Source organism: Chelmon rostratus, chromosome 10, assembly GCF_017976325.1.
Source record: "Chelmon rostratus isolate fCheRos1 chromosome 10, fCheRos1.pri, whole genome shotgun sequence".
Lineage (NCBI taxonomy): Eukaryota > Metazoa > Chordata > Actinopteri > Chaetodontiformes > Chaetodontidae > Chelmon > Chelmon rostratus.
In genome coordinates this window covers 15,527,640-15,643,085 of record NC_055667.1, presented here as the reverse complement: position 1 = coordinate 15,643,085, position 115,446 = coordinate 15,527,640, and the positions used below count along the sequence as shown (strand labels likewise).

The 115,446-nt window shown below is 43.2% G+C and overlaps 7 protein-coding genes, 1 long non-coding RNA gene and 1 pseudogene across 12 annotated transcripts; 5 read left to right on the top strand and 4 right to left on the bottom strand.

Annotated features, from left to right (window-relative positions):
- Positions 1–7,723: 7,723 nt before the first annotated feature.
- On the bottom strand, positions 7,724–11,169 carry LOC121612347 (patatin-like phospholipase domain-containing protein 2). The gene is made up of 9 exons (XM_041945176.1): positions 11,045–11,169; positions 10,725–10,957; positions 10,539–10,604; positions 10,241–10,453; positions 9,703–9,763; positions 9,349–9,594; positions 8,928–9,045; positions 8,561–8,683; positions 7,724–8,448 (listed from the first exon to the last, which is right to left on the bottom strand). The coding sequence occupies exons 1-9, from the start codon at positions 11,124–11,126 to the stop codon at positions 8,385–8,387; spliced, it is 1,206 nt and encodes a 401-aa protein (XP_041801110.1). The 5' UTR covers positions 11,127–11,169; the 3' UTR covers positions 7,724–8,384.
- Positions 11,170–12,395: 1,226 nt separating this feature from the next.
- Positions 12,396–17,161, bottom strand: etv7 (ETS variant transcription factor 7). 3 transcript variants are annotated; one of them, XM_041945173.1, is made up of 9 exons: positions 16,893–17,149; positions 16,470–16,617; positions 16,144–16,308; positions 15,887–16,063; positions 14,427–14,558; positions 14,158–14,301; positions 13,473–13,615; positions 13,256–13,359; positions 12,396–13,158 (listed from the first exon to the last, which is right to left on the bottom strand). In XM_041945173.1, exons 1-9 carry the CDS (start codon positions 16,923–16,925, stop codon positions 12,987–12,989), a joined length of 1,218 nt encoding a protein of 405 aa, XP_041801107.1. In that variant the 5' UTR covers positions 16,926–17,149; the 3' UTR covers positions 12,396–12,986. The 3 variants fall into 3 exon arrangements, with proteins under 3 accessions (XP_041801107.1, XP_041801108.1, XP_041801109.1); XM_041945174.1 differs by having other exon boundaries at positions 13,256–13,356; positions 16,893–17,144; XM_041945175.1 differs by lacking the exon at positions 14,427–14,558 and having other exon boundaries at positions 16,893–17,161.
- A 312-nt stretch (positions 17,162–17,473) lies between these two features.
- On the top strand, positions 17,474–19,802 carry zgc:194242 (uncharacterized protein LOC100005854 homolog). The gene is made up of 4 exons (XM_041945193.1): positions 17,474–17,622; positions 18,590–18,846; positions 18,973–19,153; positions 19,297–19,802. The coding sequence occupies exons 2-4, from the start codon at positions 18,592–18,594 to the stop codon at positions 19,485–19,487; spliced, it is 627 nt and encodes a 208-aa protein (XP_041801127.1). The 5' UTR covers positions 17,474–17,622; positions 18,590–18,591; the 3' UTR covers positions 19,488–19,802.
- Positions 19,803–19,940: 138 nt separating this feature from the next.
- On the top strand, positions 19,941–22,532 carry ube2t (ubiquitin-conjugating enzyme E2T (putative)). 2 transcript variants are annotated; one of them, XM_041945195.1, is made up of 7 exons: positions 19,941–20,139; positions 20,428–20,537; positions 20,675–20,744; positions 20,855–20,960; positions 21,095–21,193; positions 21,633–21,716; positions 22,044–22,528. In XM_041945195.1, the coding sequence occupies exons 2-7, from the start codon at positions 20,429–20,431 to the stop codon at positions 22,158–22,160; spliced, it is 585 nt and encodes a 194-aa protein (XP_041801129.1). In that variant the 5' UTR covers positions 19,941–20,139; position 20,428; the 3' UTR covers positions 22,161–22,528. The 2 variants fall into 2 exon arrangements, with proteins under 2 accessions (XP_041801129.1, XP_041801130.1); XM_041945196.1 differs by having other exon boundaries at positions 19,941–20,537; positions 22,044–22,532.
- Positions 22,361–58,740, bottom strand: LOC121612333 (leucine-rich repeat-containing G-protein coupled receptor 6). The gene is made up of 18 exons (XM_041945159.1): positions 58,169–58,740; positions 44,253–44,324; positions 38,062–38,133; positions 36,125–36,196; positions 32,670–32,885; positions 32,423–32,494; positions 30,131–30,199; positions 29,588–29,659; positions 29,360–29,431; positions 28,916–28,984; positions 28,406–28,477; positions 28,064–28,129; positions 27,878–27,949; positions 27,368–27,439; positions 26,706–26,831; positions 25,686–25,840; positions 24,941–25,021; positions 22,361–24,810 (listed from the first exon to the last, which is right to left on the bottom strand). The coding sequence occupies exons 1-18, from the start codon at positions 58,411–58,413 to the stop codon at positions 23,555–23,557; spliced, it is 2,931 nt and encodes a 976-aa protein (XP_041801093.1). The 5' UTR covers positions 58,414–58,740; the 3' UTR covers positions 22,361–23,554.
- A 16,849-nt stretch (positions 58,741–75,589) lies between these two features.
- Positions 75,590–78,478, top strand: LOC121612355 (transcription factor Spi-B). Of its 2 annotated transcripts, XM_041945186.1 has the most exons (6): positions 75,598–75,726; positions 75,916–75,950; positions 76,695–76,899; positions 77,023–77,141; positions 77,328–77,478; positions 77,653–78,478. In XM_041945186.1, the coding sequence occupies exons 2-6, from the start codon at positions 75,930–75,932 to the stop codon at positions 77,958–77,960; spliced, it is 804 nt and encodes a 267-aa protein (XP_041801120.1). In that variant the 5' UTR covers positions 75,598–75,726; positions 75,916–75,929; the 3' UTR covers positions 77,961–78,478. The 2 variants fall into 2 exon arrangements, with proteins under 2 accessions (XP_041801121.1, XP_041801120.1); XM_041945187.1 differs by having other exon boundaries at positions 75,590–75,950.
- Positions 78,479–79,542: 1,064 nt separating this feature from the next.
- Positions 79,543–81,347, top strand: LOC121612352 (annotated as a pseudogene).
- LOC121612370 lies at positions 80,893–88,402 on the bottom strand. The gene is made up of 3 exons (XR_006007140.1): positions 88,334–88,402; positions 87,955–88,151; positions 80,893–81,818 (listed from the first exon to the last, which is right to left on the bottom strand). It is a non-coding gene; the product is annotated as an uncharacterized LOC121612370 (long non-coding RNA).
- A 7,363-nt stretch (positions 88,403–95,765) lies between these two features.
- On the top strand, positions 95,766–112,997 carry tead3a (TEA domain family member 3 a; the record flags this gene model as incomplete). The annotated part of the gene is made up of 13 exons (XM_041944883.1): positions 95,766–95,914; positions 102,416–102,657; positions 106,902–106,966; positions 107,176–107,238; positions 108,611–108,622; positions 109,024–109,134; positions 109,245–109,288; positions 109,374–109,435; positions 109,525–109,658; positions 109,740–109,910; positions 110,619–110,759; positions 110,868–111,020; positions 111,130–112,997. Coding segments are annotated over 13 exons (1,461 nt in total), but the record flags the coding sequence as incomplete, so codon positions are not given.
- Between the last annotated feature and the right edge of the window lie 2,449 nt (positions 112,998–115,446).

Below are 115,446 nucleotides of genomic sequence, written 5' to 3'. Positions count from 1 at the left end.
GAAAACAGAGCTGCAGATGAAAAGAGAGAAAGGAGGGATGAATGACACTGCAGGCAGGGAGGAGAGCGGAGTTCACACGCTACCTGGTCTCTGCTAATGGACTGTCAGCCGCATAGATAGGTTACAAGCGGGTGCGGAAATAGGTTACAATTGAAATAGATCTCTGGCGCAGACACATAAATCTGTGCGTTCGCGCACACAGAGACACAAACACAACCCGAATGGAAAGCAAACTGAGCTGTTTCTGTCCCGAGTACTGTTTAATTTAACATTCTCAGCTTTTTCCCTGAAGGAACTTATTTAATATTTGAACTCAGAAGGGTCTAGGCTGAGACACGCTGCTCACTCAACATCATATTTTAAAAGTCTTTTTGTCAGCGATAGCAGAGAGTTATGCTGACTCTCCAGAGGTCCCCTCTTCCAGCAGACAACGAGCCACAGAAACAAAGTGCGTTCATTAAAACATTATAAGCCGATTTATTGTCAGTGTTGATAAAGTTCAGCAGGAATGAGAATGAAGAGCACTCTAACATGCTACATCAACTGTGCTGGTTAGTGGTATGCATTTGCATTTGCAGTAACAGCACAAAAATGGTCTAAACTGACGTTTTTACATGTCAGACACAGGTGCAACTAATAACCTAATGACAGCAATCGCTGCACTGTGTTGCACTAATTGCCGGGCACGAGGCGTCGCTAATGTTATTCGTCTCACCAGTGGTTCTTCCTGTTGTGACAAGTCAAATCATCTGCTCTGAAAAAGGCTGGTGAATCAGATTATCGTAGGAAGGACCAAGAGTGCTGTGATGCTATATTCAAAATAAGATAGACCAGAAAAGAAACGATGGCGATGCTCATCAAGTACACACAACGCTAAACTCAAAATATGAAGAAGGCTGCTCCTGAGATCGTTTCATTCTCTCAGCATATTTGGAGAGCCTTTTGTCTTAAAAACCCTTTGAGTTTTGGAGTTTGAGTAACTTGCAGTTTTCATTTGCACAACAGAAACTAAAACAGACACACAGCGACATGCATTTCATGCTGATAACAGCACACTAGTTCAATAAAACTCCACATGACTCCTCTAGCTGCTAGTTTCCCCAGTATTGTTACAGTCCAGGAGGAAGCACAAGAGAAAAGGTTTGGGAATTACGACTCGAACCTTAATTTTGTATCTCACCCAAAAGGCCACTTAAGCACCTAGACGTAACGTCAGAGCCTGTTCCTCTGCCTGATTCTCCAGAGCCCCCCTTCTCTCTCTGCCCCTGTCACTCAAAATACACGATTTCACTGATACGTACGAATCCATCATCACCATCAAACATTGTTTTTATGCCCTTCATCTGAATTAACACAGATACTAACGATTGTTCAAGGACTAATTCTTGCTGTTCCTGTTAAATCAATTTACAAACACAATATGACAAAGAGAGGCTGACTTTTCCGAGACAGGATCTTTGTCTGTGAAGATGGTCCAGGTTTCTAAGCTTGCAGTAACAGCTGTATTTTCACTAGAAACACTGCTGAGCCTCAAAATCAAATTTGAAAAGGATGTACCCATCTGAAATGTTAAATCCAGATATCACATCGTATCACTGAGGACTAAAACAGCTTTTGATAATAATCCTGGTGTCTCTTTCTGGTGATTTATCCAGAATGTGTGTGTGTGTGTGTGTGTGTGCGCGCACGCGCATGCATGTGTGTGTCCCATATTCACATGGCACTGCGGGGTTTAACCACAGCCAGTCAATCCGGCTGCATCCCTGGTAAGGTTGGGTAGGTCACTAAAATTGTATTCCATTACAGCCACTAGATACCTCATCAAAATTGTAATCGGTAATGTAATCCAAGGGATTACCCAAATTTAATAATAGATAATAGATACTTCCACATGACTTTCCGTATTTGTTGTAAATAAGGTATGATATATGTAATTATATCTAAAATGACACATTCTTACAAATATTTTTTGATCTGGGTAAACATCTAAAATGTAAAATGAGGCTTTAATTGTGTTTTATTTGTTATTTGAGGTGATGAAGGCAACATGAACTGCATTGCACTTCGTTCATTTTTAGGTTGAAGGTATGTCTGTCACCTAACTTCAACTTAAAGGTACGTACTGTATTCTCCGCTGTGCTATGTATGTACACAGCACTCCCACACATACATAAAAAACAGGACCACATTGGAAAATTAAAGACATAATTAGAGTGAGAGCAGCAGCAGCAGCAGCCAGCAGCAGGAGCATGGATCATACGCTGGTGCAGGTGTGGGATTCAGGAAGATTCCAGGATTTTTACATGATCCTGTTTGTGGAGGTGACAGTAGGAGTGTTATCTTCTGCATGCAGTGTCTGAAGTTAATCAGAAAATTAAACAGCTTGGTCTTCCAAAGGCCCACACACACAACTAGACAAAAATACACACTTTCACATATTTACATATTTCATAAATACAGATTTGGGCCAAAATAGGGGGTTTCTATGTTATTCCTGATAGTGCCTACCCATCCACTTTAGTTGAAGTCTCTTGATTGACCTTTTTCTCTTTTATTATTCAGGTGCCGATGAACTAAACGACACTGTTGACTTTTTCAAAAGGTGCACATGTGTGTGATCTCAGTGCACAGTGGAAGATCCCTGTCAAGTCCTTAAAGATTCATGAGATTGCTCCATCATTAACGAAGCGCTTTGATGGAAAGTTCCACGGCGGAGTGCGAGATATGGGGAGCGAGTGAGAGGCAAACCGACAGAGGAGAACACAATATGGAGAGAGAGTTTGTGTAACACGGAGGAAAGAACTGGCACACAGTTTATTTCTGTTCAAGTTATAGGGCCTCCCTCCTCTGGGCGTCATACGTGTGTGAGTGTGTGTGTGCATGTGATAATTGCCCCCTGTCATTGGGTGCATGCATACAGTGTAGGAAAGACCCAGATTGTAGATTTAAATGGCGCAGTGAACAAAACACAAACAAAAAAACGTTTTGTTTGTTTGGTTCCAGACAAAAACACAACATTTCATTCTTCACTAAACTTTCACACTTTTGATATTTGCATCAAATCTGATGTTTCCTCATCAGTAAATTGCCAGTATTGCCATGACAATAAATTGACTTATCTGACATTATTGTTATAATCGTGATTGTTTACACAATTTTTGTCACCATGACTGTCAGGATGAGCAGCCGTGAGCAAACAGCAGCGGCAAGTATAAAAATGTATTGTATGTCTTTTTGTGTTACTTCTGTTTTCATTCTTATTCTCAAGAAAAGAAAAATAGCCTGCTTATTGGAAATACATTGAATAGAGGCTCAATCTGAAGGTTTTGTCGGTCCACATGGCCCTTGATCTACAAACGCTGTAAGCAGTAAGTATGGCTGTGGTTGTGCTGAGTATGACTGTGTGTTAAACTGTTTATGTAAGTAATTGTATAAGTTCCGGAAAAAAAGGTCCTATGGAAAGTGCCCTGTTTAAAAAAGAAAAAAAGAAAAAAAAAGAAAAATCAAGCAGATACATTCATCTCACACGTCATGAGAGAATAACTCACCAGGGGTAGTTAAATCAATCCCCAGCTCAGAACAGAACTGCGTTTCATTGCAGCCAGTCATGGGATAGCCCACATTGAAGCGGTAACCTCTGAGTCTCCTCATTTATATTTCACAAGTAAGTGAAGTTGAATTACTAATCTTTGGAATTCTCTCTGACTGTTTCTTGTCTGTGCTCCAGATGTAAAGTATGACTATGAAACCGATTAGTCATTAGTCATAAAAAACAGCTTAACAGTGCTGCAATTGTACATCATTTTTCATACATATTGATAAATAGCTGTAACAGAGGTGGAGCATGTTTTCTTCTTTCAGGAATGACTCACTCTTTACATACAATAAATGACTTACTTATTAGATTTTTCTTATTGCCATACTGTTCAAACTTCACAAAAATGATAATCATGAATAATCATTGATTAATAAAGGCAGGTAAAGAAAAACGTAGAGACTTAAAGGCCCTTGTTTGACCTGTGTATGACACTACGGCACATTACCACCTAGGAAAAAGCTAGGATGATGAAGTGATGAGATGTCAAGAAAGGAGCGAGGTGAAGACGTGAAGCGAGTCAGAATTAAGATGACAAATGGAGTGCTGCCAGTCTGCTTCACAAGGAATACATATGCCTGGCATCAACATCAAGACAGTGTGTCTTCATCTTATCAGCTGGGCTCTAATTTTGGAAGACGAAGGAGGAGGAGGAGGAGGAGGAGGAGGAAAGGATTAGAAGGAGAAAACTGTCAATCTGTTGCTGTTTATTTCACAGGGCCTGCTGAGGGTCTAAGAGATCCACATAGGACACACACATACACATACACATACACACCTCACGCACACACACACACACACACACACACACACACACACACACACACACTCATTCATTCATTAAAACATGCAAGTTGTGCTCCCTAGTGAAACCTGACAACATCTGTTTAGGTCTGTTGATTGAGTGGACAGAATTAATCTAAATGATCTCATCCAGATCCAACAGATTACCCTTCATCTTCAAGATAGACAAACAAACTCACAGTGATAGTTGGTCACTGCGCATCTTTAGGTGAAGATTTTTCTAGAGCTTACATGTCTTTTCACCATTTGTTGAGATTACATGCTCATGTTGTCATAACCAGTGTTGTTTAAATTACTGAAAATGATGTATTAGTTAGAGTTACTGGCTATTTCTCTCCAAAGTAATTTAATTACTTTACCAATTACTGCATAGAAAAGTAATTATTTAGTTGTCAGCTTACATTGCTTTACTAATGCATACACAGTTATATCATTTTGGTGTTGCTGTGGCACAATGTGTCGTTGCACCCATTATCACTTAATACTCCCGGCCACCAGAGGGGGCAACAACTACTGTTCCTACCTGTACTACACCTGGATTGTCTTTGCTCGACTGCATGATTTGGTAGAAGAAGATCTAGAGGATGCTGGATGTACACGGTTAACAGAGTTTTGCTGCAGTAGGTAGGTATAAATAATTACATTTGATGTGAAGTTTCTTCACTGTATACTAGAAACACTACAGTCACTGTGATGAAAAGCATATTTAACTTAACATAATTTTTGTATTTGCATGGAAGATAAAAGTGACGAGCCCATTTAAATTGCAGTAATTATGTTGTTTAATTTGAAAAAATTGAAATGAGGCCAACGATGCTCCCGACGTTGGTTCTCGCCACCAAAGTTTAAACAAGACTGACTTCTGCCACCATACCAGTGGCTCAGAGAGACTGGACAAAGAACAGCAGTGCTTTGAGCTAAATGCTAACATGCTAATGTGCGGCAGGTATAATGTTTGATCATCAGCAACACAAAGTACAGCTGATTCTGATGAGAGTTTTTAGTTTTGCAGGTAAATTAGGTGTTTTCAGTACCATTTAAATCTTCCAAGATTCGTAGAGTCCCAGAAACATTCCCCCAAAAGATGTTCCCTGATGGTGATGGTGCTGGATAATCTAAAGATCTGATTTTTAATTTTTAATTTTTAATTTTGCTTCTCCTTGATGGTCTATTCATTTGTGATCGAATGCGATGGAGACGGTCTCTGCCTGTCAGCCGGTAAAGGTCACAACCCCTCTCCGTCATCTCAAAGGTCATCCTCTTTACTCGTCGGTGCTCTGTCTCCGTTGATTTGAGCAATGAGGCGATGGCTCTGTCAGCATGAAATCAAACAACTTCCCGATCTGTCTCTCTTACACACACACACACACAAAGCAACCCACACCTTTTTTTCTTTTTTTTTTTTTTGCTAGAGTCCAAAAATTATGACAAACGCCCACAAACAAATGTCATCATTCCGTCACGTCACCTAAACACGCTCTGCTCGCCCAGTTGCCGGGCGGATTAGCGAAAAGGTCATGTACTTTTGGAGGTATGATCGCCAAAGAGACAGGGAGCAGCCTGTGCTCTAATTTTAGCCGTGTCATCCATTTCCTAAAATCAAATTTTTATGGTCTTTGATAGAGGAGAGGAGAGGAGATGACACTTTCCTGTTTTTTTAATTAACAGAATCTGCTCTTTTCCTGCATGTGCTGAACATATGAACCCCTACTGTACCATGCATGTCTGAGTTGTACAGACGTCGCACCCTGTCTCCTCCGTGTCTTCACGAAGCCAGCTGGTTGCCGGCTGACTGGCTGGATCAGTGGCTGGTGTAGGACAGCAGCAGATGCGTGTGTTATCCGTATGATCCATCCACACTCATTATGTAAGAGGATCTCGACGCAGGTAACAGGCCATCTGTATGAAGAGGACACAGAGCGTAGAGATGAAATGGTCTGTCCCGCCTCTGTGATAACACATGTTACCACTCAGGCAAAAGGTGGAGTCGCTGATGAAGTGTGTACTGTTTGTGGTGCAGCTTAGGGGTTAAGATACTGACCATGAACTGCAGCGTTGCTGGTTCAAGCTCAGCAGGGGAGCTGTGTTGCATCTTTATTCTTGTATCTCGTCTCTGTACTGTCATGAAAAAGCCCCAAAAGTTTGTTATTATTATCATTTAATTTGAATGTTTCAAGTGGTTTATTGAGCTGAAAGGTTCATTGAAATGAGTGGAGACCGCAGGTGAAGTGTACAAGCTAAAAAGTAAAATCTAGATCACCTCACTAGAGTGCTTTTTATGTCCTCGACTGAGCTGACGAAGACGTCCCATCTGAAAGGCTCTTTCTGTTCAGGGAGGTGAAAGGCAAAGATTGTTTTCATGTTTGTTTGATGTGTACACCGCCGGCCTGGAAATGGCTGAGCGATCTGGAAGGCTTTTTTACATGACAGCAAGTTCAATTCCCACTGTGCTCCATGCTCCATCTTGTGGGTATTTTTTGAAATGTCAGTTGTCCAGACAGTTTTTGTCAGCCTCATCAAGAAGTCACAGTGTGAACTAATGAGAGAAAGCCAGTTTAAATGAGGGACTGAATCCTATATTTCATTTTATAAAGAAGCAATGCCCTCCTCATCATTAATAATATCATCTTTGGACCTTCACTTAAATTTAGAAAAAAAAAAAAAAAAACTCCATCACCATCCTCCCAATATCTCAAAATAATGTAATATTTTTGCATCCCCGGACTGAAAATAATACAAATGAGTAAGAATTTCATGTAATGGTGCCATAGCTTGACATGTTGTTGGTCAGGTGTCAGATCAAACCAACATTAACATCAACCTTTGTGTTTGTTGGCCAAAAGCAGTTGTTCCAGCCCTGAAAGAAGACAGAGCAGCAGCTTTTAGCTCAATGTGCAGCACTTGTTTTTAAAAGATTAGAGGTGAAATGATGGCCTCAGCCAATCGCCACGGGTTTCTCAAAGTGAAACAGTAGCAGCAAGCACGGGCTGGACAACACATAGCTTACCAAATAAAAAGATATTGTACAAAACAAATAAGAGGAACCATTTATTATTTGAAGTCTATAGAAAAATAGGATTCCAAAAGGACATAAATATTGGTGACAGTATGTTAGAGTAGAGCTAAAGGAAGTTATTGGCTTCTGCTCCTTCATCACGAATAGTGTTTGCACATAATAGCAACACTGGGGCCATTTATCAGAATTCTCAGAATTCCTGGAGCTGCTTCTGAAGAGGAAATGAGGGCATGCCTGTGGCCACGGATGCATTAAATCAATGAACAATAGTAATGAGGGTCTGAATACTCATGCTCAAAAGCAAGAGGAGTGAAAGAGTGCAGTGTTTAGATAGCACATCACAGGACTAGTTGTCGGCTTGACTCACCCCAGATTCTCCCTGATTTTCCACTAAAAGTTTGAACAACTGATTGTTCTACCCCATCACCTAGCACCACATCGGGCCAAGCTTTTCGTTTCAAAACAACCATATCTTATGACAGCTTAACTGTGACAAAACAGTATTTGCACATTCATGCTTCCAGCAGGGCGTGATTGATTTAGTCGGCCCATGAGTTTTCACTCTATGCCGCCTTCAGACTAAACACTGGTTGTCCCCATGGAGCCTTTCTGGCATGCTAAATGTGGTGTTGGTGGTTAATCCGAGGTGTGTTTGGTTAGTGTTGTGTACTTTACCTCAAAAGTGCCTATTACTACTACAACTAGGCCTCGCACTCTACTGATGCAGTGAAAAGTGTTTAACAAAAGAAGCATCTTAACCAGCTTACATCAAATAAAGCCTTTTTTTTTAAATCAAACAAGACTCAAGACTTTTCGTTGCACAGATTCAGCGTTTACATTTCTGCTTGATTAACTTAAATAAAAAGTCAGCGACACACTCTACATATACTGTAAATTTGGTTCTGTGTAATCCCATGATGGAGTCTGTGTCTTCAGCATCGGAAGCTTATGCGCGGCGTGCTTCTGCCCTCAAGGATCCTCATATAGTGCTTGAAATTTCACCCACTCAAACAGCAGCACTATGGGCGCAATCCTAAAACACAGAGATGAGTCCAGTTAGGCTGAGTCCAAATGTAAAATAAGTAATTCTGAAAACATCCAACAGAATTTCCGGAGTAATGATCCCATTACGGATGAACTCTTACCGGTTCTTTATGTTCTTCTGAAGGCTAAAGACCAGTGTGTTGAAAAAGAACAGTGTAAAGTGTCTCAGGGCATGCCACGACCAGAACACCAACTCAGGTGCATGCCTGAACATCAGCTCCAGTCTGTGAGAGGGAAAAAGGCTTACAAATTGCAACTCATTTCTACTTGATGTATTGATGTTGGTGTCTTTGCATGAGCACATAACAAATACAGTGTCATCATTGGACAAGAGCCTTTAATTCACATGAACAGGTTCGACTCTACTATCATTATTTGCAGAAGAAGAAGTTTCTGAGCACACAACCTCAGCGTCCTCAGTGGTTTAACAGGCCGTGTTATGTACTGTTTGTCCAGTGCATTTATTACCTCTGCCTACTCTGGTGTACAGCGTAAAAGAACACAATGACGGGTAGAAGCAGGTGGAATAAGATTTTTGCAGGGAGTCCAAACATGCTCAGGTGAGTCACCATGTTGCCCAGCACAACTGAAACACAAATGTAGAAGAAAGCAATTTTTACAAAGGCCCTGTGTAACAATCTGAAAGTGTTGCTCACAAAACGTAACTCGCAAAGTTGAGCAGCTGTTCTACTAAATGTAGCTGTTTTATCATTATTTAAACACCTAAAATACAGACATACATTACATAGATACACAAGATACACATAAACAGCGGACTGATTCTAAGTTTATTTAATTAAAAAACTTCTCCAGGAAATTGATGTAAGTCAATGTAATGTTCAATGGAAACGTGTGTGTGTGTGTGTGTGTGTGCGTGTGCCAGCCATACCATTCTTTACTATGTCAAAATTGAGAAGAGGTTCTTGAGTTGGTCCATTTCCAGTCAGCTCGTGCTCAGAACAGCTGCCTGTCTGCACGCATCTGTTGTCTGTAAAACTTGTCAGTGTAGCGTTCTTCTCCGCTTTCATCTCCTCCTCTCCCTCCGTGCCGGTCGGCAGATGCATCCACGTGTTAGTTTGGTTACAGCTAAGTGACCCTTGGGATACTTTGTGTATCATCAAATACGGGACAAGATCTGCACACAAGGAGACGGTGTAGTCAGATTGATTCTGCATGAAAGAAAAAAAAAATACTGTAGCTTGAATTCACGTTTTTTATTCTCCAGCAGGCACGGCTGACTCACCGTTGCTCAGAAGGAAATGAATAGCATCTTTGTAGCCGCTATCAAAGGCTTGCTCCAGAGTCTGATGAGAGGAAGAACAGCATACAAATAGGGTTAAGTGTCACAAAATCATCCCTTAGGCAGTCTTTTCACAGTGTTACTGTTGGACAAGTACCCTTAATTCACACTGATTCATCAGCGGGTGTAACTTTACAGTGACAGGTTGTCCCATCTAGATTTGATTATTATTGAATATAATTATAATATAATTCACTTAAACATTTAGGTTGACATACATGTTTATAGGTTATTACAGCATCACATTATGCATCACAAAAACTATGAGATCATCTTTAAAAGAAAGTCTGGTTTTCTCAATCGTGCTCAGTTGTTATGAAACACAAATTTAATTTCCTGCACCGCATTTCTAAAAATTATCATTTTTAAGTAACCTATATACCCATCTGGGTAGCTACCAATAGACTGTGTATAATCCACTGAGAACAAAAGTCTGCACATGGAGAGGTTAGCATGCAGTGAGATACAACAGGGGTCTGACCTCTAAAGCCATCGGGTACAGAGCATTGAAGATCCTGAGACCGTTAGCCATGTTGCCCTTCAAGGTGGTTCCACTCACTACCATGTCCCACACTGAATAAGTGTCGGCAGGACAGATGTCCATCTCCCCAGAGAACGGAGACACCGTCAGGATGTGACTGCTGGGTACGGGCAGGACTGGCTGCATGCTGCTGAAACCCCCGTCCACAAAATGCTAGGAGGGTAAGATTACACACATTACGACACAGACCAAAGAATGGCGTTGAAGTGAGTTTGCGAAAAGGCCGTCAAGTACTCACTTCTCCTTTGAAGGATGGAGGCAGCATGCCACAGTACCCAGGCACAAAGCAGCTACACAGCAAAGCCTAAGGACAACATGGTGGTGATAAGTAGTGCTTATTAACGTAGTTTTTCTTACTCATTGCTTCTAACCAGCTCAGGTTTTTTAAAAGAATGATCAGGGGTTGTATCTAGTATCAACTCACCTGTAATACATCCTCTTTGGAATGGAAGTCAGACATGATGATCAGCTTGCTGTCAACCAGGCGGGTCATAGCCACAGCAAGACGCCCACTGGCCAATTGGTGCGCATCGGAAGGAAGGTATTTGTTTAAAATGATCTCTAACCAGTGGAAAATGTTCACTGAGGGGTTTAGTGGTCCAAGCGTAAAAGCCTTCATGTGTTTGACGAAGTGTATCATCTCATCCCGGATAGTAACTGCAAAAGAGACGGCTTCGAGTCAAAAACAGTAATTAAATGCGACAGAAGCAGATTTAGACAGAAAGAAAAGCTGAAGTCACTCACTCGGGCTCATTTCACAAACTACAGCAGCTGCGACCAGAGAGCCAGCAGATGCACCCAGGACATACGGTGCTGTGTGAAGCATCCAGGGTGTGTAAGTTAGGAGGCACTGGGCAACCCCTAACTGGTATGTGGCCAGGAATCCTGATCCAGAGAAGGAGATGGAAGGAGGAACTTCCCGATAATAACAACTGGAGACTCCCGGAGCCATTTTCTAAAGGCTTTGATTTTCGGTTCCTTCTATCGTAGATGATGAAAGTGAAAAAAGAAACCTTCTGTCTTTTAAGAGTAGACCAAGTCACAGCAGGCTGGGTAGAGTTGCGCACTGAAAAGTGGACGACTGTTTTTAACCAGTCTCCATTAGACATACCGCGTTGGTCATGCCCATGTGATGTAGCATACAGCACTCTCAATGACTTTTTGTCCGTTTTTAGACTGGATTTGGTGTGCTTGTCTCCGGCTGTTTTCCATGTGATGTGACTAAACAAACAAAAAGCTCTGGATCTGTAGCAATGTAGCAAAAAAAATTCATGAAAATCAATTACAACACATGAACAAAAACAGACTTGAACAAGCCGGTCCTTTTAATACATACATGATAGTTCTTGGGATGTCACACTAACACATTTCAAAAGGACAAGTAAGTATTATATTTAGAATTAAGTTATTAAGTATGAACACAAAAAATATAGATATAAAGATATAAATTTCTTTAATTTTTCAACAGTGACTGAAAAAAATGAGCTTCCAACCATATCCCCAGCCTCTGTTCATGGCTCCAAACTGTCCAACAGGAAGCGAGAGCATCCAACTGGCTTTATAGCAGAGGGAAGCCGGGCCACGTTAAGCAGTGTTTTAAATAGAAATGTTAATAATCTTGGTTATGAACTAGCTTTGGTTTGTCTGTAGAAGGAGCTTCCTGTTTAAAAAAAGGAGGTAGAAGGTCTTCTTCCTCTGCCAATCCTTTACAGAAATAAAAAAGTCAACTAAGTGTGCAATTCCTTATTTCTGTTGTCTAGCAGGCGTCAGCTGATCCACGGGTCACTGTGTCACCACAGCACCCCCTGCAGGCACAGATGCTCAGTTTAACTTGCAGTTAAGGCGAAAAGGAGTACTGGGAATGTGTGTGTGTGTGTGTTTTTCTTGAATGTTGCCCATGTTTCATGACCTTGAGTTCTGAGTGTGCTGTTGTCCTTGTTTTTATCCTTGTTTCAAGAAGTTTGTGTAGTTCATGGAAGGATTTAAATAGCATGAATGACTAAATGTCATTACTAGATTATCACATGGCATCTGTAATAAAATAACAACGCAGTGATTTGAGTACTCAAAAAAAAAAAGAAAAAAACAAATTAGGGACGTTCCATACAAAATGTTTATTTTACAAAGCAGGAAAAACATTTACACTTAATATATACCAAATCTGAAACTTACATCACACACACCTCAACTTGAGGTTGATAAAGCAAACTATTTGTGAAATTAAAAAAATAAACTGTAGACAAACTGGCACAGCTGCAGTACAAACTTTTCATGTGACCATGAGCAATCACAAAACATACAGTTTCACAATCATTACCACCACTTATCTGCAAGACCTATACAGCAGGTCTTTATGCAGCTATGCTGAGCAAGCCTGAGAATTTTTAACTCTGCTGATTGTTTGGCTGATTGAATATTGATTTGATTTCTTTCACTTTTTCTCATCCCTTATTATTAGTGTTTGCGCTGATCACAACGATATAAACATCGATTCACAGCAAAACGAAAAGCAGTCTAATAGTGCAATAATTTCAAACAATGCGTACAAAACAGTGCCTTTTGTTAAACCAGGACGTGCATGGGCTGTTTTCTGAAGCTCAAAAAACACAAGATAAATAAACTACAATCTTCTGTAATCATTTGTGTTGTTGTGTCATTGTAAGGGCATTTAATACACTTTTATTTTCTATGGAGGAGGCTGTGGAGAAGCACGATCAGGGGAAACCTCAAAATGGTCCTCACTGAACTTGTGCGCGGGACTGCTGTCTTGAGAGTCCTCATCCTGAGGTGGAGTGTCTTCTGGGGACACGGCAGGGTCAGCCAGCGGCTTCCTGGTGTCCTGAGGGAGTTTCAGGAACCTGAGCGGAGGCAGAGAAGAGGCAGTAACAATAAACGTTAGTGTGTTGCTGTGGGGGAAGACAGGAGGAGAGTGCCAAAGAGAAAAGAGACAGAGACCTGAAGAGGAGTTTTTGTCCTCGCTCCTTTTTGATGATGTTCAGCTTGTAGTAGTGCCGCAAAGCACGGGACATTTTCTCGTAGGTCATATTGTCTCGGTTCTGCTTAAAAAGATCACAATGGGGAGGTGGTGCACATATAACCGTTTTAGCTGTATTACATACAACCGTTTTAGCATTTTCCATGTGAGATGAACCACGCAGACCTGGGTGCTCACCTTGTGGTTACCCCAGAGACGTGCCAGTCCGTTGGGGTCGACCACCCTGAACACCAGGCTGTCTTGGTCTTCCCATCGGATGAACTCTTGGTACTGGTCATCACACAGCAGCTGATACACATAGTCCCACAGCAGTCTGCACTCTGGCCATGATTGAAACCGGAAGAGGACACATGTTGTCAAAACTTGTGCTACTATCATCAATTATTAGTTTTTATTAAGTATAATGCAAAGGGATCATTTTTAGCATCCAAATCCAAGTCAGTCTCAAAGCCTTGTTCATATCCAAGCATGTTTGCATCTGTATGACTGTCTCTCTTACAGCTCCTTTAAGATGTTTGTCATCTGTGCTGCTTCCCAGACAAATCCAAAGTGACAGCTGAGGTAAAAGTGTGGCTGAAAAACAATGCTGGATTTTTCCTAAACAGACTAAAACCATGGCAACACGGAGAGTGAATCTTACGGATGTCTAAATATATAAAAACTTGAGAAGCTGATTGTGTATGACTGGCTTATGTCTATGAGGTTTTTCTACCCCCTAGTGAAATAGCTTGATGCAGTTTTTAAAAGAGAGTCCAGTTTTTAGCATATCTGTGCACCTTCTCGAGAACAAAATATGTAAATTTGTGTAAATTTTATGGGTCAGTACTGTAGTGCAACTGTCATTAAATCAACTGAACACTACCTGGGATGCGGCCATTGGCTTTGTGCAGTGGGCTCCTTGACTTCTCTCGGCTGGACAGGTTGAGGGGCTCCTGGATGACGCTCTCTGTTTGGGGAGGACACTGAACTTGGTTGTGGGGCAACGTGGAGACAACTGCTAAGCCGTCTGAGAGAGAGAGAGGGAAAGATAGAGAGCAACAGAGAGCGAGAGGAGCAGAAAATCAGGCATCACAGTAGATAATTACAACTGGAGGGCAATGCATTTTTAATGGTGTCATTTGTTATACCCACTGGTATGTGTGAGTGGAGCAGGGTACATGTAAAAGATCATGGGATGATCTTTGAGAGGTGACAAAGGCTCTGGCTGGCTGGTCACAGCAGATACAACAGCTGCGGACGCATCGGTTGTGAAAGTGAGGGAAACTGTTCGAGAGAAATATGAGGAACTGTGAAAAAAAAGAGCTAAACTGAAAGCAAAAGTGATTTTAAAGCAGCTTGAACATCTTAAAGGCAAATGCAATGTTCAACACGAAGACGCCATTACACTCCTTGCCTACAGCATACAGAACAAAGTCAGTGATTTGGACTCTGGAATTGTAAGACCATTGGTTTCCAGGTAACCGCGGCACACCTACTGGCACACATCCTACTTTCTATAATGGAAAGCACCTTTTTTATTGCAAGGTCCAATGAGGTGTGTGTGTGTGTGTGTGTGTGTGTGTGTGTGTGTGTGTGTGTGTGTGTGTGTTTGTGTTCCTCTACTCAAGTGTAAAATGTCCTCACCTTGAGTGGAAAGGAGCAATGTGATTTTACTCATTAAACTGCACTCATGCCTAGTTTTGAGATGCTGGTACTCTAGAGTACACTAGATTTCCAGTTAGTAAAACTTGATCTGAAAATATTGCACTCTTTTTTTTTTTTTACTACATTTGACTAGTGGCTGCAGCTGAAAATAAACGTTTTACATGCAAAACATTATACGTGATGCACTACAGTTTATTAAACTAACAGCATATAATCTAGTAAAACTTCTCAAAATGAATATGCTGCTTACAACAATTTAACACATCATTTATTGTACAGTGTACCTTATTTAAATTAAACACACGTTTTACCCAATTTGACATTGTGGCTACTTCTTCACCACCTGGTCCTCACATGTATAGAAAAACTACAGGGAAAGGTCAAATTTAGATCGATTCAAATAACATAGGGGTGAGGGTAGGCACACGTTGGTCAGGGCTAAACTTTGTCATAAGAAGCCGTCGGCTGTCCTCACAGGCGCAGTAAAACAAACACAGGAGCGGGCATGAATTACTGCATGGCGTGTCTGCACATACACTCTGCATGTGGCTGATCAGGAAGTATTTGTTCCGACAATCTAACCAGGATAAACAAGTTCCATTTGATATGGAGCACACTCAAACAATCAGCTTTGTGTGCGCACTGTGTATGCATGGTCTGTGTGTGTGTTATTTGTACTGCCATGCACCCACGTCTGTACCCCTGTGGTCCTGTTCATACAGTACATAACACTCGGCCCTTGATGAAGCAAGTTTGTTTCCCTGATCTTTTTTGTATATACAGTCTGTTGAAGTTTGATTCTGTTTTTTAGCTACATTATCCTGTTTTTTTTCTCTGCACTGTGTTTGAGTATATTGAGAACTACTGAGATCTGAAGTCAAATTCCCTCTGTGTGAAACCGTAAATGATTCTGTACGTTTAGAAATGAACTCCCACACATGACTGACCTCGCTTGTCATTGTCTGTGGGAGGCTGGGGCTCTCGGACACTCTGAGGGGGCATCTGGACGCTGACCGGGCTCTGGATGATCCCAGTTGAAAGGGAGGAAGACGCATTTGGGGGGCCACAGACAACACTCCTCCTTTGCTGTTTCACACACTGCAGGATCTCGTACAGAACATCACCTGTAAGAAACAAGGGTTGCATATGACGGGCGCGAAACTAGCCTGCACACTCTCTTTCTGCATACACGTTCATTTTCTACCTGAGCTGGGACAGCGGCGTCTGAAGTCTTCCTTGGTGAGCAGGCACAGGGCACGACCATTCATCTCAAAGCGGCCCTTTTCAGGCCGGCGCAGCGAGTACTCCTTCTGAGCCCAGTGGAGCCAGTGTGTAACATCCTCCTTATCCCACAGAGATGGGTTTATTCCTAGAAAGCAGATGCATGTAATTCCAAAACACTGTTACATGTAGCGTCTGTGCTTTAGTAGATGCTGCTGCGTCTACTTTGCTTATATTGCTATTATTATTATTACTTATGCAGGGGTATTTTTCAGGTAAGCACAGCATGTGTTCAGCAGTTTGACTCACGCAGCCGTCCAGGTAGATGCCACAGGTCTTCCTGACTGGGAGGACTGACCAAAGGTAGCTGGTTAGGTGGGGAGTGATGCACACTGAGAGGGGTGTTGACTTGGTTCCCATGCATCACGGATGCAGGACTGTTTGCTCTGTTTTCTTGCTGCACAGCATCCACACACGTGCCCATTAAGTGCGCGCGCGCGCACACACACACACACACACACACCAGTGGCAGTGAAGAAACAGCAATGCAGAGCGATTTTAGTACATTTTATTGAAAAGATCAATTTTCAAGTCTGAATATGGCAGTTGGTCATGCCCTAAGACTGAAAGCTGTCAATCTCCAAAAGAGAAATATGCAGTTGGGCTCCCTGTTTTGTTTTTTTTTTAAGAGAACACACCGATCAACTGTTTTCTGCTGAGACCTTCACTTACCTTGACCAAAGGTGACGGGGAAATGTTCTCCATGGAAGTGCCCTTTATCTATTCCACTGTACGACAAAAAACAGGGTGATTTCCTTATAACCAAACACACAGCTCGGCCGATAAATGAAATAAACTGCAGGTCAAACCTCCCCGATCTCCATTTTAAACAATGCAATGAATAAAACTTTCGCACACATAGAGCTGTACTAATTTCACATTCGATCCTTCCGGGAAATGAAAACGAAAGAAACACTATCCCCGCGGGGGGTGTGTGCAAAACGGGCTGATTGGAGGAAGCGACCGCAGAGGACATTTCCAAAAACATGCGCCTTCACTTAGACAGCGCGTTCACAGGAGCGCTGCTTCAACGATCGCTTCTTTTATAAATGATGTATGAGGGGACGCTGCGCGTGCTCTCACACTTTACACACCTGAATGCAGAATTAGTGTGTATGTATGTGCGTGTACGCGTGTGTGCATGTTTATCGGTGGGGGGATAAATAAAAATTGCAGGAAGTGATTAAAAGTTTTAAAAAAACAGTGGGAGTGTGAATCAGTAAACGAGTACAGGGCGGAACAGCGCGTGCGCCTGTAAAGCAGAAGTAGTAGACGGAGCTCCGCCTCCTCCTCCTCTTCTTCTTCCTCCTCCTGCTCTGTGTTTACCAGCCGACCACACAGACCAAAGGCTGTGTTTGCAGACACACACTGCCCATGGGATCACACTGAGCGACAAAGCTAGGTAAGGTGTTTCTCCAGAGAACACTTATTCAGTAGTTCCGTTTATTGTAAGCCCAATTCACGGCAAGGCGACGCCCCACCTACCACAGAGTTCATCGATTTTTCATCGATGTCTAATCGATATATTTTCTCGTTCTCGATAAGGCTACACATATATCAGATACACAGTGAGGACAGGGTAATGAATAGCACAGCTGAAGTTCCTACATAAGTACAAGAGGCGCCCTGTCCTCTGTCAGAATAAAGATAAAACTTTGTTTATCCTGAATGAAGTCTGGCTGGAGAGAGGGTTTGGCCAGGTGTGCTGCGTCATGCTGTGGAGTTTAATTTGCAAACGTAAACTAAATCTAGTGCAGATTGAAGTGTTGAAAATACAAAAACAACAATAATAATATACAATTTTCAACATTTATACAGGCTATATATATGTATTAGTTACTTTGATCACACAGCGGAGTAAACATCTCAAAGTCAGGAGTTGAAGTGTACACAGTCCAACTAAGAATGACACTAAATAACTTCTCAGGGATACTTCTCAGAACACACACATCTTCTTACAACACATCTCACATTTCAAGCTCATTAGTAAACAAGCGGCCGGTTGTCTGAGATCTGAACAATTTGTTCTGTCTGTGCAGCAGGGGTCAACCATTGATAACTTTACTGGCAGAGGGACGAATGAATGTTTGTAAGGATTGTGCTCACATAAAGGGACCTGTCTACTCCCCTTGTATGAAAACAGAACTATGAACTATGAGTCTGGTGTTTAGGTGTCACACAAGTTTATTATGCTGAAAAATTATTAAAATAGCACTGACATTGAATTAATGTGACAGGATGTGACTACTTTAACGCACTTTTTAACACATATGAACCCATAGCTGTGTTTTGTGGTTGTAAATCTCTGAAACACTTTTGTAGCCAGCTGTATTAAGATATCTATGTCTTTTCTGTCATATTTTTTTCAGCGATGTGGGCTGAAAAAGTGGGCAAAGAGTTGGGCAACCCAACACGGTCAGTGGTGGGATGGCTGGTGAGTAGGTTTCTCAAAGCCCACAACCGGATCCTTGAGGAAAGCGCTGTGCAGCTGAGTCGGATCCAGCCTGGGGATACAGTGCTGGAGCTGGGTCACGGCCCGGGACTGGGTCTGCAGTCAGCAGCCAAACTGCTCACAGAGCCCACAGGCCGCCTTATAGGGGTGGACTACTCAGAGTACATGCATCAGGTGAAGTGTGAACACTGACAGAGTGGAATCCAGTATTTCAATTTGTTTATCACATGCATGTCTTCATTTGTTACAGAGTGTCTTAAAGGGACATAGGGGGCTACAGTTCTTTGTTTTCTCTTACAGATGGCAAGTGAGCGACTGAAGGAACTTGTGGCCAGTGGGAAAGTGACCCTCCACCACTGTGATGTAGCAGCAATGCCCCTGGCAGACAGCACTGTGGATAAAGTATTTCATTGCAATTGCTACTACTTCTGGCCTGACCTGAGGAAGGGAGCCACAGAGATACACCGGGTAATGAAACCAGGTAGGATATGACGTTGTTATGCTAAGACAGTCTTTACTTTCAAGGCCCTTTTAACATCTGAATTAAACCTGTTTCAGGTGGTGAATTACTAGCTTCCCCCTGCTAGTTTTGACTTTCTGCTTCTCTGCACTGCAATATCCCAGGAGGCCTGATGGTGACCACGATGAGGCTGGACTCTGTGGCTGCTTTGGCCAGAAAACGAGTGATGCCAGGGGAGAACTGGCAGCCGGATGCCTACATGGCAGCTCTGAGAGACTCTGGCTTCACTGACGTCAGAATGGAAGACAGACGGCACAAACTCATTACTTTACAGGCTATCTATGCAACGGCCTGAAAATGACACTGAAATCAAACTGAAGGTGAGAGATTGTGTGTATTCTGATTTGAAATGCTTAAATGACAGCAAATCAAACACAGAAATAAAGTGAAATACAATACACTTTCTTAGTTGCATTTGCTTTTTATGTATGTATTCACTGTATCATAATAAAAAATGAAAAACATGTTAATGCTTTCTAATGTAAAATGAATTATCCCCTTGTTTTTCATAACTTAATTCCATTGTGACATGAATTTCCCATTCCACATTAAAATCAAATCACAGCACATAAAAAAAAAACAAAGTGGAGAGGTGTACCTCACTGAATGTGGGAACAACTTTCAAGTCAAATAGTGTTTACAAGGAAGCTGGAACTTAAGAATGACTGAAAAACATGGATTTCTTTTTTTCCAGGCATCTCCAACAGGCCAGGAGATGCCGTTCAATGTTAGTACTACAGTAACTAAACGCTAGCACTTCAACGGTAGGTGGCGGTCGTTTTCCGGTTGGGTGCAATTTGCCATTACAACAGAATAAGAAGAAGTTGTACGCGGGTGTTGATGACGTAGGGAGAGGGAAATCCAAAACAGCTAACGACGTGAAGTTGAAAAGGGACGTTAAACTGAAGAGCCGCAGTAAAGTGAACGACAGTTAAAACGAGAGAAACGTAAGTGATTGTTTTTTTGAATCCTGAGTAAACAACAACTTATTTTGATCACCGTGTGGTTACCGGACTCACAAAGACATACAAAAAGTTTCCCTAGCCACATAATTTAGCAGGCTAGAACGTTAGCTTGAAGCTTTTAACACGAAAGCTAGCGTCAAAGTTGCTAGCGTTAGATTTTAACTTAAATGAAAGCAAAAAGACTGCACACCCAGAGTTAGCCTAATGAAACTGCGAGTGATTGTTGTATGTCTGGTCAAAGTGAGTATATATCTATTCTCCGCTGAGCAGAATGCAGAGGGCATCCCGTTTGAAGCGTGAACTTCAGATGCTGAACATCGAGCCACCTCCCGGGATAACATGCTGGCAGACCGAGGAGCGGATAGACGACCTGCGGGCACGTAAGGATTAACAACGTCAAGGCTTTAAAACTAAAATGACCAAGAATGAACTTGTTCTCAGCAGTATGCCACACATGTGTCAAGCTAAATATTGGTTTCATCTGTCTGATCATGTCCTTATTTCCTCTGGTCCACAGAGATAGTGGGCGGAACAGAGACTCCATATGAGGGTGGACTCTTCTCCTTAGAGATCAAGGTTCCAGAGAGGTACATTTTCTCAAAGATTTAGTATTGATGGATGCGTTATCCCTTCCATTTCTACGATACAAACACTTGCTGTAGTCTAGAAAGACTGACCTGATGTTTTCCTCTCACAGGTACCCATTTGAGCCTCCCAAAATACGATTCCTGACCCCTATCTACCACCCAAACATTGACAATTCAGGACGTATCTGCCATGATGCTCTCAAACTCCCACCAAAGGTCATAACCGATTGCATACAAAATATGAAATTGTTACTGTTTCGCTTCAATAATCTGGTCTTGTTTGTCTCTCGTCAAATAAATGAGTAGGTATACCAGCTAATATTTTTTGCTTTTTTGTCCATTTTATTCAGGGTGCCTGGAAGCCATCCCTGAACATCTCCACAGTCCTCACCTCCATTCAGCTGCTCATGGCTGAGCCCAATCCAGACGACCCACTCATGGCTGATATTGTGAGTTACACATAACCTCGCCTTCATAGATACCATACTATGTTAGAGCAGAATAGCTTTGATACACAATCACCCTTTGGTGGTTTTATCTTTTTTTGTGAATATTCTAATATAAATCTGGATATGTGACAATGTAGCTTTCGTAAAAACCTTTATTGGAAAGTGGAAAGGCAGAGAACTAAATAACATTATGCTCAAATTTTGCACTAGTATAAGAATTGAATACTCTTTCCAGTATGCATGTTTATTACAAACTGAGATTTTGCTATGTGCCAGAATAACCTGTTAAGATATTAGTCTGAAACACCATTACTTCTTGTGACGAAAGTACAGCCTCTGGTAAATTTACACTAGAGAGCATTTCAATTGTGTATCGTCACCAGTGGTGTATCTCCACCATATACACTTGTAAAGAGACGCTTACATTTTTCAACTGCAGTCGTCAGAGTTCAAATACAACAAACAGCTGTTCATGGAGAAAGCCAGGAAGTGGACACAAGAACATGCTGTTCAGAAGAATACGGTAAGTCACTCTGGTCTATGATTGAAGCAGTTTCCTCTTTAACCTCTGTAATGTTATTTTATACTATACTCTTGTGCAGACTGCATTATTGTTACTCTGACATGATTAATATCACTTGCTCTACAGCACTGTCTGTCATTGTATTTGCTATATGTAGCAGTATATTTTACCCACAAGGTGGTGCTGTGCTCCCTCAATAGAATATTGTTCACTAATTTAGTGATGCAGACTGTTTGATTTATACTCCAATGTGACTGCCACATGTGGAGGAGCGGAGATGGGCAATGCTGCCATTGTCTAAGATAGTTTGTATCTGCCTTTGTTCAGGGTGTCGTGCAGGGCAACAAAGAAAATACTCCAGATCAGAAAGATTTGTCCCGGAAAAGAGAGGCCTTTGGTGCACAGCAGGATGCAGAGGAGCCAGCAAAGAGAACCTGCACATAGTCTCTATCTCCTTTTAGAGCCACATGTCTCTCTTCTCCAGAGCCAACTTGCCTTATACACCTGCCTACAAGTAAAAAGAATGATTTTAAGTTTCAATTTTGTGCCAATACCTACTTCCATTTACTATGGATGGAATCCTCTTTTTAATTCAAAACTATCTATGTATTTATAGTGTATGTATGCATTTTATGTTTGTGTTTTGATATTAAAGTTTATTTTGAGCATTAATTGACCATTCAACTTTTTAAATCTATTGCAAACAATTCCTTGACTTCTTTTGTGGTGTAGAAATATTTCTCTTTAGTAGCATGAGAAGAGTGGTTGATACAGTATGAAGATAATTTTATTCAGACATATGCTTACCAGTTGTATACAAAGTATGTACATCCTAAATAGGAAGATATTTTTTTTACAAACTAAGGATTTATTTCTTATTATATAAAATTATATATTTGCTGTTTATCATATAAAAAGGGAGACAAACATTATAAGGCTGTAGTGAGTCAATACCATGCTAGTTCAGAGGTAGTTACATTGTATGTACATATTGCTAGCCTACTCTAATGTCTGTAGAAAGATAGTTACATCCCATTCAGTCTGTATAACTGCTTCCCTTCTGTGGGGGGAGTTGCATATTTGAGACAAAACCATGTAAACTGCATGAAACTGAATTTGCAATCTGTTTCCTGTTGCATTTTACTGCCACATAAAGAATAACATTTTTATAACAGCTATTACACAGTTGCAAAGAAATATGTCAGACAATAACATTTCTGCGAATGAAAAAATGTTAGCTTACTCTGGTAAAATGATCTGGTGTGTCTGATGATGACTCCCTTTCTTTGAAACAGACCTTAGCAATAGGATAGAACTTAAATTTGAAGGAGAAAAAAAAAAAAGATCACTCCACTTAAAATATAACCAAACAATCTGATACCTCTAAGTTGCATGTCTTATCACATTTCAGTATAAACATGTACACTTAAAATTCTACTGGTTTTATCTAAATCCCCACTGGCTAAACCATTGATTTGTCTGATGCTTAGCTTTTCCATGTAGTTAATAGCTTTTATTTGAGCTTTTTTTTGTCATGCGATTCCATGACAGATGCAGTCCACTGGGTAGTGTCTGAAATCGTCCTCCCATATATAACAGTCATGTTGTATTCTGTTGTTTCCTTGAATAGTCTTTACTGTGAAAGGAACCTTTAATTGCACTCAGAGGCACTTTGTTGTGTTCTCTCAGACTTCTCTAGAGTACTCTACAGTCTCTGTGTGGACTCATTTAGAGGTGCTTGAGGATTGATAACCCAGAGCTGGTCTTGCTGCTGGTGTACGATGATGGTCCTTGAGTGTCCATAGTGTCCCAGCTATTCAGACAGCTAGCTTGGAGGCTCATGGATGAGAGGTCAGAGAAGGAGTCATGGTAGAGTGATACAGAGAGCAAGTGTTATGAATCACATCTTGATCCAAACTCTTCAGACATTCATCGTCGTTCAGGCTCCCTAGTTCTGTCACCCTGTCTCTATCTCTGGCTGTGGGAGTGGGTATCTGGCATGGGATGAGAGGAACAGAGGAAGTAGAGGAGCAGTGGGAAAACCTGACTGGGTCCAGTCGGGGTTGGAGAGGGGGCACTCCGCTGTACAGGGCATCGGCATCAGCGAGTGACAGCTGTGCCGACGAATCGGAGCAGGAACTCTTCTCTGTCTCCACAGAAACCAGCGAGTCCAGGGTGCGGTCCCTGCGTAGCTGTGGACGTGCTTTGGGATGAGGCCAGAAGAAAAACTGGGAGTGGTCTCGTGTGAAAAGGAGGAAGAGGAGGGGGTTGAGGCAGGCAGGCAGAGGCTGGAGAAGCAGGAGAACTGATTTTAGCACCTCCTCCCCTAGAGAGAGGAGACCCAGGAGGGAGCAGAGGGACAGGAAAGCTACTGGAACATAGAGGAGGCCATTGGTGAATATTAGCCAGGCAACATGTTTGATCATAGCACAGTCCCACAGGCCCTCACACTCTCCCCTCAGCAGCTCCCAGTAAAGGCGGATGTATGAACCTGTGACTATAAGCAAGCACAGGGTGTTCATCATAATGAGCGCCAAGGGAAAGCCCAGGGAGGATGGCAGCCGAGAGGATGGGGGTGGCAGAGGCGAGGGAAGGCAGAAGGGTGAGGACCCGTACTCCCCAACTCCTATCAGTGGGAGAGAAGCAAGGGTGAGGGAAAGAGTGAGGCAGAAAAGTGCACATGTGCGTACACTCCCAAGGGACGGGGACTTCCCATAGGCACGAGCACAGGTCACACTTACGCCACACTGCACAGCTGCCAGAGTTAGCAGCAACACACTTGCCTCAGACGCAAACACCCAGACCCAGCCAGTTGCCTGACAACCAGGACCCCCCTCCCAGCGAGCACCGTGGTGACCAAACTCTCCCAGGGTTAGAGCATCCACAAGGGCCAGGGTGCATGTACACACCCCCGTCAGCAGGTTAGAAGCACCCATGCAGGCCACTGTGAAGCGGAGGGGTGACATGTAGCCAGGTGAGCTGAAGAGGGACAGGAGGAGGAGGGCGTTCCCCAGAAGAGACACCAAGGAGATGGACCACAAGCCGACACGAACCAGCCAGCTGCCCAACAGAGAGTCACAGGGACGAAAAGGACCTGCAAACATACAAATCATCAGCTGTAGATAAACTGTAAATGATGAAGCTGCCCCCTACTGTAGCTGTGACAAAACAGTCTGCAAGCCAGTTGATAACAGGTTCATCACACAAGGCATAACTTCATTTACCTGGAGTGGGTGTGCACTGGACACTGGTCTGTAGTTTGGATTCCTCTATTTCTAGCTGGAACTCCTCCAGGTCAGGGTCATCTGGAATAAAGGACAGTCAGGGTAAAAAAATCTGAGCGTTTGTTTACCTTGTGTGAGGTTTTATGACAGCTTTTTCTGTGTTAGTATATATTGTATACAGTAAATTAATGTTAGCTTGTGTGTGGCACTGGCTACAGGGGGTTGTTGCAATAAAGGAGGTGATCTAACATTCTTCTGCAATGAAAGAAAATACTGTTTGTAGATGATAATTGGCACTTGCATGAAATTTGATCATCAGCTCTGTTTTTCTAATAATTAAAGGTGAATAAATTTTAATCAGTGATATGTCACGGTTTAATCATTATTTGTTATCATTACCCTTCGGTACACCCAGCAATTGTTTATTTTTAGCTTTAATGGTGTAGGTTTAATGGTTTTAATTTCAACTTAATTTTGGTTTATTGGTGTTTATATTTTATGCCTGCCGCAGGAATGCGTGGAAGGGTCAACACTAGTGCGTGTCAGCTGCCAGGTAGCTGTGGTTTCATCGAGGCTCTGACATGTTTCAGTTGGGCTTGTGTCAGTTATTCGACAATGAGCGCAGACATGTGGGCCTCAGATTTCCATGTATTGCTTTACCCTTCATCATGGCTGTATACCATGTGTATTATACAACATATACAGTATATGCTACCACAGATATTGTAATTGCATGCTTTCTCACAATGTGTGTCGGCATGGATCGGGTACATGGCTACAGTCCTCTTGTGTAGGTCCTCGTCAGTGTTGCTCTGCTCTGTGTCCCACTGGCTGGCTGGCTTGTAGCTATCACAGGAACCGTACACACAGCACTGGTAGGCATAAGGCATCTCTATTACCCTGTAGCAAAAAAATGCAACAGCACTGAGTGTATACCAGGAAAAACAATGCCACAACAGATGGTGGAACAAATGCACAAATGAATGGTAACAAAGCTTAAGATTTGTGTGTCATTTTATCGTGGTAATGGTTGACCATTACCAGCATAGTCTTTAGATACAATATGGGATATTCACATTAGGATAGGATTCACATTGCAAAAGTATATTGACATTAATATTTCAAAGTGACCTCAAGTGCTTATGAATCTTAAAAAATAAAGCAAAGTTATCCGTTTATAGAGATGACATATTTAAAACTCAGTTTTCTGAAGTCTGGATGAGCTAACTTTGGAGTGGATGGTTGTATGTATTGTAAACATTTACTGTACATGTACAATGCTTTCTCCTGGCATCCTGCCAGGAGTTATCTTTTGGACTACAGCAATGCCGGCATTGCCACTTGATCACCTGCCATCTCCGACAGTGTGTCTTTGAAACTCGCTCTCCATTTTTACTTCACTGCACCTTTCCAGGCCTTCAGGCGTCTTCGCAGCAAGAATTAACTTGCTGCTGACAAATGCTTGCTCATTTTTTCAGTTCAGTTCAGGGATAGCTTGCAGGGAAACAGTGCAATTAGTTGATTGTCAACCTTGGCTGCTTTTGGTAAATTGAAGATATTAATAGAAAATCGTGAGAGGAAGGATAATTGAAGGGAAGGGAAGTGGTGCATTGTTCCTTACAGCCACAGGATACACACCTGGGTAAGTTATTACCTGAAATCACTTTTTGGCAACAGACTAAAATACAAAGTTCACAATGAGGACTGCATGAAGTAAGAACAAATAACAGAATGCATGGTGTGTGTGTCTATGTGTGTGTGTTACCTCATACGGGGGAAGTGATCAGGACTGAAGGCCTCATATAGTTCTGTGTTGCCTCTCAGCTTGAGATGGGTGAGACCCCCCAAACCTGCAACAGGCACTGAGCTCAGACGGTTCTCAGTCAGGTCCCTGAGAGACATACAGGAAGAAACAGAGGCGGATGGGTGTCAAATCAGGCCAAGTTCCTAAAATGTGTTTTCATTTCAGATATTGCCGTGGGTCATCCTTGGTAACAAAAAGGCCTTGTCTCTTAGATATTTTAAACTGCTCAGACAAGGATCCCTATCAGATTCCCTCCAGATAACACTTCCTGTCAGATGTAGTATATCTGCTTGTTTAACTGCTTGCAGCAAGTCTTCACACAAAGAAGCAGTTTGTATTGGCATGACCTGAGATGAGTCTCCTGGCCACACAGAGGGTTTTTTCAAACAATAAATGCATATCAGAGTTCTCTGTAGACTCAGCCAAGGGTAACACGTTTTCTGTGGCGCACACTGTCAAGTGTGTGAGTGTTTGTGTAAGGCAGCAGCTCCCACAAACAGCCTAACTTTAATTAAAGATGCACTAATTCAGCGTGCCTTCAAGTGGAGAAGTGTGACACCACAGAAAGACCAGATGAAAGGGAGAGGAGTCTCTGTGGCTGTTCTGTATCTGTGTTTACTCACAGTTTGATCAAAGAGTGAAGCGAGGCGAAGGCATCCGGGTGGATCCACTCGATCATGTTCCAGCTCAGATCACTGACGGAGAAAAGAATTGAGGTGAAATTAGATGGACTGGACAGAATTGTAATTACACACTGAATGTTGCGTCTCGATCACCAGTAGATGTCAGTAATGGGTCATGAGTCTACCTTATTTGATTTTGACCAATGCTTCCCACTGTTTTTGGTTTATGACTGCTTAAAAATTAACCAAAGACTCCTTGTGACACCTCATCATACTGTGAGTGCTTTCCCCTCCACACATTGTTTTGTTTAGAAAAAAAAGTCAGAAAAATATACAATATTTTGCGCAGCAGAATTATGTTTTGTTTTCCCATCCTGTTAATCATCTGATGAAACCTCAGATATGTCTTGACCCCAAGGTTGGGAACCACTGGTCTATACAATGAATTTCCAAGGAAATAACATGTGACGAGTTGGAGAGAATGAACCTTTACTGTGCAGGTTGACTTACAGTGCTCTTAGTGAGGCGAGCTGCTGGAAGGTGCTGGACTCTATCCTCCTGATTTGGTTATGCTGTAGCCCTCTGTTGGAAAAACACATAAAAAATACATAAATATAAAATGTGCAGGAGAATAGATAGAAATGTTGATTCTGATGCATATTTGTGTGCAATTGTATTGGGGGTTGAACTACTCACATCTCTTGCAGTGCAGAGCAGTGGTAGAAGCTGGGCAGTTCCTCTATCTGGTTGTAAGACAGCTCCCTACAACAATACACAAAGCACACATAAACACAGTGACCAGCTGTGGATTTATAGCGTGGGAAATCATGGGGGTGACAGGATTATTTGGGTGAACAGTGGGCTCTGTGAGCAAGGCGATATAGCGGGACAATAATTTTGGGGGGATGATTGGATTTCATAGCACAGTGATTGTACAAATGATTGCTTGAGGCCACAACTCTCCACAGTTGGGGTTTGTGTATCAGTTTTTCTACCTCTCAATCTCTAACCGCCCCCTGTATGTGTGTGTGTACTCACAGCACTCTGAGGCGAGGCAGCTGCTCACATAGATCCAGAGGGAGAGCAGAGAGACCGGCCCGAGTCAGCGTCCTGTGGAGAAAAAGAGAATCCTCTGATCATTGTTGAAGTGCAAGCAAGCGAAGGGATCCCCCAGACTGTGAGTCTAACTTGGTCAGACAGGGAGCTGTGTAGGTTCGCCAAACCTGTCATTGCCTGGCATAACTAGCCCACACCTCCCTATCCCTTTCCTGAGTCTCCTGTTCTGTCCCTTTCTCTCCTAGAATCCTAAAACACACATATTCTCTCTTTTTGTTTCTCCCGGCTTTCTGTGTGCGCCTCTCTCCTGCTTATCCATATCTCTCTCTGCTCTTTTATCTCTTATGTCCTTGAACTCATGGGATTGTATCTCTGTCCTCAACCTGTATGTCTTTTCACATTCTTTGTTGTTGTACGTGGGGATGCCCCACTAAGCGAAGTAATACGATGCGTGTGTGTTTGTGTGTATAAAGGTGTAAAAGGGACACTCACAAAATTTCCAGGCTGGTGGTTCCTTTCAGATCGGGAAACTCTTGAATCTGGGTTGCTCCGTTAAGGGAACTGCAGTCAAACAGGAAGAAAAGTGTCAGGAAAAACTCTCTCTCTCTCTCTCTCACACACACACATACACACACACACATGCATGTGCACACAGACCTTGTCTAACAGCTCATTTCAGCCATCAAACTTTTCCTCCAACATCAACACAGGCTTTTTTGGCCCTCTCACTAGACATCATAAGTCACACCATTCAACATGTTCTTACAACACGCTCTCTCTTACCACATCAACACACGGCACAGCAATACGCTAACACAACATCATTCAGTAGGCCATTACACATGTCCACTCAACTCTCACTGCTGGGGACAGAGGATGATTTAAACAGTGTTTGGGCTAACTCACTGGAATGGTTTCTACTGACCGCATACTTACAGTGTGTGCAACTTAGGTAAGAACTGGAAAGCGGATTTTCCCACAAACTGGATGGGGTTCTCATAGAAATGACTGCAAGAAAAGACAGAGAAAAAAAATATTTGGACATATTCTGATTCATTTGTTTCTGGGAATGAGTTGTGTTGTACATGATGTTGAAAAGAAATAGTAATTACGTGTTTATCTAATACAATATGTGCTCATTGTAGCATTAAGCATTAAGCTCACATGGTTTGGAGCTGAGGGTTTCCCACGAAGGCCCTCTCAGGGATGGCTTTGATATTGTTGTTATGGAAGCCCCTGCAAATGAAAAAACGTACTGTAACTCAGACAGTCCGTCAATATGTTTCTGATTTTGTGTTTGTGTGTGTGAGTTTGGAGGAGAGACAGAGTGTGCTTGTGAGCGAGAGGCAAGTCATATGTCCTCATGTTGCACCTGCCATTGCACAGCTGAAAAACATTTTTGGATAAATGAGATGTAAACACGCACACATACGCTGTATCTGTGACACATATGCACACTGTGGAACATCTGCTTAAGCTGAGGGAAAACATGGTGTGTGTGCGTGTGCATGCATTCGTGTGTGTGTGTGTGTGTGTGTGTGTCTACGTGCAGGCGAGCGGGTGCGTGGGTGTGTAGGCAGCACCTGCTTAGGGCGAGAGAGATTGTATCCGAGTGCCACATTAAAATCACTTAACGGGATTACTTGGGATAACGCAACCATGATAGTCATGTCGGGCAGGTGTGTTTTTCTGTGTGTGTGTACTCACAGTTCCTGAAGCTTGCTGAGTGTCCTGATGGCCACAGGGAACTCCTGCAGATCATTGTAGTTTAAATCCCTGAGAGAGAGAGTAAGATAAACATTCATATGTATATGAATATGAATGTGTGTATGTGTGTGTGTGTGTGTGTGTGTGTGTGTATATATGTATGTATGTATGTATATATGTATATATATATATACCATCAAGTCCTAGGCAAGATGCATGTTTAATTTCCCTGCAATACAAATCATAATTCAACCACATATGATATTCTGTGTGCAAGAAAGTGTGCCTCATTGCATATATATACATAGTTATTTCCTCTGCTCTGTGAGAGTTCGACAGCTGTAGAGTGTGAAGTTTGGTTGTCACCCTTGACCTTTGCTGCTCTGACCTGATTATTTAGGTCTGTCTCTGATTAGTTTCCCAGGAAACGCTGTATCAAAACAACCGTTGCTATAGTTGACACAGCTCATCATGCAGGTGGCAGGAAAGGGGTTTTTACTGTATTTCTTGCCTGTATATGAGTATGCACTGTAGATTTGCTGGTGTACATGGGAAAAAGTGCGTAGAGTGCATGTTTCTGTGTACATGGTATGTCTTTTACCATATTAAGACATCGTGCCGGGGTATGCGTGCATTTGTGCGCACTGTCTGTTATAATTTTAAGCCGCCCAGGTCAAAGGATATCTAGAAGTACTAAGTCATTGTCAACTGGATTTATTTTTATTCTTTTCAAGTATGAGACAACAAAAAATGCCTTTGATGAAGAACTTCAAGATATATATGTGTGTTTTTCCCCAAGCAGCAGTGGATGTTGTGAAATGTTTGTCTGTCTGTGTCTGCTCTGTCTTGTTTGCATATGCTGTCACGTTTTCCAGCAGTCCCCTGGACGGCTCCTCGTAGTAATGATTTTATAATGCACACTGGGGGGTTGGGGAGGGTGGTGCTGATGCAGATGGTCTCTTGTATTTCTCATAAGCGAGGCCGCTGTGAGAGATTAACCCCTCATACCAGCACAATCCCCACGTCAGTAACACCTGTCATCTTATCCCGCTGAATCATCTGTCTCTCCTCACTGCTGACGGCCCAAACACTTTAACACACACTATTCTGGTCCAGAGAGCTCTATCCCTCTTTTTCTCATTCTCTAGTTTCCCTTCATCCCCTTAACCACGGCTCCTCTGACTTACACCCTGTTCCCTCACATTTCCCAGCATGGATAATGGCTTTTAAGTTGAGTGCTAAGCTTGTGGGTGCACAGGCAGAAGTGCTTGCCTATCTGCGCACACACACGCATGTGCCCACACACATGCTCATAAAAAAGAACGCATAATTTTTTTTTTTTACACTTCAACAGGTTGTTAAGTAGCATGCCAGAAACAGTGTTTTCATCAGACCACCATGAATTTTGCAGGAGACACAATTGCACTGTCTCCATTTCGCTCGCTTTCTTTCCCCTCCTCCTTCATAAGACCGTGTCGGTTTCCTGCGGTTTCCATATTGGTGTGTGGTTAGGATCTAGTTATCGACACTACAGCGCGTACGCTCAAGCAACTCTCCTGTGGCTATGCTGAGCCATACAATATTTGACCTCAGCGCTGCTTAGCAATTACTTTTACAAAACACAGAGGGATCTGTTGATGTTACTTCAAGGTAATCAGAGAAGAACTTTTCATCCTCGCATTCCTGTCGCTCATTTGTTGGTTGCGGTTTTGAAAACGTTCAAGCACCTGCTGAAATTACCAGGATATTAATCATTATGACTGCATGATTTAGCGCTACACTTCATTATTCCTTGGCACACTTGGTACATTTGATTTATAAAAACACATTAATTTCGGGTGTTCCGACTGCACTTTCACACACAGAAAGAAATAAGGCTGTAGTCATGCATACACTGTGAGTAAACGGATGGCTTTTAGTTCTATTGCCTTTTTGAGGTTATATTTCAGGGAGTTCTTCATATATCTTAGAGTTATTCTAAGGCAATGTGATTGTTGTAAACACTACCATACTGAATGAATGTTGATACTTGCGGATACTTTGTCATCACAGAGGCTGCATCGGTGTTTGGGGGAAACAGAGGAGGTACTCATTTAGGCCTATAAAATGAAATCACTTCAAGATGCGTGTGTGTGTGTGTGTGTGTGTGTGTGTGTGTGTGTGTGTGTGTGTGTGTGTGTGGATAAGATAGTGAAAGTTTCTTAGATTTAATTTGTAGTAACTGCTGCCCAAAAAGCATGAGCAAGTGCATGTGAATGTGCGTGTGTGTGTGTGTGTTTGTGAGATACTCACAGCGTCTCCAGACTGTGTAAACCTTCAAAACACCTCGCGCCCATGCTCTGGATCTGGTTGTTATGGAGATGCCTGGAAAAAGGCCACAAATATTTTTCAACAAATCAGAAATTACCTCCTCAAAAACTTTTCCACACTGCAGTCATCACCGCCCTGTTCTAAGTCAACGGAACAAATAATTTCACTGGTAAGTTGAGAAAGCCAGACTCAGGAGAGATTTAAGTAAACAAATCAAGATGTCACTTACAGTACGACGAGGGCGGAGAGGTTGGTGAATGCATAATCTGGGATGTGTGTGATCTGGTTGAGGGCTAGCGTCATGGCCTGCAGGGACGGCAGAGAGTCCAGGGCTGTCACCGGGATCTCTGTTAGGGAGTTGTCATCCAACCACAGGTGTCTTAGAGAGCGAACCCCTCGGAAGGCCCCAGCCGGAACCTCAGACAACAGGTTAGCATCAAGACGCCTGCAGGGTGAGATAATCACTAAGTCTAAGAACAGTATGTTTGCTTATGTGCATGTGTATCCGTGCTTGTGTGTGCATTAGAGGTTGAGTGTCGTGGCATTGAATCACTTTGGCTTACAGGAAGGTTATTATGAGAATTACACGTCCTTAATTCTCCCTCTTTCATCTTTGCTGCAGCTTCTCAGAAGCTCCTCATTTATGATTTATTCCCATGCTAAATAAGCCATGTCAAACTTCACCAGCACAGACATGTATGAAATGTAAGATGAGAAAAACACGGACACAAACGTGTAGGAACGGTTGCGGCGAGTCTGTTTTATTCTACCTCACTTTGTTTATGTTGTGCAAAGCCAACTTCCCTCAGTGTCTGGAAAAGGGGAAAAAGTGAAGGAGGGAGGAATATTTAAAGATGCATCTTCAGCTGTTCTCCCTCCTTGACTCTTTCCATTGGAGTCCCGCTGTCGCCATCAGTCCCTCACGTTTCCACCACTTACAAATACTCCTTTCAGCCGATGAATTTATGACACCAGAGACACACACACACACACACACACACACAAACACACACACATATATATATATATCTATATATTCTCACACATGCACTTTCATCTCTTCAACCAAGCTTAACAAACCTTTGTCGCCACTCTCCTTCTGTGTCCCTCACCCTACAGACACCGAGTGTGGACTGTGACACACACACACCCCACGTAAATGCACACATGCATACACACTGTCCATAGTGATGAATGATCCCCTCAGGGCAGAGTTGACAAGTTGAGACCACTTCCTCCTGCTATTCTTCTTTCTTTGGCCCTTCACACTCGTTCATTAATCTCCTTTTCCTCCCTCCGGCCCCTCTCACACTCACATTTTGTTTCTTACATCTTCATTGATGCAGTCCCAGCCGCTGCGAACCCCTTTCCGTCTCACTCCTTAACTCTTGTTCGTCTTTCAAACATCCTCCCTTATCAATCTTCCACTGTGGCTCTTTGATTCTCGCGCTACAGCTCCTCCTCAGCCTCCTCACCCTCCTCACCCCTCAGAGGCTTCGCCAAACAAACAGCATCATCAAAGTGAAATCTGAACTTGAACTCTGAACTCAGGCTTTTCTCCCCAGGGAAATTTTCCATCAGGAGAGGCAACTGTATACACTGGCAGATGCTCACACACAGGCAGACAGGGAAACACCCTCCAGCGTACATGTTTATACACATGAATGTGTATACGTGCACACACAGCTTCAAGAAATTTTCATCTTCTCTACTTCCTGAGCACACTTTTTTTTTGTTGTTGTTTTTTTGTCCCCCTCCCAGTGTTAAACATCGTCCTTTTCCGTCCTGTGCACTCCAACTGTGGACATTGTTTGTCCCTGACCCTAATCGCAGGATGAAAGCTACGGAAGACCCTTCAACTTGGTTTTTTTCTCTCGGGCAAAATAATAATTGCTCCTCTGGGTGGACCTGCCAGGTCTCCAGAAGGTCCAGACAGAACCAGGAATGTTCCACGGAAGCCAATAAAGCAGCAACCATTTCCTGTCCATCACATCAAAGTCTGAGGTACGATTACGGCAGAGAGAGAAATAGAGACAGAAAGAGAAAGTTCTCTTAAGTGATCCAGGAGATATGTGGAACCTGCCTACACATGTTGAATTCTCCAGATGGCCAAAACTTTATACAAGGGAGAACTTGGAGGAGCATGTTTTACTACCATCGATTCAAATCTCTAAAAACAGGGTTAAGGTGATTAACGTGAATTGTTGAATTCATCAGTAGTGATTACACAGCTTAACCTGTGGGTTGGGACCCAAAACACATCTGTCTGCTTCTGATGGCACAGAACTAAACGACAGCACTCGCGCTGTGTGTTGTAATTAGCCTTTTCCAAATGGTGAGACAAATTTCTTGACTCAGTTTCAGTTCTCTGCTGACAGAAGGATTCTTGTCCGAGATTAAGACGTGATTTATATCAGATGAAAGCCTCCTTTATACATTTCTACCAATTCAAAGCCTATGTGCTGTCTGAGATGCTGTCTCTCTTTCTTTTTACCTGCCGTGTTTCATGTCAGTGAGAGGCGCCGACAAGCTTCACTCTCCAAAGCCTTTCCAGTAATCTTTCTCCGCTGGGCTTATCATTACAGTAATGACAAGGTGCGTCTCTATACACTGGCACTGTGTGTGTATTGTGTGTGTGTGTGTGTTTGTCTGTGTGTGTGTGTCTGTGTGTGCGTGCGTGCATGTGTGTGTGCGCATGCGTTTTTTCATTACTTGAGACCATCTCTGTGTGAAGAAATTGAGAGACCACACACTCACACGCTTGTGTGCGCAAACACACACACACACACATAGACTGAAGTCATAGACAGAGACATCATCATGACAGAAAATTGTGAGGTTAGACATACACTCACACAAGGACGGCCTGAGCCACAGTGCTATACGTGTGTGCAGATGTGTGTACAGATGCGTGAGTGTGTGTGCAGGCTTGGTGTTGAGGAAGAGCAGGTCTGCTTAATACCAGACAGGAAAACGCTGTAGGTGGTAGAGTTAACGTGTGCACGCCCCTCCTAAGTTCAAACTCCAACAATGTGAGTGTGTGATGAAGGAAATGGCTTTATGGATATTTACAAAGAATTATTAATTTGGATGGGATGTGGAGTACGTGTGCGGTACAAAGTTGGGAGAGAAGGGTAAGGTTGAGGATTTACAGATGAGGTGGTCTGCATGCACCCGCCCAAACATTCACGCTGCACACACACACACACACATACACAAGCACACTGACCCCACAGATGAGACAATTATGCCACAAAACACTCTCATTAGCCAGGGGGATAGCGGTGTGGGTGGTGGGAGAAGAACGGAGGAGAGGAGCGGAGGAGGAAGAGAGGGGGAATTGATGGAAAATGGGGTTGTTTCACAGCTCATTGGAGATGCTCTCCCTGGCCTGCAGTGTCTGCTGTTTCCCTCATGGCTTCCAGATGCTACCATGAACTGCACTGACACAGTCAGGCTGTGACTCCTAATGTCAGGCAGTGCAGCACTGAATGTAGTACTGTTGGGGTCTGGTCTGTAATATGTCAGTGGTACTCTATACCTGCATTGCGGTTAGAGCTGAGATGTGAGGGTGGGTGGCCAGGGGATGTTTCATTCCCCGCTGGATGAGGTAGAATAACATGATTAGTGCGTGCGTGTGTGTGTGTGTGTGTGTGTGTGTGTGTGTGTGTGTGAGGGACTCACAGGGACAGTAGGTTGGGCAGGTCCCATGGAGCATCATCAGGAAGTCTCTCCAGTTGGTTGTTCTGTAGCATCCTGAAACATACCGATTATTCCGTTATAGGTGTAATGGGTCTGTATGTGATGGCGTGTATGTGGTGTGCGTGAGGGCACATCAGGCAGAACAAATAATTCCATCATGAGCGAAATCTGACACAAGAAGGAGAGGGCCAGTGAAAGCTTGAGGAGAAACAGAGAATGAAGAAAAGAGAAAGAGAAGCTCCTTGGGTGGGCTGCTGATGTCATTCTCAGAAGAATGGAGCAAAAAGCGAGGAGGAAGTGGGCAGCAAACAATAGCCCTCTCTCTTTCCTCTCCCTTCCTCGCTTTCTCTGTCTTTCTCTCCCTCTTTCTTTAAAGTTTTTATCGTGACCGGACGTCTGACATTATCACACGAGTATAGTCTCCAGTGTGACGGTCTTAGCAGCGGCGTTAAGCCTTTATCGTGGCGTCATGGTACCGCAGTAAGTGTTTGAGTGCAAGGCCGTGTGCCTGCAACAGTTAAACATCTTATCTTACAGATAAGTTATTGTAAGAATTTCTTTTTATTGTGAGTGTGAAATAACCTACAAGGCTTTTTTTCACTTATCAGGCTAAAAGTGATGGTTATGATGTTGACATTAGTCGTCTCAAGATGTAAAGAACATAGTTTGCTGCATTTATTTTCATAATTCAGTGTGTGACATGCTTTCACAGTCCTGTGTATTTCACAATGGTCTCGTGTAAGATACAATGATTGCTTCAGTACAAAAAAAAAAAAAATCCTGCTCAGGTTTGAGAGGATCAGGAGAATGTTTCCGCTGGGATGATGATGCCATGATAAATACATCGAATTCAGTCTTTTCCTGTTTCAATATCATTCCCTACGGGAGCTTCGCTGTACTCCACTCTGGGTTCATAACCTTGAGTGTGTGTGTGTGTATCAGCAGGGACCTGGCAGTTACCCATTAGTGTTTGACACAGCCTGACTTTTTTTAATATATTGAGGAAGGAAACCAACAGCTCAGCTGCCCTGAGGTCAAAGAGACTGTCCTATGTTTGCTTGGGCGCTATAGTGAGAAGCGTGAATGCTTGCAGACTTCAGGATATGAACTCAGGATATGTGTGTCCTTCTGCAGTAATGACATAATAGCCCAGGATTCGTGGCTGGTTCGCTCATTCTGTCTCAGTGAGTTTCACAACACAAGGTGAAAGAAGATCAACTTGTGCGCCTGGTAATCCCACAGATTCCCTCAAATTACAAACCGCAATTCTCCGGCTACGTTTATATTCTGTGGCAGGGCTCCTCAAACTCTTCTCAGCCAGGGTCCAAAAGGAACTGAGTTGGTTGCCAAGGCTCATGAAAGCCTCCTTAATACCCTTGTCTTGCACCCAATAGAAATATGGCCACAACTCATTAGATGCCTCACAAGTCAGAAAGTGCCACGGTTTTTATGGTTGCTTTGCACTTTTTTGTGATTTAATACTTGACGGCAGTGCTAACAGTTGGTGGCCATCGATCATAAGGCTACGCACACACTCTGAGAAATGGGGTGTTAAGAGAACAGCTTTGAGTGGCGTTTTTTAAGTGATTTTTTTCTGTCACTTGCTGTTATCTCGGTGGGTGGTGTGACTGGGAGGTCCCTGCATTACACCTGTGTGTGTGCGTGTGTGTGTGTGTGTGTGTGTGCATGCTTGCAACTGAAACAGGGCTTGTTTGGGAATGAAGGAACTGCAAGCAGGGCAGGACTCCCCCAGCCCATAAACTTTAACTGCAGTTAATGATGCATGGCCTGTGTGTTTTATTCAAGGCAGGAGCACAACTCCATCCCTCTAGAATGCTGTGGTGGAACAACACACCTGGGATGAGGTCTGAACCACCCGAGTGTGATAGAGCGGGAGGGAGGAGGAGGAGGTTACTTACAGAACTTTGAGGTTGTGGAGACCCTGGAGAGCGTGGCCTGGGATATACCTCAGCTGATTCCCTGAGATACGCCTAGGAGAGAAACGCGGAGATCAATTGGGAGAAAACAAAATATTAAAGTGAAAAATGAAATATAAGCACATACGCTAAAAACTTAAGAGAAGTTTTGCCTTTTGCCTCATTCTGCGTTTTTGGATTGAGCTGATGTGCCTTCAGCCTTGAGTTCCTGCTTTGGGGTTATTGTTGGGGCAGTATGCAAATAACAATATTCTATTCCCTTCAATGTGGTTGCTATTGGCCCAAAGCACACCCTGAAACCTTAACCAATCCTGGGAGTCCTGATGAGTGAGTAAAGACTGAATTGAATGAGACTGAGACTGGGTCAACAAGTGCAGCGTCAAAGTATATTTGCTTGTGCGCGTGTGAGTGTGTTTATGTCTGTGTGTGTATAATAAGGTGTATAGCACGTATGCGCACATGAGCGCATGTGTGTGCAGTGTGAACGTGCATGTGCTATTTTCCACGTCCTTGAGGTAAATTGGGCCCGTTCTGAGGGGCCTTGAGGACAGCGAGGGAGAGAAACCACACGCATTCACTCAAGCAATCCAATCAGTTTGTTTATCAAACACAGCACCTAATGGTCATTTGTGAGTGTGTATAAGATGTCCAAATAAATAACATTCAGTCCAACAGAGTAACTCTCAAGGTCATGAGCTGGAAGCACAGTTTAAACACAGATTTGGTCTTCACAGCTCGAGACCACCCACTTTTATTAAACACATACAAGTTAAAAGTTACTCATTGGCATCCTCGCGCCGTTGCTCTACAGGTGACATTTGCCCGACATTTCAGCCTCATGCTAAGCAACCTGCCTCCCCCTGAGTTGTTCCATCAGTGCCAGGATATTGAAATATTGATATAGAGCTCTGCCTGCCTTTCCAAGCCACTATCATCCAGATGGTAATGGACGAGGGCTCCCAGCAAGCTCCCTCTGACATCTGATACTCATGTCAACATGTCTCAGTCTTATTACTGTGCAGTGGCAAACCACACAACCCCACCCACGCCTGCCAAATCTCACACTCAGCCCAGTTTAGAGCTCTCATAGAGCTCGTATTTATCAAACACACATACACACAGATGCACATGCACGTCAGCATATTGGAATACATAATTGACTGATTGTTATCCAGGCTATTGTGGTGCCATTTAGTCATGCCTCTCAAACCACAGTCAAAACTCATTCAGACTTCCACTGCGCCGCATGATGTCTCAATATAGAGAGGTGATCTGTGGTGACTGCAGCTCTTTGACCCTACAAATTCCACATTCTTATTTCCAGATAAGGGACTTCAGTTGGCTCTTAGATCTGATTTTCTCTCATAAAGAAACCTGTATACAGCCCATTTGTTGTCCCTTAGAGGACCATAGGCCTGCTACTTCAATACTATTTCAGTTTTTGCTATTGCACAAGCTGGTCACCGGGGACCATTTCAATAGCTACTTTTCCAGAGGTAACTGTTTCAATAGGCCTTTCTGAGGTCCTGACACCAGTAAAGTAGATCTAAGCCTCTTTCTGCAAAGACCCCTAAGTGCCTTCTTTTGGTTCCTGTTCAAACGCAATGATTAGTTACAGACGCTTTGGACGGAAAAAAGATATAGGTAGCACCGAAGAAAAATAAATGTCTTTTCACTGGGGGGATGATGAGGGCCAGTAATTTAGTTTTAGAAAACAAACATTGTAGTTAAGGCCATGGTATGATGTGCATGTCCTACTGCCAACCAGCCTTTCTCTATTAGCTGCTCCATTGGAGCCAAAACAGCATTAGAGTGGAATCATGCTTTTTTTGCCGACTTCATTTGTCAAATGGATAATTATTTCGAAAGTGAAGATGGATATTGAAAAAGGAAAGAAATGTTCAGACATTCTTGATAGACATCAACAGAACACCGGCAGTTGCCATTAACCAACTGTTTCCATGATATCAGTGTGTGTATTTATGTGTGTACGTGTGTGTAAATGATCGTACGTATGAGTGAATGTTCCGTACTTAGCCTCCTAGTTGTTCCACATCAATCTCATTCTAATGAAAGGCGCCTTGCTCTTGTCAAACCACGGCTCCAACTGTTTTTTCTGTTAATTTGATTTGGGGATGGTTGGAATTTTTCTTGGCCCCTGAACTGCGTAGATAAAAATTCCACCTCAGCATAATTCAGCTCTATTGAAGTGATTCATAGATAAAACAACAGAGGCCCGTGTAGTTCAAACGAATGGGAGCGAAGTGGGATGGGTGACAAAGGTGAGACCACGCTGATATCAGAGCTGATCAGTGAGGGTTCTACTGAAACATACCAATTGCTGATTATCCTATGTCCTATATCCCCATGTGCTATTGCCTCAAAGAAATAAGTAAAAAGACCTAGACAGCATCATATTGTGGGATAATATCTCAGATCGTGATGGGACATCATAGTGGCAGCAGGACCAGGATGGTTGATAGGAGTGGATGATGAAAGAAGAAGGAGAGGATAAACAGGTCTTATCAGAGAGAGGGCGGTTTGTGTGTGGGTGTGTCTGCAAGTACATATGCATGTATGACCTTTTCCACCCCTGGTCCATCAATAGAAATACTATCCCGCCTTCTGTTCGGAGGTCCAGCCTGAGGGTCAACCACTTAACCCGGCGTTAACCTCTGAAGTTATTGGAGTAAAATATAGACGGGGAAAAGTGTGTGTGGGGGTGGTTGTGTGCGTGGGTACGTGTTTATGGGAGATAGAGAGACATGCAGACAAAAACCAATGTTGGCAATAGATAAAGGAAAAGTTTTAATTGACCTAGATGGTTCCAGCTGTGTGTGCTGCACCTGGAGTATCAAGACAGCCAATATTGTAACCCCTTAACCCTCACCTACGTCATACTCCTGGTCTATCAGCAGACAATCTTATCACCAAAAGGAAGACAAGCAGGGCAGCGCTGGCCTCCACTCAACACTTCCCTCCTCTTACATTTGGATTTCATTTGTGTGATAGTCGGAGAGCATCTCACAGGGCCGGAGGAGCCTCGGATGGATGCATATTCCAGGTTTGGAGGATACCGTCAAAGATGAGATCATACTGATTTGAATTTCAGTCTTGAGCTGGTAGCAGGAGATTGCACCATACTCTACTTTCACTTAAGCTTGTAACAGTGTGTGTCAAAAGAGGCAAAGCCAACATTGACTCAGGGTTTAAATGAAACCAGTGATTGTTTTACCTGTCAGGCCACGTTGAATGGGCAGAGTTCAGCTCTGTATTTAGGAGGTGAGTGATGGCTACAGATAATGATAAGATGAGCATGAGAGACTCGACCTAAACGGATGATTATGAAGGGAGTCAAAGGAAAAAGGCAGAGCGAAATGTGATCTCCGGGGGTACGAACAGCGTGGACTTTGACTCTGATGATAGGCAGAAAGGACTGTCGCCTTCTAAAGTGGTTTTCAGGAAGGGCTTTTGGGGGGACGGTTTCACCTAAAAGCACCCTCAGCTCGTTCCAAGGTGCAATTAGATCAGGAATAGATGGTGCATCTTTGATATTAGAGCGGAACATTTGAAGAGAAGGGATGTCTTTGATATGTCAGGTAGATGAGTAACCAGTCTTAGAGTATGGGCATCGCTGCCCTCTCATTAATCTATAGACATGCAGTCTGCCTCTCAGTCGCCTCTCTTCATGCTCCGTCTGGCTGTCAGTTGCGTGCATGTTTGCGTGTTTGCGTGTTTGAATTAAGAGACGATTTACTGATCAAAGCTCTAAAATGAAGGCTTAATGAGAGGGATTTGAGATCAATAGAGTGAGATTTAAGAAATAAGGAGTTAGAGGTAGAGAAAGGGCTTGAGGGACGGGCAATTACACTTATATCTCATTATCAATATTATTGCCGGGAATCAAAGGGAGGTTTGCTACCTGCTTTGTGAATGAATTTCATCACCTCAATTGAGGTTTAAAGGGATTAGCTGTTTTCACTTTAGCTCCATAGAACTGAGCAGAGAGATATGAGGCAGCATGATCCAGTTTATGTTTATGAGCAGTGTCTCAGAAGGATCCTCTGTATGTGGCTCATAACATTTTATTCCTTCTCCTCCCCATAGTGTAAAACAGGATGAAAGCTGGACTTCTTGCCATCAGCACATTTGTTTTGGTTTGTAGGAATGTGGAGAGAGCCAAAAAAAAAAAGGGGGGGGGGGGGGGGGGGGATCTACCAAAGGCAGTGACTACAGCTTGCAATTGCCTGCAGTAAAATGGAGATGGGGGACTGCAGAAGTGAATTGAAAAGGAGGGAGATAGAGTGAGGGAGGGCAGGCAGGGAGGTAGAGCCCGACATCAAACAATTTATCACTCTACCAGTCACAACCTGCCTGGGCCCTCGCCTCTCCCTGCGCTACCAACAAGTGCTGTATACCCACATCAAACGCTCTCGCTCTCAAACCGACCGTGTTTGTGTTTAGAGCCTCCGTTTGTTTTTCTAAGTGTTATAACTTGTTGTAATTATAATGTGTTTACCATAACCTGCTATGCCTCATCTCCCTAAGCCTCCCAGACGGGAGTGGATGTCAGAAATGTGCCTCTCCGTGCCTTGGAACATCATCATCGTCTCAGCATGTTTCCAGAAATGGTCAGCAGGCTATAAAAATTGGCTTTAGGGCAGGAACATCCTCCTTGGAAGAGTTACAAAGCAACAGAACGTCTCCATAAAGTGTCAGAACATGAGAGCGATACAGAGGAAGCAAGATCAACGGGGCTGTAAAACATTGGGAGGATTGTCTCTGGACAAACACTGCAGGTGGAGCTGCATCCAAGACCCCCCCCCCCTTTCCCCGAATGCAGGCAAATGTCAGCGTCGACATTAAGCATCACTCTGCACTGTGTGGTTCTGATTATTACGCCATCAGCAATATCTGACTTTTACTGTTTTTTACGACAGCAAAAGTTCAGATCAGCAACTCAATAACGATAATAAATCAAAGTCTTGAATTTAATTCCCAAGCTTGAAGGTGTCACAAAACTTCATTGTTCAGCTACGTTCTAATCCTCAGATCCAGTCTGACTGCGAGTCAAAAACAACTGAATGGTTTTCCCGTTAACCTTTTACTTTCATCATCATTAGCTCATGCCTCACAGGCTGCAGCTGCAAGAATTAGCAAAGAAAACAGCGGACTGTTCAAACACCCCGTGCCGACACACACGCACACACACACGCTGCAGGCTTCAGAAGTAAAAGAATCAGGTGAAGGCTTACATACACACATAAGCCCCTACGAATCACTACACACTTACACACACATTCAAACCCTTAGGGTATATCTGTGGGCAGCCTTTGTAAAACTGAGACTTAGCTGAATTCTGCTGAGTGGTCAAATCAGATATCGGCCAGGTCGACCGAAAAAAAAAAGGCTGGGGATTTTGCTGCAGCGTGTGTGCTTTCATCAGCCCTATGAGAATGAAACCAACACCTTCTGCTTTGTGAAGTACTGACCAAAGCGTGTCTCCAGCTCAGAGTGCAGCAGTGAGGAAATTTAGCGGAGAGGCTGAGTCAAACTCTTAATCTTGTTTGCTTATTCCGAAATATTGTTTAGTTTGTTAAATTGAATTTTTTTGCTATAAAAAAAAAAGTTCCCAGCCCAGAAAAGAATAACTCATGTCTGTTTCGGCATTTAATTCATTTGGTGTATTGGCACCGATGCAAAAACGTTACGTATCAAGCATGATACCATGCCGTACCTATACTTAATGTTATAGACAAGAAAAACAAACCTGACCTGTTCTCCTGTAGTGTGTGTTTGTCTTGGCAAAGGCTTGTGTCTGTGTGTGTACTGCTCCTGCTGAGTTGTCCAGCTGAAACAAAGTCAAGGAGGGCAAGAAAGCAGCGGCTTGGATGCTGAGCACAGAACCTGCTCTCTAAACACCAGACCACATATTCACTCTCTGAGTGAATATCAGGTTCTCTTTGGTCCCCCCCTCTATCTTTTGTGCAGCCGTCCCAGGATCTACTAGCCTATTGCTGCAGGCAGTTTCTTGGTAGGAGAGATCAGAGGCAGGCCAGAGTCATCAATCCCCATCACTGAGGCCTGCACTCGGGGAATGGCTGTTTCTTGTCATGAGCTGTGACGACTGAGGTTTATTAATTGAATGAAAGTTGAATGATTTTTATACTCACAGTTCTGATAGCAGGTGCAGTCGGTGGAAGGCTCTGGGCTGGATCGCGCTGATGTTGTTCATACTCAGATCCCTAGAGAGAGAGAAAAGGGGGGAGCATCAGTATCAAAGTACAATCAGTGTACACCTTATCAACGGTCTTTGAAGGTACCCGGGACGCGTAAGATTGCAAACGTTTAGAACGCTTTTTTCACATCTCCATCAATCATCCAGGGTGGGGAGTCGTGCGCCGAGAGAGGTTAGAGGGTTAGGTAGAGAGGTTGGAGGACGAGAGGGAGGAGAGGAAGATGTAGAAGAGAATTTTCCCCAATGAATCATTGTTGGGCAGCTGTAATTTCCTCCTCGTCCCAGTGACTCTTTCTCTTTTCCAGATGTCTCACTCTACCTTCTCTGAGATCTGACCCCTCAGTCTCCCTCCATATCTCTCTCTCTCTCTCTCTGCCCCCCCTTCTTCTCCTCTTCTTTTTTCTTCCTCAGGTTTCTCAGGAGACCACCTCCTCTTCCCCTTTGTTCATTGCTGTAACATAGACACACTCCATTCCTCTGCGTCTCTGACACACACTCTGACGTGAGAGGGTGTGTTGGGGGGTGAGTGTTGACGCAGCTGCGTTGCGGTCAAAGAGGGAGAGGCGCAGGATGCTCGGATACATGCATGCATGTACGCACACACACACTCAACACACACACACTTAACCTACTTTTTTAACACTGGGGATAATAAGAGGACAACTTATGTGTCAGCCTCTGGTAGAAAACATACATAACCTTGTGGCCCCAGTCATGTAAGGTCATCGCTTTGATAAACATAATGAAAGCAAAGAGGTGTTACGTCACCCCTTCTTTGCTTTCACAGCCCTTGGGGTCTCACATGAGTCTTCAAGAGTGAGGCTTGTATGTGCGTGTGTGTCTGTGTGTGTGTATGACACTAACCATTGCTCATAAAGCCAGACCACCGGGCTAGCAAGTGTAAACTGTGCTCTCAGAAGCCCTTTGCAGTTGGGAGTTTTGACACACTCGCTGTTTGTTTGTCAAGTCAGCCAAGCTGACGGGGGGCTGGACGATTTTATCCGCAGGCGTGATCTATATTCAGCTTCAGGGGAGATGTGGAAAAAACACTGCATGGCAATAGTCTACAGTTATATATGTAGCAGTTGTGACAAGACAAATTCAGTATGCCAACATTGGTATAATGTTTAATATCGCGTGCTGGGATGTGGACTCCCACTGTCGCTTTTGGGGAAGGAGCTGTGTCCTTTCACCGTGAGATTTTGTAGGTCAGATAATTATGTAGCGTCTTTACAGCCTCTGCTGGCATTAAATATATTATTCTTACGAAAGCATAATAATGGCATGTGGATTTCCCTGCATAGGAATTTCCTGTTTCAGATGCCCCCTCCTGGGAGGTCTGACTAGACAGAGACGCTTTGCGATCAGTGCCAGTGGCTGTAACGGAACAGAGTTAGGCGCTAATCCTCTACTGACCTTAACTTCATTTAATGTTTCAACGAGCAGGTCCCTGTATCGTTTGTATCTTGTGTTCTGAAAGCCCTCTTGCACATTTGTGAGACTGGTCATGCATATTGACAGCTGGTGGTGGTAATGCACCATGAAAGATAGCAATGAGCCAATAGAAGAGGAGAAGGAGGACACTGCAAGCTAGAGTAAACAATGCAGGTGTCAAAACATTCAAAAAAGACTGCAAATGTATCAGGAGGTATAGGACTTTAAGGATACATGCCTTTAAATATTATAGCGGAATTTAATGTCCATATAATCTTCTTTGTTTATTTTGAACAAATAAACACAAATAACTGACATATACTGCACACGAGTGAACAAATTGGTAGATATGATAAATCCCAAAATTTTAAATGGTGTAATCTGATTTAAAAATGTAATACAATGTAACCAATTGCTTTTCTTAACAAGGAACAAGTAAAACAATTCAGTTAATTTAAGCAGGTTAACAAATAATGCATAATTTATAACTTTTTGCTGACATAGGATGCCTTCATGGAACCTTCTCTCAACAAAAGTATTGTGACAATGTCATATCAATCATTTACTTCTTGTTTGTCCCATTTTTTGCTCAGGCTTCAGGCAGTAATTCGGGAATTAATACAAGTGTAGTTCACTATACTGTTTGATTGAAGTCAGAGGTAAATATAAGTGATAACAAAGTTGCCATGGAGATGACTCAGCCAGCAGTAACAATAAACCAGCTGACATAATCAAGACTGGGTGACATCACATATAACACAGGAAGTGCACGATCACCTCATGGGGCCCCCATGAACAATACACATACACACCTTAATCCGCTTCAGTGTCTGTGTACGAATATTCTACTGAGAAAAAAATATGTATTGGAACATTCTGGAGGGATCATTAAAGCGTAGCAGCTCACACATGCAGGCACACACGCACATACATCGCCCAGCTTCTGGGGATGCGCCCACGGATGGAGACAACTCTCCGTTATCTGGTCCTGATTAAAGAAGCCATAAACAAACGTTGTGTGAAGTCCATAACAGCGGCCTCACTCAGACAGAATAAACACGCCGCAATGGAGAGAGAAAATGTTTAAAAATAAAGACACACAGTGGTGAGTCATGGGGAAAGGTTGAATGCAGCTCAGCTCGGCTGTGCTCTCCAACCAGCTCATTGGGAAGCCGGAGAGAGAGAGAGACATTTCTGCTGTGCAGGCCAAGGCCTCCGCTGACAACTTGACGTATCGTTGGAAGGCGCTCCGCTATGGCTTGTTTTTAAAATCAAATAACAGCTGTGGCTTTTTTAAACCATGATAATTATGATTGATGACTACCACATGTGCATTGTGTCGGCTGGCGCTGCGACGTGCAGATATTTTCAGCGCAAATAAACGGTCGCAGAAGAAATGAGAAAGAGAGCGCTTAAAGATTTTGCAGGCTCTGCAGCGTAGGGTAGTTTCACAATTAGAATTGGGGTTTCTGTGTCCACATTTTACAGGCATCTCTAATGCGTGAGTGCTGTGTGGGAGAGAGGCAGACTGAGTGCAAGTATGTGTGTCAGTATCTGTGTCTGTGTGCGCAGTACAATATTTTTTTTTCCATTTATAGGTGACTGCGGTATGTGTGGTAAGATGTCTGTCGCTCATTTTCACACCCCTATTGTTTTCCAGTGTGCCTGCAGATGTGGTGGGTACAGTCCCTGGTTGCGCTTTCACCACATCATACATGGACGCTGCCAGGACATGGAAACAGATTGCTTTGTGGGTCTGTGTGTGTGAGGGACAGAATGGAAGTTCATGTGGTTTCTTTTCTTTATTTGTCATGGGAGTATTCAGTAGGGAACCGTCTTGCGCTATCTTGACCATCACGGCGTCAAGAAAGCAGCCTGATATTGCTCACAGGACAACCGCCAGAGCCACACAGGCCATCTCTTCCCCTCAGATCTCCGTCTGCTGCTGAATGACGATCTAAAGACTCCTGAGTAGTATTAGGACCAGAGGATGCAGACATGGAGACCCGTGCTCATCCCTCAGTAAACACACTCACAAATGTGCCTCTTAACTGTTCTTTTTATCCCCCTCTGCTCTTAACCTGCAGACTGACTGACAAAGCACCCAGTGATCTCTTTCTGCTTCCCTGGAGAGGAGTCAAAATTTTCATGTGCGTGCATGTAATTTTGTTTGTTTTAAGTGCAGTGGCATGTGGGAAATTGTGGACGATATTGCAGCAACTGGGGGACTCAAAAGAAATGGACATTTTTCCATTCCTGTTCCGTGCATCGTTCCGTGAGTTGCAGATACACAATGTGCTCTGATAGTTCGTTTAGTCTCTGGAGTGTGTGAGTGTGTGTGTACCCTTGTGCGCATGTGAATGTTAGAGAGCGAGGTTTGGCGCGGGAAGAAAGGTGAATCACTGGATATTTGACTGCTTTATGCTGTGATTGATAGAGTAACCATGGTAAGGAGCTTGTCTTAAGGGGGGAACGGAAGCATGAAGAAGCAGAGGTACATTTCCATTCATCAGCCTTGGCCCTTTCTCTCCCTCTCTCTTATGCCACTCTATTGCTCACACTCACTCTTTCTCTCCCCATCTCTGTTTCAAATTTCAACTGGAGCATGGGATTAAACAGTCCGGTAGTTACAATAATGCGATTTATCATATTTCCTCTTCGCCGTCAACAGAACTACTGAAGTATGTTATCGACCCTGTGATCAAAGGCAGCGTGTGTGTGGGTGTCAATGTGCCCCTAGCTCCGCTGTAGCGAATTTCAAACTGGAAGCATTTCTGACAAGAGCTGGTGATTTAGCGCAGCCAAACAACTGGCCACATCATATGAGAAGCACCCCTGTTTATGTTCAGAGAAGCACACAGACACACACACACACACACACCCACTCTACATCCACAGGCACACGTACACACTCCAGGCTCCGGGTGGCTTTTGTGGGGTGGGTGATGGACCACCCTGGTAAGTGAATGTACCCTCAGAGCGGGACAGATGCGATCAGCAGTCAGGTGTCTGTTTCTATCATCATTGTTGAAATGTGTCAGTCAAACAAAGCTGTGCAGGGGCAGGCTGAGTGGAGATGACTTGATACATTTCACTTTGGAGAATTCTCATTATCTGAAAGTTAAAAAAAAAAAAAAACTTGTATGGAAAAGTTTCTGGCATGTTGCTCAAGCATAAAATTGCATGCAGGTACAGTACATAACAAAGCAGGCAAAAGCATGTAAACAAACAGGCTTCCATTGTTGATCTTGAGAGGGATGCTTTTCATGACTCTCTCCCTTCCATCTACATACACACACACACATATACACACACAAAATCGCTTTACAAGAGTCATACCCTCAGGAGGTCTCCCCTCTCACTTCCGCCTCTGCTCCCTCTCTTTCTCTTTCTTCTTGCCTCCCTGCCAATCCCTTTCTCCCTCACTCAGGTGGAGGCTCTTACCAAACAAACAGCCAATAATGGCGGTAAGTCTGCACCTTTGAAGGTGGCTTATCTGTGAGGAACATTAGAGTAATAGATCTTTAGTGGAAATCAACAACCTGAGCCTTGCCCAGAGGGCAGGAGTTCTGCATTAGCAGTGCTTGAGCCACACCTTGGCTGTCTTTTACTGTAACTATGACAGTAATGTCTTCAGTCGGATTCAACCAGTCTGATCCTCTCCGCTTAGTTCTTTGAAACAGTTAAGGCCATGATGAAAGAGGATCTTTTATTTCACACAATGCAACTAGTAGTCAATGCTTGGGCGCCGCCTTAAAGAGGGCCTAAATGGTTGTGGGCATAACTGCGTGTGTCTGTGTGTGTGTGTGTGTGTGTGTGTGTGTTTGTGTGTTTGTGTGTGTGTGTGTGTGTGTGTGTGTGTGTGTGTACTGTGTGCGAGGGTGAAGTCTAAGTGTGTTAGCTTTTTTCTGTCTGAATAGACTGACTGCTTTGGCATTCAGTTTCTCGTGGTCACACATGAGCTTGCACACACACACACACACACACAAAGAGTCAGGAAGGAGGGTACAATGCTGTCCTCCCCTCCTCCTTCCTCTAAAGATGTGTTTTTTTTCTCTCTCTCTCCCAGACTTCCTGGGAGGGGTACACTGCCCTTTGTGTCCGAAGGCACTCTCTCTTTATCTTTCCCTCTCTTATTCTCTCTTTCCCTCATTCACGGGGCACAAAGAGCGAGGGAGAGGGCGAGGAGGAGTCTTTCACCTGGACAAGGAGGGCCACGGGGAGGACTCTGCGACAAAAGAGCAGAGAAACAGAGAGGGGGGAGGAAGAGAAAAGAGGAGATAAAGAGACAGAAAAGGGAGATGCGTCCGTGTATTTGTGTTCCCATGTTTTGTGCTCTTTTCCGCTCGCTGCGGTTTAGGGGAGAATGACAGGCGGATGTCTGGGTGGAGAGAGCGGCTGTTTAGTCTGAGGCCATGTCATGGGAAACATATTCATGCCCTCTGGGACTTATTCATACCCCGGTATACTGCGCACACACATACACACGTGCGCGTACACACTCTATGTCCGCTCCTTGTCCTCCCACACACACACCCTGTCATGAGACAGAGGGGAGGGGGGTGAAAGGTCAAGCACTTCAGTAATGGAACAGGAAGTGTTGGAACAGTCGGCACTACACAACATACAACTGCCTCCAACATGTGGACACGACTGACAGGCAGCTGTTGTGGGTAGGATATAGCTTTGGAAGGCAGAAAGGCATTCATAGCCCTGCCCGTAGTCCACTAATCTGTTGTTTTGGCATGTATATTTTGTCTGGCTTTATATATGTACATTACATGACACGTGCCGGGAGCATTTTTTGTTTCTTTCTAAACTGAAACTAACACTTAACGCCACACAAAGGAAATGTTTCGCGAGCGCGGGACAAACACACGTCACCGAAGTCTGTTGAAATGATGGCGAAGGTGTGTGGAAAAGGGTTACAAATTTCACCACTTTTCCACACATCCTGAAAAGGTATCTCTTACAGAGAGGTGTTCTTTCCTGCACGCTGATTCGAGGCAGATTCTCAGCAGTGGATACAACAGTAAATGAAACCCGATGAGTATTAGTGTCAGGCTCTATTATGACTTCATTTGGTTGAATGGCAGAAACAGGAGGACACTGGATCTAGTTAGAAGACTGCTCAAATCCACTGCTGGCTCACTCCTCCTTTACTGCTGCACTCACAGATCTATGATCTGCTCATCTGCTCCATATATTTAACAGTACCCGTGGATAACATCTAGACCTGAACTTATATCAGCACTTGATGAAATCTTACCCCATACCAATGAGGACATGTGGCTGCTGTTGGTTTAAAGAGATTTAGTTTGGCCTCCTGCCATGCATGTAAAAAGTCCAGATTTCCTCTTTTGCTCCTTCTCAGACATGTAATAGAGATGTGAGTAAGTCTGGCTGCAGTTGCAGAGGCTCTGCAGTGGCAGAATTCCCTGCAGCCTCCCTTTACAGCAGATGGAAAATACACCTGTGAAGTGTCCAGTCTTAGCAAGACTTATGCTATTGCCTTATGCCATCATCGTGACCTGACTGCTGTTTCTGCATTCAGTTAACCTAACCCTCCAAAATTAAGTTTAATTTCCATTCTTTCTCTCCCTGCTTCATTCATCTCTCCACCTTCTGTTTTCTACATCCCCTCTTCCACTTCCTGGACTTTCCTGTGCAGTACCCCATTTCTGTGCTGTGTGTGTGTGCGTGTGTGTGTGTCTGCCCTGAGGTGTGCTCACATGTGTGCGACATTTAAGTGTGTCTGTGATTGCTTCCTTGTACGCTTTACCGAACTCCTGCCCCAGTAGTCCATTCTCCTGACCTAATCCTTTCTAGCATCACTGTATCAGCACTGCTCTGTGGGATGCTTTGATGCTGCACAGGGGGATTGGATAGGGCATTAACCATCATTAAGTCAGGATGTAGGATGTGCGTACATTTGTGACTGCCTGTGTGCATGTATGTGCTTGCGTGTGTGCGTCCATGCGTGTGTGTGCACAAGCAAGCCTTACATACTGCACTGTACATCCATGCTTGAGCAGCACATTTCCTTGTGTAATGTGCACATGGGGGTCTTGTCTGTGTGCGTGTGCGTGTGCGTGGGTGTGTGTGTGTGTGTTGTTGGAAAGGGCATTAAGTATCATTACCTCTTACTAGTCATCACCTGCACACTGAGCCACTTTAGTGAGCAGGCCTGGCCAGCGATCACACAGATAGGCAGACAGAGATAGACAGACCCATGTTGAGGTACAGGGGGAACTTGGAGAGCCCTGTCCTACATGCACTTCTATCAACACTCATATAAACATTTTCTGTTCTTTCTAGAGCTCACTGTTTTTGTTTTTCATTTGCAACAAATGTATTTGTCTTCATTTTAAATATTAACGACGGATGGAACACATAAAAAAGGTTGATAATGCAAAAATCTGATTTTAGAAATACCATTTGGCACATTTTTTTGTACTTATTTAGAAGATCTTGAACATAATCAGCACATCGCGTCTGTTTTAACCTCAGAGCTGTTTTCAGCACTAACTGCTAGTTAAACCTAAAGCACTAATGTTATTGCTTTAAAGAAAGGAGAAAAAGAAGAGACAGACAAGATGAGATGCAAACCACAACTGAATTAAACCATTAATAAAACAAAATGTAGTAATTTGCTAATCCTGTTCGACATATAACCAGTTGAAAACAGTACAAAGACAATATATTAATGTTTTACCCCATCAAGAAATTGGCACGGGGCAAGAAAAGACCGCAGGTACACAGGTGATATTATCATGATTGGGTATGAAAGGGGCATCCTGGAAAAGCTAAGTTGTCCACAAGCGAGGATGGAGCGAGGTTCACCACTTTGTGAAACACATGATTGTATAAATTATATTACTACATGGGCTCAGGAACACTTCATCTGTTTTCCATGTTTGCAAATGATTGCCTTCTGTTTTTATTTATGTTGTACACAGTGTCCCAACTTTTTGGGAATCAGGATTGTATGTAAACTAGAAAATCAAAATTTATAAACTAAAGAAATGTGTCACTTTGTGATCTAAAGTTTGGATCTAAAATCCGAGAAGCAGAGACAAAGAAAGGCCTTGTTTGCTGAAAACTGCAATCTTGTAGCATTAAACTGAACAATATTTGGATGTGTGCAGAAATCTGATCCTAATGTGATTTTAACAGACCTGCTCCTTATATGAAAAGGTAAAAAAAAAAAAAAACGGTCAGTCTCATCGATGTGTTATCCAAACATAAGCACTTACACAGACACAAATGACAGCCTGCAAAGTCACAGGTCACTGATGCACATGCGTATCTACACATATGCATGTACACGCACTAGAGCAGTTAGGGACATTTGTCGTGGCCTGGCCCAGGAATAGACAATGCCTTCTCTGTAGTGAAATGAGAGGGCTAGTGCACTTGCACAGATTCATGCACACACACTCACACACACAAACATTCCCATGGATTCCCAGGGTTGAAAAGGGGCTGAACAGGAATCTGGGCCATGCAGGCGTTCTGAATCCTCTCAATCAGAAGAAGCCCTTCACCCCTCAACCAGACGTCACAGGGAGCACATTCCCAGCCCCAGTGTCACACTTGCGTCACACTACGATCACACGAAACGTACTGATCTGCATACTGATCGGTCAGTGGGCACAGGTCTGACCCCAACAAATACCAACCACTGTTGTCCGCATGCATGCACCATACACTCCAAACACATTCCCCACTTTACTTCCCTGATCTCCACCTCCTCCACTCTAGTTCCCCTCAAGATCTTGTGTCGTGATTGCTTTCTACTTTTTTCTAAAGGACAGGATATGGAGCGGTGGAGCACACTATGGCCTCTGTGTCTTCTCTGGCTGCCGCTCCCAAGGGAAGTGCCATTGTTGCCATTGTTGTCCTTTACCTGCCTACCTGCTGTCTGTCCCTGAGCGACATTTAAAAGCCTCCCAGGTTGCTCTCAGGAAACCACAAACCACTGCACTGTCGAAAGCTAACTGCCTATCCCTTCTCCCCAACACCCTTCTGGCATAAATATCACTTTTGTAGCAGGCCCAAGTGGCTTTTTCTGCTGGTGCTTACTGTGGGGCCTCCAGGGAACCTAAGAGAGAGCTGAGAAACTAACACTTTGAGGCAAACACTTGAAATTTTGTGGGAAGGAAGGACAGACGGCATAAGGAAAGGAATGGAGAAAGGAAACAGTTTTGGCAGTAAAATTGTCTTTATGCAACTTTTTTAGCAGAACAGATTATCTATGATGACATGTCACTGCTTTCTTCCCCTGTATAATCAGTTAGTTGGCTTGTAGCCAAAGCACCTCCTCCCCCAACCGACACACACACATACACACACACCTTGAAAACATTTACACCATTTGGCTTGGGTACACACCCTTCGCTTTTCTCCCTCCGCTGCCCTGAGCTATATGCATTCATTTTGAGTTACTGAGAGGCACATTGCACATCAGTGATAGGACATTTACACTTAGTCCTGCATGACTACCCTCAACACCTGCTTCAAAGACACACACACACACACACACACACACACACACACACACACACACACGCTGAAGAACTTAATGTATGGATTCTTGTTGTATGTGAGGGAGGCCAGAGGAAACAGGTGAGGAAAGGAGAATAGGTGGGGGAGCAAGGATAGACAGAGAGAGCGAGGGAGGGGAGTGCAGTTGAGGCGGGGGGCTACCATAGATGTCTGGAGCCAGGACACTGATGCTGGAGCTGATAGCTGCTGTATAGAGGACCCTCCGCTGACAGTATACACACACACACACTATTTTTGTCCATTTTTTTTCTCCTCAAATCTTTCTCCCCCCTCCATCCCTCACAGTTTCTCTCTCTCTTGCTGTCTCTCTCTTTCCTCTCTCTCTCAGACATGATGTTTACAGTGTGACCCCCGGTCGCTCATGATAGGAATCATTCCATCAACATAATAGCTAAATGACACGCACACGACTGTTACAGTCACGGTCACCGTACAGGGACAGGATGTTGTCTCCTGTGTGTATGTGTGTGTGTGGTTGTGTGGTTGTGTGTTTAACCTAAACCAAGTCTTCCAATATCTTCCAATCCACATTTTTCTCTGTCACAAATTTCTAATCCTCTACTTTCTCCTTGACAGTTTTTCACCCCTTTTCTTCATCTTCCCTCTCCATTTTCCTTACACTCTTGCTTCACCTCCACTGGCTAGAAAAAAAAAATTCCCTCAGCAGTCTGGGTGGTCTTCACACACACACACACACACACACACACACATGCACGCACACGCGTACTCACACACTGCTTGGTTTTCCTCTGTCTGGTAATGCGCTAGCTGTGGTTTCCTGGCCTCGGCCAAAACACCGTTAGAAGTTCACCGCACTCACCGCTACCACAAAGCATCACCTAATCGCTGCTCAACTCCAGTCACAGACCAGCCCCAGACCCACATACAATGCACACACACTCTTCTCCTCTTATGCACACACATGTACAGTGAAGACCGCTGATGCAAGATGTGTAAACAGAAGAAACTGACAGCCTCAGAAACAGCGTATGCTCATATACCGTATCACACCGGCCGGATCATGAACCAATTATTTTTTACCTGACTGGATATTTGATTTAAATATGCAGAAGTCTGTCACTGGGACAGCTGCCTAATTCATCAGCTCCCAGCTAGCTTTTGTGACAGACAAGCTACTTACTGTGTCACTGTGAAGCCATCTCTTATGACAGGTTGCCTCACATGCAGCTACTCATAAAATGGCACAGACCCCCGATGCACGTACTGTACACAGTGTTCTTGAACTCAACACACATTAGCACACATGCACACACACACACACACAGACACGCACCCTTGGGCACTGTCTTTCCTCTCTAATCTGATATCAAAGAGAAGGTCCTTCAAAGCATCTCACATGACAGCTCATTTCATACGTTGCCCACGGAAACGATTATTGTCATAAATCTCTACCCACTCTTCTCTGAGTTGCTCCGAGCATCTTCTGAAAAGTTGAATTCCTTTGCAGAGTCAGCGTGTACCCCTCAGTGTTATCATATAATTGTTTTTACAGATTGATACTCCATTACGTTTCTACATGCGGCGAGGTCGTCCAAATGTGCAAATAAAAGCCCTAGGAAATAGAGTGAATCATGCATCGCCTGGATTGCCCTCTCGGCCACCGTAGCACGTACAGTTGCGCTCACTTTGAAGAGCTCTCAGATGACACGGCTGAATGATGTCATATACTTTCACAGCATTGTGTGGATGTGGTTTGTAATGTGGACCGTTCCCAAGCAAATCCCTGTGACCTCGGCAGCCTACAGTATTCGCTGGGAGGCTAATCCAGCCTGCACTGCACAGCGGGGCGTGCTGGACAGTTCGACAGATCCTGGTGAGGATTGGACCAGCTCTCCGCTGTTGTAACCTTTTATACCCCGAAACGAAATGAGAAACTGGAGCCCGTTGTGCAGGGCTCTGAGTCCGTGTGTGTATGTATGCATGTGGGCAGGGTTAAGAAAGGGGAGGTTGTTTTGTTTGTGTTTGATGATTTTTATCAGCGAGGCAAAAGCGAAATCTGTGATTCTCTATCTTCTCTCCTAATTTGTTGCGGCATCTCCTGCTGTCCCACATTCCCTTTTTCTCCCCGCACTGTGTGTGTGGGCGTGTGTGGTTGGTCGTTGAGTTTATTTATCTTATTCCAAATCAGCCCTCAAACTCACTAATTGGTCCAGTTCCACTGTTAGGTAACGAGGGGAAATGAACAATTACTCTTGTGTTTGTAGGGAATAATGTGTGTTTGTTCGTGTGTGTGGCTGTGGTGGAGAAGTTAAGAGCAGCGTCGACTTTCACAGCGGGAGTCTCAGGTCATCACTGTTTTTATTTTAGAGGTTGACTGAGAGGCTCAACACTCTCCCTCTTAGGTTCATCCCTCCCCGTGTGTCAGTGTGCTGGCTTAGCATTGTGACGTTCCCCGCTGCTGAGCCAACCGCCTGATGCTCTCATAGGTAGAGTGATTCCTAGATGGAATCAGAGACAATACTTCACACAGTGAAATCTGGCCCTCGCAGGCTCCCATGGCAGCCAAAGAGCTGAGCATCATTCAAGCAGGCTTGTCTTTTTATGTGTCTCTTTTAGAGTCGTTTGCTACATAAACTGTTGATCTTTCCTCACTCCCTCTGAATTCTGTCCCACCACTCTTGTAATACTTGTAGAGCCCCTAGTGAGCAACTGCTCTATCACACCCAGTTTCCTGGATTTGACTTCTATCACTTCAATATCAGTTATCACAAAGTATCTCTAATCTGTCCTCAGAGGCTTACGCAGTGAAGCAATTTGGAAGATCTGGCTGTACGCCACAGCAGGGTGGTGTAAGAAACTGCTCAGATCTCCTGTCTTTTACATTAATATGTGTCTAAACCTTCCCTTATTGCCCCTCAAAAACCCCAGTGGTGAAGTGGGCTTAATTCCTGCAACTCTTTGTGGTAAAAACTCTTGATGAGTAATGTTAATGATCATGTTTTCAATTGTATTTACAGTATGTGTCACTTCTCCAGCCAGCCTTTCAAACACACACTTACAAGTCATATTTTAAAATTATGTTAACTTTTCTTCAGCGTTTGCAAATGAAGCACTTCAAAAAGGGAATTTTGTGAGGTTGTTAAGCAAAGGAAAAAGAGAATTAAAGTTTTTTCGGGGTCACATGCCAACAATTTCTGTTTACCTTTGAGTTTTGGCATCATGGAACAGTAAGATACAGATTAGTGGCATGAAACCGCACGTTAAATCTCACACAGATTTTGACATCTGCGCTCAAACACCTCCACTTTTGGACACATGCGTGTGTCCTGTGCTTGCAGCTTGCACACACACACGAGCTCGATTGCATGCGTGTACACAAAGGCATACACATGTGCACATGCACGCACACACTCTCACGCTGGGACTCCAGTTGGCGCTTAGAAACCTGATACTGAAAGAAGTGGTCCAGTAATTTTGCCGTAGTGGTCAGCGCACACACTGTCTCACACACATGTTCCCACTCGGCCCTGTCCGTTTTTATCCACATGCAGGTTCTGCGGTCATACGTCCTGCTGACCGTTGACTGAAGAATCCCAGCTACAGCTGGAGCACCATGAATTTAAAGGTTTTTGACTGTTTTTTTTTTTAATTAGAAATTAATGATCAAGGCTAATAGTTGGGACTCGCAATCAGCAGGCAGGTTTTTATTTTTCATATATAGCAAATTGGCACTGAACCATGATGAGTGACAGGGAAAGTGAAGCATTTTGGGATGAGAATTACAAATGAGATACAAAGTGTAAACACGAGAAAAGAATGACAGGAAACAGTGAGAGGCCTGGAGGCTAAAAGGCTAAAGTTAACACACACAGGAAATGTGTTACTCACAGGTAAGTGGTGAGAGGGCTGAGGTTGGTTGGCACAGAAGATAGTCCCAACTCCGAGCAGTCCACCATGATGAAGATCCCATCTTCCTCACACTGGCACGGAGGTGGGCACAGTGGTGCCGCCGGCTCCTGCCTTTCCTGGACCCGTCCGTACCCCCATACTGCGGGGGCGGACCCCCAAACTCCTACAGCCACACACAGAAGCAGAAGCACAGGCAGCATGTCTGACTGTCCACCTGTCTGCATCTACACCTGTAGGGATTTCTGCCTTGTCACACTGTCTTTTGTCCTCTCTGATGTTTGAGGCAGCTTTGATGAAGTGAGGAGGATCCAGTGTTTCTTTGCTTTTCCAAAGTCTCCTCTCCCGGCTCCTGGCTCTGTTCAAAAGCCCTCTCACTGCCTTTTTCTCCTGTGCAGGTTGTCCACACTGTAAATCTGTCCCTGTCACAAGCTCTATCTCTTCATCTCTCCTGTGTGTCTGCCTGCCTCTCAGTCACCACTTCATCCCATTAACTTTGTTGTAGCTTCTTTCCCCTCTTCCCTGTCTTCCCTCTCACTCTGCCCTCTCCTTTCTCACCGTCTTTCTCCCCCAAACACAGTCACTCTTTCTCCCTCTCCCTCTCTCTCTCTCCTTCTATATATCTCTTGCTCTCTCTGTCTCTCTCTCCTTACCTATTGTAGAAGGAGCGCATGAGTTGTGAATGAGCCACCCTCATTGGCCCACAATTTAGGGATGGGCTGGAGCATCTCCGGAAAGTAGGAGGGGCCCGCGATTCTCAAACTCTTCCCTCTCTTACTCCTTTCCCCCTGCTTTACTTTGCCTGGAAGCTCAATGTGAAGAGAAAGGGTGAGTGTTTAGTTTGAGGAAGGGAGCAAAGAGGAGGAGGAGGGGGTGGCAGTACAGTACAGTGGTGTGAGACAAGATTTCTTCTTGTGGCACCTTATGAATGGAACTGAGAGAAAATGAGAGACAGTGTTTATAACTGAAAGGGAGAGGAGGGGAAAAAAGCCAGCTCTTGAGGATAAGAACGAAGGCAGCGGAGTGTGTTTGGCTGTGTGAGAGAGATGCAGAGGGTCAGAGTGTGTGACTGGGAGTGACCGTTTGGAGGAAATTGGAATTCTGACACTTCAGCACCCCTCAGTCCCCAGAAAGAGCAGAATCCAGTGTCTCGTAAGTCACACCTTCTCAGGTTTCTGCTGCTGGAATGTCACTGAAACACACACACGCTTGCAAGCACGCACACGCACACGGACACCCGTAGAAAATAACAGATTATGAGCGACTGGCGCAAAGGAGCTCACATATCTGTTTCACATGCACACACTCCAGTCTATAGAGAGAAGAGTGTGGATTTGCGAAGAAGTGTCAGCTGCCTCGGGCTAAAGCCTGTCTGTATTTCACAGTCTATCTGTGCTCACTTGCAGGTTTTCCACACAATCTTGAAAATAATCTCATCCGGCCTCCCTTTCTTTAATTACAACACTTAGTTCTTGCTTGTGTAGACTTAGCATTGCAATTCAAGCAGATGCACTGAGGACAAATGAGAGCTGCACACAGCTGGACACGAATGCTATAAAATTAGACTCTCTGCTGCATACGTTACACAATTAAGCTTTACAAACTTTGCACCTGTAAGCACAGGATGTTGTAAAACCACCTAATGATGCATTCTGTAAGTATAACAAATCGAAGGAAGAAAAACTGGCTTGCCATTCAAAACAGCGTCAACTTTATTCTGTTCTTTTGTTGAATTTCAGGCGAATCTGCCAGCGGCAAGTACTAAGCTGTAAAAAAGCTGCAGTAGGGAGGGGAGATCACGAATCTTTCCAACAGAAGACATATTACAATAAAACACTGCACGGATTGATAATTGTGAGACATCTGAGCAATTTAGAGGAAATCCTTAATGGGGTTAGCATTAAATCACACCCCATAACTCCTGTTTTGATGATGTTCGTGTTTTACTAGCGGGATTACATGGTTTTCCTTGAATTGATAAAATCTGACAACCACTTGGGCTCATAAACTCTTTTCAAACCCCACTGGATTAGCTCAAAAATGCGTGGTACTAAATGTGAAAAACAAGGCTGTTTTCTTAGTTCCTGGAAAGCTGCGGCTTGAGGAGCTTTCATTCGACAGCGGCAGTTTGTTACACACACACAAACACACGCAAGCAAAGCGTGCATGTGATGTCTGAATTCCCTAAACAGGCCTTAAGAAAGTGTTGCACAGCACCTGGACTTTTTGGCTATTTGAAATCTAAAAATTGTACAGTTCTAAAAGTCTTTGCACCCAGTTTGATTTTGTCTACTCCTCCAGTCGATCCGTCTGTCTCTCCATTTCTCTCCTCTGTCTTTCTTTCTCCACTATTCTCTGTAGGCTGAATAGTTTCTCATTAATTAATTAACATTCCTATGCCACTGTGTTTTCTGAGGGGCCTTTGTTATGGCCCCACAAAAAGTCTTTCAGAGTTGTTCTTCACATACTCTCTCTCTCTCTCTCTCTCTCTCTCTCTCTCTCTCTCTCTCTCTCTCTCTCTCTCTCTCTCTCTCTCTCTCTCTCTCTCTCTCTCTCTGTTCCCTCTTTGTGGTGAAATGTCCGCTGCTGCTCTCTGTGTCTATTGTCAGTTTAAAAATGTTGCGTGAATTGTCTTCAAGAGATGTTTCATGCTATGTTTTTTTTTCCTTGCTCAAGAATTCACTGGCTTGGATGCCAATAGACAGATATACAGACTCTTCAGTGGAGCACCTTATGTGATCTTACAGTACGCCCACGTACAGCGCACACACACACACAAACACGCACATTCCCACAGGCACACATGCACACACAAACACATGCACATGCTCTTCATACACCTGCAAACTCCACCTCTCCCCCTCTTGGGCGCAGAGCTCTGTCATCTTTCTAAATGCTCTTTAATTGTCTGGCCCCGGGGGAGCCCTAAAACACACAAACTGTAAAAACCTGCATGTCTGGTCTCCTGCCTGTCTCTCTGTCTGTCTGTCTCTCCTACATCGGTCTCTCTGTCTTCTTCTCATTTGTTGTCGCTCCCCCCTTCAGTCACAAACATGCAAACAACCGTCAGAAAAGTAAGCTGCGAATTTGTTCGGACTGCACCTGTTCTGACAGTTCTGATTAATGTGTGCAAGGTTAAATGTGAGTCCATGTAATCCAGTTTTCTCCTGTGGGGGAGAATGCGATTTCCTACGCCTGCATATGATGCTGCAGCAGCTGATTTCACAGAGAGGAGAGATGCATCTTTAAAATTAATTTATTAAGTAGTTAGTTGGAATATATATGTGCATAATCTAAGACACAGGGCTAATACATGCTGTATACTTTATGTACCTGTGAAAACATTACCATGTGTTAAAGCTAAGCAGTGGAGGTGTGTTTTTGAGCAGAGCTGCTACTGACCCGTTGCATGAGTAATTAAACTAAAGAAAGATAATCTCACATTCAGCATATCTTCTTTCTTCACACAGAGATGTAGAAATGTCATCCACAAGTTTACCTGATGCTGTTTAAGGCGATAAAAGTTTAAGCCCCAATCAACCAGACAAGTTCTTTAAAAAAGAAGAAAAACTGCTCATCTTGTCCAAACACCTTCAGGGTGTTATTTGCTGAGGTTTTAGATAATGTGATTATATTCTGTGTTGATGCTGTGGTTTTGTCTGCTGATGCTCAGTTGTATATGTATGTATAGCTCTATATATGACTACATAGATAATGTGCGATGTGATTTAGTTGTCAACAGATTGGTATCTTAAAACCACTTTCTTTTCAGTGCTTTTCAGTGCCAGCAGTGCTAACGGCAACACTCTGTCAGCATCTGACAATTCATTTTATCACATTCACTCCCAGATTGGCACATCTCACCTATTTGACTCCTACTTCTGTCTGTATGACACATTTGGTGTGTTATACTTAAGTGTCACTTAAATTAGTGAGCTGTAAGTGTCAGTAATATTCCATTCATGTGTTGTTTTTTTTCAATGGGAGAAATCAAATTCTTCTCAGGGCCCCAGAAAAGGCTCGTTGCCCTGGGTCAGATGAACGGCTCAAACGTACAGCTGTTAGCATGTGTGCAGACGTTTGTACGTGCCACAGAAAAAGTATGCGTGCGCTCGTATTCTCCCTCTGTCTCCTACTTTCTCACACTCGCGCTCTCACTCACACACGCTATCAAACAGTCTGCATCAGATCAAAGCCAGTGCTCCCTCCCCTCTCCTCCCCCAGCCTCCCTCGCTCCGCTGTGCTCTCTAGGCTGTAAACACTATCCAAGCAACGGCAGCCTTGAAGACACAAAGACAAGTAGCTGCCTGACACCTGACACTAACTTGAGAGCACTCACCGTGGTCTACCTGGGAATAAAACACACGCACACACACACACACGCACACATGCACACAAGGCTACCTGAGCCTCTTCGCAGCAGGAAGAGTACATTCAGGTGGAGAACAGACAAAGTCGCCATGCAGCCAACCCCCCCCAAAACACACACACTCCATCCTCCTCACCCACATCCCCTGCCCCACAAACACCCCCCCCCCTCGCAAAACCTCTTCCCCACCCTACCCCTGCACATGTGTGTGTATTTGTGCACACTTGTATGCGGATGTCTATGGATGCAAGTGCTTGCAAATGCGCCTGTGTCTGTATTTGCGCATGCCCGGGCTGTACAGAGGCAATTTAAGGCTAACTCAGGTATACTCAGCGGAAGCAAGTGAGACGATGTGAGTCGCCAGTGGCGGCAACCTAGGTGTGTACTCTGGCTTTTCATGTGAAACCACCTGAAAGCCAACAAAAGGTCCCTCTCCTTCCCTCCGTCCCTCCCCCCATCCCTCTCTTCCTCTCTGCATCTCACAGTACAAAGGAAAGAAATGAATGAAAGAAAGAGGAGCAGAGGAAGGGGGATGAGGTAAGGGGACGGGGATGCAAGGGTGGGGCAGGGTGGGTGGAGAGGAGGGGGTGCTGGCGAGCGGGCAAAACAGGGGTGGAGGTATTTTCCCCCGTGTTATGGGACAATAGTGGAGCCGGGGAAGTGGTTAGTCATGGAGTTTAGCAAAGCACTCCATCACGGGCCGGTAAGAGTTCCTCACCTCAGATGGGGGGTCGAAGTTTGTAACACACTTCCACAGTTGTTATTGATACCGCATTTGTATTTTGATGTTTTATGTCAAATTAAATTTTGGCAGCTATTGTACAGCTCAACTGGGTTTTCATAGTTTACATATGCATGTCAGCATTGTTTCCATTATAACAATCCAGATACACTTGCAATTACATCACAGGTTAAAGTTACCTTGTATAACCTTTAAATTGATGAAAACAACTGAAAACAGCCTAGATGTCCCATTATATTCCAACAGTGGGAATAATTTGTTTATTTGGTTATTTCATTTAATTCGAAGGGATGTTTTTTCAATATTAAACATAAATGTTACCATCTGATGTATTGTACCAGGGTTATCTTAAAGCTAACTTTGAGCTACAGTCAGCAGCAACACATAATGCGAAATTGTACACATTAACTGTACAGCACACACACCATGTCGGCAAGAAGATGTTGAACAAATTTAAATGAAGGATGTTTGTACACAAGGCAACAAGAGTCTACAGCCACGCTAGCAGCTCTGTGAGGCACAGTGTCGTTTGAGCTAAATGCTAATGCTAACATGCTGATGTTGGGCAGGTATCATGTTTACTGTGTTCACCACCTTACTTTAGCATGTTAGCATGCCAACATTTGCTAATTAGCATTAAACGCACAGCTGAGGCTGATGGGAATGTCGTGTGTGTTGGACAAGTTAAAATTCTGACCTGATGGACATACCAGAGGACATAAATGTTTCACAGCAGTCCATCCAGTTGTTGTTTGGACATTCCAGTTGAGAACATTGCCATCCATAAAAGTTTAGAAGATGTTTTATATCTGAGTTTTATATTTGTATTAGTATGATATTAAGGTATATTTGCATTGGTTTCAGTATTGTAAGGGTGAAAGGGTAAGATAGAAGCAGTATTAATAGCATCACCCGTCTGACACACAAAAAAAGTGCTAACAAAAGTTCAACAAAAAGTCTAAATATGTAGCTTAAGAATTTGTACAAGAACCAGTGTAACTAAGTATCTCAGTGAAACATACAAAAAAAGTAACAGTACTGCTTGAATATTTTTTTTTTTACTCTCATTGGTGCAATTACTAACAGTAAACATAAGAGGGAGCCCGTCCCACACTGTACACTGTGGACTGTGAGCAGGAGCAGATACATTCCGGTGGAGAAGGTAAAGTCTCATTTCTCCCATCAGTGAGGCTGTAGACCATAGGAAGAGTGGAGATACTCCTGAAAAAAACATCCAAAGTCATCAAAGGAGAACGCACAACTCTGTGACCTGTGATGAGTTTTCCCTCGTTTTAATATTGTTGAAGGAGTTTCATCTTATTTCATCAATTATTCAGATGATTTTGTGCACTGACAGTATCAGCCAAGATTAATATCCTGAAATTTTCAGAGGCACACATCGAACAATATTTCTGTTTTAAGCTAAATAATTCCACTTGGTATTAAAAGGGGTAGATTTCTTTAAATGCACAACGCCCGAACACTTCCCCTGACATGAAGGTGTCTCTGTCATACAAAGACAAAGCTGTCTCGTGTTTTGATCTCCACTCTGCTTGTTTTCTCTGCAGTGACAGTGTGATATACGAGGGTTAATATGGTGAAATAGGCCGACTGAAGCAGACAGGTCCGCACCTGCACGCTGCCAAAGAGAGAGACGCTGCACTCTTTTTGATGCTATTCTGAGCGACGCCAGTGGCGCTGCAATCAGAGGGTGTGTGTTTTCGAGTGAGTTCGTAGGTGCGTGTGTTTGTCTGTGTGACTGTTACACCTGTAAATACCACCTATAAAAAGTTGATTGACCTAGAAATAAAGTCGTGATCGCTGTGGGAAAGACTGCCTTATCATGCCTCTGTGCTTGGGTGCAAGTTCACATCTGCAGTAATGTGCGCGCGCGCACTTGTGCATACTTGTGCATGCATGTGTGTGAGTGGTGAATGTTTGTGCCATCGTACCCACTTCTGCATGATAGTATCAGCCATGTCAGTGTGGAGGGAGACTGATGTGGAATGTTAACAGTGACTGAAAGTATTGGACTGTCTCCATAGAGTCCCGTCCATGCGGAACCTAGATAGGACCAACAGGAGACTCAACACAATACAGTGAGCGGTGAGCAGAGGAGACATATTACTGTACACGAGCCTCAGGAGATTCCAGTCATTTGAAAAGTATATAGCAGCAGCTGAAAGATTGCAGCTATAAACACAAAAAACAGGCACCTGGGAAGTGTGACACTTGTCATCACTGACGGCGTGATTACAATAATCTTATTAAATCGTACAAGTATATTGTCTGGGCTTCTCTCTGTGGGCTCCCGAGCTGGCTTTTGAATTAGCTTGTGAAATGGCGCCATCTTCAGCCGAAAGACGGAACAGCATCACTGCAGCAGGTCAGGAACTGAGCGACCAGCTGATGGCGACAGCCCACTAGTCTCAGCGTCGGCCTACGATGGAAGACTTGACTTGCACATAAATGTACCGTTGAATTCACAGGCAACACAGGCAGACTGGACACTATTAGATGCAGGAGCTCCCTGAACTTAAAGTTTTCTGCCATCTCAAATATTTCATACATACCTTGTTATTGGGGTTTTAGCTGTATTTTAACTGAAATCATATATATTCCTGAATGTATAATGTGTAAAAACATGTTGTCTGTCAATAGTCCAAAAGAAACTGTTCTGGTGTGTTCTGATTGGCTATTGAGCTGGCCAATTGGGAAAAAGGTGTACCAGTACAGAGATGACATATAAATGTCTGAGGTAGTTTTGAAACTAACTCACCATTGTGTCGCCATTAGAGGTTTATTTTTCAACCCGTTCAGTAAATATATTGGTCGCAGTTCTTTCAAAAACAAATTTATTGTTAATAATAATAACAATGCGTTTTAGTTAAAAAGTTAAAACAGGCAGCAATTTCCCAAGACATCATAAAATCATACAAAGCAGTAATATACAATGATAAGTGAATATAATAAATAGATCTAATAAATAAATCATCATCAGTCCAAATTTCAGTGTGGTTGTAGTCAATATCCAAGTTTAAAAAGTGAGTTTTGAGGTCTTGTGGAAAAGAGTTTCAAAGTTTTGGGAAGTGTGTGTGTGTGTGTGTGTGTGTCGGTGTGTGTGTTTCTGTGTGTGTCTGTCTGTGTGTAAAAGATACAAAGGGGGGTAGGTTATGAAGGGCCTTAAAGGAGAGAAGCAGAATGAATTTGATATTAAACAGGGAGCCAGTGAAGCTGCTGATCAACAGGAGGGACATGATCGATGGAGGGACTACTGGTGACGATACAGGCAGCTGAATTCTGGTCCGACTGACGTTCAAAATAGAATTGCAATAGTCGGTGTGGGATGTGATCAGGATGATAATGAGAATGCCGCTGTAGTTAGGTATAAGCAATTGGCGATTAATATGGCACAGATGAAAAGTAGGCAGACTGAGTAGCATTGTCGATGTGTGCTTTAAAAGACGATGTGGATGACACCCAGACTCCTAGCCTGAGGGAAGGAAGAACTATGGAACTGTCAACAGTCTGAAAAAAGTCAGGTAACATAAAAACAATTTAGAACTGCAGACAAAGCAAACCTTGCTCATGTTTACCACCATGAGAAGCTTGACAACAGAGGAGCGCAGATCCTTTTTGTAGAGGCCGTCTCTCCTCTTCGATTAACAGCCTATTGCAACATATCCAAGTCCACGCCTTCCTCGCAAACAATGCGTCTGTGGTTATTGCATCTGCGATTTCCCTCTGGTTAGAATCCTCATTGTCGTTGGCCTGAACCTCTTTCTGCTGATGAGGCGTTTTAATGTGCTGCGTGATCAGGGTCTTTCCTTCGGAAGCATCGTAGACAGAAGTTGATATGCTCTATTGTGCAGGCGGGGAGCCCCTTCCAAGTTCCAGTCTGCCAGATTGCAGCAGATGTGAAGTTGTGGCAGTCCAACCTCAAGCACACTTAACAATATAGAATTTTTTTTTAAACAGATTTCTTTTAGGTAATAAAAGCATTCTCTCCAACATAAAATAAATTCTAATTCCCAATTATGCAGTTCAGGGTTAGTCCAAGGGGGGTTTTCCAGCTTTGACGCGATGATTTTGTTCTGCACCGCACAAAGACTCACACCACAGGAACTCACAGTCCTTCACAACACGAACTGCTCCGTCATCCATTCTGCCAACCACACTCTTTGACCTTTGAAGATTTCAGCAAAGCAGAAGTGATAAATATCCAATAGTCACTCAGACAGTGACATGGTCTTCTGTGGAAAGAGGAAGCCTTTCCCCTGCCACAATATCGCAAGCTCTTTCACTCCAGGCTAACCATAAAGTGCAGAGTGTGCACGCCGACACAATTATCCTCCACACAAGACTCCACCGGACAACCCTAAATGTGCAGAATCCACAGCCAAACACAAAAAAAAGAAAAACCCTGACTGGATGTAGTTTCCATCGATTCATGAATCAAATAAAATTATGAAGTGCATTGTTGTACTATGTCCCTTTTGGAATTTCTCCCTCCCCTTCTGATGACTATTTCCCAAGGTTGACTTTGTGTTTAATGTTTTTTTTTCTCTTGAGAACATCAGAAAGTAGAGATGTGGACTCATGTTAGCCTGAAGGTGCACGTTTGACTCAAGAAAAGCAGAAACTAAACGCAAATCAACTTGACTTTAATAGCAACACTTACCATCAGAGACTTGATATCCTCACTCAACCCAAAGTGGATGAAGGTTTTTTTTTGAGTGTCTCCACAACTATTGGATGGATTGTCATGGAATGTGGTAGACACGTACCTACTCAGGTTGAACTGTACTCACCTTGTTGATCCCCTGACTTTCAATCTAGTGCCATCATCAGGTCAAATATGTCCAATATTTTAGCTGATGACTAAATCCTTATAAAACTACCGACATTCCCATCAGCCTCAGCTGCACGTTGTGTTTAATGCCAATAAGGAAATGTTAGCATGCTCACACACAAGATGGTGAGCATGGTAAACATCACACTGCTAAACACCAGCATCTTATCATCGTCACAGTGAGCGTGTTAGCATGCTGATAGAATAGAATTTGCCTAAGCGCATCCTCGCCGAGCTGCTGGCACGGCTGCAGAGTCTTCATCTTGTTTATTGTTGAATATAAAATCAATCAATCTCACATGTAACCGCACACATGTTTTTGTTTTTTGTTCCATGCCAGTTTCTCTGTCTAGGCAAACCATGCATTACAGTGGGGGGGGGGGGGGGGAATACGCACTACAAATTGCAGTATTTCTCTGCTGGGAATTGACTTTGGACTTGAATGGGCCAAGATGTACTTTTGACTTGGTAGCATGGTGTTGTTTTCATGTTAATGTGTCATTTACTGCAGCAAAGGGCGGAGGACAGTAAAACATTTTGTCCTGTAATCTGTAACATTATAAGAAGATCAAGCACCATCATCCTCTGAAAGATTAGTTAGCAGGGCAACAGACAGATGTTACGTGCAAATTTGTTGCTAATGAGGCAACAAGTTCAGATGTGGGCGTTTGATAAAGAAGACAGCTATTGTTTTCACCCACCCTCCCTTCATGACAACAGCTGTGGAGTGGAGGTGTGGGCCTCCAGCAGGAGAATACGCTATGATCTGGTCAAGATGTGCTCACAGAACAAATATGCGTGGCTTTGCTGAGTGTGGCGTGTGTGGGCTTTCCTTGGTGCAGCAGGGACTGGTTTCAAAATAGCTCATCAGTGACCCTCAGGCCCTTTATTGTGTTCTTTGGAAGCGAGATGGAAAATCTCACGGAGATGTTTTATTTTGTCCTCTGAGCGCAGATCAATTTCACTCTCTCGCGCTGGCTCTCTTTGTCTGTCGCTTATCTCGCTGTGAAAACAGATGATTTATGTACAGTGTTCACACTGGAGTTTATGTGTTATTCCGATAAGGCTGGCGGGTTTGTGTGCGCGCCTGCGTCTGTGGGGTTTATGAGCGTTTATTGAGGCCACAGATTGCAGGACTGCCTACAGCAGGACACAAACAATTTTGCGTGGGAATGCAAAGTCCCACCAGTTCCCAATCCCATTCCTTATCTCCAGCATTCCCATATGACTGATGTATATTATCTTCCTGAACCGGGACCGCTTGACCACTGCGCTGCTAGTGACAAAATGCAAATGACATGTATTTATGTGCACACTTCAGTTAAATTAGGATGAAAATCTTGAAAAAGCTGTAGAAAGTAATGCACATTTAGCAAATAATGATCAGTTATAACAAATGACAGATGGCTAATTGAGTCATAGGAAGACAGAGAGAGGGTAAAACCAGGAAAAGAACAGGACAGAAGTGTGTGAGAGTGACAGAGAGGTGGTGATGTTGGTGGGCCAACCTCAGGTTTTGCATACTTGTCAGTCTCTCTAATGTGCAGCACATACGCCAACACCACAGCATGTCCAACTGCCTCCTCACCTGCCACATTGTTCACCTGACTCACCTGGCACTCGCTGGGGCCCTGCCCACGGGTGTGAACATGAAACAGAATTTCAGAAAGCTGTTGCTCCTCGCAAATTAAAATCGTCATCAGGTCTCACCATCAAGACACACGTATTGATCGGAGTAAAACACTTGGATGTGTGAATGTGAATTTATGCCCCAAAATTTAGTGTGATCAAATCAAATATTGGTGCAGTTTTTAACATGTTTCTCAGTCATCCCAGCACATGTGATACATGTTGGTGTTTGTCCATGGGGGGATTGTGGCTTTATCACTCGACAAACACACAAACATGCGCGCACACACACCCCAGCACACGCCTTTTTGTCTCGGCGTCAGGGGAATTCCCAGTAACCTGCATGTGTACAGGTGATTTGCGTACGTTCACTAATCTAGAGGGTTTGGCTATAACTGTAAACCCACTACACCTGGACACACTCACATGGACACACACATGCACAAACAAAAACACACACTCACACACACACACTTGGCCCCTCACTCATAAGTAACTGATGGCCGTGTTGATAAGCACAGTGCAAACCTTTCTTGAGTGCTTCGCGACCTTGCACGTTAATGGTCACCATTGTTGCTGTGTGTGTGTGTGAGTGTGTGCATGTGCCCACATTCAGTCAGTTTTCCAATTCACCTGCTATTCTGTGACCGTTGCACATCAGTGACTCAGACGTAATGGAGACAGATAGATGATCAAATCTCACTCACTCTCTGACACACACACACACACACACACACACACACACACACACACTGTTACACATGCTCAGCAACATAAAAAGTATGCAAATGTGATTAAAATTTACCGTAATTACATTAAAATGACTGCAGGCCCTTCGGCATGGCCTGTAGTCAGTCAAACATTGTAAATCATTTCTGTCAAGAAAATAATACAGTGAAATATTTTGATGTGTAGAACGTTGTAGCTGTTCTGTCGCTCCAGTGATAGCAGCAGTGCCTGATGCTGGAAAGAAAAAGAGTGATCCTTGACATGTGTTTGACATTTATCAGCCTTGGATTCATAATCTCACCCTTTGTATATCCCTTCATTGTCTGGAGTTTATTTTTAGCTCCAACTCCCTCGTTCATTCTTAAAAAAAGAGGAATGGCAGCATTTTTAAGACAGCTCCAAAAACACAAATCAGAGAGGTGTAATACCTGCATGTCCCCGTAAAGCGACACCTCTCAGGTTTCACCTGCCTCTCGCTGTGTCTTTCTGACTGCGACGGTCCAATGTCTCTCTGGTCTTATCACCCTGTCTGAATCCTCCAGGTGCGAGCTGAGTTATAGGAATCCTAACCGTCACCCATTTCACTGAACACTGAGGGTTTTTCCGAACACGTTTATCAAGTCTTTTTTATAAAGCTCTTAAAAAGTATTTGACACCTAATAATTTCTCCTGCTGTTTTTTTCAACTATTATTGCAACATCTCCTTCCACTACTGGCACCACTTGTTTGCTTTCTTGCTGGAGGTTAGATGAGAAGATCAATACCAGTCTCATCTCTGTATGATTTTGTTACCTTCAGACCGAGTTGGTTGTCCTTTGCAGTTCAGTGATTTCATGTTCTGAATTGTCAGGTACATCAGCTGCCCAGCCACATTAAACAGTGTAGCAAATATGTTAAATTATTTTTGTTGGCTTTTCATGTGCTGAAACCTCTCACCAAATGCCCGAAGAAGCTGTCACAAGTAGCAGCATATTCAGACATCATAGCAGAATTTTATTCTTGCAGAGTAGGAAAATGCACTTTGAACTTGCCGCAGCTTTAATTTTACCTCAAATGATTTCTCATTTGAAAGCAGAGAGCCGAGAAGCTGCTGGAGGTTGAGGTTCGGCTCTGAGAGGGACTTGTTAATATCCACCACGAAGGCCAAATCACACGTGCTATCACTGAGTTCCACAACAGGTTTTCCTTCATCTCTATGAATTATTCCAGACAAACAGACACTTTAAAACAGTTTTGCTCCGTCCAGTGCTGCAGCTGCAGCACCACAGCAGCAACAAGGCTCTCCTTCACAAATTCTCCTTCTGAATAAGGTTTCAGTTTCTTAGCTATTAGCTTGCTCGCCACAAACCTTGCCTGGAGAACACAGTCTCTGTCAGAACGTGGTCTTGTTAAAGCTGCTTGATTGGCACCCAAACTCCACTGTTATCTTTATCCAGGCACATTTGTCCTTGCAGCTCATCCAGGCGAGCATGTTTCAAGCTGTAACGACTCTTGAGATTAGCTTTGTTCATTACTGCAAGCGTGTCCCCAACAACTAACTCACTGTTTACTTCAACAAAAATATATATATATATATAAATATATATTTCTCCATTTCTCTTCGAAAGTGCAACATTCTGCATCTACTCACATTTTGTTGAAAGACGCCATGATGCATTGAGGTGATATCAGCCACTCCATGTGTTGCATTCAGGGACCACTCAGAAGAATGCGTTGTTCTAGTATTTTATGTTATTTTCTTTGCAGTACTTGCTTTTTTGTATTTATGAAATGCTGCCTGGGCCGGATCTAATGGTTTCACAGGCCACACACAGTGATGTATAGTACGTTGTAGCTGTTCTGCCACTCCAGTGATAGCAGCAGTGCCTGATGATTATTTCATGAAAGAACAATCTGTAGAGGATGCTGTGTTTGTGTCACTGAGATTTATGATGCATATATATTGTGGGGATGGTGGTTGACGGTTATATCTAGCTTGTTTGGAATTATATTTACATTTGCAGTGTACATTAGATTAGATACACTAACAAGTGTCTTACCACATCATTAAGATTATGGCCTACTCTGCGGTTTGGTTTGTTACTTATGGATGTGCTTTCATCTGTTTTTTTACACTTACTCCTGAGGGTTAAAGAGGGTGCATGACATCATGCGCATCAAGTACGGGAAACTCTCCCGATATTTCACGGAAGCTATTTCTCTACCCCGCAGAACAGGTTTCCCAGACTGCCTCTGACTTAGCTTTAAAAACACTCAGCGCACTGTAAAATAAAAACAAACAACTTGCGTGAAGCGATCAATTCATTTATTAGTTGAACCTGAATCAAAATATTTGTGTGCAGGCGGTTCTGATTGTTTGTGACTGCCCATGAGCAAACACACACAAGGTAAACAAAACTGTGCTTGTGCATACAAGAAGAGCATTGACATTTCACAGTGCATGGCAGTTCATGTAAGTGTATGAGTGTGTGTCTGTGTCAGTGTGTGTGTGAGAGAGAGGTTCATAAAGACCACAATATTCCAGGTGGTCAGCCTGTCACTGGGGGAAATCACTGGCACTATTTGCTCAGCTGCTGCGTTGTTTCAGTCGACTTTCTGAGGGTTTAACACTTTAACACATGTATGATTGGACACAAGTGCATGTTCAACTACTCACACATTTTTAGAAATGCCATCCACAACCAGAAAGAAGGAAATGCACTATATTTAAGTGGTACGAAAACCATATAACCTATGTTTTACTCAAGTCTGGGCACCAACCAAGTATTTGCTGACATACTGACCTTCCATGACCCCGAACTGTTGCTGTGAGAGGTTTACAGTGTAGGGGCCTGTGGTATATTTCAGTCTGATGAATTTCTACACTAAACCAAGACGAGTCGTAAAGTTAGCCCAGCGATGCCATTCCCGTAAGCACAGTTTTTAATCACGTTGAGACGATAGCTCAGGAATAAAATGCATGGTGTAAATACCTGTCTGCCATTACATGCGCATCATATATCATCAGTCCAAGGAGGTCAAATGCTACAGTGGCACTGCATTTGGATTTATTACATTTATTACTTATCATTGTTTATCAGGCCATAAATACCTGGGTCAGAGGCATTTATAACAACATTCATTGCTGTTTTGTTTATTTCTTGAGGTTAAATCCGTTGACATGGCCATGCTTCATCCCAGCATGAATTGCAGAGAAACACCTCAGACAGGTGCAAAAACCCATCAGAGGGTGAACACAGTCACACAACAGCGAGAGCTCTCCTGACCTTGACCTTTCATGTCTTTGGACAGTTTGAGGAAACTCACATGCGTGCATTACAAACACAGTAAGCCCACACAGAAAGTACCCGTGTACAGGAAACTTACACGGATCTAACAAATAGTTTTCATAATATGCTCCCTAATCTGGAGAAAACCGCTGAAATAAGAGGAGGAGGTTGAATGCAATGTAAATTCTGCTACTGGCAAAACTTCGCCTTCCAGGCTTTGAATTCAAATTCAGTCAAAATGTCTTGATTGAATCACTGTTTTCACGTCAAGTACTGAGGCACCAAACTGGCATAGAAGTCTCAGAACTGGCTTACTGTGTCATTTGTGTCAAAACCCTATGTTTAAATAGCAGGCTCTTTGAGATCAGGTGGACAACTTCTTCTTCCAAGCGTTCCAGAGCTAGACGGGTTTGGGGAAATCCCTCAGCGACACACACCCTGCCAAAAAGACACATGTTGCACTACCAGTAGTGTCCTGGAATCTACGTCTGAAATAAAAACACACGTAACAGCAGCAAAAAGGAACATGCTCACTCGCAGCTCACAGTGCAGCATATCGCAAAAGTGAACTATGAATGACATCATGTGTTCCTAATGTGGGTTATGATGCAATACCTGTGGCTGCTTGCTTTCCCACAGTGGTTTAGGAAGAAAAATGTCATTTTAATGTAGCAGCCCTAGAAATGCAATTAAAATGACTGTCTATCAGATTACAATTACGTCCACTGAATTGAGCCTGAAACGGGCGAGTGAGTCACTGTACATGACTTGTACTCACTAACTAGACAGTTAGCTGAGCCATTGTCTAAATCAATATTTTAGAAGTGTTGTGGATTTTCTGTGAGTCAGATGGGTATATGGCCGTGGCGTGCCAAGCCAAGTGGATGATGAATGAGCTTGTTACAGCCAGGGGAAAAAAGAAAAGATGTTGCCACTAACTGATGAGAGATTTAACGGTATTTTCACGCCTCCCCCCTCCCATTTAATTGTAAGTACTATTTAAATGTTTTGCGAATGGTTTGTAGTTGTGAGCAGGTGTTTTTTAGTGATGACAGTTCAACAACTTCAACTTCTACAGCGAAGCTTTCGCAACTAGATGATATAGTATATAAACAGATGATGAATGATTATATACTCTCATAAAGGTGTAATTATATAAGATATGTTATAATACTGTAGATTCACAACACAAACCTCAAAGATCTGCTTGTTAATTACAGTATAATGTGTTGTAAACTATTTATTGTCTGCTTATATAAGGCTCACAGATGGTTAATTGTCATCCCCACACATGGGCGATGTGTGGTTTGTGAGCGGCACCACATTGATGTGGCCAGAGGCCAACACAAAAAGTGGGTATGGCTCAGCAAGTTGTACATTGCAGTGGATTGTATTGTAGGATGCATGCAAATATGTGAGCAGGTGAAGTGAGTATGGGAGTTGCTCAGCGGTCATTACAGTTATTACATCCGTCTGTCTTCAACACATATAGGCAGAAATACACATTTCTCCAATAATCTCATACCTTCCATCTCTTATCACTGCATTGCTGTTTCTGCAAGAGTGTGTCATGCTCGACTCCACCTGGATGTAGAGCCACACCATTATCTTCCATAGCACCCCTGCTCGGGCAAACCAAAACGATAAGAAACCACAGACGTGCCACATGTTTTGATTCCATGGAAGAGAACTCCACAAGCTAAAAACACTGAAAAAAAAGCTGTTATATTAAATAGGCAAACAGTCTGAGAAGAAAGACAACCTTTATTTTGTAAACCACTCCCACTCCAAAGGGGCTTGGCCAAAAGTGTGCAAAGACTTATAAGAGGGGTGATGTCCAGGTGGAGCATCATTCAGGTGAGCATTCACATGCCAGCGTCTCCACCCTCCAGTGCCTCAGGATACTTCTTCACTGACGCCGAAACAGGAGTACACCTCCGACTTGTCAAGGTACAGAAATCCCCTTCCATGTGCTCATTCACTGGGGGTCTGACTGGGTTTATTTGTCGTTTGCTGTCATATGACTGTGTCATCAGTGTCAGATAAGTTAGAGAAGTGTGTGTGACCGCTGCTTCCACTTCTCTGTTCATGATGGGAGTTTTGATTCTGGTTTGTCATTATTGTGTTGTCTCTTTCCAGATTGTCCTTTAAGTATGTTGGCAGAAATGCAGACGGTGAGTTGGATATTATTTTCTTTTAAATTCGTTGTTTGCTTTTTTTCCAGTTTAAGTTTATATTAATCCAACTCAGTCATGTTGTGCCATAAAATATTATCTTGTTAACTGTAACTGTGTTGGCTGAGGGTAAAAGGTTATTTGTAAGAATAGCAGCCACAGTGAGCCGCACATCACTGTTACCTGAACATCAGCTGCTGCTGATGAGGCCAAACACTTGCATAAATTTGCCAGTCAAACTAACACACACACACACACACACACGGTCACACCTGACCTTTCAAGACACAAGCACAACACACAGCTCAGATCAGGATGAATATCAAACAGTTCACTGCTGCATGTGCACGTCATTAGTTTGTGTCGTTTTGGAAATCTATGCAACACAAATGGAAAAAATGAATCATTTCCCCAGAATGATCACTGCCGTTCAATATTATGTTAAAAATGGCTGATTCATAGATAGATCACCGCTCTTCTAAAAATGATGAATGAGTGCATCCCAGATTAAAAATGAGTCACTGTATGATGCACCACAGCACAATAGTGGGCATCAGAGCATCGAGAGGTTCTCCTGAAAAAGAACAGCAGGTGTGCAGTCTGATAATAGCAACACCTGAGGCTACGGCTGACACGAGACAAATGCTGCCCATCGTACGTGTTTTCTGTTTGTCGGCAACGCACAAACAAACAATTGAGCATGTGTGACTCCTGAAAACTGCTGTCCTGCTCTCTGTCCGTCAGATGGCTTACGTGACCAATATCAGGCTGAGCGGAGATCGGGGGGCCTGGAGCGGAGCGGCTCCCTCCTCCTGCCCCGAGGTGGACCTGGAGGTCATCGAGGAGTACCTGCAGGAGCACTCGCTGGAGGTCCAGCCTGCGCACGCACATTCATCCGCCATGGGGCAACAGACGCACACAAACTCCCATCAGGGAACCAGAATCATAGGTTAGTGTAAAGGTGACAATGATGATGATGATGATGATGAAGACAATGATAATCGGATGATGCAGGTACATGTTTATTTCTACATCTTTTCTCTGACTGCGTGCTCTGCCTGCTTCTCCACAGAGAATAGCTGGTCAGGTCAGCATCCGTATGAGTGGCACTGTGGCTCTCACACTCCAAATGAGGAATATGAAGATCAAGCCCTGCCTCCAGCCTGGCATAGTCCCCATGACAACCAATGGGTGAGTTCAAGGACGTCAGTGTCTTCGTAAATTAAACCTTTATTACCTCTTTCATATCTGAATAAAACTGCACGTCACTGTGACACATTACAGCATCCTGAGGCTGAATTTAGACTTTGATTGATTCTATTCATGATTTATGAGACTTGTGAATTATTGATATGTTTTTATATCTGTCTGCTTCAGGACCACATTGCATATTCCTATGAGCCGCCTGCATACACTGACTCAGACTCGCAGTCCAGTAGCTCCCAGTACCAGGAATACCAAGATTCCCCCTCACCGTCGTCTGAGAGGGGGGGCAGGAAAGACTCCCTGCCCCTCGCCCCACTTTCAGGTATACACACACACCCACACACATCTCTGTGTGTGCACTTGAGCACCAAGACTCTCAACAACACAAAGCTTCAACATATCTACACACCAAACTGTGTCATGCATGTTCCCACGGACACATGTATGAGTCATTGACATCTCACATTTGTATTTACGTCCCCTTCCTCGTTTGCAGGAAAGAGGAAGGAGCGGCTGTTCCAGTTCCTCTTTGAGATGCTCCAGACGCCATCAATGCGTAGCTGCATCTGGTGGGTCCAGTCTTCCGCCGGCACGTTCCAGTTCTCGTCCCAAAACAAGGAGCGTCTGGCACAGCTGTGGGGCCGGCGGAAGGGTAACCGCAAGACCATGACCTATCAGAAGATGGCTCGGGCACTGAGGAACTACTCCCGCACGGGTGAGATTCAGAAGGTGAAGAGGAAGCTCACCTACCGCTTCGATGAGAAGACCCTGAGAGGCCTTCAAGGACACTCTAACACTGTGTGAGGACTGTGATGGAGGGTGTATGTAAGCAGAGAAATAGAATAAGCACAATGGATATTCAGAGGAAATCACTGTGGTTCTCTCATCAATGTTCCCTTCTGCTGATTTTAATTTTATAGTCTGCAGAAACAAATGAATACTGAGTATTTGAGAAGCCAGAAGATGAAACACTGCAGGTCAGAGGTCTCTGCAGATACAGGACCATACAGGAGATGGTATAAGGAAGGACCAGGAAATGTTGGTGGTGATGCAAAGAAGCAAACTCATTGTGTGAAAAGTCAGCTGGTGTTAAAAAATTCTGTAAATCTAAAAGGTTATCACATAATATCTACTTTATAAGTAGAACTTAAGTCATTCTTAAGATAAAAGTTGTGGTTTTCTGTTTTTTGTGATATTCAGCAGATGCAAGATAATTTTTTAAACTTCTTAAGAAAATTAGATTGTGTAAACATGATCTGTGTGTGATCAGTCTGAACATATCTTTTTTTAAGATGAATAAATGAATTTGGAAATATTTTCAGAACACCTGATACGTTCTGTCTCTGTCTGTCTATGTGAACAAAGACGTACTGTGTCGTGCATATTAGCCAGGCAAACGCATACACACCAAATAAACCGAAGCAAACACGTACACACCCATCGACAGAATTGTATGCAAAGTTAGCATGCGTTGAAAAGAACGGCATTAAAAACAGATACGTTAATCAGTAACACGCACAAAGTCCACACACCAAACACGTCTGGGGTGTGCAGTGCTACTTTCTAGTATGAATTTGCAAAAGTGAAGCAATTGAATTTTCATAGTCAAATGATGAGGCCACACACATGTGCTGAAGACCAAATGATAGAGGAGCAAATTACATAATATGCAACACACACAGACTGTCATTACTGACTGTGCAGGATAACTTGAGTATTTCCATTTTATTCTACTCTATACTGCACTACTACACTGCATTTCTGAGGGACATACTGTGTACAGCTTTAGTTCCTACATACTTGGCAGATTTAGATTTTATATATAAAATTTAGGATCGACTTCTAAGATGTGATGCATTATGATAAAGTCGTTCATATTAGTTTGCAACATTAAAGTGCTGCTGACAAATGAATGCATTAGTCATATAAAATGACTCATTTAACATTGTGATTTTGAGTTGAGCTCATTTTGCTTTACTTGTTATTTAGTATTTCTACTTTGCAGTACTCCTACTTTTACTCAAGTGGAAGGCTTGTGAAAAATGTGACACGGCTCATTCGGGAGTCCTCTCCTCTGAAGCTACTGGGGCACATTTATCGGAGCGAAGAAAGGATTTTCACTCACTGATGAAATACAGATGGCGTCTCCATGGAGTGCACGCCTGTTGGTGTGTGTGCACACGGAAGCGCATGCATGTTTGCATATAAAATCTGATCATCTGGTCATTTGAAGCCAAGAGCTGGAAGCAGGAACACACCATCTGAACGGCAAACTCGGGATTATGTTGGACCTCACCTCGCTGAGGAACTCATCCCACCTGTCCACGGAAACCTGCTCCACCACACTTAACAGTTTCTCCGTCGTCCCTGGTCTCCGTCTTCAGCGATGGCTGAATGGAGTTGGGTGGCCTACACTGTCCTAGAAGTGCTGATTGCTGTGGCCTGTTGCCTTGGCAATGTGTTGGTGGTGTGTGCGGTGTGTATCGGCGTCCGGGATTCCCTGCGGGAACCAACCTTCTGCTTCCTCGTTTCCCTGGCGGTGGCTGACTTCCTCGTGGGTGTAGCCGCTGTGCCGCTCGCTGTACTGCTGGACGGCTGGGTGAGCGTGACCCCTGACCTGTGCCTGCTGCTCAGCTGCGTCGTGCTGGTGTTGACTCAGGCCTCCGTGCTGTCGCTGCTGGCTATCGCCATAGACAGATACCTCCGCTTACACACACCGCTCAGGTGAGATCTGCTCTCTGACATGCTGGTTTTGCAGATAGACAAGCTTTATGTGCAACATGTGTTGATTTGTTCTCTCATTCCCTCTTTCTGCTGTAACCCTCGCTCTCAGATACAAGGCCCTGGCCACGCAGAGGCGTTCATGGACGGCCGTGTTTGTGTGCTGGACACTTTCTTGTCTACTGGGGTTCACCCCTTTGTTCGGCTGGCGCAACTACTCCTCTCCAGCGTCTGATTCCACCAATACATCCTCCGCCTCCTTCATGTCTCCACCCTGCACCTTCCTCTCCGTTATCTCCCTCCCATTCATGGTCTACTTTAACTTCCTGGGATGCGTCATGGCACCCCTGCTGGTCATGACCCTCCTCTACACTCGAATCTTCTGGAGCCTGCAGGGCCGTCTGAAGGAGAGCTGTCCTCAAGCCCAGGCCTCTCTGCTCAGGGAGAAGAGGCTGGCCTGCTCCCTGGCTCTGGTTCTCATTTTGTTTGCTGGCTGCTGGATTCCTCTGCACCTGATGAACTGCCTGCTGCTGTTTCATGGTCCTGAAGCTGTCACACAGGGGACACTCTATACAGGCAGGTGACAGTAGCTTTTCTAGTCCTCACAGTCTGCGTTTTTTTATTTTAATCTCGAGAGAATTGTTTGCAAAGTTCTCCCAGAGGCTTTTTATATCTATCATATAGATCACAATACTTACCAGTCCAGTCCATTTTTTCCAGGTATTCTCCTGTCTCATGCCAACTCAGCGGTCAACCCTGTGGTCTACGCTTATCGCATCCCAAAGATCCAACAGGCCTACAGTCAAATATGGAAGCGCTTCCTCGTGAACACAAACTGTTGCCATGGGGACGAGCAAGTTCGCCGAGCAAGAGCAGGTAGCCGAGCACACAGAGACCTGCCACTCAGGAGGGAAGACCAGGCCCTAACGGAGGACCACAGGTCATTTTAAGTCCAGTATGGTGGAGGTTTGAGTTTGTGGGACTTTGTCAGAAGGCAGTTAGTCAAACACACAAGAAAATGGGACGATCACTGTGTCCACCAGACATTTCAGGCTTTATTAGAGACAATCAGCTGAGAACATACAGGCAGCCAGTGAGTGTCTGAGTGTAGTGTCTGGATTGAGTGAAACCCTGCACTCTTAGTCACCTACCCCTCGTCTGCAAACTTTATTTGAGTCAAAGCTATCTCATGAATCTCCACTAGAGGGTGCTCGACACTAACAAACACAACAGCAGCTGCTACACACAGACCACGACACCATCAGAATTGCAGCACATGACGAACAAACAATGTCAGGATCTTTCATTCACTGATTTTTGGACAACTGATTTGAGGCAAGTGTGGGTTTATTAAGATGTACATTTCTTCTGTATATCATACGACAGCTTCAATCAATGCATTGCAAAGCTTTAACAGCACATATTTAGTTGCTCTTTTTTTTTCCTGAAATGTATGAATAAATGTGACACTCTGCCACGAGAAGTGCGTTGGGACATTCATGCGTGTTCAGTGAGCTCCTCAGGGAAGGCAATAGACTGTATAGTTATCACCTGAGCAGGGTGCAATCCCACCCACCAAACTATACAACCTACTACCTCACCCTGACAGAGCTCAAATCAAACACACCACACGTTCACGTCCTGTGGGGGAACATGAAACCTCATCCACCTGCTCTAGCAAAACAAAGCAAGACACAATGCTTGTCACGGCGCATTATGTTGATTTCTGCAAGCGTATGTTTTGATTGGACGGCATGATTGCCCATCTGGAGATGACAGTCGGCGAGTGGCTGACTCAGCTGTCTCCTTGGGAAAGACAGTAGATTGTATAGTTATCTCAAAAAGAGGTCACACAACCCCACAACTATTCAATCTACTACCTCAGGCCCAAGGACAGCATCCACGTTGCTTCAGCATCAAAGATCCACAAAGGTAACTCTCCTGCAATGGTACAAAGAAAAAGAGACAGGGGGTTATCTTAATTAACTATTCTCTGTAAAATACATGCAAGATAAAACCGGGCAGGACTGTCGTTTTTGAAGTGTGTATTAACGGTACATTTCCGACTGATGTGTTCAGATTCAGTTCCTGCAAAGAGGAGTGTAATCGTATCGTTCAGTTTTTTTCTCTGTGTCTGATTCTTTGTTTTCGTTGCTGGAAATGGATCAAAATCTCGACTTATGGCTGAAAACTGCGAGTGCTTCATGACTACACGTCTTCAATTGCCAAGATTTGGAGAACGTTTATCACCTCTTAACAAAAGGAGACCCTGTGAGATTTTGCATGTTGGCACGTTCTCGCCGATCAACCAAGCTTCTTTTTTTAATGTGGAGCTGAACGTCTTTAAGAAATCCGTCCCATTAAAATAAATCAAAGACAAATAATTTAACGGTAAGCAGACATCGGAAAGTGAGAGCACTAATGTGTGAAAGCCCAACAAACAACTCACTGGCTTCCTGAGACTCTGGCATGTGATCGAAAGAGGAAAAAAAAAAAAAAAAAAAAAAGAGCTGCTCGACTCTGTGCCAGGAATTCGTTTCCGTTTTTGCCAAAAACTGAGCTCATTCCAGCGGGCTATCCCTGTGTAGGCTGGCTGCTGCTTCTCAGACGGAGGTACACACACAGATGCCTGCAAATATGGCTTCCACCAGCTGCCTCTGATTGAATGCAAGGCTGGGATTCTGCCCCCCAAAACACAACAAGGAAACACAAAATGGCGCCTCGCACATCGGCCATTTTAGGTCTGCTTAAAAGCACTATAGGGTCTACCTAGGAGTTTGTTTTTTTTTCCGAGCCTGCTGTCTCACGATTAAGAAAGAGCGGCTGTTCAATCGAGAGCGATGGAGAATCAATCTTGTGCCAAGCACTGTGACGAAGCCAGCAGATCCAGACGACTCCCTCACTGCCAGCGGGTACAAAGTAAGAGAGCACTTCTACCAAAACTTATCAGACAGCTGGAAAGTTCACGGAGAAAAAGCATCATCGCGTACAGCATCTCCGTGTTCCTGTGAATTCACTCGGACCAGTAACAGTTCAGCTTTGGCACTCTCACTGAGCAAGCAGATTGCATTTTTTAATTCTTAACCGTTTTTTGAATTCAGAATAGAAAGGCCTTGCTCATCCTCAGGCAGCTAATGGCTAAACTCTTCTGGGATAAAGGTTGGATGGGCCAGCGGGTTAACATGGCAGAGACTGAAGGGTTAATGAGTGCCAGACTAAATGCCAGACCTGGGCCTCAGCTAGACAGAGAAGGGGTTCAGAGGTACACTGCTTGCATAAATTAGCATACAGCCACAACCCCTGAGACTTGGTCCAGACCAGCCCATAGTTAGCATGCAGTAGACCCTGCTAGTCTGATTACAGAAGACCAGACAGACAGAAGGGGGTGGAGGGGTGTTGGCATGATGCCCAACTCTGCCACGGTGCCAATGACAGATCTACGGGCTCTGTTTGGTCGCCGAGAAACGTCCCCTGACGAGAGCTGTATTCGGGGGACGAGGGGTACAGACTAATAGTGATATAACACAGTGTGCTGGGGGAAATGTGTCAAATTAATGAAGATTTAACAGGACATCTGAGCATGCCCTTGCATGAAAAAAATAAAAATAAAACAAACATTTAATGCTTGCGGGGGATTCTGTGCTTATGGATTATTTGCGAAAATTGGCGTCCCATTTCCTGCACAACTCCCGACTGTTTTGGAAACACTGAGGCCAAACTCGGTCAGTCATGTGAGCTCTTTCGGCTGTGATCGTGGACATTGTCTGTGGCACAGAAAAGGGGCACACAAGGCTCGGCTGGGTCAAACCACTTTCTCTGTCAGCAGCACCAAAATAAACGTGCCTCCAGCCCAAGAGGCGGCTGAGAGGATCTTGAAGAAAGACAAGAAATGTGGACTGTTGAGTTAATCTCATCTACCTATTAGAGCGTCTGTCTGTGTGTCCGTCACAGCAGAATTGTGGCTAAATGATAGTAAATTCATATTAGAAGAATTCTGGGTAAGCCAAGGACATTGTCCTCTCTTGCCCCCGGATAACGCTGTTCTGCTGTGACCAAACACGGTATGTTTTTCTGGAGACAATTTCCTGCTTTAGTCACAGAAGGGTAAACAGTAACAGTTTATTCAATCTGTCTTTACGTGGCAGTTAGACTATAAAGCCCATATTTGTTTCAGACAACGTCCAGTGTTTGCTTAAAATAAATTCATTTTAATATCGCCGTAAATATAAAATGGGAAAGCCTTTTTAAGAAAATTATAAAACGAACACCTAAAAAAACAAGCTGCTACATTCCAAATCCAGTCGTCCCGCTCGGTTTTGGATGAAGTTAAAAGAACAAAATCAAAATGGCGGTTTATTATGCAGATTTTCCAAACTTCTAACATAAGTCTGCTGTGCTATGAAAACACGTGAACAGCCACCACTGCTGCGCCATCTTTAACAAATAAAAGCATGCGAAAATTAAGGCAAAAGATATCATGGAAACAATAGGCCTTAGCGTCTTCGCCCACACTGTGGCGGGATGGAAGGATTCATCGCATTTATTCCTCGCTCAATACAAACGACGTAAACACACAAATTAATCAGCAAATCCCCAAACGCACACACAGCGCACTCAGCTGCCAACAAAACTCCTCCGAATTGGAGCAGATTTTCGCAGGAAGCAGAGGCAGGGAAATACCTATTGGATTTCCTGGTCCCTTGGTCCGCGAGACGGGATGAATGCTTGGCAGACACAACGGACGGGGCACCAGACGATTGGTACAGGTTCTTGTGTGTTTCTCTCGCTCTCTCTCTCTCTCTCTCTCTCTCTCTGAGCTTTATGCCAAGAATGGGCAGTGTCTGTGTGCCAGGCAGAATTTCAATGAGGGAGGAAGGAGGTGGTGATGGTGGGCAAAGAGGAGGAGGAGCGGTGGGGGAGCTGGAGTTGGCAAAGGAAGTATGCCACACAATAAATGGAAGGATGAAGAATTCCCACACTTAACAAGATGCAAACGGATGTCTTGTCTTACTCGTGTCCAGTCTTAATCTAGGGAAAAACTGGGTCCGGGCATGTGGCAGACACAAGAAAGAGGGCTGATCCCCAATGGAGCGCTATGGCGATTTTATCATACCTGCATTTTCATCCACCCCTCTCTCTGAGGAATGCCTGATTCCTACGTTAAAAGACGAAGGACAGGAGCGCAGAGCCTCTTCCGTGCCCACTTGGCACGGTGCCCGCTCTGATGTTCTGTATATCCTCATTAACCAAACGCAAACACACGAGGCTCACGCTCACACGTATGCACGTGGACAGAAGCGCGCTGCCATATGCGTGTGCTTACACACAACCACGCAGGCACAACACGGCACAGTTGTTTGACCCGTGCGCATGAAAGAAGCTCATTCTGACTGATCCCGATTTTCTAAATCTCCCTTGTCATCAATTGCTGTGTTTTGCTAGATAGAGGGCTGCACACGCAAATGTTGGACTCCCAGGCGTAAGAGGTAGGTAAACATGCCGGGTAACGCGTTTGATGAAAAGATAGCATGACCCAGATAAGGCAAGAGTATAAGGGAGCCATTGTGTTGACTATCACAGTGTCCAACAATCATTTCAGCCATAGATACACCCACAGCGGAGTGGAGCTAAGGTGAATAATCAGTACTGAAAAAGGTGGCAGGGCACACACTTTGAGTAAATCTCCAATTTTTCAATTTATGCTTCTCCAGTTAGTTTGTCACAACATTAGAAACACATTCTTAAAACATGTATATGAATTCTTCTAGATAAAGAGACTTATTAGCTGGTTCTGATTCAGCTAATAATAGCTGATTCTGAACCACTGATGTATTGGCTGCAGTATTCCCTCCAGCTACCCAGACGGCCAGATGTGTTTCTACAACCTCTGAATGAAGAAAATATGCATCAAAGCCTGCTGTCCTCCTCTTCATCTACTCTCTCTATCCCCTCTCCTCTTTTCCACTTGTCTATGCTTTTGCTAATGTGCTGATGAGATGTGTGGTTACCATGGTTTCAAATGTTTCTGATAGCTCAGATGCCTGGCCTGGCATGTTGCTACACGCCCACATGTTACAGCATTCACCAATGCCACGCAGAGCAGAGCCACACACACACATGCACACACACATGCACGTGTGCAAAAACACTCTGAAAGGTATGCCCTTTCGTAGAGCCCGTGCTCGTATATTTAGCGTGCCTGTATACAAAGAGTATGCGTGCAAGGGTGCAAAGTGGCGTATGTCAGGACGAAACAGCTGCAGCTTCCTGCATGAGAAGAGAAACTTCCTGTTGCCTCGCTGCAAACCGCGGCCGGTCAGCCAAGATATCAGCCAATCAGCTATGTTGAGGCTGTATGCAGGAAGTTAGCCTGACTGCCTCTAGGAGAAAAACTCAGAAACATTATGAGGCAACACGATAAGTTCATCTGAGGATAAGAGAGGGGCGGGGAAAGCGCTCTCCCACTCCTACCTCTCTTTCTGTCTCTGTAACCCTTGTTCTCTCTTTTTCTCTAGTTTCTTCCGTCTTAATATTTTCCTCTCATCGCTGTCACATGTCGATATACATCAAGAGAGGTCCTTTTGGGTCTTTATGAGCGAATTGGCCACTTAATGCCACAGCTGAGCGATTCGAAATGACGGAGGCTGGTGCAGAGGAACGAGGAGTAGTATACTCACAAATTGTGAGGGGCACATTGAAAGGGTCTGCCCTTATTCACTGTTTCTTAAACACGTGGCACGAAGGCGCCATTTTAACACCAACCCTTATTTAGATCAAGATACAGTACTGATAATAAGCAGTACAGTTAGATTCTTAATTGTACATACAATATGCAGATATTTCATATAATTCAATCGTATTTAATTTCCCCTCTAAAAGTAGGTTTAAAGATCAAATCGGGTATTGGATCGACTTCAAATCATGTTTTATCTCATTCGGAGAGGGAAACATCGATATTTTGTTTTCGTTTCATGGCATTCTGGCCTCTGACATGAGACGGTAATCAAAATATGCGATGTAATACGAATAATACGCTTGTTTTCTTACAGCTGAGTAAGATACACATCAATTTAGACAAACGCTGTTGCATTTTGTTTCTTCTTCGACAGGCAGGTCATACTGTCGAAAATAAATCAACAGCTTTGCTGCTAAAATGAGGAAGAACTGCTGCAGGACACCAACATTAAACTGCAATTTTTGATCAACAACCTGCCCTTTTTCTTTACAGCGCTGTCCGTCTGTCTGAAACTCGGTTTCATTTCTGCCTCGGTTTCCTCTGAAGTGCAAAGTATCACTCACTGCAGCCTACCATACAGTGTGTCAAGACAAACATTGCAGTTGCCACCATTTAACAAACTGTCACACCCCTACATCACAGAAACATAAAAACTCTCGCACAGATGCGTGTTTGTGTGAAACAACAGCCACATATCTGAGTTGTCACAGTGGCAGAGAGTGCAAACAGTGTATGAAGGGAATGAGAAACAAAGTAAATATTGCCCTCGTATTATCTACCACAACGGCTCTGGATGATAAGAAACCTGAGTGTCTCGCTTGTCCTGTGAGTGCGGCTCTTCAACGCTGGTCAGCGGCTAAACTTATACTGACCTGAACACAGCGACAGCTCTCTGGCTCGGTCAAGCCTCTGAGGTCAGAAAGTAACCGCGAAGGCCTGACCTTCCTCCTGCCACTCTACAAAGAGACACCTGTTCGGCACGGAAAGCTACAGAAAGGCGATTCACCACCCTGTCAGAGCCTGCTGTCCTGGAGCAGAGAGGGGAGAGGAAGAAGGGTACAAGGACAGAGAAAAAAAGAGATAATGGAAGCAGGACACAGAAGATGGTCAGCAGGGAGTCGAGGAGTCCCTCTGAGCCCTAGAAAAGTTTCTCCTGCTATGTCCATTGAGCCAAAATGGCGGCGAGCGGAGTGCAGCGTGGCAACCGACGATGATAGACAAATTTACAGGAGGAAGACCGTGATGAAGGACAGAGAAGAGGGCAAGAGGAACTGGAGGAGAAAGATTACAGGGCAGCGAGAAAGACGGGAAGAGGTGTCGCAGGATAAAAAAGAAAAATACCTGGAGCCTGTACGTGAGCGGCGGGCTGGGCCGGAGGACTGGAGGAGAAGAGGGCCGTGATGGCGGGAAGAAGGGAAAAGAGAGGAGTAGAGCACACCCTCTGAGAGCTACACCCCCTTCCCACAATCCCCTCCTACTGGCGTGAGTGCGTCTGTCCGTACACAGGGTGACAGAGGGACGTCTGCTCACACACATCCCTATAACACACACACAAAACGCGCACAAGCCACGGTATCAAACACACTGCACAACAAAAAGAGAAAAGCTCCATAACAGGCTCACAATGGAACTCACATTACTTGCGGTTGTGTGAGACCAAAACGGACACAAACGCACAAGCAGACAGACAGACAGAGGACACTTCAAAACACAAACATACACATAATCAATTCGCCAGCCTTTGGATCGCCCTCTGCTCTGCCCTGTGCTGTGTTTGCCTCGGTCCGCCTGCCCACTTTGGCACTGCTGCCAAGAGGGAAGGGGAGAAAAAGGAGGGGAGGAGGTGGTGGGGGCACAGAAAGAGGAAGGGAGGGACATGCTGTAGCGAGAGAGGGGGAACAGAAAGAGGAGGAGTCAGAGAAAAAGAGTTAAGAAAGAGAGTGAGACACAGAAAGACAAGAAAAAGACAGAGAAGAAGCGTAAACTGTCGTGAGCAGACGCGGTGACACAAAACAGCGGGACGGCAGCTGGGAGCGCTCTGACAATCTGTATGTTAATCATTTAACATCCAAAACACACCTCTCACCTTGCACTGTACTTATATACCATCCTGCAACAGCAGACAGATGGCGAGAGAGACAAGCAGATCCCGACACTTCTGCCATATTGTTCCATCCCACCACATTATCGCAATCAATAGATCAAAAAAGCCCAAACGGGCTTCAGACTCGAACTCTAAACTGATGGACATTTGTTGTCAAGTTCTCTCGCCTCAAAGAGGAGTCCCGGGAGGGTCACTGTCTTTCTCGATATCTTTATTCTGCCTGCTTTCTCGCCGTCTCCCTTTATCCTTCCGTCAATTTGTCCTCTCCCTCCATCGGGGGATAATATCTGCCCTCCTAAGTGGGAGGGGGTTTGAGGGAGTTCAGCTAAATGAATCAATGAGCGAGGAGGGTGGATATTTCAGAGAATGTCACTTCCCCCCCACCCCAGCCGTTGGCATCTTTCCCAGGTCTCCCTTTGCTCTCTCACACCAGCAAGACAGTCGAACACCAATGCAGATCTTGGATCAGCTAGCTGTCGCCTCTAGATGAGCTCAATCATTAGGAGAGAAAACATAAATCCGTCTGTTCATAAATGGCCGACCTTCTCTACAGCCTGCTTGCACACCCATCACTGGCGTTTGAGCGGGTATCCCAAGCCGAGCCAACCAATCAGAGCTCGCCTCTGAGCTGACGTCACTTTGAAAATGCTGAGCGTGGTTCTACAAAGCAGGAATACTTTTTGCCACTAAATTGCAAACAAACACTTTTTCTCCCCTAATTTTAAGACTTACATCAACCAAGAAGACAAAAAACACAGCTTGTTGTGTCTTTGGTAGGTGAAACAGTTAATTCCTCGTTTGCAGCTGCTGTAATACCTGAGTTATTGAGTCCTCAAACTGACCAAACACACACACATTTCTGTAGGGTTCTTCCAATCCTCAAACACTCACCGCGGAGACAAAACAGACCACAATAGTCCAGCTTCTCTGCTTAAACTCCACATGAGTCAGCCAGCAGGTTGGACAGCCCCTCAACCTGACGTCACGTCTCCTTTGTTGTTTATGCATTTATTTCTCTCCTCAGCTGAACTCTCTGAACCCAGAGCACCCCCCCCACCCCCCTGCCGCCCTACACTTACCCCCTGCCAACGAAGGCGGGCAAATACAGTATGGCTTTAACAAGGAATAAGAAAAGAAAGAGAGACAGACAGACACAGAAAGGAGAGAGACAGGGAGAGGGAGAGAAAGGAGCTTAGATGTCTCTCTCACTTTTTCTTTTCCTCCTTTTCTTCTTCGATCGCTCCCCGTGTCTCTTCCTGCTTGGCTTGTAAAAGTTTCAGCTGCATGGCGGGTCGGCCTCTTTTGGCAGCCGTCCAACTCTTGACTCTCCTGTCCCCTTGCAAGAGAGAGAAGAGAAGGAGGGGAGGACAAATATAGTCACAGCTAGACTGTACTGTACAGAGGCAGATGTACTCTGAATGCACAGCGACCATTTTCATTTCAAACTAACACATGCACACACAGGAAGAGAGAAGTTTGTGACATTCCTTCACCACTTATAACGCCAAATAGTGGAGCATTATACAGTAGCTCTCGCGGCAAATACATGCTAATTGTGCTTGCTCATCATGCAGAGTTTCAAAAGCCTGTGCCACAGCTGTGATGTTGGTCTGCCTTTAACTGAATGTGACAGCTGAATCTGATAACAGTGTGTTTTGGTGCTCACACCCAGTTCACGCAGGGACACTCACTTTGTTATTTCTCCCGGAATCGATAACACGAGCAGCTCAGTTGCTTGTATGTGCAGACAGATTTCCACACGAATATGTGAAATGCCAGATATTTACATTATCTAAAAGTATAAAGCTAAATCTTTCATTGCATTGGTGCATGCACACACACACACACATGCATACACAGTCTTAGAGAGAGATTAATTGCTACGTATTTACTCACCTCAATTTGGTGCACAGGGGTTTCAATACTATAATGTTGCAATCATTTAGCAGAAAAGGTAGCCCACTCATTTAATAATTTAATTTACTCATTATGCTCCTTTAATTAGCCCAATTACAGCACTAATTAAATTACCCTTTATCTCCATTTTTTAAGCACCCTGCTTCCACTGCTCTTCCAAAACTGCAACAGTTTTATTGAAATGCTATACACATTTTTAGTGTTTGAATAATGACCAATATCCAATAAAGAAAATACTACCACAGAAGTATATCTGCATTAAGTTATTGATTAACTGAATAGATATTAAAAATAATGATTTCTGGGGAAAATGAAGACACATTATAAGATATTTTGAAGGGAATGTTGTTTCACCTGTAATTATGTTTTGCTTTAGGAAGAAATTTTAATTTAAAAGTTGCTCACTTATTTCTATAGTGGATCAGGTAATAGTAATACAGTAGATCATGAATTTGTGAAATCACATTGAAAGACCCAATATTATTTGTTATCTCTTGTAACTTAAACTCAGAACAATAGTCTACTGATCATTTTTGCTAATAAATGTGGCTTAATTAAAGGGATGAATTCAGCTTGTTTATTGAGTAATTCATTAATCAGACCCAACATCTCTTCTTGAAACGATTTGAACACCTTCCTTGTCGCAACTAGCTAATAGCTACTAGTTCTAGCTAATTGTTACTATCCACTAGCTAAACTAGCTACTAGCTAAAAGTCCTAGTTGCTAGCAAAAAGCGACTAGCTTGCCCAATTTTAAGAATTTCCTGTTTACCAACTTTGGTATTAATTTGATATATCGGCATACTGTATGTACAACTGAAAAAGTTCAAAGTAAACAAACCGAGCAAACTAAACATTTTAATCCCTACATTAGTGCTGTATAGCCCACTGCTCACCTGGCGGAGAATTGAATCCATATGGCTTAGAGTCTTAGATAATAACTACACGTTTATGCAGTGACAGTTCAACAGGTGGATTGATGCTGTTTCTGCTTTGCTCTGATTGGCTCAGGGACAGAAGGCAGCTAGTAGTAACAAAGTGTGACCTCAAATCTGGGTCTGGCCTACCGGAAGTAGGGATAATTGTTGCTTTTACAGCGTTTCGGTTATTAAGCACACTAAATGTGTCATTTGTGATCGGTGCTTAGAGACCTGTCTTCCTAAGCACTCTGGTTATTTCTCGGCTTGTACTGTAGGCCTACATGTTTTGGCAAACAGATGCAACTCCTTGTTCACCAACAGAGATCAATGATAGATTAAAGGCTGAACGTAAACAGCAATGGAACAGAAAATCTGCACACAAATATGTCTACATAAAATTCGTGATATAGCCTGTTACTTCACTGTCACTGGCTCTGGTTAAAATACCACCTTCAGCGGTTTGCTCTCTAGAAAGATGAGGCGCCCCATCTAGTGGCCAATTTGTGTAAATGCATTTTGTGAGCCGAATCCCACCTTTTTTTGCACAAGCTTTTTTTATTCCTCCCAATTTTCCATGAAACTCTCCTTTATAAGATGCAAACTGCATGTCTGATCTATGGGACTATTTCACAGCAACAAGGATATTTCTCCCATAGCTGTTTTGTGTAGTCAGGTAGCCATTTTCTCAGCATAAATGATTATTAGTTCCATTGCATTTTTTTTCCTAATCTTGAGCCATTAAACAGAGGATACAAGATGTCCAAGCAGGAGGCAAATAAGACATAGGAGATAAGCCATATTAATTAGGGGAAAGAAAGAAAGAAAGAAAGAAAGAAAGAAAGAAAGAAAGAAAGAACATATATTTTAGTGAATTATCGGGAGATACAGGGTCAGTATTAGATAGTTAGATGTTGTCTAGGGGCTGCAAACAAGTGTAGTTGGATATGTGAGCATATGTGTTTGTGGGGTTTTGGACAATCCCAATTCCATTGTATTATATCAATATTACTAAATCAACAAAATGTAAAAATATCAATTTAAAATCAGGCAAAGATGATGACAACAACATAGAGGTGGGGAAGAAAAAGAAGAATTTAGAAGGCAGGGAGCACTGGAATGACCATTCAGTTTCTTTTTCCAGTATGAAGAGCAGCTGAACCATTCTGGAAACTGAAATGAATAATCCTGGAGAGTCTGCCATCCAGACAGTTTGTGAGCGGCTGAGGCAGAGGTGGAAAGTATTGAAGGACAAGAGAGATGAAGGGTTGCTTCCTGTGTTTGAACAGGACAATGGTTTGGTAAAAAAAAGAAGGAAAAAGAAAAAAGGAGGGAGTTGACCTCTTTAAAGTTCAAGGAGTGTTGCCTTTATTTCTGACAGGTTTTGAATTAATTTATTTTTTCTTCTCCGTCAGTCTTTCTAGAAGCAAGAAAAGAAAATGGACCACCTGATTTCCACCGACGTCACAGAGCTCCCTGGGGAAGGGAAAGAACTTTGTGTCGGCAGGTTGAGATATGGACGTGTTTCTACTTGTCAGAAAGAAACCAGGGAAATCCAGCTGATGTTTGGCAATCTGTCATCTACTGTACGCTTTGAGGCACAACACCAGTTGCTACAAATATGTGTAGTTTTTTCTATCTAGAGTTTTAATTTTTATTTAAATTTTTGCCAAGATTATTCATCTTAATCAAACTAACATGTGAAATGACCTTTTGTGGTCAGAGCAGCTTTCATAAACTCACAGGACATGTAACAACAAAACATGCCCATGGCTGTGGTATTACTGCCCTCGAGTGGCCATATGTAGGGACAACATTAGCACATTGGTGCTGGCGAGGTGGTGACGTTTCTCAACTGTCCTTCTTCTTTCTCTAACCAGTCCTGTAACTTTTGTCCTGTCACGTTTATACCCAATTACACTTCAGTCAGTCAATTCAGAGCATTAAAGAACCCAAGTGGATGTAAGTGTTGCAAGAGTTCAGCATCAAACCTCACTGACCAGTACTGATTTGACAACTGTTCAAAAATAGATGTAACTGGGAGTCCAGGAGGATTCCAGATCCAGTTTTAGGCTTTTAATCGATGCCATTAAACAGGAGCATATTGTCAGCAGTCGAGGGGCATGTTGGGAATAAGAGGGTTTAAGTCTCCTTGTCAGTCTTGTGACGTTTCGTTCAGAGGCCATTCCATCTCCTTCTACAATAGAATCACTGTTACATGTCGGCTACATAAGCAGGGCCTGTTCTTCTTATTACTCTCACCTAGTCAGTACGGGAGAGTAATGCTGTAGGTGATGTAAATCATTAACCAGGGCTGACCCGAGCCTGTTTGGATCCCTTTGACAGCCCTCCTCCCCAGCACATCTCTGGGAGTTGTATAGTTTCACAACGTTGTGCAACAGATGACATCATGAGAGGGGACTTCATCACAGAGAGTGAGAAAATAAACTAACCAAGAAAATCAACTGAAACAATACACATTTCTTCTTCTGTGAAAGATAATTAGTACCGAATTGGTACAAAACACTTGAGTTATGAAAACTATTCTCCTGTTGAGTGCCTCCTGCTGTGCTATATAGCCACATGTCAACAGTAGCCTACAAATCACACTCCGGGTATGTTGTAGTATATAGTGTTGGGTAGAAAAACAAGTGTATGACGTCAGTACACTTGTATTATTCCCTGAATATGTTCAGTCAGTCTTCCATGTCTCCCATGATGGTTCCTGGTGTTTCCCACTGCAAAGAAAGCTGGAAAGAAAGAAATGAATTTAAGTTTCAATTTGTCATTTTTCTGTGAATCATTTGGCATTTCTATTCATTCTGAATGGGATACTTGTTGGGTTTTAAATACAGTTATGAGAGAAACTGTTTGTGTGCATGTGTGTGAATGTGCGCACACTTAGGTGTCACCAAAATACAGAAGACATGCAAGAGAGCTTCACCTGTGAAATGATACGCTGGGCCCCTTTAAACTGCCTGTTGTCAGTGCATTGGCTACAGTTTTTCTATGATAGAGCATTACTTGGCCTCAAATTTGCTACATTGCTATTGGATTACACATGAATTTAGGAATATGCAAGATATAAACACAAAATGTAAATAATGAAGATCTTAAAGCTAGATTTTGACAAATAATAAAGAAAGATCCATCCAAGACCCTGATGATGTAATTTGATATTGTGCCTGAGTGGTTCACATTTATAAAAATAAACATTTCTAAATCTAACCCTATTAGATAGGGTTTTGTACCTACTAGATTAGGTATTGTAGCCTTGATCTCTGCAACATTAGATTTTCATTTTTCATTTAATATAGCTCACAGTTGGTTGTAGGCGCTTAAATCACCTGTCTGTGTGGTTCCCAAACTTACATACATCCATAATATCCACCATAATATATTGTTATCATCACATATAATAAGCACTCTCTGAAGCTGAAGATAATAATAATAATACAATACTTCTTACCACTACTGTTTGCCTTTGATATTTTATTATTATATATATAATTTTTTTACTGCTTGCTATTCCGATATTTTATTATATATAGTTTGTTCTTACAGTCACGGTTCACTTTATTTTCACTGCCATTTGCTTTTGATATTCTTATTTTGATACTCATTTGCATTTGATATTCCTTTTGTGCAATACTTTTTACTACTGTTTACTATTTGGCTATTTTATTATTTTGTTATGTATATAATCTTTTTACTGCTCGCTGTTTTTATATTTTTATTATGTATAGTTTGTTCTTTATAGTCTTATTTTCACTTATTTCACTGTGTGTAAAGCTGCTGCTGCACTGCAATTGCCCAGCTTGGGATAAATAAAGTATATCTATCTATCTATCTATCTATCTATCTATCTATCTATCTATCTATCTATCTATCTATCTATCTATCTCTCAAACGAGTGCATGATGAGTACTTTTACTTTAACAAAAGCACATTTTGATGATAAAGCAATTACTTCAGTAAAATTTGCAAAGCAGGATTTTAAGTATTTTTAAACTAGTACACTAACTCATACATGTATACAGTAGCCTGGGAGCTGAATATTAGGACACTAGCAGTATCCTTTCTTCTCCCATCAAACGAGCCTGATGTCGTGGGAGGAGTTTGCGCTGGGACCCACAAAACTTTTGCGTGTGCGCGTGTCTCCGACGCCACGCCTCTGTGCGTTCTCCTCCGCGCGTTGATTTCATACCAAACTCATACCTGGCATTCCGCCTTTTTCTGTCAAACCCGCGTATTTTTTCGCTGAGGAAATACTCACGATCCGGAGAGCAAATCCGCGGTGGAAACTCAGGTGCCCGGAGAGGAGTGTGCGGCCGCAGCGGCGGGGCAGGGGAGCCTTTGTGAGGTGAGTGCGCTCGGATACTTCTTTGTTGTGTGCAGCAACTTTGACGCTGCAGCAGCAGCTGCTTCGCTTCGTGTGCGCCTGAAGTTTTGGGATATTTGACATATTTCGCATTTTCCCGCTGCCGCTTTGCTGATTCAGGGCCTCGTGTGTTTAGCGGGGAGTTCCTCTTTTATTTACTCACCCCTCGTACTGTATTTGCTCAGACTTTTCCGGCGTCTCTCGGACTTAGGTTGGAGTTTGTTGAGGTATTATTAGCTCGCAAGCTAACGAACTAGCATGCCAGCTCGAGCGTGTTATCAGTTGTCTGCAAGTTACTACATCCACTGAAATATAATACATACGCTTCTTCTTACACTTTAAAGTTGTCGTACAGTGTTTTAACAACTTCTAGCCCTCGTTACATGTAAGTTTTCTTTCCAACTAAGAATCAAAGGCGGTTTTTGCCAACTCACAGTTGGCTAAACTGCTCCCAACCGTTGAACGTGATTTCATTTTTTCCCTGTACATGCTAGCAGATGGAATTCATGTGTCGTTATTGTGAAAGTGTCGCCGACATGTGAGACTGGTCTTACTGGTTCAACCGAAGTCAGACGAGAAATGACACTTTTCTTAGTCTCCAGCACAACTGTCCTGACTGAATTATCATTATAAGGTGTGACCATTTAGTTTCTATGGCGTTCGTTCTACCGCTTCACGCCTCATCGTTTCGTAGTAGTAGTAACTGTTAGCAGTAGTAGTAGTTACCTGAAGTGGCCATGGAAATCTGAACGTACTGTGATGACATCTAGTTTGGTTAATCACAATGTCACTGCCGTCCCCATTGGAGCAGAAGGCAGCCCGTAATGTGCATGTGTCTTGTCAGTGTTTACTGAGCTCATAGCTTTATTTAGCTCAATGCTCCACTGGCACCTCACAGCACTAAACGCCTGACCTTTTGGCCACTGGGAGCTATATTCAAACCGACATGTGCCTTCAGTGCATAATGTTCTAACTTTGCATCACCACCAATCTGGCAAGTGACAAAGCTGTGACTGTGACGCCTCAGTTGCATGATTTCTCAAATCGTAGACAAACTCCTCAACAGAAACCTGGCTGCTTTATATATTACATGTGCAATGCGGTCTGATACAACAGATCAGCCCCAAATGTTCAGCTGTAAAAACTTTCAGAGAGGCATTAATTCAAGTCACTATTGAAGTCCTACTTTGTGACGCACTGGACTGCATTATATTGAAATGTGTGTCTAATAGTCCTCCCCCCACACGTGTGTAAATGGGGTGGAAAAACAATTGAAGTAGCTCAATATAATGCAGTCCATTTCAACAACACTGCAAACTACAACCTCAGTGACATTAATAAACATATAGTTGAATTAATACCCATCAGTAATAAATGCAGAAATCACGGCTGAGCTGTTGTATTTAATTGCATTACACTACTACACTTTTTACTGTCAGTAATGTCAGATTAGATTATCTTTTACTGATCCTCCAGAGGGGAAATGTTGGAGTTCCAGCAGCACAAGGACAGAAATAATACATGTATATCATTTTCATCGGGTTAACTAAGTGATTTAATTTAAATGGTAAGAGGACTTATTTATGTTTCATTTTCTGGAAGTTGGTAGACAGCATAGTTATTGCACTAAATAAGACCATATTTGATGTTGCATGAACAAATGTCTGTCTTTGTTTTGTTTTGTTTGTTTGTTTTTTGCCAAAAAGCCATTCACAAACAAAGAAATATACAGTAGGAATTATAGTAGCAGTACCAATGTTTTTGGCTTGTGGCCCTCATAAATTCAAGGTACAATCTGTAAAATAATGCCAGAATTTAAGTTTAAATTAAACTAAAAAGCTAGAATTATCAGCAGTATGTGAAGACGGAAGAGTTCTGACAGTGAGACATCTGGGTTTTGTGTTGCAGAGATATCTACTGAAGTTAGCATGCTAACCAGCTAGCTGCAGCCCGTCCTGTGGCATAATCACTTTGAACCTCAAGAGGCCAAAGTCTAGTCTAGCCCACTGAAGTTTCAGCTGAGAAATGAATCTGAGTTTACTACAAAAATGGCTCCTGTCACAAGCGCTCTTAACTTATTTAGTCTAATAAATAAACAAAAAAAACTCAAAATGTAAAGAAAGGAAATATTCCCACACCCATTTTAATACTGTACACCTTCTGAATTCAAGTTTTGTTTAGTTTTTTACTGAACTAAGACGAGCTTAACTGTCAAATTAACTCATCATCAATACACTTAAACTATGAAAACCATCTTGTCTTTCCACTGTTACAACAATCGCAAACCCTGGTTTGGTTCTCTGAGTTAGATGTGAAAATACTCAGACGCTGCTTTTCCATGCTGATGATGACCGACCTTCCTCTCGCTCCTCTCCCGGTTCATGTCTTTCCTGTCTCAGCCTGCCGTGTCTTCATTGTCCCTGGAGTCACAGTCCTGGTCAGAGCCACTGTAAATCACCTCAGCAGCAGTTTCCCGGTCTAACTGGGCTCCTTTGGACTTGGAGCCTGTGTAAGGTCCCAGTCCAGTCATGTTCAGTGGGAGGCTGCTGAACCAGGTTGTGTTGCCCACTGTGTGAACACCAACAGTCCCCCAGTGTTCCGAGCTCTTGGTCGTGGCAGAGTCCAGTCAGCATAGGGCCACCAGCTGCACGGCTAGCTTAGCTAACTAGCTAACGGTAATGAGCTACAGCAAAGTATATAGTGTAATATTTCCATCTCAGATTGTTTCATTTGAATTACTTCAAGAAAAAGGTAAACACTTGACAGAGGTTTAAAAATATAAACATAATCTAGTCATTTTGTGATCCATCAGATGTACCCCAAGGTTGGGAACTACTGTTATATAGTGATGTTACTTATGTTTGGTGTAGTTAAACTGCTCAAACTGTTAAAAAAAACTCCTTATAAGCAATTCTAACATAACTAAGAAACGTTGGGAATTTTCAGGGCAATAAAACAATGATCAGTGTGTTTTTTGAGATGTTTAAAATGCCCAGGTCTCCAGGACCTCAAATAGAGGTTAATCAGATCAAGTCAGGACAAACAAACATCTTTCCATTTGCCGACTTCTCACACAGTAAGACTTTCAAGACTGTCGATTCCCCCTCCCCTCCTCCGTTTAGGCTCTGCTCTTTCCTAACCATCTCACCAGGGCCTGTCTGATCTCTATAGCAACAGCACAGTCCCGTCAGCAGTGATTGAAACTGGGAAGGCCCTCTGCAGAGTGTGTCCAATAAGCCCACCACAGCAGGAAAAGCTCTACGACCACACTGATCCTCTGTGGTTCTTCTGTGGCAGGGAGCATGTTAGCCACACTCTGGAAAACATTACACACCAGGCAGCATTGATGTTGCATATGTGTGCCTGTGTTTGAGTAGACTTGGAGCATCCTCAACAACAACAAAAGAATGTGTAATTTCCTCATGTGGCTCATGCAGGCAAAGTTGCAGGCTTCAGGGAAGTTCACATGGCCAAAGCACTGCATTTTAAACTAGCTTCTCTAGCTTGATTAGCTGACTATGGTCAATTTGTCATCTATCATCCTCCATCCACTGGTGTAGCCTTAATAGGTAGACAGCTGGTGGTGCCTCCATTGACCTTGGCCAGTGTCTTTTTAAATTTACAAGCTCTTAATGTTTTGCCATTCTTCTTGTCAGGTCTTTAACCCTGAAAGCTAGGGCTATTAATACACTGCGCTGAAGGAAGCCGTAAACAACTTCAGATGAATCTGATCTCGCTCTCGGTGAAGTGTGGAGACATTTGAAGTGCAAGACATCTGTCACCATTCTCAGCAGCCGCAGAGTTAATCCTGGTCCTGTCTATCTGTCACAATGTGTGTGATGTACATTAGCAAAGTGTTGGGTGTTTCTTGACCTGCCTGTCATTGGGCCTCATTCATAAAACTCAAAGATTAAGTTTGATTTTTTTGAGTAAGTACAACTTAAAAACTTACGTGGGTCAGTAATATCCTCTTGTTATTACAAAGGCTTACAGGTAAGAACTGCAGGGCTACATGATATATTGTTTTTAGCATCGACATTGCAATGTGTGCATGTGGATAGTTGCATAGCAGGACAGGCTGTGTAAAGTAAGGCAAATAAACTATGCTGCAACTTTTTTTTGATACAATGGGAAAACTCACTAGGTGTTCATCTACAAGACAAGTTGTCTAACATCACATAATTTAGTCTGATTTAAGAGTTCTTCAACACAGAGTTTGATAAGTTCCCAATGGGCAATGGTAAAAGGGTCCACTTCATCATTTTATCAAGGAAACAAACCAGGCCCCACTAGCCACCTACCACTACCTGAAAATGGTTGATTTGATTGTTTAAAAACTGATCGAGTGCACCCCTTCACCAGAGCACATAGTGACCTGATAGCTGTTCAACCCTGCATATCATCTGCCTGTAAACAAAGTGGCTCCTGTCACAGATAATGTCACCTGGGTGCTAGGAGCAGGTGTTCAGGTAGACGTGGTGGCTTTTGCGTGAGTGTATGCCCATTATCAGCGGCACCTCATTCGGTGGGTCGTATGACTTAAAATTTATATCACAGTATTTTTTTTTGTTTTTTTGTTTTTTTTCTTTACAGTGACAGTATCATATCATGTGTTCATTGGCTCCAAATTGAAATCAAAATGAGGCATACACCCACATCCACATTGAAGGAGTAACCTGCCCCATAATCTTGGTTAATTAGCAAATGTAATGTGATTCAAAATAAACAGTAAAGCAATTTAAAAATGGCAAAACTTACAGGTCCTGAGTTTGAAGTTGATCTCGATCCATCCTTGAGCTTCAGTTTTCCAGTTTTTGCCCTCAAAATAGCCCGACGTAAAATGATTAGCACAGACATATAGCCTGTATAGAGTTTCCATGTTGTTGTTGTTGTGGAGACAATTCTTCAAGTTAATCCACTGGATCTCCACTTGCTCAAATGATGGGATTAGATAAAGTGTTGGTTCTTGCAGCCAACAACAGAGAAACCGGCGTGCGTTGCTTCTACATCTTTGTGTTACTGGAGGTGGCCTCATAGCAAGGAAAATATTAATTACTGGATGTAACTCCAGCTCTATGAGTACATGCATAGCCCTCTACCCGCATGTTATTTACCTTTATTAACAGTAAAGTGAATTATTTTCAATATGCTAAAACATTTATCATGGTAATGATGGCATTGCAAATCCATGTTGTGGCAGAACATGACGACAGTGATGAATCTGGTTTACAACCCACACCTACCTCGTCCCGGCGCTGGTTAAAAGTTTAGAAGTTACTTTCACAGGGCTGGTCTTTGCCCTAATGTGAGGAACGCTGAATACACACACATAAGCATTGAAACAACGTATTGATTATCAAAATAGTTCTACATTTTTGTTGGCTTGACTAATGGATTCCTGGACAAATTGGTTAAGCACCACCACATATCACCATTTTTAGATTGGATGGAGTTATTGTAAAGTCGTTCTCTGCCAAGTGGCCCATCACACTCAGACACCTCAGAGTTAGGCTCTGTTGCCCCAGGCTTTTCCAGGCTTTTTTTCTTGCCATTTTAAATCAAACTTAATCACACATGTTGTTCATGCTGATGCAGCATTCAAGGCTGCTTTGGCACCCTCCCATTTTCTTTGCTGCTTAGTGCCTGTTTCTCCACTTCTCTAGCTCCAAAATAACATATTTTTAAAGATCTCCAGTCAGTTCGGAGTTGAGAACAGACTGGAGTGCGTGAAATACATCCAGTTTAAGTTCAAAGGGATTTTCACATGGATAACAATGAAAAAGTGAAAAGGTTTTTTCCATAATCTGATGAAGGGTGATCATGTTTTTTTCCTCTTTCCAAAGAAATTTACAATCATTTCCAAGCTGCTTTTGTTGTGGGCAGCGGTGTATGCTGGTAAGTTGCAGCTGTTGGTGGGTTGATAATACAGAAAATCTGTCTAACCACAAAAATGTCTTTTGTTTATTATTACCTGTGCACAGACTATGATATACTTTAGGGTTTGTATATGTTGCTATACTCAATGATTTAAAGCTGCACTGTGTTTTCCAAACATCAGGAGACGGCTGCATTAATTTCCTTAAACCTCTCTGATTGCGATTCTTTTGTGTCTCAATTCATCAGCTATTAAAACAAATACCACTCTCTGCTCTCACATTGTGGTAGAATTTTTGGTGTAATGCATCTTTTAATGTGGATAAACCCCATCCTGAAGCCTGGGTCACACAAGCATCGCTATTAACGTGGTTTCTATTTTTGTGGATGCTCCATAATGCAATTTATCTTGGTGATAATTAATTTATTTATTATTACAAATAATTGTCAACAATAATCAAATGTCCAGTGCATGGTCTGTTGTTGCATGCTTTTCCATCTCCAGAGTCTCTAGACTCTAGTCTAGGCTGACATTAGTAGCTGAGGCCTGATTGCAATTGGTTCAGCACACTGTGAATTCTTAGAAATGTCTCGTCTCCTGTGTTCTAGGTGTGTTGTGGCCGGAGCCGTCATCATTGCGTCGGAGTGGAGTTGCCGTGGCAGCCCTGATGGGGCGCAGGAGGAGGGTGGCGATGGGGAAGGACTGGCAGATGGGGCGGACCGTGCATTGGACGGTGACCCTGAGGGCGTGTGGAGTCCAGACATTGAGCAGAGCTTTCAGGAAGCTCTGGCCATCTACCCTCCCTGTGGCAGAAGGAAGATCATACTTTCAGACGAGGGGAAGATGTATGGTGAGGAATTGCACATTTCTGTCCTAACATAATGAGTGTCACCCATCCATTAGGTGGGGAATTAGGGAATGTGATTTGCAAGGTAGTCTGCAGCATGTAAAGCCACTTTTTATTGTAAATAAAACATAGTTTTCATGCAAGGACAGTGGATTTTAAATTGGGAAATTGGTCATATGTGCAAGGTTATACTTCACTATAGTCATGCTGACAATGGTTGTTGCCAGTGCACCAGCCTTTTTTGCATGTAAGAGAAACATGAGCAATCTTTCCAAAAACCTAGACGCTGCCTGCAAGTAAAGCTTTGATGTATTTTGACCATTTCTTTCTACCTTATTGAAGGCCTTGGCCTGCACCCAACGTTGCCTCTTTTTCTGGCTGAGGGTTTGCATTCCCGTCTGCGGCAGCCTGTGTCATACACTTGTGTATGTGTGAGTGTGTGTTGCGAGGGGAAACTGGATATGTGATCCCATGCGACAGAAAGGGAAAGTTTGTTTCAACATTGTGGCCTTTTTCTCCTTTTGTGGAAGTGTGGGGCTTACTGTGTTGACCACCTCCACTTCCTTCTCAGTAAACAAGGATAGTCCCACTGGTACACATTCACACACTGGAAAAGATACACTGACGCTTTGAACATAGTACCAATGCTCACATTAACCCACCGGCGTCTCATTTTCAAACCAGCCCATAGGACACCACCCCAAACTTTTGAGTTACTGCCTCCTAATACAAAACTGTAAGAAACTTTAAAGTTTCTGAATTACTGTATAGTCTAAATGTACTTTTAAATCTTTTATGTGCCAATGAATAGTGTGACTGCTTTTATTCACACACACAGCGGCACAGGAGATGTTACAGACATGCTACTTGGTTCTAAATTGGCAGATTGCCAGTGTGTCTTTTACAGCTTAATGAATTGAAGTCCTTTTCAAACATGTGGGTAAATTTGGCAGAGCGTTTAGGGATGCAGTCCACGTCTGAAAGTGGCTCATGTGGATATCACAGCCAAGCATTTAGAACCATTTTAGTGCTCATTTTATTTAACTGAATCAGTCATGTTCAGAAAATTGGATCACGTAGCACAGCTGTTCAAACCAGGAAAAGATGACATTTAGACTAATAGAAGAATTTCACATTATTCTAAATCAGGAGTATTTACCCCCCTGCTAAACTAGGCCAGTCGAAATTGAGCTCCACTCTCTGCGCTGTCTTTGCTCTCAGTCATATGTTACTACCATGATGTCACCGTGGATTATGGTGTCAAGCATGTTTTCCCAAATAAGGAAGATCAGCAGACTGATCACTTACTCTTACACTCACAGAGTGAAACAGAGGCTACATGTCTTAATGATGATATTTTAGTATCATGTTGGTGCCAATACTAGGTACTAGTTTGTTGAGACTGTAACAGAATATTTTAACACTTGGGCCATTTTTGACTCGATACTTTATGGTGGTCTTGCATTTGATTGCATTATACTGTAATGGTTCATGAGTTTTTGTCCTCCATGCACATGCAGGTGGGAGAAGGGTGTTCTTTTTAAATGGCACAATATACATTGGGGTCTGTATTCATCAGATTTCTAAGACTTACACTTAAGAATGCTCTAGAGAGTCAATTTAGGAGTAAAAGCTCTGAAGAATAAGACACATTTATCAAGCTGCTACTTGTGGCAAAGTATAAGAATGACATTCAGGAGTATTTCTTATGTGATCACAGACTGCATATGCTCAGAGCAGGGAGACTCAATTGACCCCATGTCTGCCATATTGTTAATTCTTTTTGAAAAATCCTTGCATTTTATTAAGTGATATGTTTATATTTATGTGAAATTCCTCAGTATCTTCAGTAGCGATTAACAGGGGAAAGCTAATATATTATTTAGCGTGACTCCAAAAGCCTCCAAAACACATCTCAGAAGCTGTGTTTTCACCTCCGTGTCTGTTCTGCAGCCACCTAGGCTCTTTTCTACTGGAACTCTCTTGAATTTAACGGCATTTGTAGTCCATAGAAATTTGATTAATAGATGGGATCCTTAAGTTTGCGATGGGGGTAAAAGTCTATGGCTTACTAAATCAAATATAATTGGGGATGTGGTTGAATTTCTTTGGGGCAAGTGTCCATTTACAGATGGGTTTAACCCAAATTGGGTCATAGATGGTCTCACTTACATAGTCAAATTCAAATACACACCTCTTCACACCCTTCTGTGAGAAAGTCACTTCACTGGTCCTAAGTGAAATATGTTTTATATTTCTAAGATGCCTTGCTGATGGCTTTGCTCTAGTAGATAATGTTTTGGCAGTTGTTTTCTGCTATTTTCAATTATGTAACCCCATTGAAATAATGACCGAGTAAAGTTTCAAGTCGAGTTTGTTTCATTTTGTTGTCTCATTGGCCCTCTCTGTATTTCGCTTCATCTCTTTTTTTCGATCAACTCTCATTTCAACTTGAAAGCAAATGGGTGAACCCTTAATTGATGTGACAGATGAGGGGGGAAAACTGAGAGATACATGTACATGGTACATGAGTTGACTCCTGCTGAAAAAAGCATTTGGCCTGATGTGGCGTAGTGGTGGGCTGCAGGAAAGTGCATGTGTCCTGTTTTGGGAATTGGAGCAGACTGCTGAGTCTGAGTCAGCCCCTTCTGTTGATTTCGGGGAATTCTGGTAACTCCAAAGAGCTGATGTGACTCAGCCTGATGTGACCTAAGTCCCTACAGCATCGCACCACTTCCCAGAAAAAAGAATGGTGATGATGATGATGCGTGTGTATTAAATGATTACAGCCATGGAGTTGGTTTGTAAGGCTTTATTTGGTCACCTTTATCTTTGGCATCTCTCTAATTTTGACATCTGCAGCAGAGTGAATAGTGTGTTGCTCACCACTTGGAACTAGAGACCAGCAGATCATCAGGTGTGGTTTGGAGCTGGGGGAGGCAGAGAGAGAAAGAGCTGACCGGGCAGTCTGTGCTGACCCCATTTGGGAAATTAACCATCTGATGACCTCTCCTCTGTTTTTCCCTCTTTTCCAACCACTTTTATGTCTGCTTGGAAGCTCTGCAATTAACGCTTGCTGTCCTTTAATGACAGTGTCATACAGCTACAGAAAGTGAGAGCTTGACAGTCCATGTACTTGTGTGTGTGGGAAGGCAGAGAGGCTTGTGACAGCTTGCCATCTTTACGGACACTAAAAGCATTAAACGTATGCTGGCTTCACTTCACATGCATTCTGGGGATGCAAAAAGTATGTGTCTTCATCTGCTTTTGCTTCATACCAAAGCTTGATCTGTGAATTCAGCACAACCCAAACATTGGCCTAAATTTGAGCAGTTGAAATCCCCAGTGTCGCTGTGGCTGCTTGCCGGACAAACATGAAGCAGTCATGGTCTTGCCAGGTGTGTTGTGATTGTACTGAGGAAGATTAGCGAAAGATATCAGAGAGATTAAGTGCAGATTAGTTTGTCTTAATGTATTTACAGCACTCACACTCATACAGTCCCGTAATCATTGCATTTTAGGTTCATATTTATCTCATTGAAAAATGGTGAATGTTCCATGTACAAAACTAAGGCAGGACCTTTTGACATCTATTTGATTGGCTTTGAATGCATCCCACCGGTTAGTGTCATACATTGTCATTTTCTGTCCACAAACGGGTTACAGCTGAATTCATAAAATTGCACAGTTCAGTTTTTGAACACTTCTGATTATGTCCTCATTGACTATATTGGTTGAAGCAAAGCAAAATGATTTAAAATGAGTCGCCACTCCATGCAGGCTGTACCCGCTCCATCATTGTTTTACTTTCTGATCTCATAGCAACACATGTTGTATTGTGTGCAACACTGGTGTTATGATGACGGAAATTGTTTTTGTGTCCTGAAGTCATGGATGTATTGAGGAGAAACAGATACCGGTTTTGAAGACAGTGTCCGATTCTGTCCTATGAAAATTGCCCACTTGTCCCATGTGCCAGAAAAGCCTATGCAGACTTCCTTGTGCTTTGATTTTGAGGCCTATATAGCTGGCTGGCTTCCTGTCAGCTTCCCACACACATGACTGGGATAAAATAATTTAATGCTTTGAAAATGCTTTTTTGGGCTTGTGTACGTCACATGATGAATGTGGAAGTTGCAATACCCTGTGTGGCCACTACCCCCAAATCACTTCACGGTCAGCTCCATTCCCTGGGCCTTGGTTTAAGTGCTCACGTCTGATTTTATCCACTCCTTTCTCAATTTTAGGTCGAAACGAGCTGATAGCTCGTTATATCAAGTTACGAACAGGCAAGACGCGCACACGCAAACAGGTAAGCACAGATTTTATTGAAGCTTACAGCATTTACATGTGTCAGGTAATATGGGATGCAGCTTTGCTGCTTCCTGACATGTTTTTATTTTGTTGTATTTTGCCCATTAATCTTGTTAAAGTGATTATCAATGGACCGTAGCTCTTTAAAACTGATAAATCATCCTATGAATGTGTGTTTTTGTCATGGGGGTAACTGTGCCCCAATAGGTGTCTAGCCACATTCAGGTTCTGGCACGTAAGAGGGTACGAGAATACCAGACAAGCATCAAGGTGGGTGGCCACTGAATCAGCTCTCCCTTCCGTCTGTAGTCACATCCCCTCTTCTTTTCCTTTCCTGTTCCCTTTTCCTCCTATCCTCTTTCCTCCGTCCTGTCTTTCGTCAGGTCTCTAGTCACCTGCAAGTCTTGGCCAAGAGAAAGTCGCGCGAGATTCAGTCTAAGCTCAAGGTACACACGCTCATTGATTTAACCATGCTAGCTGCTTCGCTCTGCATGTGGCCCGAATCCAACTTAACCCACTGAATCACCGAAGGTGTCTCTGTCAGAGTTTATGGCAGATTTAGGGTTTGAGGGTTCTGCCATAGTTGACATGCACCTACTCAAAAATGTGACCTTGTGTCATGGCTACAGGGACTCTTTGGAGCCTGCAAGAACTCATTTTGTGATAAAGCATGTCATATCCATTCAGTGTTGTGGGAATGCCAGGACTAAATCTTTATCTATATCGGCATCTAAGGCAGGATCGGTGAAACGCCTTGATGGAGAAATACAGAACAAATAAATACATCTTACAAATAGTATATACGCGATTGTAATGCCATCATTCTGGCACTGAGATAGTATTAATAACTGTGGAAACATGGAATAGTAGGCTCTGGCTCTGCAAAACATTTAATTTGTTTACTTCTATGATTTAAAGGTCTCGCTCGTTTGCTTTTTGTCCCTATTTGATGGTGTCTGGTGTTGCTTAGCGTACAAGCCAGATGTTTTGAATGTGTTTGTGTATGGGAACACGTGGGAACAAGGTTTTAGTAATAATGCATGGCAGTAATGTTGCTCAGTTTATTTAGCTTAAGAGGCTTGTGGCTTCGGACAAATGATTGCATGAGACTCGGTAGCCATCTTGGTTGACCTAAGCATGTGCATGGCTGTAGTCGTTTACATGAATGCTTACATACACACAGACACGCAGGAAGTGTTTAATGTGCTCATGTTGCGAATTTGAGTTATCTCTTTTAAAATCACTTCTGATCTCCACGTTCTCTCCTTTATCTTTTCTGTTTAAGCTGTTTTCTTGTGGTTTTACTGTGTCCTGCAATAAAGGTTCTTTGTGACAGAGGTTTGCACCAAAGGCATTGAACTTGATGCTCTCTAATAAATGTTTGAGGAGTGTAACTGTTTGCTTCCTGGTATAAATGTCAGCTTTTGGACACTCCAGGTAAATAGGATGTAGCTTGTCCTGCCAGTGTAAGATTAATGTTTTTGAGCTTAGCGTGACTGTGTTTGTCTAGGTACGTTTGGTGTGTAGTCACTTCACTGGAGTGAGCAATGTGTTTTTCCTTCATTGCCTAACAGTGAATCTGTGACCTGCTTTTATTTTGAATGTACTGAAGTTAATCAATAACGTGTCTTCTTTGCCATAGGCCATGAACTTGGTAAGTTTTGGTTATACAACTACAGTTTTCTGCTTCAGGCTTTGTGCTTTGTGGTTGGCATCACATTACTTGCTAGTCCACAATGCAGTTCTCCTGCCAGACTCAGAAAGCCTGCTCCTTACTCTTTTGTTTTAGTGGCTTTAGTTAAATACTGGTGATGGCTCCAGTTAGCTCCCCCAGCCTGCTAGCTTGGTGCGCCTCCTGCTTTGGCATCCACCTATATTTGCTTCGCACTCTCTCCTGTCTTCCCTCATAGTTACTGCATCATGCTGAAGTACTGCATAATATGTTGGCTGGCTTGCTGTCTAAACTGGCCTTGGAGGTTGGCTGACCCTTCCACTTCTCTGGATTTTTCAAGATGGACCGTCATCATTGTGTTTTACTGTGTCTCTTTCATTCAGGACCAGGTATCCAAAGACAAGGCACTGCAGACAGTAGCCAACCTCTCATCAGCTCAGATTGTGTCTGCTAGCGTAATGAAACCCCAGACTCCGTTCCCCCCACCAGTCAGAGTGAGACACAAACACACACAGACGTGCGCACACATCTGTTCTTTTCTACCTTCTGGATAAAAGTCTGAGTAATACTATCTGCGCTATTTCCCCATCTTTCCCTTGTTTAGTTTTGGCCCGGCCCTCTGCCAGGACAGCCTGGACATTCTCAGGAGTGAGTATCACAGGCTATTAGTTTGTTTAAAAACCCCTGAAGCTGCTACAGTTGCTCATTTTTGGGTTCTGACTCCTTTTTACAGCATCAAGCCCTTTGCACAGCCACCATACACAACACTACCAGCCCCTGTCCCTGCACCTATCAGTAAGTGTGAACACAAACGCACCAGTTTGAGTAACTAGCACCAGTTGTTGTTGTGTTAATTGTGTTCTCCTGGTTTAACTGTGTGTCAGGTTATGAGCCCCTGCCTCCCCCACGCCCTGCAGCTATAGCAGCTCCTGTATGGCAAGACAGAACCATCGCCTCAGCAAAACTACGCCTGTTGGAGTTCTCTGCTTTTCTGGAGACCCAGAGAGAGAGAGAGACGGTACGGACATTCAGACATTCATGCAGTATAACAATATAAAACTTGCCTCTCTTTCTTATCACTTCTCCTTCCTTCCTACAGTATAAACACCTTTTCGTACACATTGGCCCATCAAACCCAGGCTACAGTGACCCCGTGTTGGAGTCCATAGATGTGAGGCAGATTTACGACAAGTTCTCTGAGAAGAAAGGAGGCCTGAAGGAGCTATATGAAAAAGGGCCGCACAATGCATTCTTCCTCGTCAAGTTCTGGGTCAGTTCTCAAAACCAGTGTTCTCATGAATTACATTTTTTAATATTTAGGAATGTTGAGAGTCATGCTGCAGAAAAGGATGTCAGTGAATTTGATGAATCATTGGGAAATTGTACAACTTTGACACTAACATATATTCTAGTTCTGCATAGAATTTATCACAATCAATGCATTATATAATGCATTATGTATTTGGTGAAAGTCTGTGTTGTACATTAGATACTGTAGCTCTGTTTGCTGCCTGAGGTTATAACCTGCTACACCACAAGGGGGAAGCAAAGCCAAAGTGATGCTGGTGCAGGGGTCCTTACAGGAAGTCTTTTGGTAGTTGCATGTTAAACAGTATTTTATTTAAAGGTGCCCTGATGGGTTTTCTTATAAACAAACAAAAGTACATTTGCATGTGGTGTTCTTCACCTTGAGGTCTAACAAAAGTGCCAAATGTATTTCCTACCTGATAAAACATTTGGAACGTTTAATTATTTAAATCAAGCATTGTTTACATCCATGTTTACCAGCCCTGCGGCCTTCTTCTTCCCTGCATTTGTGAACGTATTGCTGCATATTTTGGCATGTTACCTCCACCTCCTGATCAGTGCAATAGTGTGACACCCCAGATATGTGCTATAATACACACATAAGGGATGAGTGAATAAGTGTTTGCGTCTTCGCACACACTCACAGTCCATCTTTTTGTGCTTGTTTCAGGCGGACCTGAGCAGTGACATTGAGGAGGGTTCTGGCGTGTTCTATGGAGTGAGCAGCCAGTACAGTGGAACAGAGAACATCACCATCAGTGTCTCGACAAAAGTCTGCTCCTTTGGCAAACAAGTGGTAGAGAAGGTTGAGGTGAGAACATAAGACCCTCTTTTTTTATGTGCATGAAGGGTTTCATATCAGACCATATAAAGCAGTGGTTTAATTGTGATGTGCATATGTGGATTCCTCCCAATTCAGACTGAATATGCACATATGGAAGGAGGAAAGTATGTGTTCCGCATCCATCGTTCTCCCATGTGTGAATATATGATCAACTTCATCCACAAACTCAAACACCTGCCAGAGAAATACATGATGAACAGTGTACTGGAGAACTTCACCATCCTACAGGTGTGTGTGCGCGTGCATCTGTGCATCTCTATATCTCTATGGACTGGTGTGTGTTCATATGTTTTGTTATTAAATCCTGACCCCCATGTGTTTTCCCATCTCTCGCCAGGTGGTGTCCAACAGAGAAACTCAGGAGACTCTGCTGTGCATCGCCTTTGTGTTTGAAGTGTCCACTAGTGAACACGGAGCTCAGTACCACGTCTACCGACTAGTTAACGACTAGCAGCATGCTGTACGCGTGCAGAGACTCTCCACAGACTTTTTTGATATATACAGTATAAACACTATTCCCAGCTCAGACACACAGACCCCCACTCCGCTACTCTAAACACACACTTGTTTTAACAGACCAACAGTCACACTGTAGTCACACCTGCTGTTTGTTCGACGTGTATACTTCTCATGACTTAAACCCTAAAGTGGAATTCACTTTTATAGATTTTGACCAAAACGCGGTGCCATTCTTGGCGTAATTATCACCAAGTTGTTGTGATGTTATCCAGTGTAATTATTCAGTCACAGAAATGTCTCACCTGGTGAAAATGATGCACATCTCAACGTCAAGCTCGGTTCTTCACAGGTATTAGGCTTTTCTTTTTAACTAGGAATTTGATCAACTGGAAAGCAGGATTTAAATTCGTCCCCAATATGCATCATATGAGTGAACGTCATCATTTGCAGGGAATTTTCTGATTTTAAGTCGTAGGTGTGACTGATGTGAGACGAGTTTGAATATAGGTTGGCAAACAGATCATTTAATCAGTGTTAATGCAATCTGCCACAGTAACTATTTCTTCTACAGTTTGTAGTATCTCTGTCAGGTAGGAACTGAATGAGCCCATAATGGTGTCATCTCTATCACTGCTTAGTGTGGAATCACTATCTCCAGTTACTTAAAAAAAAAAACTCTAAGGATCACATGGACAAACGTATGAGCGTGCCTCTTCACAGAACGTAATGCACTACATGTAAAGACGTAGAAGCCGTATTTATATTTGAGAAACCGTGTGGAAGTGTAAAGAGAGCCATCATTTTAGGGTGCGTTTGCTGTTTAAAGGTCTCCAGTGGTACAGGGTGTGGAGGGAAAGATCTTTCGATCAAATCTCAAGGAGGTTTTTAAGTTTGGCTCACTTGTCTTTGGAAACAAAAGTGGTTCACAACCAGTTTCAGATTCAGTTCATGCTTTGGTGTCAGCAGCAGTTTGAACGAAAGAATCTCTACTGTTCACTGACATAATACTGTCTTGCTTAGACTGTGTGAGCTCGCTGCAGTATTTCTACCTCCACGTGAGTTGGGATAAGAATGTGCTTTGGTTCATAATGCCTTAACCTGAGGAGCACTGATGTATAGGATGTGTACACTACACTTGTAATGGTACTGTTTATAAGCCAAAACAAGGTGAATAGACTTGTTTTTTGTAAAGATGAACTATCTTTTTTTGTATTTCACCAGCACAGCTAGAAGTGTTACTGTACATCATGTATGATGGGTGTTTCGGTGTATCTTTTTCGATGTATGCAAAATGATGTATGGTACAGACCACACTAAGGTCACCCACAGTGCACTGGGGTAGATTTTTGCCTGATAACACTAGCGAATTATCCAGCTTACACTTACTTTTTTCTCTTTTGTTCTATGTAATGTTTTTGGTTTTTGGTATGTGTGGCTACCAATGTTTTTTTTTGTTTTTTTTAATAGTAAACGTTATTTGACTCTGTCACGCCCTCTCATGGCAGGATTGTCTTTAACCATGTGGAAGGTGACAGTGATATTTCTTGATCATGAAAGTAAGAGCCGACTGGTTCAGTTTTAAATAACCATATTCACTGTGTGGTGAGCCAGAATTGTTATTCATTTATTTCTCCTGTCTGTGTACTCTGGTTGGCTGTGCCTCATCACTCCTTTGGTCAAATATGCTCAGTGAATTACATCGGTGCCTTTATGCTGTACCAATAAAATCGCACGGTGTTTGCAGAATCATGAAGCCTTTAGAGTTTTCATAGTCGCACTTAGTCAGCTGCATGAGAGAGGAGGCCATCCTCAATAAAATACATTTTAACTGTCAATGCTCTAGTTCATTGGAATTCTGCATGTAGTCCCAATTGTAACTATCCAACTAAAGTGCATAGAATTGGACATCAAAAAAGTTATGATGACTTCTGTTATCTCAGATCAATGACTCTTACTAATCATTCTCAGAAAATTTCAGGCCACATAGGTTGCAGTTCTCATTTGGCCTGCTAGATGGTGCTGTCGCCTCAATTTTACAGAAGTTGTGAAAGCGGATGGATGAGTTCAGGGCTTGCCATGTAAAGGCGTTTACCTTCTTTCCAACTTCTCCTCCCGTCACAGTTACATAACCTCATTGGTATCACATTCACACTTGTTTGTACAGAGCACGGCTTGTACTCATACATTTTGACAGCGCTTTTAATGTTATGATTCCTTCATTTTGGAAAGAAATAATGGGTGTATCAGATATACAAAGGTATATAGATTTATGTGCTACTATAATATTGTCTGCTTGGTGTTTTGGAAAGTTACTGATATGAGAAGTTACATGATGGATAAATTAGATAGATGTGAGTGTCATCTCAACCACTACATACTCTAGTCCAGATCACTTCAAACGTATATCCTCATCCAAGTTTAATATTCAGTCCTTTTAAAGCCAAAATGTCGTTATGTACGCCTCTAAATCCTCCTAAATGCTTATTCAGGAACTTTGAAAATCATAGGTGATAGATTGCACAATAAACTTCCAAAGCAAGGATGGTCGCCATCACATATACAACGTGACAGTGATTTATTGAGGTGTGACTTTGCATACATTCTGTCAACATCCAGCCTCTCAGGTGGTGGTGACAGTGCTCACTTTGTGATATTTTGTTTGGGTTTGAGGTCATTTCAGCACAAGGAGAACTATTTTCCTTTGGCATAAATAAATATACAGCGGCTTCTCAAACATGTTGCTGTTCTCACCCCCCTGCAACTGCAGAACATGTGGCAAAACTCTGGAGCGACACTTGGCTTTATACAAATGTCCTGGCTGTAACGTTGGAAAGGTTATTATGAACAACCTGTACATATGTTCACTTCCTCACACTCTGTCTTTTGGCTCTTTTGTTTGCAGACATTAGTCAGAGCGTTATCGGTCCATGCTGCTAAAGCTGCAAGTGGAACAGTGACACACACACAAAGCCCTCAGGCTGGGTGTGGTACTCGCCACATAAGCCTGCCAGCATCGCAGCAGTACGAGAAGATGGCGAACATAGTTAACAGATTGCTCAAGGGCGTATTTCACTTTAAATCATGGACGGGCACAGGTAGAGGTTTATTTTCACATGCTAGTCACTTAAACATCTTATCAATCTGGCTCAAAAACTGCATGTCTGCACTGTCCTTTTTCATTCTGGCATTCAGCCATCAGACTAATCAAACAATACAGCCCTGTCTTGATCCTATAATCTGCTGGGATGATTTTACACTCAGTAGATTAAACAAATGTCTGACTCATGCTCCTTCCTCTCTCAGATAATAATTCTGGTAGGGATATACCAATTGGGGCCGTGTTTCTCTGCAGCCACACTGATTTTCATAAGCACACACATGACAGACACATCACACATTCGTTTATTATCTTGGCAGCGCTGAGGCGAAGGGTGTGGTGGGAAAATGTCACCTGCAGAAACTCCGCCAAAACAATCCGGTTATGCAGAAAGCATGTCCTCTTGTTATCTCCTCCTTCTCCCTTCTCTCTCCTCCCTGTCTCTCCTTCACCACGTCCATCTCTTTCTGATTCATGCCTGTTTCTTTGCTCTCTCCTCAGCTTGACTTAAGCATGCTCATGCCCTGACCCGTCTCACCTCTGTCCTCAACTATTTGCATAGATACAACTCGCATAGTAAAAAGCAGTCCATCCTGGTCCAACCCAGAGGCTGTTGAGAGTTTAGACTGTGCCTTACACATATGTTCATAAAAAAAACTGCTGATGTCAAAGGAATCTGACTGAGGCATCATGATGGCCTGGTTCAATGGCTTTTCTCTTGCTTTTTTTTTTTTTTTTTTAGGTGTGATTGTAAAATGTTCTGTACGTTTAACTTGTTTCTTGTAAAGTCAAATAATTCAGATATTCTTTAAAAAAGGTGACAAAACGGAATAAAAAAAGTTCTAATAATTAAATAAACAAAACCATAAAAGGTCTTTCCAGTGGGTTCATTTTTATCACTGACAGATATTTGTTATATATTTCAAGTAATATGTTACTTGCAGCTGTTGGGACTCCATATTGTAAATGCACAATATCACGAAACACCTGCATATCAGTAGTCTGGGCGTCTCTGATGGAAATGGATGTCAGTAATAAGGGATTCACGTGGAGAGACATCGTTGACCCTGTCATGCTTGTAACGCCTACAACTATGAA

Coding starts and splice junctions, on each gene's coding strand:
- LOC121612333 (XM_041945159.1), bottom strand. CDS start 58,413: ATGCAGACAGGTGGACAGTCAGACATGCTGCCTGTGCTTCTGCTTCTG. Junction 32,886..36,124: donor CTGCCCAACCTACTGTCCCT/GTGAGTCCCTCA, acceptor CTCACCCTGCAG/GCGTCTTGATGCTAACCTGT. Junction 29,432..29,587: donor AACCCTCAGCTCCAAACCAT/GTGAGCTTAATG, acceptor CTTTTCTTGCAG/TCATTTCTATGAGAACCCCA.
- zgc:194242 (XM_041945193.1), top strand. CDS start 18,592: ATGTGGGCTGAAAAAGTGGGCAAAGAGTTGGGCAACCCAACACGGTCA. Junction 18,847..18,972: donor ACTCAGAGTACATGCATCAG/GTGAAGTGTGAA, acceptor TTTCTCTTACAG/ATGGCAAGTGAGCGACTGAA. Junction 19,154..19,296: donor ACACCGGGTAATGAAACCAG/GTAGGATATGAC, acceptor GCAATATCCCAG/GAGGCCTGATGGTGACCACG.
- LOC121612347 (XM_041945176.1), bottom strand. CDS start 11,126: ATGCTTCACACAGCACCGTATGTCCTGGGTGCATCTGCTGGCTCTCTG. Junction 10,958..11,044: donor AGTTTGTGAAATGAGCCCGA/GTGAGTGACTTC, acceptor TCTCTTTTGCAG/TTACTATCCGGGATGAGATG. Junction 9,595..9,702: donor TCATTTCCTTCTGAGCAACG/GTGAGTCAGCCG, acceptor CCTTGTGTGCAG/ATCTTGTCCCGTATTTGATG.
- etv7 (XM_041945173.1), bottom strand. CDS start 16,925: ATGGAGAACATTTCCCCGTCACCTTTGGTCAAG. Junction 14,559..15,886: donor CACAGACAATGACAAGCGAG/GTCAGTCATGTG, acceptor TCTCTCGAACAG/TTTCCCTCACTTTCACAACC. Junction 13,159..13,255: donor GGACAAAAACTCCTCTTCAG/GTCTCTGTCTCT, acceptor GCCTCCGCTCAG/GTTCCTGAAACTCCCTCAGG.
- LOC121612355 (XM_041945187.1), top strand. CDS start 75,930: ATGTTGGCAGAAATGCAGACG. Junction 77,142..77,327: donor GTCCCCATGACAACCAATGG/GTGAGTTCAAGG, acceptor TGTCTGCTTCAG/GACCACATTGCATATTCCTA. Junction 77,479..77,652: donor GCCCCTCGCCCCACTTTCAG/GTATACACACAC, acceptor CCTCGTTTGCAG/GAAAGAGGAAGGAGCGGCTG.
- ube2t (XM_041945196.1), top strand. CDS start 20,429: ATGCAGAGGGCATCCCGTTTGAAGCGTGAACTTCAGATGCTGAACATC. Junction 20,745..20,854: donor GAGATCAAGGTTCCAGAGAG/GTACATTTTCTC, acceptor TTCCTCTCACAG/GTACCCATTTGAGCCTCCCA. Junction 21,194..21,632: donor ACCCACTCATGGCTGATATT/GTGAGTTACACA, acceptor TTTCAACTGCAG/TCGTCAGAGTTCAAATACAA.